Raw genomic sequence first — 121,896 nt, 5'->3', positions numbered from 1 at the left:
AAAGATTAGTGACCAGGGTTAACATATACTTTTAGGTATCTTAAATAATGATAAACAACAAAGTGGATGCACCTTTGAGATGTCTATAAGGGTCCCTGAATAGCACAAAAATTATTTACATACTGACACACCTTTTTCAATAAGGAATACCATTTCATCAAAACAGAGCCTGGGGGTGGGTATTAAGGAGGGCATGTGTTACAAGGAGCACTGGCTTTGGTGCATAAACAATGAATCTTGGAACACTGAAAAGACAAAATTAAGTTAAAAAAAAAACAGACACTAAGTAAAAGAAAAACAAAATTAAAAATTACAACAAAAGTCAACTATTTGTATAAACAGAACTTGTCAAATGAAAATCACGCATGTTGATATGGAGGTCAGGGGATATGGTGTGGCAGGTCATTTAAAACAGTAAATAAAATAAATAAAAAAAGGGAAAAAAACAGTAAATCAATAACTGTGATGACAGATCGTAACTACATTTTTCATGGGGAGCATTTGGTTGTGTATATAAATGTCAGATCACTATGTGGTACATGTGAAACTAATAGAATATTGTATGTCAACTATACTTCAATTAAAAATTAATTTTTAAAATAAATCATAAATAAGTCAAACATCTAAAACACAAACAAGACAACAAACAAGTTATGCTAAATTTCACAATAGCTAAATCTTGAGTGGAAATCAGAGAAGTGGTAAAATACTAAGTATTATTAAAGTTATCTTAGAAATATTTAATGAATCTTGGAACACTGAAAAAATAAAAGAAAATTTAAAATAATGAGATAAAAAGTAAAAAAAGAAATATTTAAATCATAACTTAAGGATTAAACTTTTTTTTGTTTCAAGCTTTTATTTATATTCTAGTTAGTTAACAAATACTGTAGTATTGGTTTCAAGAATATAATTTAGGATTAAGGACTTTTAGAGTAGTCATCAATTTGTGTTTGTCAAAAGAAAAATAATCCAACATCCTGCTGAAGAAAGGAAACTGTCCCAATTTGACTTATCCACCAAATGTTTCTTTTACGTTGTCATTCCTCTCCCAGCTGCCATTTCAGGGTTTTTGTAACTTAAAATCCATAGAGGAGTTGCACACGGAAGTCAAAAAACAGGCGTGATTTAGCTGTTTCCAGGTCCTCCGGCCCTGCTACTTTACCTGTTTATTTTTTTTATTGTATTCATGTAGCCACCATATAGTACATAACTAGATTTTGATACAGTGTTCAATGGTTCATTATTTACACCCAGTGCTCATCACAACACGGGCCCTCCTTAATACCCATCACCTGGTTTAAATATCAAATGACTTGTGCTTTTATCCTATCCAGAGCAATCCTGTGGTCCCCATAACATTTCTAGAGCCTTCCAGAAAGGAAGAGTCACAAAAAGAGATGTCTTTTCTCCATCATTTGCTTCCTAAATCCCTTCATCTTGACTTGAATTTTGAATACCAAACTCTATTTAAGCTCCTGTCCTCTGTGTTAATGGTTCCTCATAAATGTGGACACCAATCTGGCCTTTTGGCCTTCATTCCCTAATGTAGGATCATTGTGCATTGTAAGTTTTATCACAGCTGTATAGACACGGGGCGGGGTTGGGGAAAACTGCAGTACTCTGGAGAGCAGGAGACAAAGTCAGATGAAAGGTGGTTTTAAACCTCATAGTCCTTTCTTACAGGGAGATTTCTTTATTGTCCATGTGGTTTTTGGGTCCTGGCCTAATGTTTGTTGCTGGGTTCCTTTCTCTCCCATGCCCTTGTCTCTGAATTACTAGTACTTGAAAACATTCTAAAATATTTTTTAATTAATTTGCAAAAAGCTCCCTGTTTCAGTCAATCATCTCTCAACTAGCTTAATAGGACTTCTCTTGGACAAGAAAAATAACTATCACACTATTTTCCTAAAGCAACCATTACCCTGAGGGATATTCATGTGTAAGCCAACAAAGCACAGACAACTTTCAAAAAAAAAAAATGTTCTCATATTTTAGGATTATTGAAATAAACTAAAAATAAAAATAATAAAATTAAGTAGACAATATTTGAAAGAGCAGTAGACTTAATCAGGAGGTTACACTTTATCTAGATGTTCCCGTAATAAGCTATATGACATAATTCATTAACTTTTCCCAGCTTCACTATCACGTCTATGCAATAAATGTATATTGAGGATCACTCATGTGTCCTATGGTAAATATGAAACCCTGCCAAAAGGTGCTTAACATGCAGCATTTAGCTGGAAAGTGGATTATATTTAATGGGTGTTTTGGAATCTGCCATATCTGTGAAGCAGTGACATTTCAAGGAGAAACATTATAGGCCAGGTAAGTGTATAGACAGGAGTAGAGATACCTGATTCTGATTCCAATAGCGCAGTATAAGAAACCTCCCATGGCTACAAGATCACTGTACTGTTACTTTACATGATCATTTACAGAACTGTTTATCCTTTCCAAGAGGAAAAATCAAATTCCATAATGACAATGTAAAAATCACAAATAAATTTATTCATTAATGTTATTTGTAAATGGTTAAAGAGGTAAAAAGGAGAAGACATTGTGAAAATGATGAGGAAGGAAGATCTTCTATCAAGAAATTGGAAACAAACTGGGCTCTCTGCTCCTCCCTGTATGACACACAGCCACATCTTCTGGTGCAGTGACAGCGCAATCCCAAAGACAAGATGGTAAAGGTTGGAGTAAGTATATTTGGTGATATTGGGCACCTGGTCACCAAGGCTGCTTTTAACTGTAACAAAGTGGATGCTGTTGCTGTCAAGGACACCTTCATTGACCTCAACTACATGACCTACATGTTCCAGTATGATTCCATCCATGGCAAACTCAAAGGCACTGTCAAGGCAGAGAATATGTAACTTGTCATCAATGCAAAGCCCACCTTCATCTTCCAGGAGCAAGATCCCACCTACATCAAATGGGGTGATGCTGCTGCTGAGTATGCTGTGGAGTCCAATGCAAAAGTCTGTGCCTTACATGAAGCTGGAGCCAAGAAGATCAGCATCTTCATCCTTGGGCTGAATAGGAAGCTCAGTGGCATTGGCCTTCCATGTCCCCACCCCGAAAGTGTCAGTAATGGATCTGAGCTGCTGCCTGGAAAAAGCTGTCAACTACTACGACATCAAGAAGCCAGTGAAGCAGGCATCAGAGGACCCCCTCAAGAGCTTCCTGGGCTTCACTGAGGATCAGATAGTCACTTGCAACGTTAAAAATGACACCAAATCTTCCACCTTTGATGCTGGGGCTGGGGTTGTCTTCAATGACCACTTAGTGAAGTTCATATTCTAGTATGGTAATGAATTTGGCTACAGCAACATGTTGGTGAAATTTATGGGCTATATGGCTCTCAAGGAATAGAGTCTACTGGACCAAAAGACCTAGTCAGAACAAGAAGAAAGAGGCTCTCAGCTGGTGGGGAGTACATGCCCTAACACACTGAGAATTTCCACACCTCTACACAGTTTCCATCCCAGAATCTCTGAAGTAGAGGAGGGAATTGTGGAGCCCTACTTGTCACTCTATCCACCAAAAAATATTAGAAACAAACTGACAGAAAAATAAAATTTCCATAATGGTGGTAACAAAGATACAGGATATGAACACTCCCACCTAAACTATTCTGACAAAAGAAATCGAATATACCAGTCCTGTAACTATACCCACATGCAGTGATTCTGATCAAAACATTCTCCTACTCTGGGTTTTTCTCAGAGCAAGTTTAATGTCTTTGTTTCTCAAGCTATAAATGAAGGGGTTTATCAAGGGAACCACATTGGTATAAAAGAGAGAAGAGAGTTTTCCCTTACCCATCGACCCAACAGAAGATGGCTTAAGATACACAAATGAGCCAGATTCAAAATAGAAACAGCAATTATGTGGGAGCTGCACGTGCTGAAGGCTTTGGACCTGCCCTCAGTGGAGCTGATGCGCAGGATGCTGGACAGGATGAAACCATAAGAGACAAAGATGGTGACACTGGGCACAATCACATTGATGTCCACCACAATGAAAATCACCAGCTCATTGACATAGGTGTTGGTGCAGGAGAGCTGGAACAGAGGGAGGATGTCACACAAAAAATGGTTGATGGTGTTTGCATCACAGAAGGTCAGTCTCAGCACGCATCCTATGTGAGCCCTGGCACCTGAAAATGCCATCAAATATGAACCAAGCATAAGGCTGGAACACACTTTGGGGGACATGGCAACATTACATAAGAGTGGGTTACAGATGGCCACATAGCGATCATAGGCCATTGATGTCAGCACGTAAGCTTCAGAAATAGCAAAGAAACAGAAAAAGTAAAACTGGGTCATGCATCCCCTGTAGAAGATAATATTCCTCTTCGATGTGAAGTTAATCAGCATTTTGGGTGTAAACACAGAAGAATAACAGAGGTCTATGAAGGACAAATTGAAGAGGAAAAAGTACATGGGGGTGTGGAGGTGTGAATTCAGCATGATTAGATTTACCAAGCCCAAATTTCCCAACACAGTGACCACATACATGAGTAGAAACAAGCCAAACGGGGGGCCAGAGATCTCGTACGTCTGTTAACCCCACCAGGATGAATTCAGTCACAAAAGAGGAGGAGTTTGTAGGAGCCATTCTTCTCCAAGGGGATCTGTGAGTATAGAGAAACAGGATTACATTAGAGAAAAAGCCAGCTCTTCCCACAGTATTTTGACCTACAAAAGGGAATATATACTGGGAATATCTGAGGGCTGAGATTAACCAAATCTGGACCCAGAAAATCTGCCTTTACCTCTATCATGATACTGGGAAACACTAACTCTCCCCTTCTTTAGAGGTTTATAAGCTAAACAGAACCAATACGACACAATTTAGCCTAGGAAGGGAAGTCTAGTCCTACCATAGACAAACATGATCACTGGAAAAATGAAAGGAGAAGGAAGACATGGGATAGACCAAGACACAATTGTCCTTCTCTAGACTCACCATCTCTTCCTTCACTTCAGCCTCCCATCAAGTAAAAATGCAGGCAAAGATCCTCTATCCTGCTACTGTTCTCTAATGCACATTAGACTTGGGGGGTAGGGACTAAGAACATTGTTTCCCACCCAAAATTAAGGAACTAGACTCTAGGACAGGTTCCATGTCCCAGAATAAAAGCCATAAATCCAAAAGAGTGAGAGTTCCATCCACGGAAAGGGAACTTACTGACAGAGATATTGTACCCCTGCACCCCTGAACTCTCTTAACATCCCCTGATTTCCCCTTGATCAAATTCCTCCACACTTGAATCTCAGAAGTGCAAAAAACTAAAAAGAAAGTTACATAATATTGATCTCCAGATTTCCATCTCATAACAAGAGGGACATTCATAAATGAAATTCAAGAACTCACCCTCCTTAGATCACAATATCTCAGTACTCCCTTATCATTGTCTTTACCCCTGTTGTCCTGGAAGGGCAATTTCAGGTTCTGAGGTTTTGGTCCCTTTGTTCTAAAAGGATGTTACATACACTTAATTTCAGGTATGCCCCCAGAAACCTTTCCAAACTGCAGGTCATATTTTCTGATTATGACTTTGAGTTCTCTCAAGAAGCAGAGGAAAATAGTCTTTATCTCATTCGCCACTTGATAAGATACAGATAACTGAATGTGAGTTTAATGATTCAATGTACCTGGTTATAAACAGAGCAGAAGCCAGCTTAGTCTCTTCCCCCTTGGGATTAGATTCGTTGTGGAAAAGGAAATAAGAGGATTGTATTTACACCCTAGACCATGCATCTGTCTTTAGTTCTTTAAGGACTCCAAATTTACTCAAGGTTTTTCATCACTCTAGGGATTGTCCATTTCCCAAGATGGGGCCAAAAATGAACTCCCATCTCCCTGTCATCTTCATCTCTGGATGGAATTCTACTATATTGTTTATTTCCCTCTTTCTTCCCATACACTAAATGGAAATTTTTCTGCAAGGATTCTGCCTCCAGGATTCTTTATTACTTTATCTGAAGGAAACTCCTTTTTCAAAAGGGTGCATCTACATCAATTGTCTCTTTCCTGAGATATCTCTAAAATAATGTGCCATGTCATATATTCCTTCTAAAGTTTTTACTCCTAAACATCTATTGGAAATGTGTACCAGACCATTCTCCTGGGTTTTATGTAATATTTCAGTAAGAGGTCATCTATTTCTTCTCATCACACACACACACAATAATAGGAGCTACGGAGTTAGAGAGTGTGTGTATGAATCCTACCTTCACTATTACTTATAAAACCCAGGCAAATTACTTAATTTATTTTTTCCTCTGATTTATCATTGTAAAATAGGAATGGTAAAAATAGTACCACTTTCATTTGATTGTTATAATGGTGGTAAGTAAAATGGCTAGAACAGTGCCTGTCCCATGATAAACAGTCAACTAAGGTTAGCTGTCTTTATACAGGTTCTCATAAATTTGAAGAGATCCCATTCACTGGACATTTTCCCCTTTAATTGCTCTGTGCTCCAATAAATTGTAAGTTCTATAAAAATAAGGATCATTTTATCTAATTTATTTCTTAAGTGTACATAACGTACATACTAGGAGGTCCATAAATATTTTTGAAAATGATGTGGTTCTCTGGTTGCAAACCTTCGGAATATTTCCACATATCCCACATGCTAAGCAATAGAGTCTACAACCACAATGACCTCCACCCCTTTCCTCAACCACCACACAAATTCAGGAAGTTTTTAGGTTTTAACTCTACTAATGAACTATAGTGGCTCCTTTTTTTTTTTTTTTTTACCATCTAAACTGCTGCTAGAATGAGCTCTGAAAGCTCAGATTTGTCATTCCCTAGTTCAAGAGGTTTCAGTCAATCTCCATTATCTGGGGCAACGGAAATTTTGTCATTCGATCTCAGTATAACTAAAAAAAGAAATTGAGTCAAAGTTTTTTTTTTCTTTTTCATCTTTACAGGGTGTAATTTTAAACTAATAGTGTGTGTGTGTGTGTGTGTGTGTGTGTGTGTATGCACGTATTGGGCTCCCTGGTAGGCAGGAAGGCTGCTTCTCCTTCTCTTACTCCCTCTGGTTGTGTTCCCTCTCTCTCGCTGTGTCTCCCTCTGTCAAATAAATAAATAAAATTTTTAAATAAAAATACTGTAAAAATAATAATACATATATGCACATGTATATGCATATATATATATAAAGATTTTATTTATTTATTTGACAGAGAGAGAGCGTGAGAAAGAAAGCACAAGGAGGGGAGCAGTAGAATGAGAGAGAGAAGCAGACTCCCCACTGAGCACAGAGCCAGACTCAGGGCCTGATCTCAGGAGATTGAGATCATGACCTGAGCTGAAGGCAGCTGCTTAACTGACTGAGCCATCCAGGCGCCCCATAATTTTATATATTTAAGATACGTGACTTGATTTTTATATTTGTAAACATTGTCAAATAATCATCACAATCAAGTTAAAGTATCTATCACCTTACATAGTTACCTTTATTTTTCTCTTTTTTCTTATTATATTATTTTAATATTTAATATAATACTTAATATTATATTATTAAATATTAAATATGAGTATAATATTAATAATAAATTAATATTATATTATATTATTATATTATATTGTTATATTAGTCACCATACAGTACATCATTAGTTTTGTTTTGTTTTTTAAGAAATTTTTTATTTATTTATTTGACAGAAAGAGACACAGAGAGGGAGAGAACTGAGGCAGGAAGAGTGGGAGAGGGAGAAGCAGGCCTCTTGAGGAGCAGGGAGCACAATGTGGCCTCGATCCCAGGACTCTGGGATCACGACCTAAGCCGAAGGCAGACGCTTTACAACTAAGCCACCCAGGTACCCACATCATTAGTTTTTGATGTAGGGTTTCATGATCCATTGTTTGCATATAGCACCCAGTGTTCTGTGCAATCCAGGCCCTCCTCAATACCCTTCACCAAGCTCACCCTTTATTTTATAGTGTGAATATTTCAGATCTGCTCTCTTAGCAAATTTAAAGTATGCAATAAAGTATTGTTAACTGTAGTGACATTGGTGTACATTAAATCTCCAGAACTTATTCTTCTTACACAAAGGAAACTTGTACAGTTTGACCAACACTGTGCAAGGATTTCTTTTTTTCTGAAAACTCACCAATGCCTGTTATCTATTACCTTTTTGATAATAGCCATTCTATCAGACATGCGGTGGTATCTCCCTGTTGTTTGCATCTGCATATCCCTGGTGATTCGTGGTATTGAGCATCTTTTCACATACTTGTTGGCCGCATAGGTGCTTTGTTTGGAGAAATGTGTATTCTGGTCCTTTGCCCACTTTTTCATAGAGTCATTTCTTTTGTGTTGTTATTATTACTGAGTTTTAGGTGTTCCTTGCTTATTTTGGATATAACTTTTTAACAGATATATGGTTTACAAGTATTTCCTCCTATTCCATAGGTTGTCCTTTCATTTTGTTGATTTTTTCTTTTGCTCTGAAGAAGATTTTTATTGGACATTATCCCACTTATCTGAATCTTTGCTTCTGTTGCCTTTGTTATGGTGTCATATCCAAAAAAAATCTTCCATCTTATGCAAGAATTAATTGTGGTTTTCTTTTTTTTTATTTTTATTATTTTTAATTATTTTTTGTTTCTTTTCAGCATAACAGTATTCATTGTTTTTGCACCACACCCAGTGCTCCATGCAATACATGCCCTCCCTATTACCCACCACCTGTTCCCCAACGTCCCACCCCTGGCCCCTTCAAAACCCTCAGGTTGTTATTCAGAGTCCATAGTCTCTCAGGGTTCATCTCCCCTTCCAATTTCCCTCAACTCCCTTCTCCTCTCCATCTCCCTATGTCCTCCATGTTATTAGTTATTTCCACAAATACTCTCTTTGCTTGACTTGTTTCACTCAGCATAATCTCTTCCAGTCCCGTCCATGATGCTACAAAAGTTGGGTATTCATCCTTTCTGAGGGAAGCATAATACTCCATAGTGTATAAAGACCACATCATCCTTATCCATTCGTCTGCTGAAGGGCATCTTGGTTCTTTCCAAAGTTTGGCGACCGTGGCCATTGATGCTATAAACATTAGGGTACAGATAGCCCTTCTTTTCACGACATCTGTATCTTTGGGGTAAATACTAATTGTGGTTTTCTTATGTTTTCCATTGGTCTCTCTGTTTATCTTTGTGCAATACTACACTCCTTTGATTAATGCAGATTTTATAAGTTTTACAACCAGGAAATATGAGTCTTCCTGTTTTGCTCCTTTTTAAGATTGTTTTTGGCTGTTCAGGGTCCTTGACTTTCCATATGAATTTTAGGATGGGTTATTCTCTTTCTGCAAAAAAGAAATCATTGGAATTTTGATTTGGATGTATTGAATCTGTAGATCACTCTGGGTAGTATCAACATCTTAACAATAGTTAAGTCTTCCAATCCATGATCTATATGAATTTTAGGATGGGTTATTCTATTTCTGCAAAAAAGATATCATTGGAATTTTGATTTGGAACGTATTGAATCTGTAGATCACTCTGGGTAGTATCAACATCTTAACAATAGTTAAGTCTTTCAATCCATGATCATAGAGTATGCTTCCATTTATTTATGTCTTCTGTATATTTTCTTTCAGCAATGTTTTTTCATTTTCATTTTACAAGTCTTTTATCTCCTTGGTTAAGTATTTTATTCTATTTGATGTTGCTATAAATGGAACTTAATTATAAATCCTTAATTTCCCTTAAGGATTGTTTGTTTTTAGTGTATATAAAGGCATCTGATCTTTGTGTGTTGACTTTGTATCCTGTTACTTTTCTAAGTTCTTTTGTGCTTTTAATTTTTGTTGACTCTTTAGAATATTCTACACGTAAGATCCTAACCTTTGAGAAGTGAGGTATTTTTTTTCTTCTTCCTTTCCAAGTTAGAAATTTATTTATTTCTAATTCTTGCCTAATGTCCTGACTAGAAATTCTAGGGCTGTGTTGAATAGAGGCTGTGAGAGTGAGGGTCCTTCCCCTGACCCTGAACTTTGAGAAAGAGCTCCCAGATTTCAAGCACAGGTTTTATTCTGTTAAGGTATTTCCTTCTAGTCTTACCTGTTGAAAATTTTTATCATGAAAGGATGTTGAATTTAATCTTTTCTTAATCAATTGGCATGATTGTGTGTGTGCGTATTTCCTTCATTTTATTTATGTGGTATGTTACTTCAATTGGTTTCATATGTTGAACTACCCTTGCATTCCAGTAATAATCTCACTTTTTATAATCCATTAAATATGCTGCTGTATTTCATATGCTATATTTTGTTGAGGACGTTTGCATTAATATTCATTAAGGGTATTGGTCTACAGATGTCAACTCTTGTAGTGTCTCTGTCTGCCTTTGGTATTGGGGTAATGATGCCCTCAAAGACTGAGTTATGAACTGTACCATATTTTCACATTTATGAAAAAGCTTGAGAAAGACTGATGTTAGTTATTCCTTAAATGTTAGGTAGAATTGACAAGTGAAGTCATGAGGTCAAGGACTTTTCTTTACTGGTAGATTTTTAGTTATTGATTCAATGTCCTTACTAGTCATAAGCTATTCAAATTTTCTATTTCTTCATGATTTAGTCATGGTAGGCTTTGAATCTCCAGGAATTTATGCATTTCTCTATGTTATCTAAATTTTTGGCATATAACTGTTCATAGTACTCCCTTATAATCTTTCTTATTTCAACAGAAGTGGTTATAATATCTATATCTTCATTTCTGAGTTTTGACATTTTTTAAAAGTTTTAAACTATATGAAAAATGTCCTACATAATCAAGAGTTGAGAGCATGTTATAATTTACTATCCAGACCCCTTCACCAGGTTTCAAAAACTATCATTTCATGGTTAATCCTGTTTACCTCTACCATCATTACTCAACCCCCTCCCCAACTGGGTTATTTAGAAGAAAATTCCAGATATCATATTTTAGTATGCATTTACAAAAGATTTAAGTATTTATTAAAATTATAATAATTAAATTGCTTTGCACCTAAATTAAAATCATAATGTCTTAATACTTTCAAATGTCCAATCAATAGCTCAATTTCCCGGATTGTGGACAAGGATTTTAACACAGATTCACATTAAAAATGTAAGATACAATCCAAAAATACAATTATCATATGATCTCTCTGATATGAGAAATTTGAAAGGCAGGGCAGGTAGGTTAAAAATGAAACAAGATGGGACCAGGGAGGAAGACAAGCCATAAGAGACTCTTAGGGCGCCTGGGTGGCTCAGTGGGTTATGCCTCTACCTTTGGCTCTGGTCGTGATCTCAGGGTCCCAGGATCGAGTCCCACATCTGGATCTCTGCTGGGCAGGGAGCCTGCTTCCCCTTCTCTCTCTACCTGCTGCTCTGCCTACTTGTGATCTCTAGCCATAAGAGACTCTTAATCTCAAGAAACAAACAGGGTTGTTTGGGGGTTGGGGGGAGGGATAGGGTGGCTGGGCTATGGACATTGGGGAGGCTATGTGCTATGGTGAGCTTTGTGAACTGTGTAAGACTTATGATTCACAGACCTGTACCCCTGAAGCAAATAATACAGTATATGTTAATTTAAAAAAATGTAAGATATAGCCGTGTAATAAAGTTAGCTGATATAGTTGGTCCATTCTGAAAAACTTGCCCTGTGATATCCTTTTATCAATTAAAAATAGACATTTTATTCTCTGTGTAATACACAAAATAAAATTTTGTAGAGCTCTGTTTACTATTGTATTAATTATAAAGAACTCTTTTTCATTGCTTTTTTCCAATTGATAGCAAATTATCTAACAAGCTTGTTAAAGTATACATAATATTCTGAAAAGTGTGACATTTCCCAAACTCCTAAGCCATACTATTCCAGGAAATGATCACAATTAAAAAAAAAAAAAAAAAAAAGGATTGTGAGGAAACATCTCTTGGTAACTCACCCTGCTTACCCCTACTTTAAGATCAAACTTCTCCAGGGACAGGTGCATTTTTCTAGTTGGGCATCAAAGCCTGTAGATAATCTCTTTTGGATAGGCATCTTGGCTGAAGATGTTATTTCCAGGAAATTACCATTTTCAAACTTGTTCTGGCAAAACTCTCCAGAAGTTCTCTTATTCATTCACAATTCTCCTTTCATCTCTTCCATTTCTTCGTGAGATGAACATATCTTAAAATATTGGGTTCTGCATCATTGGCTGGGTGATCTTGAGCAAGTTGAATAATTATTTCCTCCTCCAAAGAACAGGTTAAAGAGACTTATCTTTTAATATAATTTGTAAAGAATGTGGCACATGTATGGGCCGCAGAATTTATTTGACCAAAGGAAGGAGTCAAATTATATAGTGAAAGAATACACCCCAACAGGACAAGGTTTTTGCCATATATTTTTGTTTGTCTTTTGAAAGCAGGTACAGATCTTCCTTTGTCAAAGGGAATCCCTGTTAACACAGACAAAGAATCTTGACATTGCTCATGACACTCTATTCTGTAGTCAATAATATTATTGTGTGATTTTTTTTTAAGATTTTTTATTTATTTGACAGACAGAGATCATAAGTAGGCAGAGAGGCAGGCAGAGAGAGAGGAGGAAGCAGGCTCCCTGCTGAGCAGAGAGCCCGATGCGGGACTTGATCCCAGGACCCTGAGATCATGACCCAAGTCGGAGGCAGAGGCGTAACCCACTGAGCCACCCAGGAGCCCTTATTGTGTGATTTTTAATCACAATCACAATCCATGGGTACATAGACAAGTGGTAGCAATTTCAATTCTATTTATGACAAAATATCAGTTGACCACTCCTGAGTGGCATTCGTTATTAGTGGGGATTGAAGAAGGTGAGCAGAATAGAGTGGCTCATTCATTCCCAAGCATCCTCAAGAATAAAAGAAAGAAGCTAGGTTTAACAGAGTATTCACTTCTTTTACCTATATGGAACTAAAAATCAAGATCAAGAACCATTATTAAAAGAACCCTAAAATTTTCTGCAGGTTTTTTTTTTTTACCATTATACTGTGTCCACAATTTTTATCATACCTTCTCTGTTTTAATGCAATTATAATTAATAAAACCCTCAAAACAGGAAAGTGCTCTGTGTAATTGTTTCAGAGAAGGCAAAAAAAGAAAAAAAAAGGAAATGAACTAGTAAGACAGCATGGTACTAGATGGCTTACCTTGGATGGGAGAGACAAGAGAAAAAATAATAGGTATACTCTCCTTAGATAGGGGAGGTTATCTTAGTGTCTTCAACTCATATGGGGAATAAAGATCAGTTTGGGTTCATCTTGGAACCAAGGATGACCCTCATGTCCAAGAATAGGCCTACATGTTAACATCAAGTAAGAAGAGAAAAAAGAAATTAAAGTAAAAATCCTGCCAGAAAGACTTTAGAAAGGTAAGGAAAAGGAAAAAGAATAGGAAAAGGAGTATAAGGAAGAGCAGAAAGTGGAGAAAAAGACACAGCAAAGGAGAGATAGAGGTTCTGCTCAGTTTGAAATTCTCTTCAGGGTTTTCCTCAGAGCAAGTTTGATATCTTTGTTCCTGAGACTATAAATGAAAGGGTTGAGCATGGGCACCACATTGGTGTAAAACACTGAGAAAAATTTCCATTGGCCCACAGACCCAGCAGATGACGGTTTGACATGAGTGAGCAACCCAAACCCATAGAACAGACCAACAGTTACTAGGTGGGAGCCACAGGTGCTAAAAGCTTTGGACAAACTCTGAGATGCAGAGATGTGAATGATATTGGAAAGAATCAAAGTATAAGAAATACAGATAATGAGACTAGATATAATGACAACTGTGCCCACAATAACAGAAATCACAAGCTCACTGGCATAGGTGCTGCTGCAGGAGAGCTGGAGGAGGGGGAAGATGTCACACATGTAATGGTTGATGACATTGGAATCACAAAAGATCAGCCTAACCATGCACCCTGTGTGGACCATGGCACCAGCAAACCCCATCACATATGAACCAGACATCAGCAGAGAACAGACCTGAGGAGACATGGTAACTGTGTACATCAGGGGTTTACAGATGGCCACATAGCGATCATAAGCCATGGCTGTCAATACATAGCACTCAGAGTTGATAAAAAAGCAGAAGAAAAATAGCTGAGTCATGCATTCTCTAAAGGAGATGATGTTCTTCTCTAAAATAAAGCTTATCAGCATTTTGGGGGTGAAGACAAATGAATAACAGAGGTCAATAAAGGACAGATTAAAGAGGAAAAAGTACATGGGGGTGTGAAGGTGAGAATTCAGGTAAATTAAATTAATTAAGCTCAAATTTCCCACCACAGTGACCACATAGTTCACCAAAAACAGAAAAAATAGAGGTAGCTGGAGTTCGGGTTGGTCTGTTAATCCCAGAAGGATAAACTCAGTCACAGAGGAGTCATTTTCCACAGCCATTCACTTCAAAGGTATGATCTGCAGGAACACAGGTAGAAGGTAGCATTAACAATGGACCCTCACTCTTTGTCTCCAGAGGGAGAGATGGATCTGCTGGTTTACAAGTACAGGGTTGTCATGCAAGGAATCCAAGAAGCAAGACTTCCTCTGATTATTCCTAATGATTCCTCATTTTCTCCTTTATTCCCACTCATGCAGTTTATGCAGAAAGAATACTGATCTCAAGACCCCCAATGTCTCTGCATGTCATTTCCTCCCTTCTCCCCAGTTTCCATTCAGGATTACAAATGACAAGAATAATAAATTAATAAATTGGTGGTGTTACCCTCATTTTCCTTTTCCTGGAGGCCTCACTCTGCTAGACCTTAAAGCCACTTCTACTCTACAGTCCTGGGGTGTCAAAGTTTCTGTCAAGAGAGGAGACAATATACATCAGCAGAGCCCTCTGTCTTTGACATGCTAAAAGAGGTATTCTGGAGAACAGACCATGATCTGTACTTGAGAATTTGCCCAGAAGTCCTCTTCACTTGCAAGGAGGAAAACAACCTTATATGAGCTCCAAAACAATCAGGTGACTCCAACGGGAATCTATTCCATGACCTGTAGTTCCGAGAAAATTGATTCCTAGCACAGAAAATTATTCTCTCCCTCATTATTTCCTGCCAAGTTAAATGAGTCCACTGAGGGTAGAAATTATTGAACCCATATTCATATCCTGTGTCACAGACCCAACACTGGATCCTTTGAGACTCAATGTTTTGCTAAGTTTATAATTTCACAATAGGAATTCCTAATCCCCAGTGCAGAGGAATGAGTGTCTCCCTTTGTCTCTTCTTTCCACACCCCCTGGAGTCTATGCACAGTTCTAAGAGGGAAGTCACTTGCCATTTCTAGCACTTACCTGAAGTCTCTGGGGCGTTAGTAAAACATTAAATCATAGCTTTAGCACTGTCCATGCTTGTGGATTTCATGTCTATAAAAAGATGTTTTAGCAAAGTGGTTAAGGAGTGGGAGTGTTACAGATGCCTGGGTGGCTCAGTTGGTTAAGCGACTGCCTATGGCTCAGGTCATGATCCTGGAGTCTTGGGATCGAGTCCCGCATCAGGCTCCCTGCTCAGCAGGGAGTCTGCATCTCCCTCCGACCTTCTCCCCTCTCATACTCTCTCTCACCCTCTCTCTCTAATAAATAAATAAAATCTTAAAAATAAAAGAGTGGGAGTGTTGGAGCTGGGCTTGATGGGTGATGGATATTAAGGAGGGCACTTCGATAGGATGAGCTCAGGGTGTTGTATGCACGAGATGAATCACTGAATTCTACTCCTGAAATCAATAAAGTTTAAAGAAAATTTTGAAAAGAAAAAATAATAACTAAATAAATAAAAACTTAAAAAGAGAGAGAGAGGGCCCACAAGTCAAATCTGGACTTGAAAATCCTTAATTGTGAGACTGAAGACAGTGATATAACTTCTCTGGCCCTTGTATGTATATTTTCATATCAATTTAATACTTATGTACAGATGCAAAATGAGTTTTAAAGGAGAAATTTCATAGGGTTGTTGTGGGGATTAAAGGAATTAAATCATATAAAGTATCAGAAACATACCTGACACACAAAAAAAGCCTAAGTGTTGGTATCCCTCCCCTATATCCAATTCATATTCATTATATCAAGATTTTTCAACCTTGGCACTATTGACATTTTGGATTAGATAATTCCTTTTTTTTTTTTTTTTTGGACTAGGTAATTCTTTTTTTTTTTTTTTTGGACTAGATAGTTCTTTTTCTTTTTCTTTTTTTTTTTTTTTTTGTTTATTTACAGCATAACAGTGTTCATTGTTTTGGCATCACACCCAGTGCTCCATGCAGTACGTGCCCTCCCTATTACCCACCACCTGGTTCCTCAACCTCCCACCCCCCCCACTCCCCCCCCCTCCCGCCGCCCCTTCATAACCCTCTGGTTGTTTTTCAGAGTCCATAGTCTCTCATGGTTCATCTCCCCTTCCACTTTCCCTCAACTCCCTCTCCTCTCCATCTCCCCATGTCCTCCATGTTATTTGTTATGCTCCACAAATAAGTGAAACCATATGATACTTGACTCTCTCTGTTTGACTTATTTCGCTCAGCATAATTTCTTCCAGTCCCATCCATGTTGCTACAAAAGTTGGGTATTCGTCCTTTCTGATGGAGGCATAATACTCCATTGTGTATATGGACCACATCTTCCTTATCCATTCATCCGTTGAAGGGCATCTTGGTTCTTTCCACAGTTTGGCGACCGTAGCCATTGCCGCAATAAACATTGGGGTACAAATGGCCCTTCTTTTCACTACATCTGTATCTTTGGGGTAAATACCCAGCAGTCAATTGCAGGGTCATAGGGAAGCTCTATTCTTAATTTCTTCAGGAATCTCCACACTGTTCTCCAAAGTGGCTGCACTAACTTGCATTCCCACCAACAGTGTAAGAGGGTTCCCCTTTCTCCACATCCTCTCCAACACACGTTGTTTCCTCTCTTGCTAATTTTGGCCATTCTAACTGGTGTTAGGTGGTATCTCAATGTTGTTTTAATTTGAATCTCCCTGATGGCTAGTGATGATGAACATTTTTTCATGTGTCTGATAGCCATTTGTATGTCTTCGTTGGAGAAGTGTCTGTTCATATCTTCTGCCCATTTTTGATATGATTATCTGTTTTGTGTGTGTTGAGTTTGAGAAGTTCTTTATAGATCCTGGATATCAACCTTTTGTCTGTACTGTCATTTGCAAATATCCTCTCCCATTCCGTGGGTTGCCTCTTTGTTTTGTTGACTGTTTCCTTTGCTGTGCAGAAGCTTTTGATCTTGATGAAGTCCCCAAAGTTCATTTTTGCTTTTGTTTCCTTGGCCTTTGGAGACATATCTTGAAAGAAGTTGCTGTGGCTGATATCGAAGAGGTTACTGCCTATGTTCTCCTCTAGGATTCTGATAGATTCCTGTCTCATGTTGAGGTCTTTCATCCATTTCGAGTTTATCTTTGTGTACGGTGTAAGAGAATGGTCGAGTTTCATTCTTCTACATATCGCTGTCCAGTTTTCCCAGCACGATTTATTGAAGAGACTGCCTTTTTTCCACTGTATATTTTTTCCTGTTTTGTTGAAGATTATTTGACCATAGACTTGAGGGTCCATATCTGGGCTCTGTACTCTGTTCCAGTGGTCTACATGTCTGCTTTTATGCCGGTACCATGCTGTCTTGGTGATCACAGCTTTGTAGTAAAGCTTGAAATCGGGTAACATGATGCCGCCAGTTTTGTTTTTGTTTTTCAACATTTCCTTAGCAATTCGGGGTCTCTTCTGACTCCATACAAATTTTAGGATTATTTGCTCCAGCTCTTTGAAAAATATCGGTGGAATTTTGATCGGAATGGCATTAAAAGTATAGATTGCTCTAGGCAGTATAGACATTTTAACAATGTTTAGTCTTCCAATCCAAGAGCATGGAACAGTCTTCCATCTTTTTGTGTCTTCTTCAATTTCTTTCATGAGTGTTCTGTAGTTCCTCGAGTACAGGTCCTTTACTTCTTTGGTTAGGTTTATTCCCAGGTATCTTATGGTTCTTGGTGCTATAGTAAATGGAATCGATTCTCTAATTTCCCTTTCTGTATTTTCATTGTTAGTGTATAAGAAAGCCACTGATTTCTGTACATTGACTTTGTATCCTGCCACGTTACTGAATTGCTGTATGAGTTCTAGTAGTTTGGGGGTGGAGTCTTTGGGGTTTTCCATATAAAGAATCATGTCATCTGCGAAGAGAGAGAGTTTGACTTCTTCCTTGCCAATTTGGATACCTTTTATTTCTCTTTGTTGTCTGATTGCTGTTGCTAGAACTTCTAATACTATGTTGAACAAGAGTGGTGAGAGTGGGCATCCTTGTCGTGTTCCTGATCTCAACGGGAAGGCTGCAAGCTTTTTCCCATTTAGGATGATATTTGCTGTGGGTCTTTCATAGAGAGATTTTATGATGTTCAGGAATGTTCCCTCTATCCCTATACTTTGAAGCGTTTTCATCAGGAACGGATGCTGGATTTTGTCAAATGCTTTTTCTGCATCAATTGAGAGGACCATGTGTTTCTTCTCTCTTCTCTTATTGATTTGTTCAATCACATTGATTGATTTGCGAATGTTGAACCAACCTTGCAACTCAGGGATGAATCCCACCTGGTTATGGTGGATAATCTTTGTAATGTGCTGCTGGATCCTGTTTGCTAGGATCTTGTTGAGAATCTTTGCATCCATATTCATCAGTGATATTGGTCTGAAATTCTCCTTTTTGGTAGGGTCTTTGCCTGGTTTGGGGATCAGGGTAATGCTGGCTTCATAAAAAGAGTCTGGAAGTTTTCCTTCTGCTTCAATTTTTTGGAACAGCTTCAGGAGAATTGGTGTTATTTCTTCTTTGAAAGTTTGGTAGAATTCCCCAGGGAATCCGTCAGGTCCTGGGCTCTTGTTTTTTGGGAGGTTTTTGATCACTGCTTCAATCTCATTACTAGATATAGGTCTATTCAGGTTGTCAATTTCTTCCTGGTTCAATTTTGGGAGTTTGTAGCTTTCCAGGAATGCATCCATTTCATCTAGGTTGCTTAGCTTATTGGCATATAACTGTTGGTAATAATTTCTGATGATTGTTTCTATTTCCTTGGTGTTAGTTGTGATCTCTCCCTTTTCATTCATAATTTTATTAATTTGGGCTTTCTCTCTTTTCTTTTGGATTAGTGTGGCCAATGGTTTATCGATCTTATTGATTCTTTCAAAAAACCAGCTTCTAGTTTCATTGATACGTTCTACTGTATCTCTCGTTTCTACCTCATTGATCTCTGCTCTAATCTTGATTATTTCCCTTCTTGCATGTGAAGTTGGTTTGATTTGTTGTTGATTCTCCAGTTCTTTAAGGTGTAGAGACAGCTGGTGTATTCTGGATTTTTCAGTGTTTTTGAGGGAGGTTTGGATGCTATGTATTTCCCCCTTAGAACCGCCTTTGCTGTATCCCATAGGTTTTGGACCGCGGTGTCTGCATTCTCATTGGTTTCCATGAATTGTTTAAGTTCATCTTTGATCTCCTGGTTGATCCAAGCATTCTTAAGCAAGGTGGTCTTTAGCTTCCAGGTGTTTGAGTTCCTTCTGAACTTTTCTTTGTGATTGAGCTCCAGTTTCAAACATTGTGATCGGAGAATATGCAGGGAATAATGTCAGTCTTTTGGTATCGGTTGAGTCCTACTTTGTGACCCAGTATGTGGTCTATTCTGGAGAAGGTTCCATGTGCACTTGAGAAGAATGAGTATTCTGTTCTTTTAGGGTGGAATGTTCTGTATATGTCTATGAGGTCCATCTGGTCCAATGTTTCATTCAATGCTCTTATTTATTAATTTTCTGCTTCGATGATCTGTCTATTTCTGAGAGAGGCGTATTAAGATCTCCTACTATTATTGTATTCATGTCAATATGACTCTTTATCTTGATTAATAGTTTTCTTATGTAATTGGGTGCTCCCATATTGGGGGCATAGATATTCACAATTGTTAGATCATCTTGGTGGATAGTCCCTTTAAGAATTATGTAGTGTCCTTCTGTATCTCTGACTACAGTCTTTAGTTTAAAATCTAATTTATCTGATATGAGAATCGCTACCCTGGCCTTCTTTTGAGGCCCATTGGCATGAAAGATGCTTCTCCATCCCTTCACTTTCAGTCTGGGGGTATCCTTAGGTTCAAAATGGGTCTCTTGTAGACAACATATGGATGGGTCCTGTCGTTTTATCCAATCTGCAACCCTGTGTTGTTTTATGGGCACATTTAGGCCATTCACATTGAGAGTGATTATTGAGAGATAGGTTTTTATTAACATCGTGTTGCCTTTGAAGTCTTTCTGTCTGTAGATTGTTTCGATATTTCTGTTCAATGATATTCTTAGGATTTTTTCTCTTTTATAGGACACCCCCTTAATATTTCCTGCAGTGTCGGCTTGGTGGTTGCATAGTCTTTTAAGCCTTGCCGGTCTTGGAAACTCTTTATCTCTCCATCCATTTTAAATGTCAGTCTTGCTGGATAGAGTATTCTTGGTTGCATGTTCTTCTCATTTAGTACTCTGAATATATTTTGCCAGCCCTTCCTGGCTTTCCAGGTCTCTGTGGAAAGGTCTGACGTTATTCTAATGGGCTTTCCTCTGTATGTAAGAAGCTTCTTTGTCCTAGCTGCTTTTAAGAGGGTCTCTCTTGAAACATAATTCCCCATTCTAATGATAAGGTGCCGTGAGGACTTTCGAAAATCTAAAATCTTGGGAGGAAATCTTTCTGCCTCTAGTACATGAACATTGTTTCCATTCGTGAGATTCGGAAAATTTTCATAGACAACTTCTTCCACTATATCTTCTAGACTTCTTTCTTTTTCTTCCCCTTCAGGGATTCCAATAATTCTGACGTTGGAACGTTTCATGGCATCGTTTATTTCCCTGATTCTGTTTTCGTGGCTTCTGAGCTGTTTGTTCCAGGCTTCCTCCTGATCCTTTCTCTCTATCTGTTTGTCCTCCAGATCACTAATTCTATCTTCTGTCTCAGTTACCCTAGCTTTTAGAGAATTTAGATTGGATTGGAACTCATTGAGAGCATTTTGAACATCATCCCTGGTGGCTTTCAGTTCTGCCCTAACATTGTGAACATCATCCCTGGTGGCTTTCAGTTCTGCCCTAATCAATTCTGTGCGGTCATCCATGGCATTCTCCAACCTAGCTATTGCCTGGATAATTGTTAGTCTGAATTCCTTTTCTGACATATTGTCTATGTAGATAGCCATTAGCTCTGTTGCAGAAGGCCCATCCTCTGTATTTTTCTTCTGTTGGGTATTCCTCTTCCTAGTCATTTTGGTAAGAGATGACTAAACAGATGCAGCTGGACTTATCGATTGTGGTGCAGTCAATGTGCACCCTGGAACGCTTCTGTGCAATCAGGATTCCCCACCCAAATGAGAGAAAACAGAAAAGAAAAAGAAATAGAGAAGAAGAAAGAAAAAAAAAGGGGAAAGAAAAAAGGAAAAAAAAAAAAAGAGAGAGAGAGAGATAGGGAAAAAGGGAAGATAAAAGAGAAGGCTCAGCCCAAACGGGCCACAAGGTAAGATTTGTGGAGTATACAAACAAAAACAGACAAACAAAAAGAGTGATAAAAGTATATGACAAGAGAAAAAAAATATGTATATATAAGCAAAAAAAAAGGGAAGAACCTCATCAGAAAGAACCCCAAGTATAAGATTTATATATTATCAGGACAAACACAAATTCACAGACACACTGACAGAAGGAAAAATTGGGAGAATGGTTATAGATCCTCAGTGTGGGTGAGGAAGGTTATTTTGATTCTTCCTGAAGGTATCCTGATGTTTTTGTTAAGGGACTCAACTTTCCTAAGTTACAGGGGGATTAGAAACTGGTTTGCCTATAGGGGTAGCATTGATTGGGGAAAGGGGATTCCCTTGAAGTTTAACTCTATATGTATAGTAGAAAATAAAAATTAAAAAAGAATAAACTAGACTAAACTAAGTTAAAGTTAAAAAAAGAATTAAAAAAATAGAAAAACAAAAGAAAAACACGGGTGTATGTATCAAAAAGTTCAGGTTAGAAGGTTATTAAAGAATTTGATGTACTGGACATCTCAGTGTGATGGTAAATAGGTTAAAAAATTATCTGTATGTATAAAAAAAAAGAATCAGAATATTGGTAAAGAGTTAAAAATAAAAGTTGTATTTATCTTTTTCGCAACGGGTTTGCCGCCAGAACACAGGTGTCGTGAAAACCACCGCTCAACCTAAACCAGAATGGGGAAGGAAAAGACTCATATCAACATTGTTGTCATCGGACACGTAGATTCGGGCAAGTCTACCACTACTGGTCATCTGATCTACAAATGTGGTGGAATCGACAAAAGAACTATCGAAAAATTCGAGAAGGAGGCTGCTGAGATGGGAAAAGGCTCCTTCAAGTATGCCTGGGTCTTGGATAAACTGAAAGCTGAACGTGAACGTGGTATCACCATTGATATCTCCCTGTGGAAATTCGAGACCAGCAAGTATTATGTGACCATCATTGATGCTCCAGGACACAGAGACTTTATCAAAAACATGATTACAGGCACATCTCAGGCTGACTGTGCTGTCCTGATTGTTGCTGCTGGTGTTGGTGAATTTGAAGCAGGTATTTCCAAGAATGGGCAGACCCGTGAGCATGCCCTTCTGGCTTACACACTGGGTGTAAAACAACTAATTGTTGGTGTTAACAAAATGGATTCCACTGAGCCACCCTACAGCCAGAAGAGATACGAGGAAATCGTTAAGGAAGTCAGCACCTACATTAAGAAAATTGGCTACAACCCCGACACAGTAGCATTTGTGCCAATTTCTGGTTGGAATGGTGACAACATGCTGGAGCCAAGTGCTAACATGCCTTGGTTCAAGGGATGGAAAGTCACCCGTAAAGATGGGAATGCCAGTGGAACCACACTGCTTGAAGCCCTGGATTGCATTCTGCCACCAACTCGTCCAACTGACAAGCCCTTGCGTCTGCCTCTCCAGGACGTCTACAAAATTGGTGGTATTGGTACTGTTCCTGTGGGTCGAGTGGAGACTGGTGTTCTTAAACCTGGCATGGTGGTCACCTTTGCTCCAGTCAATGTTACAACTGAAGTCAAGTCTGTTGAAATGCACCATGAAGCTTTGAGTGAGGCTCTTCCTGGGGACAATGTGGGCTTCAATGTCAAGAACGTATCTGTCAAAGATGTTCGTCGTGGCAATGTGGCTGGTGACAGCAAAAATGACCCACCAATGGAAGCAGCTGGCTTCACTGCTCAGGTGATTATTCTCAACCATCCAGGCCAAATTAGTGCTGGATATGCACCTGTGCTGGATTGTCACACAGCTCACATTGCTTGTAAGTTTGCTGAGCTGAAGGAGAAGATAGATCGTCGTTCTGGAAAAAAGCTGGAAGATGGTCCCAAGTTCTTGAAATCTGGTGATGCTGCCATTGTTGATATGGTTCCTGGCAAGCCTATGTGTGTTGAGAGCTTCTCTGACTATCCTCCTCTGGGCCGTTTTGCTGTTCGTGACATGAGACAGACGGTTGCTGTGGGTGTCATCAAAGCAGTGGACAAGAAGGCAGCTGGAGCTGGCAAGGTCACCAAGTCTGCCCAGAAAGCTCAGAAGGCTAAATGAATATTATCCCCAACACCTGCCACCCCAGTCTTAATCAGTGGTGGAAGAACGGTCTCAGAACTGTTTGTGTCAATTGGCCATTTAAGTTTAATAGTAAAAGACTGGTTAATGATAACAATGCATCGTAAAACCTTCAGAAGGAAAGGAGAATGTTTTGTGGAACATTTTTTTTGTGTGTGTGTGGCAGTTTTAAGTTATTAGTTTTTAAAATCAGTACTTTTTAATGGAAACAACTTGACCAAAAATCTGTCACAGAATTTTGAGACCCATTAAAACAAAGTTTAATGAGAAAAAAAAAAAAAAAAAAAAAAAAAAAAAAAAAGTTGTATTTATGAAGTAGTGGTGGTTGTTCTCTTGTAGTCTTTTTTTTTTTTTTTTTCTTCCTTCCTGGTTGGTTTTCTGGGGGAGGGGCCTGCCACGTGGGTTTTCAGACAATGATGTTCCCTGAGTTAGGTCCTCCCGCTCCCCTCAAGGGGGTGAGCTCTTTTTTTTTTCAGGAAAATGTTTTTTTCAGCCTTTTGTTCTCTGGAGGTTTTTATGTTCTTTCATCTGCTTTCTCTCGCCTTGACAGCTTTTGATGGTTTTTGGAGGTTTAGAGGAGAGCAAACAACACCCCAACCTCCCTCTCAGAGAGAAGCCTCAGATTGTTTTGCAAAAGCTGCTGGCAGAGTCAGTTCTGAGTCACTGTCCCTGGGGATGCAGGAGCTCCTCATTGTACCCAAAACCAGGGCAGGGGTGGCTGTCTAGGCAGCTCCAGACCGCCAGAGAGGTTCTGAGCAGAGATCGCACACTGAGATTTTCCCGCTGTCCCGGGCTGGGAATGTCTGGTTTTTCCGGATGCCAGAGCTCCAGGCTAGCGCCTAGTAGCACCTATCCCAAGGGAGGGTGTGGGACGCGCGCATTTCAGGACTGCCATCTGGCCAGGCTCCCAGCCCCTCACGGGAGCCAGACAGACTTGTTCTCGGGGGCGCGCTGGCATTCAGGGGCACTGGTGGCTCAGGGATGGAGACCTGATTTCTCCGTCGCACTCTCTCTGGCTCCGCGCCAGGGGAGGCTGTCCTGGGTCCGGGGACTTAGGTCCCTGACCCTAACCGCCCAGGTTCCCACTATTACCCCCTGCGATCCTTTGCTGTTTTTTTTTTTTTTTTATTTAATGATAATGGTTTTATTTTTTTTTCCATTTTATTTATTTTTTCAGCGTAACAGTATTCATTCTTTTTGCACAACACCCAGTGCTCCATGCAAAACGTGCCCTCCCCATTACCCACCACCTGTTCCCCCAACCTCCCACCACTGATCCTTCAAAACCCTCAGGTTGTTTTTCAGAGTCCATAGTCTCTTATGGTTCGCCTCCCCTCCCCAATGCTTTGCTGTTTGTTTTTTGAGTGCTTTCAACCAGACTCCAAGTTAATGCTGGTCCCCAGTCGCAGAGCCCTCTCCTGTTGGGGTGTTACTTTCCAATCGGTCACCTCTGGTGGCTCCCTCCCCCTTTTGTTTATCTTCCGATATCAGTCCGACGCTCCCAGTCTGCTTTACCTGCCACTGGCGTCTTCTGCTCCAGTAGAGATCCAGACGTGTATAATTCTGATCTCAGGCTGATTTCATGGGTGGTCGGAGTTCTTTGGTAGGTAATCAGCTCACTTTAGGGTACAGGTTGAAATGGTGCCTCCTCCTACTTCCCCGCCATCTTGACTCCCCTAGATAGTTCTTTATTGTGAAGCTGTCCTGTGTATCCTAAGAAGAAACCATCCCTGGCCTCTACCCATTAGATTCCAGTAGTATCCCCCACCACCACATCTGACAATCAAAATGTCCTCTGGACACTGGCATATATCCCTTGGTGGTAAAATCACTCATTTTGAGAAATGCAGATCCGTATGTAGATCCATAGCTACATGTAGCTACGTGTAGGTGGACTTCCATAAATGCCTCTCAAAAAGGTCTATCTTATGTGCCTCAGGCTCAAAGTGCTCAAAACTTAAGTCAGCACATTTCTGACATCACCCAGGCAACTAATCTACAAACTAATATTACGCAACTTCCTCTCACTGGCCATGTTCATCCAGTCTCCAATTCCCAGAGAATCCAACTCCTTGAAATATTTGGCTTTCCCTCTTACATAGCTTCTATATTCTCTCTTCATCTCTAATTTAGATTACTCTAATAGTTTCTAACCAGGACTCCTACTAAGATGAGAATTTGTAACCTTTTCTACCCTGTACCATCACTGTACAAACATGCACACTCTCTTCTTGCTCTCTATTCCTAATTCCTACTGTTACATCGTTATAATAGTAAAGTAGGTAAGTTAATGCCACTTTTAATCCCTTTTTTGTCATGTTGGTGAGTTTCTAGAAGAAACAGAGACAAGCTGCTTATCTTAGTCTTCCATCTTTAACCAGAGTCCTCCACTGCAATTCTAGGATGAAACCTAGAAGCATACTAAGTCCAGAGGAACCTGGAGTCTGAAATGTAATGTTCCAGGTCCTGAGAGTCCTATTATACCCAAAGTAGATGGTGCATGAGGACTAAAACTCCATAAATAGACTCTCTTTAGAGATTTTCCTGACTCACTACATTTAATGAACAATTTCTGAGCATCTAGACTGTAAGACAGAGTGAACACACACAAAATGAGGTACAGGTCTTGAACCAATGATTTCTCAATACAGGCAAGGAAACTGAGATTTGTACCACTCTTAGTTATTGTTAGCTGGTCACAGTGCTAGATTCTCTATTCACCTTCCCTTATGTCCTCCTCATGCCCACCCTCTAAATCAGGCAGGAAGAGGTTCATTGATTGCTCCATGGTCAAGACAGCAAGTGCCAGAGCAACATTTATATTTAAGGATCTATGAACCCAGAACTGATTTCTTTTACCATTACACCATGCAGAACTGTGTAGTATATGTGGAATATTTTGTAGAGGGTGTACTAAGAATCCTTCAAATTAAGTGACAGAAATTCAAGCTGGATCTGTCTAGATAAGCCAGCCTATACCACAAAAGTGTGTAAAGCTGCTAAGCTGAGGATGTACATGGTTCCTTGTATAGCTGTATAGGACTAAGTCATTCATGTGCATGTCTCTCTTCCCACTTCTTGTTCTTCTTGGCTCTATTCAGTTTTAATCTCAGATGAGTTCTCCCCATGTAGCAAAAAGAGAACCATCAAAATCCCTACATTTAATCTTACAAACTCAGTAACTCTAGGGAGAAAAGAAAAGTTAAAAAAAAAAAAAACAGTTGGTAGAAAAGAGAAGTAAAATGTCTACTTCTGACTAAATCACTGCTGTTGAGGTTTGGAATATGCTGATAGGCAAGATAATGTCTCCTAAAGTGAACAAATCAATCCATCAAAATCATGTAAAATGTGCTACCTGTAACAGGCAAGGTACAGTCAGAAAAACAAATGGTATAATATGTGCTTCTTATGGAGTATATTTAAAACAAAGAATTGGCTTATTCAGATATTGCATGGTGGAAAGACAAAAACATTGAAAAATATAGACAAAGTATATAAAATAGCTACCACACTCATAACTGGTAGAACACATGGAAAGAGGAAGCATGATCAGATTCTAGAATCTCAGAATAGATTAGGATTAGTTCTTGGAGGAATGGAGGATTTAAAAGTGCTTGGACGTCTGAAGTAGAGGTTCCCCCAATGCTGGGTCCAACATGGAGGGAGACCAATGAGGAGGCCCAATAAGTGCTTGAGCCTTTCAAGGGGCAGAGACCATGCAATGAAGCAAGGGAGGACAGTACAGCTGCCCTGGAAGTGTTGTCCAGCTACTGACTATGCATCTAAGGAGGTGCAGAAAGTTAAACACATTTCCATGTGTTTATTGGCCATTTGTATGCCTTTCTTTAGGACTTTTGGGCTTTCGAATCATTTTTATGAAATGGTCTTTTATTATTGAGGTATCTTTTAATTTTTAACTTGTTATATGTGATGGTTATCACCTTTTTCAGAGACTCAGATACAGGTATTGCAAATATTCTTCAAATCTGTGGCTTGCCTATGAATTTTTTTGGTAAACTGGTACTCTAATATTAATGAAGTTTATTTTGTCTTTTTTTTTCTTTTGAATTTAGTGCTTTCCAGAATATGTCTAAGAAATCTATGTCTACACCAATACTTTCTTATGTTTTCTTCTAGAAGATTTATGTTTAAACTTTACGTGTAGAGTCTGATCCATTTAAAATTAATCATTGTATGTGGTGTGAGGTAGAGATCACTTAATTGTTTTCTCAAGAACAGAATTTCCAGAATCAATTGCTTAAAAGATTTTCCTATCCCTATGGATTTACTCTGTTGCCTGGTCAAAAATCAATTGACTGTATAAGGATCTCTTTCTGAACCTTCTGTGCTGTACCATGACTTATTTATAATAAAACCGATCTGTCTTCATTATCAAAGCCTAAATTTAAGTGTTAAAATCAGTTAGTGTAAACCTTCTGTGTCATCTAGAGGTCCCCAAGGAGCAGATGCCAAGAAATAATTAAATCTCCAAGGCATTTATTGTGGCAAATAGCTGTGAAAGATAAAATGGGAGGGAGAGGGAGTCAATGATAAAGGTCTTCAAACTGGGTTGAAACTCTGACACCTAAGAAAGAAGAGAGAGGATGAAAGACACGGTAGGAAAATCTCAGACTACAGTGCATTTCCAGAATGTCTCTGTTAGGATGACAGGAAGTACCTAAGCAAAGAATGCCTATCAGAAGACACCTGTATTACACAGCTATTGGCCAGCTCCTCTATGATGCATCATACTAAGCCACTGGCTGGGGACATCTCAGAGCGAGCATGGACCCTCCCTGAATACAACAGTGAATCCAAAGGAGTATAAGCTACAGACTCTCAGTCAATAATGCTTCCCACAGCTGGTTCTCTTGAAGAATTGAGCAGCACCTCCTTATGACTGCCACAGTCCACTCCCACAAACAAATTATACCCTGAAGTTCTTTTTGATTTATTACTGCTATTATATTATATTATACTATACTAATTTTACTAATTAATATATTATTATATATTTATTAATATAATTTATTGATTTAGCAATAAACATTATTGTTGTTATTCAAGCAAGATAATCCAATTCAACAAATATTTCTTGTCATCCCAACATATTTTATGTTCTAAATATATAAATGAGAAAAACATTGAGAAACAGGAAAATTATAGGAAACAGTACCTACTTTAAATCCTTATTCTCTTCTTGGTGAGACAAAGTGCTATGGTCAAATGTTGAAATCCTAACCCACAAACATATCAGGATGTGGGGCTTTTGGAAGGTGCTTAGGTTATGACAATGGAATTCTCATGAGGGTGATTTTTCCCTTATAAAAACAGCTCCATATAGATCACTAGTGCCTTCCACCATGAGAGGGTATCATGAGAGGTGTGTCACTTAAAAGAGGGCCCTCAGCCATTCACACTGGCATCCTGATCTTGGACTTAGAGCCTCCAGAACTGTGAGAAATAAATTTCCATTGTTTATTAGCCACCAATTCTGTAGCATTTTGTTATAACAGCCCAAATGGGCTAAGACACAGATTTAAGTAAGCTCACAAAATGTTTCTGGGAATAGTTGATTATCATTAGTATATGCCCTTTTTTCATTATAAACATCATTAAATAGATAAAATAATGTCTAACATGTTTCTCCCAATATGCATTATTTTCTTTTCAGTGATAAATAACAGACTACAGTGAGAACTTTAAGCTCTTTTCAAAATATCTGATATACCAGTCATCCCCTATTTTGGATCCTGAGATACATATGTATTATTTCTGTAGTCATACTATGTTAATACTATTTTTGGCAATAAAAGGTGGAGTCATATGTATTCACTTCAGTGTTAAATGAACTGGGCTGACTGAGGTTCCCAAAGGCAGGTGGTGTGTAATACAGATTTAACCATTTCAAAGGGAACAAGAAAGAACAGAATAATAAAAAGAAAAGTTAGTAAGAAAATAGAACAAAATGAAAAGACAAGAGTGATTTGATTATACTTTAAGCTATATATGTAGTTTGTAACGAACACATCTCATTGAAGCCTTTTGCCTATACCAGCGACAATATGGAAAAGAAAAAGAATGTTTCTAAAGTAATTCACACTTCTGAGTTTAGGTGAGCAAGCTGTAATTTCAACTTTCTGGCACTTATGAATTTTACCATACTTGTCCAGGTTAGGAATAGCCCAGAGACAGAAACAGTATGGAAAAAAAAAAAGAATCTGTATATTTGTTCTTTTTATAAACATGTTATTAGTTATTTAGTAAACTACTATCAGGTACAGAAATATGGAAGCAAAAAATGAGACAACATAGGGAAATGACATAAGGGAAATGATAAGAGGAATTTATTAAAACACAGATAACACAATCTGCAGAAATATTGGTAATGATCAAAACCTCTTCCTGAAAAATACTAACAAAAGTTTCTAAAAATCAAATTCCTTTACATTACACCTTGCAATTACAGCATGTTTCTCCTCCATATTTTAATCAGGGCATTCTGCAGTGTAACCTTGGTATCTTTGTTCCTCAAACTGTAGATCAGATGATTGAGCATGGGTACCACATTAGTATAGAAAACTGAAGAAATTTTTCCCAGGTCCATAGATTCAGGAGAATATTTAAGATACATGAATGCTGCTGACCCAAAAAAAAGAGAAAGAGCAATGATGTGAGAGCTACAGGTACTGAAGGCTTTTGATCGTCCTTGAGCAGAACTGATATGAAGAATGCTAGTGAGGATAAAGACATAAGAAATCAGGATGGTAAAACTGGGTACGGTGATATTAATTCCCACGACTATCAGAACTACCACCTCATTGACATAGGTGTTGGTGCAGGACAGTTGGAGAAGAGGAAGAATGTCACACAGGTAATGGTTGATGATATTGACATGGCAGAAGGTCAGTCTAAGCATGCAGCCTGTGTGGGCAGAGGCTCCAGCAAATCCCATCATGTATGCGGCAACAGTTAACAAGCAACAGACCTGATGGGACATGCTGACCCTATACAGCAATGGATGACAGATGGCCACATAGTGGTCATAGGCCATTGAGGTCAACATGTAGCATTCCGAGATGACAAAAAAGAGAAAGAAAAACAGCTGCGTCATGCACCCGACATAGGAGATGACGTTCTCCCTTGATACAAAGTTCATCAGCATCTTGGGGGTGAAAACAGAAGAGTAACAGAGATCAATGAAGGATAGGTTGAAGAGGAAGTAGTACATGGGGGTGTGGAGGTGAGAGTTGAGACTGATGAGAATGATCAAGCCAAGGTTGCCCAACACGGTGACAGTGTAGATCATCAGAAACAGGAAAAAGAGGGGTTGTGGAGCTCTGGGCTGTCTGTTAATCCAGCAAGAAGAAATTTAGTCACTAAGGCATCATTTCTAACCAATATTGTCCTCTTTGGAAATCTGTGAGGACAGAAGAAAGTCCCGTTAATAGAAACCCCAGCTCTGAGGTGCCTGGGTGGCTCAGTCATTTGCGTGACTGCCTTTGGCTGGGGTCATGATCCTGGGGTCCTGGGGTCAAGCCCCGCATCGGCTCCCTGCACAGCAGGGAGCCTGCTTCTCCCTCTCCCTCTGCTTGCCGCTCTGCCTACATGTGCTCTCTATCTGTGCGCCAAATAAATTTTAAAAAAAGAAAAGAATGAAACTCCAGCTGTCTCCCTCTCCTTACACACTCCTATTTATGAGAAGAAGACTCAGACCAGCAAATAAGCCCTCCTTTGCTCCACAGGGTCAGAGTGGACTGGCACACACACACTTCAACATTAAAACCACTCTGGCTTATTGCATGAGCAGCACATGACAAACAACTGCTCCTGCCTTTACAAAAGATACGGGATGGAGCAGCTGAGGATAAAGGCTACCTGGTGGTGAGCTTCGGTCGTGGGGAGTTATCCCCATCTCTGCTTCCCACTCATCCTATCCTCCACTGCCTAATTCCTACTCATGTTTCCATTACCCTACCAGATACATCAGTTCCCCTATGATGACTATAAAAAAAAGAGAAAAATCTGCTAGGGTAGCAACCATTCACATGTTTTGCTTCCTAGAAGAAGTGTCTCAGAGGGTTTCCAAATACTTTACTACAAGAATCCACGAAGTCAATTACTGATAACACTTATTGAGGAGACCCTTGGTAGCCTAAGATTTATATTTAACTAGACAGTGGTTGTTTCTACACATTCACCTCCTTTGTTCCATCCTAGCTGGAAAGATAATGAACAAAGCAACATAGATGAGTTTCCTTTGCTTTGTAGGAAGGCATGAAAGAGAAACATAATTTGAATGCTGATTAAGTTAGTAACACTTATGGATATATATCAAGCTGTATACTGATTATGACATGTAAATATTTTCATATGTATAGTATATTTCAGCAAAAAAAATATTTCTAGGGAAAAAAACAAAACTTTTCTTACTCTGATGTGCCTGTTTTCTGACCATGTCGCTCGGAGTTACTGTAGGTCTCCTGCTACAAAACTGAGGATGATCTCAACACAAGAAGGATGTGCTGAGAATAATGCAGGCAGTAAGGTCAGAGTTGCATATTTGAATTTCTTGTTATTAAAAATAAATACTTTTCACCATTTTTCAGCAACAGAGTGGGAGAAAAACAGAAACTTGGATAATCTCAATCACAAGAGGAAAGCTGGAAAGAACCCAAATACATGGAGACTAAACAGCATCCTTCTAAAGAATGAATGGGTCAACCAGGAAATTAAAGAAGAATTGAAAAAATTCATGGAAACAAATGATAATGAAAACACAACGGTTCAAAATCTGTGGGACACAGCAAAGGCAGTCCTGAGAGGAAAATATATAGTGGTACAAGCCTTTCTCAAGAAACAAGAAAGGTCTCAAGTACACAACCTAACCCTACACCTGAAGGAGTTGAGAAAGAACAAGAAAGAAACCCTAAACCCAGCAGGAGAAGAGAAATCATAAAGATCAGAGCAGAAATCAATGAAATAGAAACCAAAAAAACAATAGAACAAATCAATGAAACTAGGAGCTGCTTCTTTGAAAGAATCAATAAGATTGATAAACCCATGGCCAGACTTATCCAAAAGAAAAGAGAAAGGACCCAAATAAATAAAATCATGAATGAAAGAGGAGAGATCACAACTAACACCAAAGAAATACAGACAATTATAAGAACATACTATGAGCAACTCTACGCCAATAAATTTGACAATCTGGAAGAAATAGATGCATTCCTAGAGACATATAAACTACCACAACTGAACCAGGAAGAAATAGAAAACCTGAACAGGCCCATAACCAGTAAGGAGATTGAAACAGTCATCAAAAATCTCCAAACAAACAAAAGCCCAGGACCAGATGGCTTCCCAGGGGAATTCTAACAAACATCTAATGAACAACTAATTCCTATTCTCCTGAAACTGTTCCAAAAAATGGAAATGGAAGGAAAACTTTAAACTCATTTTATGAGGCCAGCATCACCTTGATCCCAAAACAAGACAAGGATCCCATCAAAAGAGAGAACTACAGACCAATATCCTTGATAAACACAGATGTGAAAATTCTCACCAAATACTAGCCAATAGGATTTAACAGTACATTAAAAGCATTATTCACCACGATCAAGTGGGATTTATTCAAGGGCTGCGAGGTTGGTTCAACATCTGCAAATCAATCAATGTGATACAACACATTAATAAAAGAAAGAACAAGAACCATATGATACTCTCAACAGATGCTGAAAAAGCACTTGACAAAGGAGAGCATCCCTTCCTGATCAAAACTGTTCAAAGTGTAGGGATAGAGGGCACATACCTCAATATTATCAAAGCCATCCATGAAAAACCCACCGCAAATATCATTCTCAATGGAGAAAAACTGAAAGCTTTTCCGTTAAGGTCAGGAACACGGCAGGGATGTCCATTATCACCACTGCTATTCAACATAGTACTAGAAGTCCTAGCCTCAGCAATCAGACAACAAAAAGAAATTAAAGGCATCCAAATTGGCAAAGAAGAAGTCAAACTATCACTCTTCGCAGATGATATGATACTAAATGTGGAAAACCGAAAAGACTCCACTCCAAAACTGTTAGAACTTGTACAGGAACTCAGTAAAGTGTCAGGATATAAAATCAATGCACAGAAATCAGTTGCATTTCTGTACACCAACAACAAGACAGAAGAAAGAGAAATTAAGGAGTCAATCCCATTTACAATTGCACCCAAAACTATAAGATACCTAGGAATAAACCTAACCAAAGAGGCTAAAAATCTATATGCAGAAAATTATAAAGTACTCATGAAAGAAATTGAGGAAGACACAAAGAAATGGAAAAATGTTCCATGCTCCTGGATTGGAAGAATAAATATTGTGAAAATGTCTATGCTATCTAAAGCAATCTGCACATTTAATACAATCCCTATCAAAATCCCATCCATTTTTTTCAAAGAAATTGAACAAATAATCCTCAAATTTATATGGAACCAGAAAAGACCTTGAATAGCCAAAGGAATATTGAAAAAGAAAGCCAAAGTTGGTGGCATCACAATTCCGGACTTCAAGCTCTATTACAAAGCTGTCATCATCAAGACAGCATGGTACTGGCACAAAAATAGACACATAGAGCAATGGAACAGAATAGAGAGCCCAGAAATCGACCCTCAACTCTATGGTCAACTAATCTTTGACAAAGCAGGAAAGAATGTCCAATGTAAAAAAGACAGCCTCTTCAATAAATGGTGCTGGGAAAATTGGACAGCCACATGCAGAAAAATGAAATTGGACCACTTCCTTACACCACACACGAAAATAGACTCCAAATGGATGAAGGACCTCAATGTGAGAAAGGAATCCATCAAAATCCTTGAGGAGAACACAGGCAGCAACCTCTTCAACCTCAGGCGCAGCAACATCTTCCTAGGAACATCGCCAAAGGCAAGGGAAGCAAGGGCAAAAATGAACTTTTGGGATTTCATCAAGATCAAAAGCTTTTGCACAGCAAAGGAAACAGTTAACCAACCCAAAAGACAACTGAGAGAATGGGAGAAGATATTTGCAAACGACATATCAGATAAAGGGCTAGTATCCAAAATCTATAAGGAACTTAGCAAACTCAACACCCAAAGAACAAACAATCCAATCAAGAAATGGGCAGAGGACATGAACAGACAGTTCTGCAAAGAAGACATCCAAATGGCCAACAGACACATGAAAAGTGCTCCACCTCACTCGGCATTAGGGAAATACCAATCAAAACCACAGGAGATATCATCTCACACCAGTCAGAATGGCTAAAATTAACAAGTCAGGAAATGAGAGATGCTGGCGAGGAGGCAGAGAAACGGGAACACTCCTCCACTGTTGGTGGGAATGCAAGCTGGTGCAACCACTCTGGAAAACAGCATGGAGGTTCCTCAAAATGTTGAAAATAGAACTACCCTATGACCTAGCAATTGCACTACTGGGTATTTACCCTAAAGATACAAACGTAGTGATCCAAAGGGGCACGTGCGCCTGAATGTTTATAGCAGCAATGTCTACAATAGCCAAACTATGGAAAGAACCAAGATGTCCAAATCAGATGAATGGATAAAGAGGTGGTATATATACACAATGGAATACTATGCAGCCATCAAAGGAAATGAAATCTTGCCATTTGCAATAATGTGGATGGAACTAGAGAGTATCATGCTTAGTTATATAAGTCAATCGTCGAAAGACAACTATCATATGATCTCCCTGATATGAGGACGTGGAGATGCAACATGGGGGGTTAGGGGGATAGGAGGAAATGATATGAAACAAGATGGGATTGGGAGGGAGACAAACCATAAATGACTCTTAATCTCACAAAACAAACGGGAGTTGCTGGGGGGAGGTGGGGTTGGGGGAGGAGAGGGGATTCTGGACATTGGGGAGGGTATGTGTTATGGTGAGTGCTGTGAAGTGTGTAAACCTGGTGATTCACAGACCTGTACCCCTGGGGATAAAAATACATTATATGTTTATTTAAAAAAAAAAGAAAGGATGAATACCCAACTTTTGTAGCAACATGGACGGGAATGGAAGTGATTATGCTGAGTGAAATAAGTCAAGCAGAGAGAGTCAAGTATCATATGGTTTCACTTATTTGTGGAGCATAACAAATGACATGCAGGACATTGGGTGATGGAGAGGAGAAGGAAGTTGAGGGAAATTGGAAGGGGAGGTGAACCATAAGAGACTATAGACTCTGAAAAACAACCTGAGGGTTTGAAGGGCGGGGCTGGGAGGTTTGGGGAAGAAGGTGGGGGGTAATAGGGAGGGCACGAATTGCATCAGCACTGGGTGTTTTGCAAAAACTATGAATACTGTTATGCTGAAAAAATAAATTAATTAATTAAAAAAAATATTTAGAGGAGTAATACCTATTGGATTGAGCATCAACACAGTCTGCCACCTACAAAGAGTTTGTAAAACGGTTTTTCAGTTTAAATACAGAATATAAGGGTGTCTAGATGATTCAGTGGGTTAAAGCCTCTGCGTTTGGCTCAGGTCATGATCCCAGGGTCCTGGGATCGAGCCCCGCATGGGGCTCTCTGTTTGGTGGGGAGCCAGCTTAGCCCTCTCTCTCTGCCTGAATCTCTGCCTGCTTGTGATCTCTGTCTGTCAAGTGAATAAATAAAATCTTTTAAAAATAAATGAATATATAATTACAGAATATAATTGTTATTTTTAAAGTAATTTCACTGTTTTAAGCTCTAAATCAACCCAATTGCCTCAAGATACTCAAACCATGTTATAAGTATACTTGTGTCCATTTGTGTTTGTGTGTGGATATACAAACACCTATAAGAATATATTTACACATACACTACTTATATGTATGTGTTGAGGAGAGGAGGAAGAACATCATTCTCTAATATGTGAGGGTCCTATTAGTAAAAAAGCATCAGACTCTGAATGTTTCAAACTGTGTAAAATATAGTGTCTCCAAGCAGAAAACATATAAATCATGCTACCGTGGGTGCGCATCTGTGTGTGTGTGTGTGTGTGTGTGTGTGTGCATAACTTCTTTGTCATGGCAACTCCTAAAAGAGAGATGGAACAGATTGCCAGGCACTAAGTATCTGTTGGATATATGCTTGCATTTCCACCAACAGTGTAGGAGGGTTCCACTTTCTCCGGATCCTCGCCAGCATCTGTCATTTCCTGACTTGTTACTTTTAGCCGTTCTGACTGGTGTGAGGTGGTATCTCATTGTGGTTTTGATTGGTATTTCCCTGATACCAAGTGATGTGGAGCACTTTTTCATGTGTCTCTTGGCCATCAGGATGTCTTTTTTCCATTGGATATTCTCTCCTGCTTTGTTGAAGATTAGTTGACCATAGAGTTGAGGGTCTATTTTCGGGCTCTCTATTCTGTTCCATTGATCTATGTGTCTGTTTCTGTGCCAGTACCATGCAGTCTTGATGATGAAATCTTTGTAATAGAGCTTGAAGTGGAGAATTGTGATGCCACCAACTTTGGCTTTCTTTTTCAATATTCCTTTGGCTATTCAAGATCTTTTCAGGTTCTATATAAATTTTAGGGTTATTTGTTTCATTTCTTTGAAAAAAAAATGGATGGTATTTTGATAGGGATTGCATTAAACGTGTAGATTGCTTTAGGTAGCAGAGACATTTTTACAATATTTGTTCTTCCAATCCAGGATCATGGAACATTTTTCCATTTCTTTGTGTCTTCCTCAATTTCTTTCATGAGTACTTTTCAGTTTTCTGAGTACAGATTCTTTGCCTCTTTGGTTAGGTTGATTTCTTTTTTTTTTTTTTTCCATTTTATTTATTTTTCTCAGCGTAACAGTATTCATTGTTTTTGCACAACACCCAGTGCTGCATGCAAAACGTGCCCTCCCTATTACCCACCACCTGTTCCCCCAACCTCCCACCCCTGACCCTTCAAAACCCTCAGGTTGTTTTTCAGAGTCCATAGTCGTTAGGTTGATTTCTAAGTATATTATGGTTTTGGGTGCAATTGTAAATGGGATTGACTCCTTAATTTCTCTTTCTTCTGTCTTGTTGTTGGTGTACAGAAATGCAACTGATTTCTGTGCATTGATTTTATATTCTGACACGTTATTGAATTTCTGTACAAGTTCTAGCAGATTTGGAGTGGAGTCTTTTGGGTTTTCCACATATAGTATCATATCATCTGCAAAGAGTGATACTTCTTCTTTGCCAGTTTGGCTGCCTTTAATTTCTTTTTGTTGTCTGATTGCTGAGGCTAGATCTTCTAGTACTATTTTAATTAGCAGTGGTGATAATGGACATCCCTGCCGTGTTCCTGACCTGAGGGGAAAAACTTTCAGTTTTTCTCCATTGAGAATGATATTTGTGGTGGGTTTTTCATAGATGGCTTTCATAATATTGAGGTATGTGCCCTCTATCCCTACACTTTGAACAGTTTTGATCAGGAAGGGATGCTGTAATTTGTCAAATGCTTTTTCAACATCTATTGAGAGTATCATATGGTTCTTTTTCTTTCTTTTATTAATGTGTTGTATCATATTGATTGATTTGCAGATGTTGAACCAACCTTGCACCCCTGGAATAAATCCCACTTGGTCGTGGTGAATAATCCTTTTAATGTATGTTGAATTCTATTGGCTAGTATTTTGGTGAGAATTTTCACATCTGTGTTCATCAATGATATTGGTCTGTAGTTCTCTTTTTTGATGGGATCCTTGTCTGGTTTGGGGATCAAGGTGATGCTGGCCTCACAAAACTGAATTTGGAAGTTTTCCTTCCATTTCTGTTTTTTGGAACAGTTTCAGGAGTATAGGTATTAGTTCTTCATTAAATGTTGGGTGGAATTCCCCTGGGAAGCCGTCTGGCCCTGGGCTTTTGTTGGTTTGGAGATTTTTGATGACAATTTCAATCTCCTTACTGGTTATGGGCCTGTTCAGGTTTTCTATTTCTTCCTGGTTCAGTTGTGGTAGTTTATTTGTCTCTAGGAATGCATCCATTTCTTCCAGATTGTCAAATTTGTTGGCGTAGAGTTGCTCATAGTATGTTCTTATAATTGTCTGTATTTCTTTGGTGTTAGTTGTGATCTCTCCTCTTTCATTCATGATTTTATCTACTTGGGTCCTTTCTCTTTTCTTTTGGATAAGTCTGGCCATGGGTTTATCAATCTTATTAATTCTTTCAAAGAACCAGCTCCCAGTTTTGTTGATTTGTTCTATTGTTTTTTTGGTTTTATTTCATTGATTTCTGCTCTGATCTTTATGATTTCTCTTCTCCTGCTGGGTTTAAGGTTTCATTCTTGTTCTTTCTCCAGCTCCTTTAGGTGTAGGTTTAGGTTGTGTATTTGAGATCTTTCTTGTTTCTTGTGAACAGCTTGCATCATTATGTATTTTCCTCTAAGGACTGCCTCTGCTTGTCCCACAGATTTTGAATTGTTGTGCTTTCATTATCATTTCTTTCCATGAATTTTTTCAATTCTTCTTTAATTTCCTTTTGACCATTCATTCTTTTGAAGGATGCTCTTTAGTCTATTTTATGTATTTGTGTTCGTCCCAAATTTCTTCTTGTGATTGAGTTCTAGCTTCAGAGCATTGTGGTCTGAAAATACAAAGGGAATGATCCCAATCTTTTGATACCGGTTGAGATCTAATTTATGACCCACAATGTGATCTATTCTGAGAATGTTCTATGTGCACTAGAGAAGAATGTGTATTCTGTTGCTTTGGAATGGAATGTTCTGAATATATCCGTGATGTCCATCTGGTCCAGTGTGTCATTTAAGGCCCTTATTTCCTTGTGGATCTTTTGCTTGGATGATCTGTCCTTTTCAGTGAGGTGTAGTGTTAAAGTCCCCTTCTATTACTGTATTACTGTCAATGTGTTTCTTTGATTTTGTTATTAATTGGTTTATATAATTGTCTCCTCCCATGTTAGGGGCATAGATATTTAAAATTGTTAGATCTTCTTATTGGACAGACCCTTTGAGTATGATATAATGTCCTTCCTCATCTCTTATTATATTCTTTGGCTTAAAATCTAATTGATCTGATATAAGGATTGCCACCCCAGCATTCTTCTGATGCCCATTAGCATGGTAAATTGTTTCCACCCTCTCACTTTAAATCTGTAGGTGTCTTCGCATCTAAAATGAGCTTCTTGTATGCAACATATTGATGGGTTTTGTCTTTTTTATCCATTCTGATACCCTGTGTCTTTTGACTGGGGCATTTAGCCCATTTACATTCAGGTAACTATTGAGAGATATGAATTTCATGCCATTGTATTGCCTGTAAGGTGATTATTACTATATATTGTCTCTGTTCCTTTCTGATCTACTACTTTTAGGTTCTCTCTTTGCTTAGAGGACCCCTTTCAATATTCCCTGTAGAGCTGGTTTGGTGTTTGCAAATTCTTACAGTTTTTGTTTGTCCTGGAAGCTTTTTATCTCTCCTTCTATTTTCAATGATAGCCTAGCTGGATAGAGTATTCTTGGCTGCCTGTTTTTCTCATTGAGTGCTCTGAATATATCATGCCAGCTCTTTCTGGCCTGACAGAGCTCTGTGGATAAATCTGCTGCCAATCTAATATTTTTACCATTGTATGTTACAGACTTCTTGTCCCGGGCTGCTTTCAGGATTTTCTCTTTGTCACTAAGACTTGTAAATTTTACTATTAGATGATGGGGTGTGGACCTATTCTTGTTGATTTTGAGGGGGGTTCTCTGCACCTCCTGGATTTTGATGCTTGTTCCCTTTGCCATATTAGGGAAATTCTCTCCAATAATTCTCTCCAATAGACCTTCTCCTCCCCTCTCTCTTTCTTCTTCTTCTGGAATCCCAATTATTCTAATATTGTTTTGTCTTATGGTATCACTTATTTCTCAAATTCTCCCCTTGTGTTCCAGTAGTTGTTTGTCTCTCTTTTGCTCGGCTTCTTTATTCTCTGTCATTTGGTCTTCTATATCACTAAATCTCTCTTCTGCCTCATTTATCCTAGCAGTAAAAGCCTCCATTTTTTATTGCACCTCATTAATAGCTTTTTTGATTTCAACTTGTTCAGATTTTAGTTCTTTTATTTCTCCAGAAAGGGTTTTTATTTCTCCAGACAGGGTTTCTCTAATATCTTTCATGCCTTTTTCAAGCCCGGCTAGCACCTTGAGAATTGTCATTCTGAACTCTAGATCTGACATATTACCAATGTCTGTATTGATTAGGTCCCTAGCCTTTAGTATAGCTTCTTGTTTTTTGTTTTGTTTTGTTTTGTTTTTTGCAGTGAGTTTTTCTTCCTTGTCCTTATATACAGATAGAATATATGAAGGAGCAAATAAAATACTAAAAGGTTGGCAAAGACCCCAGGAAAATGTGCTTTAACCAAATCAGAAGAGACCAAATCGTGGGAGGGAGAAAGGGGGTAAAAAGGAGTTGAGAAAAAAATATTTAAAAAAATACAACAAATAAAGAAAAAATATATTAAATATTTAATATTAATTTAATATTTAACTTTAATAAATATTTAATATTATATTAAATAATATAAAAATATATTAAAAATATATAAATTATATATATATATATATGACTGGTGACTAAAAGAGGGTCACCCACTTAATTTTGGGAGTATTTTAGTCTCTTAGAAGAAACTACCTCCCAAAATTTTAAAGAATGAAAAACATACATTAAGGTAAACACAATGAAGGTATGGAATATGACTATAAAGATGAAAAAAAATTTAATTTCTAAAAAAGGAGTTGATAAGATAAGTTGGTTGGGAGAATAAGGAAAAAGAAAGTAGAGAGAATTTGCTCAGGCTGGAGACCAAAACAAAGCCCTGTGCTAGATTTAGGGTGTATTTTGACCTATTAGAAGAAGTTTTACCCCAAATTTTTTTAGACGTCAAAAGCCTATGTATTTACAAAAAATAAAGTTAGATACAATGAAGGATAAAATATGAGTATAATAATGAAGGTTCAAAAAAGATTTTTTTTAATGAAAGGTATTGTTAAGATAAACTAGTTTAAAAAACATTAAAAGAGGAAAGGTAAAAGTTTAAAAAATTAGCAGAGAAAAAAATTTTAAAAATTAACTTTGCAAGACTAAAGAATCATGGGGAGAAATTCCATGCTTTGCTTTCCCCTACCCTGTAATTGCACTGTTCTCCTTGGTAAGTGAACTTGGTCTTGGCTGGATTTCTTTTTGATCTTCTGAGGAGGGGCCTGTTGTAGTGATTCTCAAGTGTCTTTGCCTGAGGCAGAATTGCACCGCCCTTACCAGGGCCCAGGCTAAGTAATCCGCTCAGTTTCACTTCGGGAGCATTTGTTCCCTGAATGCTTTCCATAGAGCTCTGGAGGATGGGAATGAAAATGGCGGCCTCCCAATCTCTGACCCGGAGGAGACGAGAGATTGGGGTCCCATGCCTCAGTGTGCCCTTGGAGAAAAGTGCTCAATCACTCCTTTCTCCTTGGCCTCCAGCGGTGCTCTGAGCTCACCCAGCCTATGACTAAGCGTCTCTGTCTCTGGCACAGAGCTCTGACTGAAGTCTTCGAACCCTACAGATCCCTGACCTCTTCCAGGGGGTTCTCCCCGGATCTTGTAGGGTCCCCACTCACAGAGGATGGCCTGTGTCACCGATCATAGTTCAAGGTAACCCCAAGTTAAGAGCTCACTCCTCAGATCTGTCTCTGTAACCAGGTTCCCTGTTCTAATACCTGTGATCCCTGTCACACTCAGACACCCCTGATCCTTCTGTCACCCCGTGGGACCTGAGGCCATGCTGTCCTTGTGTGGGCTTCACCCTGGCTTAGTCTCTGGAGTGATGTCCCTCAGTGGAGCAGACTTAAAAGTTCTGATTTTGTGCTCCATTGCTCCTCCACTTGCCGGATCTGGCCCCTCCCCCCATGGTCTATCTTCCTGTCGCTTTGGATTCACTTCTCTGCCGGTCCTACCTTTCAGAAAGTGGTCAATTTTCTGTTTCTAGAATTGCTGCTCTTCTTCTCTTTGATCTCCTGTTGGATTTGTAGGTGTTTGGAATGGATTGATAGGCTATCTAGCTGATTTCCTGCTACCTGATGTCGTCTCAGCCTGCTACTTCTCCACGATCTTGACTCCTCCCTCTACCTTTTGAAATTTTAATTTTAGGTTTCTTTGAAGTATTTTCTTAGTTTTCTATCTCTTATTTAGAATCTTCCCAATATATTGTATAATATTTGAAACTTCTAGACTAACCAAATTAGGTAAGAAAAAGGGAAATTTCATTATGTAGAATTTTGGAAAAGGATCTAAGGTAAACAGAAAATTGTTAAGTATACAATTTGAGGTTTAAATTCTTGCTAAGAAATTTTGCAACATGGAGCCACTGGGTGGCTTGGTCAGTTAAGTTTCTGTCTTTGGCTCAGCATCCTGGGATCAAGTCCTGCATCAGGTTCCTTCCTCAGCAGGGAGCTTGCTTCTCCCTCTTCCTGCCACATCCCCTGCTTGTGCTCTCTCTCCCTCTGACAAATAAAATCTTTAAAAAACAAAAACAAAACAAAACTCCACAACTGCTTATTATACTAAAAAGGAGACACTGGGCTCCCTTCAGGGGCATCCTTGTACCAAACCTGGCTCCCACTTGAAGAAGGTCTGATTATAAATAAGAAAGCTTTCACTAGAAGTTATGATGTATTAAAAACAGATCAAGAGAATGGAAAACCAGTAAGTAAAGGCAATGAACAACGACATTTCTGAGAAACAGGACTCAGAAATGTGCCTTAGCAAATTCTACAGTGTTATGATACTTTTTTTATAAGAGAAGTGCAGTAGTGGGGAGTTTAAGGTATTTCAGAATGACTGTCTTACCAATGATCCACTTAAAGGAAAACACCTTTTGCCTCTGATATTTGTTAGGTCATGGATTCTCTAAACAGCCTAGAACATAACTCATGATAAAGGAGGGAAAGAACACTGTGTCTCTTGATTTGCTTATGGTATCTTTGGGGGGGGGGGGATTTTTTACTGGCTGTTTTTCGGAGATAAACTGTAGGAGGCACTGGATGAAGCAGACATTTAATTAGGAGGATCTTGTGGTAAAGCAAGTCAGAGACAATAGTTTCTCAAATAAAGGTAGTAATGTCATAGTTGTGATATACGGGGTATTATGTCTATACTGTATATATGCTTTATGTGTATGTATATATTATGTATTACGTTTTAATCCAGTACTCCATTTCACTTAGTGAAAGTCCAACTTTCACAATTGCCAACAATTTCCACCGTGATCTTGTCCCTCGTTACATGTCTGTCCTAAGTTCCTTTAACTCTCTCTATTATTCCTTCTATTTAATACAGTAGTCCTTTCTGTATTCTCAAACATGCCAGAAGTATCACCTTAGGAGCTTTTGCACTGGACATTAAACTTACTTAAAAGGATTCTTTTCCAGGGGCAGCACCTTGGTGACCTAGTCCATTAAGCATCTGCATTTGGCTCAGGTCAAGATCTCAGGGTCCTGGGATTGAGCACCAGGACAGTCTCCCTGCTCAGTGGGATGTCTGCTTCTCTCTTTCTTCTGCCCATCCCCTTCCCACACTAGTACTCCTGCATGCTCTCTGTCTCTGTCAGAGACAAAAAAAAAAAAAAGATATTTTCTAAATATTCACTTTAAATATCACCTTCTCGGTCAGGGGTGGGAGGTTGGGGGAACAGGTGGTGGGTAATGGGGAGGGCACGTTTTGCATGGAGCACTGGGTGTTGTGCAAAAAGAATGAATACTGTTACGCTGAAAAAATAAATAAAATGGAAAAAAAAAATAAATAAATAAATATCACCTTCTCAATGAATTAGGACCCATGTCCAATTTACCTTTGCATTCTCAATATTTAACACATTCCTTCACATAGTAGTTTTCTCCTCTTTGGATTGCTTCTTCTTACATACCAGATAACTGGGATGTGGCTACTATGAGTAAATCTCTTAAAATGCAAATTTAATTTGACTGACTCTAAAATATTCTATTTGAAGAATCTGCTTAAGACTTAAATATTTTTATTTTAAAACGAGAGTAAATTTATGGTCATAAAACTGGTTGGGTTCCTGGAGGAACACAACACATCTGCCCCTTCATTTCCTACTGAAGGAATCTGATTCTTCACTATTTTCTTTTAATTCCCTGTTCAATTTTCCTATTCTACCTCAGGAAATTAATTTTAAAAAAAAGAATTCTAAATGTAGATATAGATCAAGCCTTAGCGTTCTCAGTTAATATTTTGACAACAGGTCTAAGTCAAAATTAATTAGAGGAAAAGAGTGAAATGAAGCAATGATCTAGATATGGAAACGCAGTTTATTAACAAAAGAATGAATATTGTTAAATATAGTGGTGTTTAAGTAAAATCAAATACAAAAGCCATGTTTTCAATTTTTTCATTGCATAGCTGCTAATTGTTCACTACTACTTACCTGTTTGAATAAAGTCATATATTCTGAATAAGGAGAAAACTTCTAAATCTCATGAGTCATTAAGGAAGGCTCGTGACTGTATGAGGACTGGGTATAACATGCAACTGATAAATTATTGAATACTACATCTTAAACTAATGATGTACTATATCTTGGCTAATTGAGTTTAAATTAAATCAATCAATCAATCAATCAATCTCATGTATCTCAGTACTAAAAAAGAAGGGACAACCTGTTTGTTTTCCTAAACAAAAAGTAAAAATGTAATACCCAGCATGAAAGAAATTCACATGTCATCCTGGAACAACGTAGAAACAACCTTCAAACTAGAAGTGTTTTCTCATAGTCCTTGTTTATTGGAACATAATAATAAATTAGAAGCACAGCATATCATAAAGAGCAGTAGACTTGAAATCAGAAGACTAAGAGGATACTCGAGACCTGGTCTTTGTGCAGCTGTATGACTTTGGGGGAATCATAACCATTCTGATCTTCACTTTCCCATCCATACAGTAAATATGTTTAGTTGATCAGCGATGTGCTACTTTGAATGAATAAATATAAAACCAACTCTGCCAAAAGAAGCCTCCTGCAAAATGATTACAGAGGCAAAATAGATTAAAAATAACAGTCTTTAGGGCTGGGGGGAGGTGGGATTGGGAGGGGGGAGGGGGCTATGGACATTGGGGAGGGGAGGCGAACCATAGACTATGGACTCTGACAAACAACCTGAGGGTTTTGAAGGGTCAGGGGTGGGAGGTTGGGGGAACAGGTGGTGGGTAATAGGGAGGGCACGTTTTGCATGGAGCACTGGGTGTTGTGCAAAAACAATGAATACTGTTACGCTGAGAAAAATAAAATGGAAAAAAAAATAATAGTCTTTATTAAAACTTCTATTTCTGCTACTTAAAAAAGACATATTCTTGGGGGACCTAGGTGGCGCACGTGGTTAACTGTCCAACTCTTGGTTTCAGCTCGGACTATGATCTCAGGGTCTTGATCTGAGTCATGAGATTGGTCTCCATGCTCAGCACAGAGTCTGCTTGGAATTCTCTCCTCGTCTCCCTCTTCCATGCTCCCTCTAAAGTAAATAAATTAAAAAACCAACAAACAATCAGATATATTGTGGCCAATCAGAGCAAAGAAACAGGAGTAGACACATACTATCACACTATCTGATTTGTGCTTCTAAAAGCAAGTGTCAGATAAGAACAAGCCCAATGCTATAGTGTCAACTCTGTTGTTGCTCAGTTCAATAATTTAGAGACTATTCATCTTTTTCTAGTGGAAAAAAGTTCAAAATGAAAAAATTTTAAACTCAGATAATACATTTCTGTTTATAAATAGGGAAAAAGTGAAGGCATTGTGCAAATTATGAAAAAAAAAGAAAAAAAGACCTAGATATAAAGACTGAAAGTAAATTACAGAGAGAAGACTCAAATCTCTTTGACCCTGTTCAGAAAAAAATGGGTGAAGGCACCTCTGAAAATATTTTCATTAAACACATAAAAGCTCCCTGCTAGGAAAAAAAGCCCAAAAAAACAAAACCAAAAAATTCTCCCTGCTGTGTAACTAACTGCAGAGAGACATTCTTTCCTGTTAAAACTGTCTCCTACTCAGAATTTTCCTAAGAGCAAGTTTAACATCTTTGTTTCTCAAGCTGTAAATGAAGGGATTCATCAAGGGAACTGTGTTGGTGTAAAAGATAGAAGAAATTTTCCCCTCATCCACAGACCCAGCAGAAGATGGTTTAAGATACATAAAAGCACAGGAGCCAAAGAACAGAGAAACAGCAATTATATGGGAGCTGCATGTGCTGAAGGCTTTGGATCTGCCCACAGTGGAGTTGATGCGCAGGATGCTGGAAAGAATGAAACCGTAGGAGACAAAGATGGTGACACTGGGCACAATCACATTGATGCCTGCCACAATCAAGACAACCAGCTCATTCACATAGGTGTTTGTACACGAGAGCTGCAGCAGAGGGAGGATGTCAGAAAAATAATGATTGATGGTGTTTGCATCACAGAAGGTCAGTCTCACCATGCATCCTGTGTGAGCCAGAGCTATCAAATGTGAACCAAGCAAAAGGATGGAACACACTTTAGGGGACATGGCAACATTATATAATAGTGGGTTACAGATGGCCACAAAGCGATCATAGGCCATTGATGTCAGCACATAACATTCAGAAATAACAAAAAAAAAAAAAAAAAAAAAAAAAAAAAACCAGAAAAAGTAAAGCTGGGTCATGCACCCATGGTAGGAGATAATATTCTCCTTAGATGTGAAGTTAATCAGCATTTTGGGTGTAAACACAGAAGAATAACAGAGGTCTATGAAGGACAAATTGAAGAGGAAAAAGTACATGGGGGTGTGTAGATGTGAACTGAGCCCTATGAGAATTATCAAGCCCAAATTTCCCAACACAGTGACCATGTACATGAGTAGAAACAGACAGAAGAGGGGGAGCTGGAATTCTGGAAGGTCTGTGAGCCCTGCCAGAATGAATTCAGTCACAAAGGAAGCATTTCCAGGAGCCATTCTTCTCTAAGGGGATCTGTGAGTATAGAAGGATAAAGTTAGAAAAACCCAGATTTTTCCACCATATCTCTTCTCCCAGGTGTGGTGTATGCACAGGGAAGATAAAACATTAGCCCAATCTGGACGCACAAACTCCTTTTCCATTATCATAATATTGAGTGACTCAGACTGCCCCTTATTGGGCTCTGTAAGCGAGGTAACAAAGAACTTCAAAACAGCCTATAGAGTAAAGGGAAATACTGCCAAATGTAAAAAACTGTTGGGGAAAAAAAAATAAGTAAATAAGGCAGAAGTTTACACCAGGATAGAACTATTTTTCTTTCCTCAATCATTTTCATTCATTTGAGCCCTCTCTTCAGCAATAAAACTGGAAGCTGAGACCTGGAACTGCCTTCTAATGCGGATTGGACTTGGTGTGGTAGAAACCAAGTAGATTGCTTCTACTCCAAAACTAAGGGACCAGTCTACAGGAAGTTATTGTTCCATGTCACAGAATCAAAGTCACAAATCTGGAGTAGCAAGAGTTTTCCCTTAGAGAGGAACTTAATGACCTACACAATGCATTCTTTGACCACTGCCTAAAATATCTCTAAACACTCCCAGCTCCTGACAGATTTTTCTCAATTTCACTTCAGACTCAGGACTGCAAAGCTGGGGAAAGTGACATACCTTTGATCCTCAGACTTCCATCTCAAAAAAGGAGCACATGAATAACAATGAAATTTAGAAATTCACCCAACCTAAGCCACAAAACTTTGGTGCTTCCTTATCATTGTTATTACTCCCATTGTCATGAAAGGGCAATTTCAGACTGTGAGATTTGGTTCCTTTAACTCAAAGAAAATGCAGCCAACACTTAATTGCTGATACAGGCTAGAAAATCTTTTAGAACTGTAGAGCACAATTTCTGATTAGGACTTTGAGTTCCCTCAAACAGTAGACAAAATCAGTCTTTACTATTATCATTTTTGCCTCTTGTAAGTTACAGAAGATTTAATGTGAGTGTGATTATATAATGTACTCAGTTGTAAACAAGGCAGAATCTTGCTCCATGTCTTCCCCAAGGGAAATTTCTAAGTGTAATCAGAAACTGTGGGGATTCTATAAACACCCTGGACCATAATCTGTCTTCAGTTCCTTAGGGAGTCAACAATTTGATCAACTTTTCCCTTCCCTGGAGGAATCATACCTCCCCTCAAGGAATAGCCAAGACCCATTTCCCACTCTGCAAAATGGTGGAAACAGAAGCCTTAATCTGTCCTTTTCTACATGACACATTAATTCAAAAGCAATTTTATACTGATTCCCTTTATAAGAAATCTAGAAACTGGCTAAGATGGTCGGGCACCCAGTGCATGCATGAAACCAGACATATGGAAGCTGTTAGGAAAATTCAAGATAACCTCTTGTCATAGTACCTATGTTGGCATTGCACATGTGATTGGGACAAAAATACCCCAGTTCCTAGCTACTCCCTGGAAAAGGAAAAAGGTGTACCATACATCCAAAACCTCGAGTTGTTTAGGAGCTACCCATAAGACTAGCTTTTGTACAGTATGTCTCAGAAAGGTGAGGGGACATGGAACATGGCATAGTTTATTTGCACAAGGTGAGAGAGAACAGAGACTGCAGTTTGGGTTGGAAATCACAATAGCTCCCTACCCACCACACACACATCCCACTGACTCAGCACACAGCTAGCAGTAGAAAACTCTTCTTCCAATCATGTGTCTAATGACCCAACTTGCAACTGCCCCTCAGAACAATGTATGACTTAAGCTATAGAAAAAGAAAAAAAGAAAAAAGACTTACTAGTTACCAAGCACCTTTAGATAGGGCCTTAAGAAAAACACAGGCTGGCAACAGGTCTTTGGGGGAAAGGAAGATATATAGGACCCTGAAGCTGAGTGGCTGGGGATGCCAGGCCCCCTGAGGGTGAAAGCCCCTGCTTCCCTTTTCAGTTTTCCCTCCTTTCTCTTCCCAAAAGCGCCCATTGTTAGTTAGATGAGTCCTTTGAATGTACTTGGTTAACTATAATCTTTACCTTCCTTCTTGTTTGTCCATAAGACATGTGACTAATGTATGACCTTCATCAGCTCTCTGTGGGCTATTGTTTCTATCTAATAAAAGTGAGACTGAGGAGTTGCTCAGGGCAATAGTCTTTTTTACTGTTGTCCCCTGCTCCCTTTCTCTTGCAGCTGACTTGTTTGTGCCTAATTCTTCCCCATTCACCAACTGGAAGTGGCACCAACTTATTACAGAGCTGCCTGAGGAATTGGCTTCAGTCTTGCTTGTTTTGCTTTAGGGTGCTGATGGGACCTGACATACTCCAGGAGAAATGAAGCAAAAAGAACAAAGGAAAGTCAGATGGAATGACAAGAAAAGTAAGAGGCTCCCACCATCTGCCAGGCTTACTGTGTGGGTCTTCTCTAGTGCAAAGCTAGTCTATGAAAATTAGGACAGGTAGACATTTTGACTAATGTCCAGACACAAGCCCAGGGAGTCTCAATATTTCCCCAAATGGACAATATAAATCTCCACAAACTGTCCCTAATGAAAGGAAAGATATCATTTACCTGACATAGAATTCAAAATAGCTGTATAATAAGGTTCACTGCAGTCAGAGAACAATGCATAGAAAAAATTGAGAATATCAAACAAGAAACAGAAACCTTTGAAGATTACCAAGCAGAAATCTTGCTGAAGAACAGAACAACAAAACTGGAAAAATTAGTGAAGGGTTAAAACAGCAGAGTAGATCACTCCAAAGAAAGGACCATAGAATTTTTTAAAAAGTCATTTGAAATTACTCATCAAAGTAGCAAAAGGTAGAATAAAAAATGGTAAAGAAAATAAGAGAATTATTGGGCAATATCAGATGGATTATAGGGATCCCCAAAGAAGAGCTGGGAAATGACGTGAAAGATTTCTCAAAGGAAAAATGACTTAAAAATCCCCAAATCTAAAAAAAAAAAAAAAAAAAAAAATTCCCAAATGTGTGGAAGGAAATGAACATCCAGATCCAGGAAACAAAAATGATCCCCCCACCAGTTCCCTCCCCCAAAAAAAAGAAAAAGAAAAAGAAAAAAGAAAAAAGACTTCAAAGAAATCCACACCAACACACATTATAATCAAATTACTGAAAAGTCAAAGACAAAGAGAATTTTCAAGGAGCAAGAAACATGCAATTTATCCCACACAATGAAACCCCTATAAGAACATCAGTGAATTTTCCAGCAGAATTCAATGGATTTCAACAGAAACCTTGCAGGTCAGAAGAGAGTGGGATGATCTATTCAAGGTACTGAAAGAAAAAAAAAAAAAAGATCCACCAAGAATACCATAAATACCAAAAGAGGAAGAGAAAACATTTTTTTCTCACATGAACAAAAGCTGGAGAAGTTTATCACCACTAAACCTGCCTTACAAGAAATGTTGAAAAGAAAGGACACTAAATAACATCATGTTACCTTAAGAAAGTCTAAAATAAATTCATAAAGGTAAACACATATAACAGTACAGAATATTGCATTATAAAAGTGGTGGGTAAATTTCTTTTAATTTTGATATGAAAGTTAAAAGATAAAAGTATTAAAAGTAGCTATAACTAAAAACACATGTATGCATTCAATAAAGCCTTTTTAAGTGACAAAAGCAAAATGTCAGAAATATTTCCTTAAATCAAAACTACAGCCCCAATAACGTATGTGAGTATATGACCAAGTAGGAAAATATGTGAGGGTGTGTGCTAGGCTTACAAATGTACAACAAGAAGGAAATCTATTATGATAAACACCTATATTGAAAAAGAAGAGACACTTGAATCAACAACCTACTTTTGTACCTGAAAGAACTAGAAAGAAAAGAACAAATAAAGCAGAAATACATCAAATAGAAAATAGAAAATAATAGTAAAATCACTGGAAATAAGAGCTGTTTTATAAGATAAAATTGTTTTTATTTAGACTTGCTGAGGGCTTGCCAAAGAGAGAAGATCCCAATAAGTAAAACTAGAAATGAAAGAGGAGACAATAAAATTGATGTCACAGAAATAAAAAGTAAAGGAAAATAAGATTATGTGAACATTTATACACCAACTAGATCATCTAGATGAAATGAATTAATTTCTAGAAACATACCACCTGCTGAAATAAATCATGAATACAAAGAAATTCTGAACAGAACTGTAAGGGGTATCATGATTAAACCAATAATCTAAAGCCTCTTAACAAGGAAAATCTAAGCTTCAAGCATAAATTCTACCAACTATTCAAATTAACATCAGTCCTTCTCAAGTCCCATAAAACTAAAGAATAGGGTAGACTTTCAAATCCATTCTATGAGGCCACCATTACCCTGATACCAACTCCAGACAAAAACACTACAAGGAAAGAAAATTAGAAGCTTGAATCCCTGATGAATTCTGAATTCTTATTCATCTGAAGAACACATAAGCATATATTTACACACACACTTATATTTAGTAGCTGAGAAGGGCAGAAGCATCATTCTTCACTTATACAGAGGGGATTCTGTTAGTAATAAAAAAGCAATCAGTCTGAATTTTTCCAAATGTGAAAACTGCTTAAAATAAGACATGGCTCACATGCAGAAAAATGAAATTGGACCACTTCCTTACACCACACACGAAAATAGACTCCAAATGGATGAAGGACCTCAATGTGAGAAAGGAATCCATCAAAATCCTTGAGGAGAACGCAGGCAGCAACCTCTTCGACCTCAGCCGCAGCAACATCTTCCTAGGAACAACGGCAAAGGCAAGGGAAGCAAGGGCGAAAATGAACTATTGGGATTTCATCAAGATCAAAAGCTTTTGCACAGCAAAGGAAACAGTTAACAAAACCAAAAGACAGCTGACAGAATGGGAGAAGATATTTGCAAACGACATATCAGATAAAGGGCTAGTATCCAAAATCTATAAGGAACTTAGCAAACTCAACACCCAAAGAACAAACAATCCAATCAAGAAATGGGCAGAGGACATGAACAGACATTTCTGCAAAGAAGACATCCAGATGGCCAACAGACACATGAAAAAGTGCTCCACGTCACTCGGCATCAGGGAAATACAAATCAAAACCACAATGAGATATCACCTCACACCAGTCAGAATGGCTAAAATTAACAAGTCAGGAAATGACAGATGCTGGAGAGGATGTGGAGAAAGGGGAACCCTCCTCCACTGTTGGTGGGAATGCAAGCTGGTGCAACCACTCTGGAAAACAGCATGGAGGTTCCTCAAAATGTTGAAAATAGAACTACCCTATGACCCAGCAATTGCACTACTGGGTATTTACCCTAAAGATACAAACATAGTGATCCGAAGGGGCACGTGTACCCGAATGTTTATAGCAGCAATGTCTACAATAGCCAGACTATGGAAAGAACCTAGATGTCCATCAACAGATGAATGGATCAAGAAGATGTGGTATATATACACAATGGAATACTATGCAGCCATCAAAAGAAATGAAATCTTGCCATTTGCGACGACGTGGATGGAACTAGAGCGTATCATGCTTAGTGAAATAAGTCAATCGGAGAAAGACAACTATCATATGATCTCCCTGATATGAGGACATGGAGAAGCAACATGGGGGGGTAGGGGTATAGGAGAAGAATAAATGAAACAAGATGGGATTGGGAGGGAGACAAACCATAAATGACTCTTAATCTCACAAAACAAACTGGGGGTTGCTGGGGGGAGGTGGGATTGGGAGAGGGGGAGCGGGCTATGGACATTGGGGAGGGGAGGCGAACCATAAGAGACTATGGACTCTGAAAAACAACCTGAGGGTTTTGAAGGGTCAGGGGTGGGAGGTTGGGGGAACAAGTGGTGGGTGATGGGGAGGGCACGTTTTGCATGGAGCACTGGGTGTTGTGCAAAAAGAATGAATACTGTTACGCTGAAAAAATTAATAAAAAGGAAAAAAAAAAAAAAAAAAAAAAAAAAAAATAAGACATGGCTCCAAACATAAAACAATGACTTGTACCTACCACAATCATAGAATTTTATTTTAATTTTTTATTTAAATTAATTTGTTAACATATAATGTATTATTAGTTTCAGGAGTAGAATTTAGCGATTCAACAGTTGCATATAATGCCCAGTACTCATTACATCAAGTGCCCTTCTTAATGTCAACTCTAAAGGGAAAAAGATAGAAAAGACCACTTAGGCACATGTTAGTCTCTTTGGGCTGCTATAACAAATCCATGGATTGGGGGCTTAGAAACAAGAGAAATTTATTTCTCACAGTTCTGGAGTCTGGGAAATCCAAGATCAAGGCACCAGGAGATTTTTCATCTCTGGTGAGGTCTCTTTTCCTGCTTCATAGACTGTCTTCTTGCTCTGTCCTCACATGACCAAAGGAAAAAAGGGAACTCTCTGACATCTCTTTTATAAGGGCACTGATCCCATTCAGGAAGGCCCCACCCTCACGACCTAATCAACTGCCAGAGGTCTCACTTCCTACTACCATCACACTAAGGATTAAGTTTCAACATAGGAATTTGAGAAAGCCACATTCAGTCTATAGCAGACTTCACTTTAAAAGTCTTTCTTCATGCTCTATGATCTAAAATCTATATCTAATATCTGTGTTTAGAGTATTTCCAACATACCGTATATGATTTTGAAACTTCTACACTCATAAAATTAGGTCTCAAAAAGCGATGGAAATTCAAAATGGACAATTTGGGAAAGGATCCAAGGTAAAAAGTAGATTATTAATTATATGAAATGAGATGAAAAGTTCTGCTAGGAAACTCCACTTCTGCATGTGGTATTTAAAAGAGGCACTAGGGTATGCTTAAGAAAACCAAAGCTCCCCATCTTAAAGAAAGCATAACTATAAACTGCAAATGGAAGCAATGATTAAGAGCTTAATTTTATTTTTCTCTTGGAACCTGAGTAAAAATGAAGAAGAGAAGGACCTGCCAATCCATGACTTGTGTGACCAGTGCATTTAATTCCCATCCCCAGCTCAAAAATAAGTGGTTGTGATTAAGAGTTACTCTTTCCTGTGCTCAAATCTTGTCATAATATGAAATTTCTGAGCAGATCAAAAGTATAAAACTCCTGCGTGTAAAGCAAATGAACAATTTCATTTTGGACAACAGAACTCAGAAATGTGTCCTAGCCAATCCCACAATGTCACAGTACATGTCACATTCAAGGAGAAGGGCAGTAATCTGAGGTTTGTTTACCCTACTCTGTAAAGTCGTATCAACTGTCCTATCAATGGTACTTCTAGGAAAAATGTGTTGCCTCTGAGATTTTCTAGTTCATAAATTTTCCACACAACTTAGAATATAACTCATAGTAAAAGAGAGAAGGAACCCTTGGGTCTTCAGGGGAAAGCCTTCTTATAATTACAACTGTCCTAAAAATAAGAATTTTCTTCTGTATCGAAACTGTAACCATTAAATACTAATCTGTTTTACATGAAGTAAGATATAGACTGGTCCTAGGAGGTGTCTATCAATTGGAACTTAATGTTTCAGTGATAATCTAAGTAAACAGCTCCCTCTGATGGGGATTTTAGTCTTAGACAACATTTGAATCAATTTAAAAGTTAAAAAATTACTGTAAGGAATATCCCAAGAAGGAATTAGGAATATTTATTTTCTTTTTTCTTTGGAATTTTTTAATTTAACTTCCAGTAGGTTAAAATACAGTGTACTATTAGTTTCAGGTGTAGAATTTAATGATTTATCGCTTACATACAACACCCGGTGTTCATCACAGCAAGTGCCGCTCTTAATCCTCATTACCTATTTAACCCATTTCTCCACGCACCTCCCCTCTAGCAACCATCAGTTTGTTTTCAACACTTAAGAGACTATTTCTTAAAAAAAAAAAAAAGAAGTGTTTCTTGGTTTTCTTCTCTTCCTTCTCCCATGTTCATTCACTTTGTTTCTTAAAGTCTATATTCTACATTTGAATGAATATTTTTAAAAGTCAAATTAAGACCTTCACTCATAAAATCTAAAAAGAAATCCTTCACTCATATATATATGTATTATATATACTTTTATATATTATATTGTATATAGATAATATATATATAAATATGTCTCACTTTTAAAAATCCAAAAAAATTCTATACATTATAATGTGCTAGAACAAAAATTTGGTAATCATTTTGCATTCTCCTTTCACTTTCCCTTATGTCAATATGAGGAGCATTTGAATTATTTTTCTTCCAGATTTACTTAGATATAATTGACATGTAACACTGTGTAGCTTTAAGTGTTCATGTTTATTTAATAAACAAATATTGGCATATGATTATCAAAGCAGTATTAGCTAATACCTCCATCAAGTTACATAACTAACATTTCTTTTTTGTGGTGAGAATTTTTAAGACCTACTCTCTTAGTAAATTTCAAGTATGTGGTATACATATACAATGGAATATTATTCAGCCATGAGAAAGAATGAAATTCTGCCATTTACAACACCGTAGATGGTCCTAGAGGATTTGCTAAGTGAAATAAATCAGGTAGAGAAAGATAAAAACTGTATGATATCTCTTGTATGTGGAATCTAAAAAGGCCAGACTCAAAGAAATGGAGAGTAGAAACGTGATTACCAGGGTTCCAAGGGGCTGAGGAGTGTCTAAACTGGGATGATGCTCTTCTAATAGTACAGTCTTCCTGTTAGAAGACGAATAAGTTGGGGCACCTGGTGGCTCAGTGGGTTAAGCCTCTGCCTTCAGCTCAGGTCATGATCGCAGGGTCCTGGGCTCAAGCCCGCATCGGGCTTTCTGCTCAACAGGGAGCCTGCTTCCCTCTCTCTCTCTCTGCCTGCCTCTCTGCATACTTGTGATCTCTCTCTCTCTGTCAAATAAATAAATAAAATCTTGAAAGAAAAGAAGATGAATAATTTCTGGAATGTAATGAACACAGCACTATTATAGATAGCATTTGAATTCTTTAGAGGAGTGGTATAGGCTAAAAGAAGAAATTGTTCAAAGGCTAGTAAGTTCAAGGAGAGAAAGAATTTTAAGGCTATTCCTTGTTCCTTCCCACCTACAATTTTCTTGCTCTGAGTTATCAAAATTCTTCAATAAAGTAGCTTGAAAACATCTTTTTTTTTATTTAATTTTATTTTTTCAGTGTTCCAAGATTCATTGTTTATGCATCACACCCAGTGCTCCATGCAATATGTGCCCTCCTTAATACCCACCACCAGGCTCTCCCAACCCCCCACCGCCTTCTCCTCCAAAACCCTGTTTGTTTCTCAGAATTCACATCTTAACAGGACAACCGCCCCTTTATTTTTAACTCCTAAACAAGTGGAATAAAAAGACTTAAATGCTTCATTTATTCTTCTCCTATCCCCCTAACCCCCCATGTTGCTTCAAGAGGGGATTGGGAGGGAGACAAACCATAAATGACTCTTAATCTCACAAAACAAACTGGGGATTGCTGGGGGGAGGTGGGATTGGGAGAGGGGGAGGGGGCTATGGACATTGGGGAGGGTAAGTGCTATCGTGAGTGCTGTGAAGTGTGTAAACCTGGCGATTCACAGACCTGTACCCCTGGGGATAAAAATACATTATATGTTTATTAAAAAAAAAAATTTGGAAGGGGAGGCGAACCATGAGAGACTATGGACTCTGAAAAACAACCTGAGGGTTTTGAAGGGTCAGGGGTGGGAGGTTGGGGGAACAGGTGGTGGGTAATGGGGAGGGCACCTTTTGCATGGAGCACTGGGTGTTGTGCAAAAAGAATGAATACTGTTACGCTGAAAAAATAAATAAAATGGAAAAAAAAAAGACTTAAATGCAAATGTAATAAAGAACTCATAAAAGTGACATGTGAAAAAACAGCAATGAGCTAGAGTATAGAGATAAAATGACTGCATTTAAATTCATGACAGGTGCATATATATGACACATATATTGCAACGAAGAGAATGCAAAAATAACTCTCATGTTGATGATGGTCACTTGACTTTCAACATGGTTGCCAAGATGTTCTACAGAGAACCAATAATCTCTTCCACAAATGCTAGAACGAATGGATGTTCACATTTAAAGAAATGAAATTGGATCCCTATCACAAGACGCAGAACTAACTCCATGTAAGTCATAGGTATAAATGTAAGAAATAGTACTATAAAACTTAAGAAGAAAATATCTCAGCAAGACATTGTCACCTTGGGTTTGGCAATGACTTCTTCAATATGACACCAACAGCACAAATGACGAAAGAAAAAGATAAACTGGAATTCATCAAAATTTACACCACGAGATCCAGTGTATCCATTTAATGGTGTGTACTTAGATAAAAAGAAGCCCATTGCCTTTACAATTTATAACATGGAGGAACTTTGAAAAGATTAAGCCAAGGAAGAAAAGCCAGTCACAAAAGACCACATATTATCTTACTCCATTTCCATAAAATATCCAGGGCATTCAAACCTATGCAGTCAGAAACTAGATTGGTGGTTGATTAGGTTGGGAGTTCCTCTGGGAATGGTGAAAAGTTCCCGAAATATACTGTGGCAATGCTTGCACAACCCTGTGAGTAAAACGTAAACCATTTAATTTAAATGTGTGAGTCATATCAATACAGCTGTTAACAGAAAAATAATACCAAACTCTAAAACAAAAGATGAAACAAAAATAACCAGAAAACATTTTAAAATGAATACAAATAAAAACAAAACTTAAAAACACATGTAATATATTTAAATACAGTGTTTACATGCAATTTAAGTACGTAAGTACCTGCAGTGGACAAGAAGAGATATTTCAAGCCAAAGGTTTTTAACTCTGTCTCATGAAACCACACACACACACAAATAAATAAAGAAAAATAACCACCAGGGGCACCTGGCTAGCTCAGTCAGTTAGGAACAGACTCTTCATTTTGGCTCAGATGATGATCTCATGGTTGGTGGGGAGACTGCTTGAAGATTTTTGGCCTCTGCCTCTTCTCCCATGCACTTGTTCTCCCTCTCTCTCAAAGTAATAAATAAATCTTTAAAAAAAATAAACCCCAAATATGCAGAGAGATTAAAATAATAAGTGTAAGGGCAAAAAGCAATAAAATAGCAAACAAGGACAATGTATAAAGTTAATTTAAAACCTTTGTTTTTGAGATCAATTAAGATGCAAATCTTCTAGTCAGACTGAATAAGCAAAAAAGAGAAAGTCACACATTACTGATACTGCAGAAATGTAAGAGGTTGTTACCACAGATCCTAAGGACTTAAAAGGAAAGTAAGGGAATATTATGAACAAATTTATGCTAATAAATTGACAACCAATTAAATGGATGTTTGCGAAAACACAAGCTTCCAAAGCTTACTTAAGAAGTAGGTAACTACAAGGACTTTCTATCTATTAAAGAACTTAAAGTTTCAGTTAAAAACTTTCCCACGAAAAAAGCACTAGGTCTATTCAGATAATTTCACCGTTAAATCATTCCAAACTATTCAGAAGAAATAATACAATTCTACACAACCTCTTGTAGAGGTTAAAAAGGATAAACATGACAATTCATTCTACACAACATGCAATACAATGATACTAAAACCAAAACATTACAAGAAAACTGGAGACCAATGCCGATCATAACTATAATTTTTTAGCTCATTAAATCCAAATATTAAAAAAGCCATGATAAAAAAGAAACATTCATAAAATGAAACATAAATTGGACATTATCAAAATTAAAAATGTCCTCTAAGCAAGATATTATTAAAATAATAAAATAAAAGATCATATTAAAGATTTCTTTGCATCATCTTCAATTTCATTCATCAGTGTTTTAAAGTTCTCAGAGTAAAGATCATTTACCACTTTGGTTAGGTTTCTACCTAGATACCTTATGGGTTTTGGTGCAATTGTAAATGGGATCATTGCCTTGATTTCTCTTTGTGATGTTTAATTATTGGTGTACAGAAATGCAACAGATTTCTGTACATTGACTTTGATCTTGTGACTTTATTGCATTTGTATATCAGTTCTAGACAGTTTTTGGTGGAGTCTTTTAGGTTTTCTATCTAGAGTATATTGCATCTGCAAATAGTGAAAATTTGACTTCTCCTAGCTGATATGGATGACTTTTATTCTTATTGTTGTCTGATTGCTGAAAGAGTAGGACTTCCACTACAGTATTAAAAAACAGTGGTAAGAGTGGATATCCCTGTCTTATTCCTGACCAAAAAGGAAAGCTCCCAGTTTTTCCCAATTGAGGATAATATCTGTGGGTATTTCATGTAAACAAAAGGAGAAATATTCCATGCTCATGGATTAAAAGAGCAAATAATGTTAAAATTCCTATACTAACCAAAGCAATGTATACATTTAATGCAATCCCTATCAAAATTTCAAGAGCATTTTCACAGAGTTAGAGCAAACAGTCCTAAAATCTGTAGGGACCTACAAAAGACCACAAATAGCCAAAGTGATTTTGAAAAAGAAAACCAGTGCTGGACACATCACAATTCCATAATTCAAATGATATTACAAAGCTGTAGTGATGAAGACAGTATGGTTGTGGCACAAAAACAGACACATAGATCAATGGAACAGAAAAGAAAATCCAGAAATGCACCCTCAACTATATGGTCAACTAATCTTTAAAAAAGCAGGACAGAGTGTCAAATGGGAAAAAAACCTGTCTCTTCAAAAAAGTGTTGGGAAAACTGAACAGCAACATGCAAAAACAATGAAACAGGATTTTTTTTGTATTTTGTATTTTGTATATTTGTGTATTGCTTACAGGATACACAAAAATAAATTCAAAATGGATGAAAGATCTAAATCTGAGATAGAAAACCATCAGAATCCTAGAGAAGAACACAGCTAGAAACCTATTTAACATTAACCATAGCAACTTCTTACTAGATACATCTCTAAGGCAAGAGATACATAAGCAAAAATAAACTACTGCAACTTCATTAAGATAGAAAGCGTCTTCACAGAAAAATTAAAAATCAACAAACCTAAAAGGCAACTTCTGAGTGGGAGAAAATATTTGCAAATGACATGTCTAATAAAGGATCAGTATCCAAAATATATAAAGAACTTATCAAATTCAACACCAAAAAACAATAGCCCAAGTTGAAAATGGGCAGAAGAGATGCATAGACATTTCTCCAAAAACATACAGATGTCCAACAGACAAATGAAATGATGCTCAACATCATGATCATCAGGGAAATAGAAATGAAAACTACAATGAGATATAACACCTTACACCTCTCAGGGCTAAAACTAACAACATAGGAAATAACAGTTTTTGGCAAGGATGTGGAGAAAGGGAAATGGGGACCCCTCTTATACTACTAGTGGGAATGCAAACTGGTGCAGCTACTCTGGGAAACAGTACAGAAGTTCCTCAGAAAATAAAAAACAGTATTAACTTGTGCCCATCATCTAGGTGGATCCACAAAATTCACCTAGGTATTTACCCAAAGGATACAAAAATAGTGATTCAAAGGGGTACAGGCACTCTGATATTTACAGAAGCATTATCAACAATACCCAAGTTATAGAAAGAGCCAAATTTTCCATTGACTGGTGAATGGACAAAGAAGAAGTGGTATATGTGTGCAATGAAATATTACTCAGGCATGAGAAAGAATGAGATCTTACCATTTGCAATGACCTGAAGGGAGCTAGAGACTATTATACTAAGTTAAATAAGTCAGTCAGAGAAAGACAAATACCATATAATTTCATGCCTATGTGAAATTTAAGAAACAAAGAAATGAATAGGGTGAAAAGAGAGACAAAGCATAAAACAGAATCTTAACTACAGAGAATGCACTGAGGGTTGCTGGAGGGGAGGTGGGGGGCAGGTTAAACAGGTGATGGCAATTAAAGAGGGAAATGGTTGTAATGAGCAATGGGTGTTATATGTAACTGATAATCATGACATTCTTGCTTAAAACTGACATGATACTGCAAGTTAACTAAGTGGAATTTAAATAAAAATTTGAAACAAACAAACAAAAGAATAAAGTAGAGCAAAACAGACTAAAAGGGTAGTAGACATGAAATGGGAAGGTTAAGAATTTAGGTAAATCTTATTTTATGTAGCTGTCGGACTTTAGATTAATCTAACTACACAAAGCTTCACTTTCCCATCCACACAACAAATATATTTTGATGATGTGTTGCTTTGGCTCATAACAGAGATCAAAAATAAAAATTTAAAAAATTAAAAAATAAAGATCAAACATAAAACTCTACTGAAAGACACATGATCCATAATGTCTACATAGGCAAAATAGGTAAACCTTGATTGTCTTTATGGAATCTTCAATCTAAGCATTTAAAGGAGACATATTCTTGTAAAGTGGAGGATAGAAAATGGGAGTACAGAGTATCTGACACATGGTTCTAATACCAAGTGGCAATAAGAACACCCCCAATAATGCACTGTCATGCTACTGGTAGCTAATTCAATGCTTTGAAGACTACTATTCATGTTCCAAGGAGAAATAAAAGCTCAAAATGACAATGGGGAAACAAAAGACAACATGTTTCTTACTTACTGTTATTACTACACAGAACGAAGATGTGGAGAAGTAATTGTGGTATTGGTGAGGAAAAAAAAGACCATTTTACAAAGACGAAAAATATAAGACTCAACCTTCCTTTACCATGTTAAGGAAAAAAAGGGCTAAGAAGGTTGCAAATAAATGTATTTTATTTAAACACATAGAATCTCCCTGTATATAACTAACCACAGAGACAGACAATGTTTCTGATAAAAATGGTGTCCTACTCAGAGTTTTTCTCACAGCAAGCCTAATGTCTCTGTTTCTCAAGCTGTAAATGAAAGGGTTCATCATGGGAACTGCATTTGTATAAAAGACAGAGGAGATTTTTCCCTCATCCATAGACCCAGCAGAAGATGGTTTAAGATACATAAATGCACTGGATCCAAAGAAGACAGAAACAGCAATTATGTGGGAGCTGCACGTGCTGAAGTCTTTGGACCTGCCCTCAGTGGAGCTGATGTGCAGGATGCTGGACAGGATGAAACCATAACAGACAAAGATGGTGACACTGGGCACAATCACATTGATGCCCACCACAATGAAAACCACCAGCTCATTCACATAGGTCCTGGTGCAGGAGAGCTGGAGCAGAGGGAGGATGTCACACAAATAATGGTTGATGGTGTTTGCATCACAGAAGGTCAGTCTCAGCACGCATCCCGTGTGAGCCATGGCACCCGAAATTGCCATCAAATACGAACCAAGCATAAGGATGGAACACACTTTGGGGGACATGGCAACATTATATAAGAGTGGGTTACATTACGCTGAAAAAATAAATAAAATGAAAAAAAAAGAGTGGGTTACAGATGGCCACATAACGATCATAGGCCATTGATGTCAGCACATAACATTCAGAAATAGCAAAAAAGCAGAAAACGTAAAGCTGGGTCATGCATCCCCTGTAGGAGATAATATTCTCCTCTGATGCAAAGTTAATCAGCATTTTAGCTGTAAATACAGAAGAATAGCAAAGGTCTATGAAGGACAAATTGAAGAGGAAAAGGTACATGGGGGTGTGCAGGTGTGCACTCAGCAGGATTAGCATTATCAAGCCCAAATTTCCCAACACAAAGGTAGCATTTCCAGGAGCCTTTCTTCTCTAAGGGGATCTGTGAACATAGGAAAAATGTTAGCGAGAACAATTTAATTTTTCCCATGACATCACCTCTCACAAGAGTTGGGTTTGTACTGGGAATATTTGAGACTAGCCCAACAAGGACCCACAGAACCTGCTTTATCAGTATCATGAATCAAGTCACCTGGACATTCCCTCATTAAAGTTGTATAAGCAAAGAGCACCAAAACCTGGCCTACAAATTGAAGGCCACTGCTTCCATATGCTAACAGGACTGTTATGAAACCAAAGGTTAAAGGAGAAAATTGCAACAGGAGAGAATCACCATCTCTCGTTTTATTTCTTTGACCACATTGTCCCTCCCCTAACCAGTAACTGGAGGCAGCAATCCCAAAAACCTGGTGCTGGCTTCTAATGGGGATTAGACTTGGTGTGGTGGGACTGAAGAACATTCTTTCTAATCCAAAACTGAAGAATCAGAGTCTAGGAGAGTTTAACCTCCTGCCCCATGTCACTGAGTAAAAGCCATAAATGTATAAGAATGAGAGTTCCATCCATAGAACTGACCAATAAATTGCATCCTTGAAACTTAATAATATCTCTGAATCTTCCTTTCCCTACATGGCTACCCTCCCCTCCAACAGATCCTTTTATCAAATTCACATGAGTCTGAGGACTGCAAAGACTGGAAAGAAAGTGGAATATCATAGATCCCTGGGCTTCCATCACAAAAGGAAGACATGAATGTAAATGGAATTCAGAAACTCACACTTCTTAGGCAAGAACACCTTGGTCCTTCCTTACCAGGATTACCCCTGTGGTCCTGAAAGGGCAGATTTAATCTCTGTGGCTTTGTTCACTTTGCTTCTATGAGGACAGACCCCACACTTCATTTCTGAACCCTGGAAATCCTTCTGAACCAAAGATAACAATTTCTGATTCTGAGTCCTCTCAAGCAACAGACAAAAATAAACAGCCTTTATTATTATCATTTTTGCCACTTGGTAAATCACAGAAGACTTAAGGTAAGGGCAATGATATAATGTCCTCAGTTATAAACAGGGCAGGAGCTTGCTCAGTCTCTTCCGCAGGGAATGATTCCTGGTGTAATAAGGTCTTGAGGGGATTGCATTTACACACAGGACAACAACAGGTCTCTAATTCCTTAGGGATCCAAAATTTTACTCAAGGTTCCCCCCCACTGTCGGGATTATACATCTCCCAAAGAGGAACCAAAAATAAATTTTCATTTCCCATTAATCAACATGGCAGAAGAGGAAGATCTAGACACTGTGACCCTCCATGAACACACTGATTCAGAAATGTTTCCTGTACAGATTCCCTTTATAAGAAATCCAGATACTAGTTAAGGTAGTCCTGCTCCAAGTTAAAGCATGAATCTAGTCACAATGGAACTACCAGAGATATCCTAGAGATCCTGTTGTAACACTTTTCCTTGCACAGAGCACCTTCAAATTGGGACAACCCCCCGACCCAGTGTCTGGCTTCTCCTGGGGAGGAAAAGAAGTACACCATGTGGCCAATGCCCCAAATTTTATTAGCCAGTCCAGAAGACTGGCTTCTGGATACTATATGTCAGAAAGTAGAGAGGATACAAGACAGGACATTTTTTACCTGCCCATGAAAGAGACAAAATATGATGGTGCTTTGCACTAGAAGTCCCCAGAATTCCTCACCCAGGCTCAGTATAGAGGAAACAATTGAAAACCCCTTTTCTACAGCTTCTCTAGATGTGCACCACACATCTAATAACTTAACTTATCTGTGAGCTGCCTGAGGAATTGGCTTCAGTCTTGCTTATTTTAGAACACAGATGCAACTCTGCATAATGTGGATGTCTGGGGTGGGGAGCAACTAAGAACAAACTAAAAGGATTAGCCTGTACACACTTGGGAGGCCTCCAGAGTCTCTGATCAGACATATTGTTGGTACTTTCTTGAGCCCAAGGCAAGACCATGAATATCAGGACAGATGAGTATTTTGTCTAATGTGTAGACACCAATGTAGAGTCAATAAAAATGAAGACAATTTGAAACACTTTCCAAAAAGGAATAAGAGAAATTTCCACAAACTGACACTAATGAAATGAAAATATGTGATTTACATGACAGAGAATTCAAAACAACTGTCATAAAGACACTCACTGGAGTCAAAGAACAATTCACAAATGAAGAGAAAAATGTCAACAGAGACAGGAAGCTCAAAAGTATTAAACAGAAATCATGGAGCTGAAAAATACACATTCTTTTGAAGTATACATGGGACATTCTTCAGAGCAGATCACATACTAGGTCACAAAAAGTCCTCAACAGGTACAAAAATATTGAGATTATACCATCCATATTTTCCAATCACAACACTATGAAACTTGAAGTGAACCACAAGAAAGATATTGGAAAGACCACAAATACCTGGAGGTTAAAGAAAATGTTACTAAAGAATCAGTGGTCAACCAGGAATTTAAAGATGAAATTTAAAAAAAACAAAAAATATGAGACAATGAAAATGAAAACTCACTGGTCCAAAACATATGAGATGCTGCAAAAGATGTCATAAGATGGAAATTTATAGCAATACAGGCCTACCTTAAGAAGCAAGAAAAATCTCAGAAAATAAACAACCTAGCCTTACACTTTAAAGGATTTAGAAAAAGAACAAATGAAGCCTAAAGCCAGCACAAGGGATATAATAAAGATTAGATTAGATGGGAATAAATGATATAGAAACTTAAAAAAAATAGATCAGATCAATGAAACCAGGAGGTGGTTCACTGGAAAACAATTAATAAAACTGATAACACTCTACCCAGATTTATCAAAAAGAAAGAGGAAAGGATCCAAATAAATAGAATCACAAAGGAGATAAGAGAAATGACAACCAACACCACAGAAATACAAATGATTATGAGAAAACATATGAAAAACTACATGCCAAAAATTAGACTACCTGGAGGAAGACACATATAAACTATCACATCTGAAACAGGAAGAAACAGAAAACATGAGCAGACTGATAACCAGCAAAGAAATTGAATCAGTAACAAATACTCCAAACAAAAAACCAAACCCCCCAACAAACAAAAGTTCAGGAGCAGATACCCTCACAGGAAAATTCTATCAAACATCTAAAAAAGAGTTAATTCCATTTATTCTTCTCCTATCTCCTACCCCCCCATGTTGCTTCTCCATGTCCTCATATCAGGGAGATCATATGATAGTTGTCTTTCTCCGATTGACTTATTTCACTAAGCATGATACGCTCTAGTTCCATCCACGTCGTCGCAAATGGCAAGATTTCATTTCTTTTGATGGCTGCATAGTATTCCATTGTGTATATATACCACATCTTCTTTATCCATTCATCTGTTGATGGACATCTAGGTTCTTTCCATAGTCTGGCTATTGTAGACATTGCTGCTATAAACATTCGGGTAGACGTGCGATTGGGAGGGAGACAAACCATAAATGACTCTTAATCTCACAAAACAAACTGGGGGTTGCTGCGGGGAGGTGGGATTGGGGGAGGGGGAGCGGGCTATGGACATTGGGGAGGGGAAGCGAACCATAAGAGACTATGGACTCTGAAAAACAACCTGAGGGTTTTGAAGGGTCAGGGGTGGGAGGTTGGGGCAACCTGAGGGTTTTGAAGGGTCAGGGGTGGGAGGTTGGGGGAACAGGTGGTGGGTAATGGGGAGGGCACGTTTTGCATGGAGCACTGGGTGTTGTGCAAAAAGAATGAATACTGTTACGCTGAAAAAATAAATAAAATGAGAAAAAAAAAAAAAACAAAACACCAAAAAAGTAGAAAGAAAGAAAGAAAAAAAAAAAATAAATAAAAAAATAAAAAAATAAAAAAGAGTTAATTCCTATTCTTTGAAACCTATTCCACAGAAAAAAAAAATGGAAGGAAGACTTCCAAATTCATTTATTGAGGCCTGCATTACCTTGATACCAAAAGCAAAAACCCCACAAAAAAGAGAATTACAGGCCAATATGCCTGATGAACGTGAATGTAAAAATTCTCAGTAAAATACTAGCAACTTGAATTCAACATCACATTGAAAGAATCATTCATGACAATCAAGTGCAATTGATTCCTGGGCTGCGAAGTGGCTCAATATTCACAAATCAATAAACAAGATATACCACATTAATGAAAGAAATGATAAGAATGATATAATCCTCTCAATAGAGGCAAGAAAGCATTTGATGGAGTACAACAATTCATGTTAAAAACCCTCAACCAATTAAAGGTAGAGGGAACATTCCTCAACCTAGTAAAAAACGTAAATGAAAAACCCACAGGTAATATCATCCTCAGTGGGGAAAAGACAGAGCTTCTCCTTTGTCATCAGGAAAAGACAGGGATGACCACTCTTACCACTGTTACTTAACATTAATTAGCCATCAGACAACAAAAAGAAATAAAAGGCATCCACATCTGAAAGGAAAAAGTCAAATATTCACCGTTTGCATATGACATCATACCCTACTTAGGAAACCCAAAAGAATCCACTAGAAAATTGCTAGAACTAATACAAAAATTCAGTTAAACACTTATTAAAGAAATTCAAAACAACACAAAGAAATGGAGAGACATTCCATACTCATGGATTAGAAGAACAGATATTGCTAAAATGTCTATACTACCCAAAGCAATCTACACATCAAATGCAATTCCTATCAAAATTCCAACAGGATTTTTCACAGAATTAATAAAAATAATCCTAAGGTCTGTATGGAACCACAAAGTACCTCAAATAGCCAAAGCAATCTTGAAAAAGAAGACAAAAGCTAGAGGCATCACAATTCTGTACTACTTCAAGTTATATAACAAAGCTGTAATGATTAAGACAGGATAGTATTGGCTCAAAAATATGCACATAAATCATTAGAACTGAACAGAAAACCAAAAAATGGACCAACAACTGTATGGTCAACTAATCTTTGACAAGGCAGGAAAGAATGTCCAATGAGAAAAAAAAAAAAGAGTTCCTTCAACAAATGGTGTTGGGAAAACTGTGTTATGACATGTAAGATGCAGTGGAATGAAACAGGACCATGGCTCACACCATACACAATAATAAATTCCAGTTGGACTAAAGACCTAAATGTGAGACAGGAAACCCACAAAATACTAGAGGAGAACAGAGGCAGTAATCTCCTTGACATCAGTTGTACCAATCTCTTACGAGATATGTCTCCTAAGAGAAGGGAAACAATGGAAGAAGATATTCTCAAATGACAGTACAAAGGGCTGATATCCAAGACCTATAAAGAACTCCTCAAACTCAACACACACAAAACAGATAATCATGTCCAAAAAATGGGAAGAAGACATGAACAGACACTTCTCCAATGAAGACATACAGATGGCTAATAGACACATGAAAAAATGTTCATCATCACTAGCCATCAAATCAAAGGAGATTCAAATCAAAACCACATTGAGACACCACCTTACACCAGTTAGAATGGCCAAAATTAACAAGACAGTAAACATGTGTTGGAGAGGATGTGGAGAAAGGGGAACCCTCTTACACTGTTGGTGGGAATGCAAATTTGTGCAGCCACTTTGGAAAATAGTGTGGAGATTCCTTAAGAAATTAAAAATAGAGCTTTCCTATGACCCTGCAATGACACTACTGGGTATTTAACACAAAGATACAGATGTATTGAAAAGAAGGGTCATCTGTACCCCAGTGTTCATAACAGCAATGACCACAATTGCCAAACTGTGGAAAGAACCAACATGACCTTCAATGGACCAATGGAAAAGGAAGATATGGTCCATGGAGTATTATGCCTCTATTAGAAAGGATGAATACCCAACTTTTGTATGAACATGGATGGGACTGGAAGAGATTATGCTTAGTGAGATAAGCCAAGCAGAGAGAGTTAATTATGATATGGTTTCACTTATTTCTGGAGCATAAAGAATAACACGGAGGAAATGGGGAGATGGAGAGGAGAAGGGAATTGGAGGAAATTGGAGGGGGAGACAAGCAATGAGACACTCTGGACTCTGAGAAACAAACTGAGGGTTTTCGAGGGGTGGGGGGTGGGAGATTAGGTGATCCTGGTGGTGGTACAATGGAGGGCATGTATTGCATGGAGCACTGGGTGTGGTGCATAAACAATGAATTCTGGAATACTGAAAAGAAATTTAAAATAAATAAAAATTTTAAAAAACTAATGATGTACTTTATGTTGGCTATCTGAACATAATTTAAAAATTGTAAAAAAAAATAAACTATTCCAATGTCATCAAAATAAAATCCTTCTGCATGGCAAAGGAAACAATCAGCAAAACTAAAAGGCAACCTTCAAAATGAAAGAAGATATTTGCAAATGACATATTCGATAAAAGGTTAGAATTCAGAATGTATAAAGAATTTATAAATCTCAACACTCAAAAAACAAATAATCCAGTTAAAAGATTAACAGAAGGCATGAATAGACATTTCTCAAAAAAAAAAATTACAGAAGGCCAACAGAAAAATGAAAAAATGTTCATCACTAATCATTAGGGAAATGCAAATCAAAGCTCTAATGGATATCACCTCACACAAGCCACAGTGGCTAAAATTAACAACACAGGAAACAACAATGTTGGCAAAGGTGAGGCTATAGGGGAACCCTCTTACACCACTGATGGGAATGCAAACTGGTGCAGCCACTCGAAAACAGTTGAAAGTGCCTCAGAAACTTGAAAATAGAACAGCCCTAGGATTCAGCAATTGCACTACTAGGTATTTGCCTACAGGATACAAAAATCCTGATTCAAAGGGATACATGAACCCCAATATATATAGCAGCATTATCAACAATATCCAAATTATGGAAAGAGCCCAAATATCCCTTGAATGATGAAATGATCCAGAAATGTGGTAGAGATATACAATGGAATATTCCTCAGCTACAAAAAGAAGAAGGAGAAGGAGATGGAGAAGAGGAGAATGAAATATTGCCATTTGCAACGTCTTGGAAGGACCCAGAGACTATTATGCTAAGTGAAATATGTCAGTCAGAGGAAAATCAAAACCATATGATTTCATTCATGTGTGGAATTTAAGAAACAAGACAAATGAACATGAGGGGAAAAAAGAGAGGAAACCAAGAGACAGATTCTTAACTATGGGGAACAAACTGATTTTTACCAGAAGGGAGCTGATTGGGAGATGGATTCAATAGGTGATGGGGATTAAGGAGGGCACTTGCAATGAACATTGGGTGTTCTATGGAAGTGATAAATCATTAAATTCTACACCTGAACTTAATACTACACTGTGTGTTAACTAATTTTTTTTTTTCCTAAGGGATGTTGTAAAACCATTTGCTTATTTCTAAGGGATCTGGTAATCCCAGGTGCTTATTTCTAAGGGATCCTGTAATCTCTGGTCCATTTGAACTCTTTTTTTTTTTCCATTTTATTTATTTTTTTCAGCGTAACAGTATTCATTCTTTTTGCACAACACTCAGTGCTCCATGCAAAACGTGCCCTCCCCATTACCCACCACCTGTTCCCCCCACCTCCCACCCTTGACCCTTCAAAACCCTCAGGTTGCCCCAACATCCCACCCCTGACCCTTCAAAACCCTCAGGTTGTTTTTCAGAGTCCATAGTCTCTTATGGTTCGGAGAGCTCGCAGGTATCAGAACTAATTTTTTTTTAAGTGGAGGAGAAAAAGAAAAGATTTTATTGAGAACATAGAAGGGTTAGGAAATTACATTATATAATACGTTATGAGAACTATCTTCCCTTTATATTAACCTAAACATATATAAATAACCTACTACAGACCTATACAATGGGGTTCGCAGGGACATTGCTCCTCCCACAAACACTGGTGGAAATTCCTCAGTGAGTGTAGTAAAAGCATTGTGTTGCTGCTGGCTTCTTCTGTGTGAGCCATTATGTACATGGAAGGCTGTTCCCTTTACCTGAGTCTTTGTTCTGAGTCTTGGCTTTTTGATTACATTAATATTTAACTTAAATCCAGGTAGAATCCAAGGTTTTCAACCAAAATTTATTGTGAAAGTTAGCATACATACATATATCAAAGCCTACAAAATACACTTCAACCATTATTATGACTGAACAGCTTACAGTGACCACTCAGACCTAAGAACAGAGTATTCCATGTCCCAGAACCCTCTGTGTGCCCCTAGTCCTCCCATTCTCCACCACGATACTGACACAATCATGCCCCAGCTTTTGTTCACAGCTTCATCACTTAAGTGGGCCCTCATAGTATTCCATGTCCAGCCAGAAAAAGGATGAAGAGAATGTGGAAGTGATTATTATAGTCTATCCTTAGGCGTTTCCATATATGGCGAAGGCCAGTATAAAATAAGAATATATTCACTCATTCTAAATTAGGCAATAGAGCTTCCAAATGTAAAGTGGGAAAGATTCTTTCCTCACATATTGCGTAGTTTAGCATATTGCTTTTATTTGTATTCTGAGACTTTTTATTCACAGAAAACATTTTCATAATTCATGGATATTTAACAGTAGAGTACATTAATAACAATAATAGGCTGATGTATTTAGAATCCAACCCAAGTCCTAGTCTCAGCTCTACCACTCACAAGTTGTAATTTAAGACAAACCATGAACACATCTAAGCATCAGTTTTGTCATCTATGAAATGAAAACTAAGCTCCCTCTCCTCTTTATCTCACATCATTTCCCCTGAAATACATAAACTGACAGAGGTGACAGAGCAGAAAAACTAAAACAGATTAAGAGCAAGTGTGACACCCTGCGCATCTCGACATTAATATTTGAATGGGTTGTTTTAACTTCTTGTCAGAGAGAGCCTTCAGCAGCCCCTTCCTGTGATGCCACCAGCAATCCCACTTCCTGAGGAAGATGAGAGTCTCTTCCTCAGAAAGTAAAACTTCACACGGAGTATGATTTTCATGTTTAAATCTACATCTTTTATACAACTAAGCCCTGCAGATAAACCAGCTACTTCACCTGCTGGTCAACTGATAAGACAGTGGAATGTCCCAGTGCATGAGTCAAAACCCAAGTATGCCAGACTCGGGGAAAAATACCACATCTGTCCGCCAGCAAGGACATCAATTCAACAAAAACAATTTTAAGAAGAAATTTTGACTATACAATGTTTTCCTTAGAATCTATCTACACTGTTGCATTAAGAAAATCTACTTTAATATCTTTCCCTTCCTATGCCTATGTGTATTTGTGACATACACCACAATGCCACATGTTGCTAGGTACTCAGAGGTAAACACTGTGTGTGTGTGTGCCTGCAATTGAATGTGTGTGTGTGTTAGTACATATGCGCATGCATGTGTGTATGTGTGTTTCCAAGCAAATGATAGAAGCAATAACCATTTCTTCTCCTAGATTCACAAGTACTTCCTGCTCACCCCCTTGAACTATCTACCTGAACATGGGTTCCATACCATGCAATGGCAATGATCTCATAAAATATGACTTGAACACTATGTATGTGCATGAGTGTGTGTGTGTGTGTGTTTAAGGAGGCAGTGTCAGGAGGAGTGGAAAATGAGATTCAAATCAGCTAGGGGTTTAGCAATTAAAAAGACATGGAATTCAGAACCTGTGTAAAATATAATCCACTTTCTACCTATGGACATTGGGGAGGGGAGGCGAACCATAAGAGACTATGGACTCTGAAAAACAACCTGAGGGTTTTGAAGGGTCAGGGGTGGGAGGTTGGGGGAACAGGTGGTGGGTAATGGGGAGGGCACGTTTTGCATGGAGCACTGGGTGTTGTGCAAAAAGAATGAATACTGTTACGCTGAAAAAATAAATAAAATGGAAAAAAAAACACTATACATTAAGCACCTTTTGGCAGAGATATCATATTTCCCATAGGACACATAATAGAGGATCAGTATATATTTATTGCATGGATGTCATACAGAAACTGAGAAAAGTTAATGAATTAAATCATATATCTTATGAAGGAAAAGCCTAGATAAACAGTTAGCCTCCTGGTTTCAGTCTACTGCTCTTTCAAATATACTTTTTATTTCCTTCATTTTATTGTTCTTATTTCACTAATTCTGAAATAGGAGAAAACTTTTTTGCTTTGAGCATCGACTGTGCTTTACTGGCTTATACATGTATATCCCTCAGGATAATGGTTGTGTTAGGAAAATAGTTTGAAAGTTATTTTTCTTGTGAAAGAGAAGTCCTATTAAGTTAGGATGATTGGGAGAGATTAGTGCTTCTGCTCCCCTCTCTCTTTCTTCTTCTTCTGGAATTCCAATTATTCTAATGTTGTTTCATCTTATGGTGTAACTTATCTCTCAAATTCTCCCCTTGTGATCCAGTAGCTGTTTGTCCCTCTTTTGCTCAGCTTTTTTATTCTTTGTCATTTGGTCTTCCATATCACTAATTCTTTCTTCTGCCTCATTTATACTAGCAGTGAGAGCCTCCATTTTTTATTGCACCTCATTAATAGCTTTTTTTATTTCAACTTGGTTAGATTTTAGTTCTTTAATTTCTCCAGAATGGACTTTTATATCTCCAGAGAGGGTTTCTCTAATATTTTCCATGCCTTTTTCGAGCCCAGCTAGAACGTTCAGAATCGTCATTCTGAACTCTTGATCTGACATATAACCAATGTCTATGTTGATTAGGTCCCAAGCCTATGGTACTGCCTCTTGTTCTTTTGTTTGTGGTGATTTTTTCCGCCTTGTCATTTTGTCCAGATAAGAGTATATGAAGGAGCAAGTAAAATACTAAAAGGGTGGCAAAGATCCCAGGAATATGCATTTTAACCAAATCAGAAGAGACCCCAAATCATGGGGGGGAGAAAGGGGATAAAAAGAGGTTCAGAAAAAAAAAGAAAAATTTAAAAAAGAAAACAAATAAAGTAAAAATATAAAAAGAAAAAAATATATATATATTAGATAAACTAGTTAAAAAACGTTAAAAAAGATAAGGGTAGAAGTTAAAAAATTTTAGCAAAAGAAGAAAAGAAATTTAAAAAAAAATTAAATTGACCACAAGACTAAAAAATCATGGGGAGAAAGCCATGAGTTCTGTGCTTTGCTTTCTCCTCCTCTGGAATTCGGCTGTGCTCCTTGGTATTGAACATGCTCTCCTTGGTAGGTGAACTTGGTCCTGACTGGATTTCTTGTTGATCTTCCGGGAGAGGGGCCTGTTGTAGTGATTCTCAAGTGTCTTTGTCCGAGGCGGAATTGCACCACCCTTACCAGGGGCCGGGGTAAGTAATCCACTCAGGTTCACATTCAGGAGCTTTTGTTCCATGGATGCATTCCGTAGAGTTCCTGAGGATGGGAATGAAAATAGCAGCCTCCCAGTCTCCAGCCTGGAGGAGCTGAGAGCTCAGGGTCCCACTCCGCAGTGCGCCCTCAGAGAAAAGTGCCCAGTCACTCCCATCTCCCTGGCCTCATGCCATGCTCTGAGCTCACCCAGCCTGCGACTGTTTCAAGGTAACCCCGAGCTGAGAGCTCACTCCTTGCCTCTGTCTCTGTAGCCAGCTTCCCCATTCTAATACCTGCAAGCTCTGCGACACTCAGACACCCCCAATCCTTCTGTGATCCCACGGGACTTGGGGTCACGCTGACCCCGCGTGGTCTTCACCCCGGTTTAGCCTCTGGAGCGATGTCCCTCAGTGGAACAAACTTTTAAAAGTCCTGATTTAGTGCTCTGTTTCTCCGCCGCTTGCCGGGAGCTGGCCCCTCCCCCTGCGGTCTGTCTTCCTGTCTTTTTGGATTCACTTCTCCGCCAGTCCTACCTTTCAGAAAGTGGTTGATTTTCTGTTTCTAGAATTGCTGTTCTTCTTCTCTTCAATCTCCCCTTGGATTTGTAGGTGTTTGCAATGTTTAGATAAGCTATATAGCTGATCTCTTGCGACCTGATGTAGTCTCAGCCTGCTACTTCTCCACCATCCTTAATCTTCCTCAAAAAACAAATAAATTTTTTACCTAATGTTATTCTTAAACAGTTAAAGTGATAAAGAGGAGAAGCCATTGTGAAAATGATAAGGAAGAACAAATATGTGTACATAAAGAGTATATGAATACATTAAAACTTACTCTATATATTCCATTGCTGTATGAGTTGTAATTATTAGGTGAATATTATATGTACAAAGTAGAATATCATTCAGTCTTTAAAAAGAAGGAAATTCTGCTATTTGTGACAATATGATAAGCCTGGAGGACATTTTCCTAAGTAAAATAAATCAGATATGGAAAGACAGATAATATATGATCTCACTTATATAGAGAACCTGAAAAACAAACAAACAAACCAAAACACAGAAGAAGAAGGAGGAGGTGGAGGAGAAGGAGAATTCATAGGTTCAGAACAATTCAGATGGTTGCTACAGGCTTGGGGGAGGAGTTCCTGGGGAGTTATGATTTAATGGATCTAGAATTTAGTTTAGCAAGATGAAAAGTATTTTGGAGATAGATGATGCTGACCATGATGATGACTGCACAACAATATGAATGCATTTAATACCACCAAACTGTAAATTTGAAAATGGTTAAGATACTAAATCTCATGTGTATTTTATCACAATGAAAAAATGAATAAAGAAGAAAAAATTACAAATGGAAAAAAATTGCAGTAAAAGTTATCCAAATTGGCAATGAAGAAGTCAAAAACTCTCTCTTTGCAGATGACATGATTCTTTGGTTAATATCATCATCAAAGGGAACCTCAGCAATCAGAGAGCAAAAAATTAATAAATAAATAAATAAATAAATGAAATGCATCCAAATCTGCAAGGGAGAAGTCAAACATTCACTATTTGCAGATGACATAGAACTCTACATAGAAAACCTGAAGAATCCACATACATAAAAAATTGCTAGAACTAATACAGGAATTCAGTTAAGGGACAAGATACTGACATCAATGTAGAAAAATCTGTTGCATTTTTATTCACAAGTAATGAAGTAGTATATAGAGAAATCAAGGAATCAATCCCATTTAGAGTTGCACCATAAGCCATAAGATACTTAGGAAAAATTTAAATGAAGAGGTAAAATATCTGCACTCAAAACAATAAAACACTGTTGGAATAAATTAAAGATGACCTAAGGAAATGGAAAGAGAGCTTGCATTCCCACCATCATATGGTCATGGCGGGGAGGGTTAAGGAGATGGGGTAGCCAGGTGATGGGTATTAAAGGGAGCACATGTTGTGATAAGTACTGGGTGTTATATGCATTGGATGAATCGTTGAATTCTACATCAAAAACCAATGATGTACTATTGAACATGATCATAAAAAAAAAGAAATGTAAAGACATTCCATGCTCATGGATTGGAAGAAAAAATATGTTAAAACATGGACGGGTCTGGAAGAAATTATGCTGAGCGAAATAAGTCAAGCAGAGAGAGTCAAGTATCATATGGTCTCACTTATTTGTGGAGCATAACAAATAACATGGAGGACATGGGGAGATGGAGAGGAGAGGGAGTTGAGGGAAACTGGAAGGGGAGATGAACCATGAGAGACTATGGACTCTGAAAAACAACCAGAGGGTTATGAAGGGGCGGCAGGGGGGTGGGGGGGGTGGGAGGTTGAGGAACCAGGTGGTGGGTAATAGGGAGGGCACGTACTGCATGGAGCACTGGGTGTGATGCCAAAACAATGAACACTGTTATGCTGTAAATAAACAAATAAAAATTAAAAAAAAAAAAAATCTGTAATACCCAAAGCAATCTACAAGCTGAATGCAATCATTCTCAAACTATGACCAGCATTTTACACAGAGCTAGAACAAACAATCCTAAAGTCTGTGTGGAAACAAAAAACATACTAAATAGCCAAATTAATGTTGAAAAGGAAAAAGAAAGCTGGAGGCATCACAATTCCATACTTAAGTTATATTACAAAGTTGTAATCATCAAGACGATATGGTGTGACACAAAAAACAGACACATAGGTCAATGGCATAAAACAGAAAACCCAAAAGTGGGCCCATAATCATATGGTCAAGTAATGACTAACAAAGTAGGAAAGAATATCCATGAAAAAAAAAATCCATGGAAAAAAAAAGTCTCTTTGGGGCACCTGGGTGGCTCAGTGGGTTAAGCCTCTGCCTTTAGCTCGGGTCATGATCTCAGGGTCGTGGGATCGAACCCCACATCAGACTCTCTGCTCAGCGGGGAGCCTGCTTCCTCCTCTCTCTCTCTGCCTGTTCCTGCCTACTTGTATTCTCTCTCTGTAAAATAAATTAATAAATTCTAAAAAAATTTAAAAAAAAACAAAACAGTCCCTTCAAAAAATGGTGTTGGGAAAACTGGAGAGCTACATGCAAAAGAATGAAACAGGATCACTTGCTTACACAATACACACACACACACACACACACACACACACAATTCCAATCAGAAGAAAGATCTAAATGAGAGACAGAAAACCAGCAAAATCCTAGAGGAGAAGACAAGTAGTAATCTCATTGACATCAGTTGTAGCAACTTCTTACTAGATACGTCTCCGATTAGGAATTAATTAAGATAAAGAGCATCTGTACAGTGAAGGAAACAATCAACAAAACTAAAAGGAAACTTTCATATTGGGAAGAGATATTTTCAAATAACATAACTGATAGGGTTAGTATCCAAATTATATAAAGAACTTACCAACTCAAACCCATAAAACAAACTCAGGAAGAAAAAATGGGCAAAAGACATGAAAGGACATTTTTCTAAAGAAGACATACAGATGAACAGCAGACACATGAAAAGATGTTAATATCACTCATCATCAGGGAAACACAAATCAAAACTACAATGATATATTACCCCACATCTGTCAGAATGGATAAAATCAATCGTACAGGAAACGCCAGATATTGGCCAGGATGAAGAGAAAAAGGTACACTCTCAAACTGTTGGTGGGAATGCAAACTTGTGCAGCCATTCTGGAAAACAGTATGGAAGATCCTCAAGAAGTTAGAAAGTTAGAAAAGGCTATGTACAATCCAGCAATTGCAGGTATTTACTCAAAGCATATAAAAATACTGACTCAGAGGGATGCATACACCTCAATGTTTATAGCAACATTATCAATAGAGAAAAATTATAGAAACAGCCCAAAGTCCATTGACTGTTAAATGGATGAAGCTGTGATTATCTATAATGGAATATTACTCTGCCATAAAGAGAATGAAATCTTGCTATTTGCAATGAACTGGATGGAGATAGAGATTATTATGTTATGTGAAAAAAAGTCAGTCAAAGAAGGACAAATAATATATGATTTCATTCATATGTGGAATTTAAACAAGAAAAAAAAAAGGAATATGGGGGTGGGGAGAGAGAGCCAAACCATAAAACAGATTCTTGACTACACAGAACAAACCGAAGATTGCTGGAGGAGAGGTGGGCAGGTGATGGGTTAATGAGTACTGGGGATTAAGGAGGGAACTAGTTGTGATGACCATTGATTATGTATGAAAGTGATAAATCAGGAAATTCTACACCTGACATTATATTACACCATATGGTCACTAACTGAAATTTAAATAAAAACTTGAAAGTGAGAAAAAACAAGAGGAGAGCAAAATAGACTACAAACAGTAGCAGACATGAATCAGAAGGTGAAGAATTTAGTCTAAATTTTTCTTTACAAAGCTGTGTAATATTAGGCAAATTTAACTATACACAGCTCATTCTCCCATCCATACAATAAAAATAGTGTTATGATCAGTTATGTGTTGGTTTGACTGTACAAAGGTAAAAAACATCTGAAAAAAAGACTCTGGTATATAATGTCTACAAATGAAAAATGGATTAACCCTGATTGTCATTATGGAATCTTCAACCTCTGGCATTTAAAGGACATATATTCTTCCTAATTACAGGATGGAAAAATGGGATTACAAACAGAGGATATGATACATATTCTACTACCAAGTGGCAGGTAAGAAGACTTCCAATAATACAATATAACCCTTTTGTTACCTAATTCAATACTTGAAATACAATTCATCATATTGCAGAGGTTGGGGGAAACTTGAAAATGAGGGAAAAATAGGCAACATGTTTCTTACGTAATGCTATTATTAAACAGAAGAAAAGGTGGAGAAGATATTGTGGTGTTGGTGTGAAAAAGAAGAAAACCTAATTTATAAAGACTAGAAATAAATTGTGAGATTTGAACAACATTCATCATATTAGGAAAAACTGCTAAGAAGATTGCCACTAAAAGCATTTTATTTAAGCACACAGAATCTCCTTTTGTGTAACAAACTGCACAGATAGACACAGTTTCTAATCAAAATGTTCTCCTACTTACAGCTTTTCTCACAGCAAGTTTAATGTCCCATTTCTTGAGCTGTAAATGAAGGGGTTCATCATGGGAACCAAACTGACATAAAGGACAGAGGAGATTTTTCCCTCACCCATAGATCCAGCAGAAGATGGTTGAAGATACATAAACGCACCTGATTCAAAGAAGAGAGAAACAGCAATTATGTGGGAGCTGCACGTGCTGAAGGCTTTGGACCTGCCCTCACTGGAGATGATATGCAGGATGCTGAAGAGGATGAAACCATAAGAGACAAAGATGGTGACACTGGGCACAATCACAGTGATGCTCAACACAATGAAAACCACCAGCTCATTCACGTAGGTGCTGGTGCAGGAGAGCTGGAGCAGAGGGAGAATGTCACACAAATAATGGTTGATGGTGTTTGCATCACAGAAAGTCAGTCTCAGCATGCATCCTGTGTGAGTTATGGCACCCGAAAATGACATCAAGTATGAACCAAGCATAAGGATGGAACACACTTTGGGGGATATGGCAACATTATATGAGTGGGTTACAGATGGCCACATAATGATCATAGGCCATTGATGTAAGCACATAACATCCAGAAATAGCAAAAAAAAAAAAAAAAAAAAAAAAAAAAAAAAAAAAAAAAAACAGAAAAAGTAAAGCTGGGTCATGCATCCCCTGTAGGAGATAATATTCTTCTTCAATGTGAAGTTAATCAGCATTTTGGGTGTATACACAGAAGAATAACAGAGGTCTATGAAGGACAAATTGAAGAGGGAAAAGTACATGGGTTGTGGAGGTGTGAGTTCAGCAAAATTAGAGTTATCAAGCACAAATTTCCCAACACAGTGACCATGTAGGTAACCAGAAACAGACAGAACAGGGGGAGCTGGAGATCTGGGAGGTCTGTTAGCCCCACAAGAATGAATTCAGTCACAAAGGAAGCATTTTCAGGAGGCATTCTTCTCCAAGGGAATTTGTGAACACAGGAGGAAAAGTTACACAGAAAACAACTCAATATTTACTACCATATCTCCTCTCACAGAAATTGGGTTCACACTGGGAATATATGAAACTAGCCCACATTGGACCATAAAAATGCTTAACTATTAGCATAAATCTAGTTACTTGGATATTCCTTCAATAGAGCCTTTATAAACTGTATAAGCAAAGACATTCAAAACTTGGCCTAAAGTATGAAGGCCAACGCTTCCATATGCCAACAGGACCGCTGTGGAAACCAAAGGTTAAGTGAGAAGATTGGACCAGGAAAGAATCACCTTCTCTCATTTCATTTCTTTGACCAAATGAGCCCTCTCCTAAACAGTAACATGGAGGCAGCAACCCCACTAAGCCAGTGTTGACCTCTAATGGCAATTAGACTTGGTGTGGTGGGAATGAAGAACATTGTTCTAACCCCAAAATTTAAGACCAGAGTCTAGGAGAATTTGAGTTCCTGCCCCATGTCACAGAGTAAAAGCTATAAATATAAAGAATGAGAGCTCCATCCATAGAATTGATCAGTTCTATGTATCTTGAAATTGTATTGAATTCTATTGCATTCTATTGAAATTCTATTGCATCTTGAAATCTAATGCCTCTGAACCTTCCCTCACCATGATCCTCCCTTCAAACAGTTCCTTCTATCCATTTCACATGAGTCTGGGGCCTGCAAAACTGTAAACAGAGTGGCATATCTTAGATCCCTGGACTTACATCAGAAAAAGAAGACATGACTATAAATGGAATTCAGAAAATCATCCCCTTCAGCAAGAATACTTTAGTGCCTCCTTATCACATTACCCCTGTGGTCCTGAAAGGACAGATTTAGTCTCCTTAGCTTTGCTCCCCTTGATTTGATGAGGATATAACCCAAATGTAATTTCTGATAAGATCTGAAAATCCTTCTGAACCACAGATCACAGTTTCTGACTATGAGTCCTCTCAATCAGCAGACAAAAATGAACAGCGTTTATTACTATCATTTTTGCCACCTGTTAAACACAGAAGACTTTAGGTGAGGGCAATGGCATAATATCCTCAGTTATAAACAGGGTAGAAGCTTGCTCAGTCTCTTATGCAGGGAATGGTTTCTGATGTAATATGTAATAGGGCTTGAGGGGATTGTATTTACACAATGGACCACAATGTGTATCTATTTCTTTAGGGACTCAAAATTTTACTCAAGGTTTCCCTTCACTCTAAGGATTAGGTATCTCCTGAAGAGGCACCAAAAATAAATTCTTATTTCCCATTCAGCAACATGGCAGAAGAGGAAGATCTAGACCCTGTGACCCACATTAGCAGTGATTCTGAAATGTTTCCTATACAGATTTCCTTTGTAAAAATCCAGATAATAGTTAAGGTAATCCTGCTCCCAGTTAAAGCATGAATGTAGTCATATTGGAACTGCCAGGATATCCTAGACATCTTTTTGTTGTAACACTTTTCCTTGCCCAGCACCTTCAAATTGGGATGCCCCCTCCCCAGTTTCTAGCTTGTCCTGGGGAGGAAGGAAGTACACCATGTGTCCAATATCCCAACTTTTAGTAGGTGTGCCATGTCAGAAAACAGAGAGGAAATAAGACACAGCATACTCCACCTATCCAGAGAGACACAAAAAAGATGGTGGTTTAGGCTGGAAGTCACCAGAGTTCCTCACCCAGGCTCAGGAAAGAGTAAGCCATTGAAAACCCTTTTTCTACAGCTTCACTAAGGTGAGGGGAAAATGTGCACCACACATATAATAACATAACTTATCTGTGAGTTCCCTGAGGAACTGGCTTCAGTCTCACTTGTTTAGAAAACAGATGCAACTCCAAATACAATGAATGCCTGGGTGTGGTGGGGGGGGGCAACTAAGAACATTCTTGAGTCCAAGACAAGACCACGAATACTAGGACAGAGGACTGATTTATCTAATGTGAAGACACCAATTCAGAGAGTCAATGAAAATGGAGACAAGGTGAAATTCTTTTCAAAAAGGAACAAGAGAAATTTCCACAAACAGACACTAATGAATTGAAAATATGTGATTTACCTGACTGAGAATTCAAAATAACTGCCATAAAGATGCTCACTGGAATCAGAAAACAATTTAAAAAACCATAGAAAAATTTCAACACAGTGTTAGAAAACTTAAAAGACTATTAAACAGGGTGCATGAGTGGCTCAGTTGGTTAAGTGTCTGCTTTCATCTCAGGTTGTGATGTCAAGGTCCTGGGATCCACTCTGCATGTGGCTCCCCACTCAGCAGAGTCTGATTCTCCCTCTGCCTCTCCCCACCATTTGTGTTCTCTCTCTCTTTCAAATAAATAAATAAACAGATTCTTTAAAAAAAACAAAAAGTCTCAAATAGAAATCATGAGGCTGAGGAAAACAACATTTGAAGAGTTTAAATTCCTGCCCCACAACATAAAGTAAAACCGTCAATGAAACTGACCAGTAAATTGCATCCTTGAAACCTAATAATGTCTCTGAACCTTCCCTGCACCACCACCCTCCCCTAAACAGGTCCTTCTACCAATTTCATCTGAGTCTGAGGACTACAAAAACTGGAAAGAAATCTTGAAAAACTACATCAAAAATTAATGATGTACTGTATGGTGACTAACATAACATAAATAAAGGAACAAACAAACAAACAAATAGAAATTGGCATATCTTAGATCCCTGGGCTTCCATCACAAAAGGAAGACATGAATATAAATGAAATTCAGAAACTCACCTCCTTAGGCAAAAACACTTTGGTCCTTCCTTACCAGTATTATCCCTGTGGTCCTAAAAGGGCAGATTTAGTCTCTGTGGCTTTTCTTCCTTTGACTCTATGAGGACACAGTCCACGCTTATTTTAGAAATCCTTCTGAACCACAGACAACAATTTCTGATTATGAGTCCTCTTAAGTGGTAGGCAAAAATAAATAGCCTTTATTGTTATCATTTTTGCCACGTGGTAAATCAGAGAAGACTTAAGGTGAGGGTAATGATATAAATGTTATAAACAGGACAGAAGTTTGTCAGCCTCTTCCACAGGGAATGGTTTCTGGGGTAATAGGGTATTTACACAAAGGACCAAAATGTCTCTCTAATTCTTTAGGGACTCAAAATTTTATTCAAGGTTTCCTTCCACTGTAGGGAATAACATCTCCCAAAGAGGAGCCAAAAATAAATTCCCATTTCCAGGTAGGTAACATGGTTACATTCATGAACACAGTGATTCAGAAATGTTTCAGATACATATTCCCTTTATAAGAAATCCAGGTAATAGCTAAGGTAGTCCTCTTCCCTGTAAAAGAATGTATCTATCACATTGGAACTTTTAGGGAAATCATCTTCTTGCAACACTTTCCCTGCACAGCACCTCCAAATTGGGATTAAAACCCTCCAGTTCCTCCGGAGGAGTCAAGATGGCGGAGAAGTGGCAGGCTGAGACTACATCAGGTAGCAGGAGATCAGCTCAATAGCTTATCTAAACATTGCAAACACCTACAAATCGAATGGGAGATCAAAGAGAAGAAGAACAGCAATTCTAGAAACAGAAAATCAACCACTTTCAGAAAGGTAGGACTGGCAGAGAAGTGAATCTAAAACGATGGGAAGATAGACCGCGGGGGAGGGGCCGGCTCCCGGCAAGTGGCAGAGCACCGGAGCACAAAATCAGGACTTTGAAAGTCTGTTTGACTGAGGGACATTGCTCCAGAGGCTAAACCAGGGTGAAGCCCACGTGGGGTCAGCGTGGCCCCAGGTCCTGCAGGGTCACAGAAGGATCGGGGGTATCAGAGTGTTGCAGAGCTCGCAGGTATTAGAACAGAGAAGCCTGCTACAGAGACAGAGCCAAGGACTAAACTCTCATCTCAGGGTTACCTTGAACAGGTCACGGGCTGGGTGAGCTCAGAGCGTGGCTAGAGGCTGGGGATACAGGAGTGATTGTGTGCTGTCCTCTGGGGGAGCACTGAGGAGTGGGGCCCTGGGCTCTCAGATCCTCCGGGCCTGAGACTGGGAGGATGCCATTTTCATTCCCATCCTCCAGAACTCTACGGAAAGCGTCTAGGGAACAGAAGCTCCCAAAATGGAACCTGAGCAGATTACTTAGTCCGGCAACCCGGTAAGGGCGGTGCAATTCTGCCTCCAGCAAAGACACTTGAGAGTCACTACAACAGGCCCCTCCCCCAGAAGATCAACAAAATATCCAGCCAGGATGAAGTTCATCTATCAAGGAAAGCAGGTTCAATTCCTAAGAGAGCAGCAGAATTCCAGAGGAGGAGAAAGCAAAGCACGGAACTCATGGCTTTCTCCCCATGATTCTTTAGTCTTGCGGTTAATACAATTTTTTTTTCTTTCCTCAATTTTTTTTTCTTCTGCTAAATTTCTAACTTTTACCCTTTTCTTTTTTAACATTTTTTGACTAGTTTATCTAAATATATATTTTTTTCTTTCTTTTTTATATTTTTTATTTGTTTTATTTTTTAAATTTTTTTCTTTTTTTCTAAACCTCTTACATTCCCCCCACCCCCACAATTTGGGGTCTCTCCTGATTTGGTTACAGCGCATTTTTCTGGGGTCTTTGCCACCCTTTTAGTATTTTATTTGATCCTTCATATCCTCTTATCTGGACAAAATGACAAGGCGGAAAAAATCACCACAAACAAAAGACAAGAGGCAGTACTGAAGGCTAGGGACCTAATCAACACAGACATTGGTAATATGTCAGATCAAGAGTTCAGAATGATGATTCTGAACGTTCAAGCCTGGCTCAAAAAAGGCATGGAAGATATTAGAGAAACCCTCTCTGGATATAAAAGCCCTTTCTGGAGAAATTAAAGAACTAAAATCTAACCAAGTTGAAATCAAAAAAGCTATTAATGAAGTGCAATCAAAAATGGAGGCTCTCATGATATATTCAGAGCACTCAACGAGAAAAACATGCAGCCAAGAATACTCTATCCAGCTAGGCTATCTTTGAAAATAGAAGGAGAGATAAAAAGCTTCCAGGACAAACAAAAACTGAAAGAATTTGCAAACACCAAACCAGGTCTCCAGGAAATATTGAAAGGGGTCCTCTAAGCAAAGAGAGAGCCTAAAAGTAGTAGATCAGAAAGGTACAGAGACAATATACAGTAACAGTCACCTTACAGGCTACTAATGGCACTAAATTCATATCTCTCAATAGTTACCCTGAATGTTAATGGGCTAAATGCCCCAATCAAAAGACACAGGGTATCAGAATGGATAAAAAAACAAAACCCATCAGTATGTTGCCTACAAGAAACTCATTTTAGACGCGAAGACACCTCCAGATTGAAAGTGAAGGGGTGGAAAACAATTTACCATGCTAATGGGCATCAGAAGAAAGCTGGGGTGGCAATCCTTCTATCAGATCAATTAGATTTTAAGCCAAAGACTATAATAAGAGATGAGGAAGGACACTATATCCTACTCAAAGGGTCTGTCCAACAAGAAGATCTAACAATTTTAAATATCTATGCCCCTAACGTGGGAGCAGCCAACTATATCAACCAATTAATAACAAAATCAAAGAAACACATCAATAATAATACAATAATAGTAGGGGACTTTAACACTCCCCTCACTGAAATGGACAGATCATCCAAGCAAAAGATCAACAAGGAAATAAAGGCCTTAAATGACACACTGGACCAGATGGACATCACAGATATATTCAGAACATTTCATCCCAAAGCAACAGAATACACATTCTTCTCTAGTGCACATGGAACCTTCTCCAGAATAGATCACATCCTGGGTCACAAATCAGGTCTCAACCGGTATCAAAAGATTAGGATTATTCCCTGCATATTTTCAGACCACAATGCTCTGATGCTAGAACTCAATCACAAGACGAAAGCTGGAAAGAACCCAAATACATGGAGACTAAACAGCATCCTTCTAAAGAATGAATGGGCTAACCAGGAAATTAAAGAAGAATTGAAAAAATTCATGGAAACAAATGATAATGAAAACACAACGGTTCAAAATCTGTGGGACACAGCAAAGGCAGTCCTGAGAGGAAAATATATAGTGGTACAAGCCTTTCTCAAGAAACAAGAAAGGTCTCAAGTACACAACCTAACCCTACGCGTAAAGGAGCTGGAGAAAGAACAAGAAAGAAACCCTAAACCCAGCAGGAGAAGAGAAATCATAAAGATCAGAGCAGAAATCAATGAAATAGAAACCAAAAAAACAATAGAAAAAATCAATGAAACTAGGAGCTGGTTCTTTGAAAGAATCAATAGGATTGATAAACCCCTGGCCAGACTCATCAAAAAGAAAAGAGAAAGGACCCAAATCAATAAAATCATGAATGAAAGAGGAGAGATCACAACTAACACCAAAGAAATACAGACAATTATAAGAACATACTATGAGCAACTCTACGCAAACAAATTGGACAATCTGGAAGAAATGGCTGCATTCCTAGAGACATATAAACTACCACAACTGAACCAGGAAGAAATAGAAAACCTGAACAGGCCCATAACCAGTAAGGAGATTGAAACAGTCATCAAAAATCTCCAAACAAACAAAAGCCCAGGGCCAGATGGCTTCCCAGGGGAATTCTACCAAACATTTAAAGAAGAACTCATTCCTATTCTCCTAAAACTGTTCCAAAAAATAGAAATGGAAGGAAAACTTCCAAACTCATTCTATGAGGCCAGCATCACCTTGATCCCAAAACCAGACAAGGATCCCACCAAAAAAGAGAACTACAGACCAATATCCTTGATGAACACAGACGCAAAAATTCTCGCCAAAATACTAGCCAATAGGATTCAACAGTACATTAAAAGGATTATTCACCACGATCAAGTGGGATTTATTCCAGGGCTGCAGGGTTGGTTCAACATCCGCAAATCAATCAATGTGATACAACACATTAATAAAAGAAAGAACAAGAACCATATGACACTCTAAATAGATGCTGAAAAAGCATTTGACAAAGTACAGCATCCCTTCCTGATCAAAACTCTTCAAAGTGTAAGGATAGAGGGCACATACCTCAATATTATCAAAGCCATCTATGAAAAACCCACCGCAAATATCATTCTCAATGGAGAAAAACTGAAAGCTTTTCCGTTAAGGTCAGGAACACGGCAGGGATGTCCATTATCACCACTGCTATTCAACATAGTATTAGAAGTCCTAGCCTCAGCAATCAGACAACAAAAAGAAATTAAAGGCATCCAAATTGGTAAAGAAGAAGTCAAACTATCACTCTTCGCAGATGATATGATACTATATGTGGAAAACCCAAAAGACTCCACTCCAAAACTGCTAGAACTTGTACAGGAATTCAGTAAAGTGTCAGGATATAAAATCAATGCACAGAAATCAGTTGCATTTCTGTACACCAACAACAAGACTGAAGAAAGAGAAATTAAGGAGTCAATCCCATTCACAATTGTACCCAAAAATATAAGATACCTAGGAATAAACCTAACCAAAGAGACTAAGAATCTATACACAGAAAATTATAAAGTACTCATGAAAGAAATTGAGGAAGACACAAAAAAATGGAAAAATGTTCCATGCTCCTGGATTGGAAGAATAAATATTGTGAAAATGTCTATGCTACCTAAAGCAATCTACACATTTAAAGCAATCCCTATCAAAATACTATCCATTTTTTTCAAAGAAATGGAACAAATAATCCTAAAATTTATATGGAACCAGAAAAGACCTCGAATAGCCAAAGGAATATTGAAGAACAAAGCCAAAGTTGGTGGCATCACAATTCCGGACTTCAAGCTCTATTACAAAGCTGTCATCATCAAGACAGCATGGTACTGGCACAAAAACAGACACATAGATCAGTGGAACAGAATAGAGAGCCCAGAAATCGACCCTCAACTCTATGGCCAACTAATCTTCGACAAAGCAGGAAAGAATGTCCAATGGAAAAAAGACAGCCTCTTCAATAAATGGTGCTGGGAAAATTGGACAGCCACATGCAGAAAAATGAAATTGGACCACTTCCTTATACCACACACGAAAATAGACTCCAAATGGATGAAGGACCTCAATGTGAGAAAGGAATCCATCAAAATCCTTGAGGAGAATGCAGGCAGCAACCTCTTCGACCTCAGCCGTAGCAACATCTTCCTAGGAACATCGCCAAAGGCAAGGGAAGCAAGGGCAAAAATGAACTATTGGGATTTCATCAAGATCAAAAGCTTTTGCACAGCAAAGGAAACAGTTAACAAAACCAAAAGACAGCTGACAGAATGGGAGAAGATATTTGCAAACGACATATCAGATAAAGGGCTAGTATCCAAAATCTATAAGGAACTTAGCAAACTCAACACCCAAAGAACAAACAATCCAATCAAGAAATGGGCAGAGGACATGAACAGACATTTCTGCAAAGAAGACATCCAGATGGCCAACAGACACATGAAAAAGTGCTCCACGTCACTCGGCATCAGGGAAATACAAATCAAAACCACAATGAGATATCACCTCACACCAGTCAGAATGGCTAAAATTAACAAGTCAGGAAATGACAGATGCTGGAGAGGATGTGGAGAAAGGGGAACCCTCCTCCACTGTTGGTGGGAATGCAAGCTGGTCCAACCACTCTAGAAAACAGCATGGAGGTTCCTCAAAATGTTGAAAATAGAACTACCCTATGACCCAGCAATTTCACTACTGGGTATTTACCCTAAAGATACAAACATAGTGATCCGAAGGGGCACGTGTACCCGAATGTTTATAGCAGCAATGTCTACAATAGCCAGACTATGGAAAGAACCTAGATGTCCATCAACAGATGAATGGATAAAGAAGATGTGGTATATATACACAATGGAATACTATGCAGCCATCAAAAGAAATGAAATCTTGCCATTTGCGACGACATGGATGGAACTAGAGCGTATCATGCTTAGTGAAATAAGTCAATCGGAGAAAGACAACTATCATATGATCTCCCTGATATGAGGACATGGAGAAGCAACATGGGGGGGTAGGGGGATAGGAGAAGAATAAATGAAACAAGATGGGATTGGGAGGGAGACAAACCATAAATGACTCTTAATCTCACAAAACAAACTGGGGGTTGCTGGGGGGAGGTGGGATTGGGAGAGGGGGAGCGGTCTATGGACATTGGGGAGGGGAGGCGAACCATAAGAGACTATGGACTCTGAAAAACAACCTGAGGGTTTTGAAGGGTCAGGGGTGGGAGGTTGGGGGAACAGGTGGTGGGTAATGGGGAGGGCACGTTTTGCATGGAGCACTGGGTGTTGTGCAAAAAGAATGAATACTGTTATGCTGAAAAAATAAATAAAATGGAAAAAAAAATGGAGGCTCTCACTGCTAGGATAAATGAGGCAGAAGAAAGAATTAGAGATATAGAAGACCAAATGACAGAGAATTAAGAAGACGAGCAAAAGAGGGACAAACAGCTACTGGACCATGAGGGGAGAATTCGAGAGATAAGTGACACCATAAGACGAAACAACATTAGAATAATTGGGATTCCAAAAGAAGAAGAAAGAGAGAGGGGAGAAGAAGGTCTATTGGAGAGAATTATTGGAGAGAATTTCCCTAATAAGGCAAAGGGAACAAGCATCAAAATCCAGGAGATGCAGAGAACCCCCCTCAAAGTCAACAAGAATAGGTCCACACCCCGTCACCTAATAGTAAAATTTACAAGTCTTAGTGACAAAGAGAAAATCCTGAAAGCAGCCCAGGAAAAGAAGTCTGTAACATACAATGGTAAAAATATTAGATTGGCAGCAGACTTATCCACAGAGACCTGGCAGGCCAGAAAGAGCTGGCATGATATATTCAGAGCACTCAATGAGAAAAACAGGCAGCCAAGAATACTATATCCAGCTAGGCTATCATTGAAAATAGAAGGAGAGATAAAAAGCTTCCAGGACAAACAAAAACTGAAAGAATTTGCAAACACCAGACCAGCTCTACAGAAAATATTGAAAGGGGTCCTCTAAGCAAAGAGAGAACCTAAAAGTAGTAGATCAGAAAGGTACAGAGACAATATACAGTAACAGTCACCTTACAGGCTAAAAATGGCACTAAATTCATATCACTCAATAGTTACCCTGAATGTTAATGGGCTAAATGCCCCAATCAAAAGACACAGGGTATCAGAATGGATAAAAAAAAAAAACCCATCAATATGTTGCCTACAAGAAACTCATTTTAGACGCGAAGACACCTCCAGATTTAAGGTGAGGGGGTGGAAAACAATTTACCATGCTAATGGGCATCGGAAGAAAGCTGGGGTGGCAATCCTTCTATCAGATCAATTAGATTTTTAGCCAAAGACTATAATAAGAGATGAGGAAGGACACTATATCCTACTCAAAGGGTCTGTCCAACAAGAAGATCTAACAATTTTAAATATCTATGCCCCTAACGTGGGAGCAGCCAACTATATAAACCAATTAATAACAAAATCAAAGAAACACATCAATAATAATACAATAATAGATGGGGAATTTAACACTCCCCTCACTGAAATGGAAAGATCATCCAAGCAAATGATCAACAAGGAAATAAAGACCTTAAATGATACACTGGACCAGATGGACATCACAGATATATTCAGAACATTTCATCCCAAAGCAACAGAATACACATTCTTCTCTAGTGCACATGGAACCTTCTCCAGAATAGATCACATCCTGGGTCACAAATCAGGTCTCAACCAGTATCAAAAGATTAGGATCATTCCCTGAATATTTTCAGACCACAATTCTCTGAAGCTAGAACTCAATCACAAGAGGAAAGCTGGAAAGAACCCAAATATAAGGAGACTAAAAAGCATCCTTCTAAAGAATGAATGGGTCAACCAGGAAATTAAAGAAGAATTGAAAAAAATCATGGAAACAAATGATAATGAAAACACAACGGTTCAAAATCTGTGGGACACAGCAAAGGCAGTCCTGAGAGGAAAATATATAGCGGTACAAGCCTTTCTCAAGAAACAAGAAAGGTCTCAAGTACACAACCTAACCCTACGCGTAAAGGAGCTGGAGAAAGAACAAGAAAGAAACCCTAAACCCAGCAGGAGAAGAGAAATCATAAAGATCAGAGCAGAAATCAATGAAATAGAAACCCCCCCCAAAAAATAGAAAAAAATCAATGAAACTAGGAGCTGGTTCTTTGAAAGAATCAATAAGATTGATAAACCCCTGGCCAGACTCATCAAAAAAAAAAAAAAAAGAGAAAGGACCCAAATAAAGAAAATCATGAATGAAAGAGGAGAGATCACAACTAACACCAAAGAAATACAGACAATTATAATAACATACTATGAGCAACTCTACACCAACAAATTTGACAATCTGGAAGAAATGGCTGCATTCCTAGAGACATATAAACTACCACAACTGAACCAGGAAGAAATAGAAAACCTGAAAAGACCCATAACCAGTGAGGAGATTGAAGCAGTCATCAAAAATCTCCAAACAAACAAAAGCCCTGGGCCAGATGGCTTCAAGGGGAATTCTACCCAACATTTAAAGAACTAATTCCTATTCTCCTGAAACTGTTCCAAAAAATAGAAATGGCAGGAAAACTTCCAAACTCATTTCATGAGGCCAGCATCACCTTGATCCCAAAACCAGACAAGGATCCCACCAAAAAAGAAAACTACAGACCAATATCCTTGATGAACACAGATGCAAAAATTCTCACCAAAATACTAGCCAATAGGATTCAACAGTACATATAAAAGGATTTTTACCACGACCAAGTGGGATTTATTCCAGGGCTGCAGGTTTTGTTCAACATCCACAAATCAATCAATGTGGTACAACACATTAATAAAAGAAAGAACAAGAACCATATCATACTCTCAATAGGTGCTGAAAAAGCATTTGACAATGTACAGCATCCCTTCCTAATCAAAACTCTTCAAAGTGTAGGGATAGAGGGCACATACCACAATATTATCAAAGCCAACTATGAAAAACCCACCGCAAATATCATTTTCAATGGAGAAAAACTGAAAGCTTTTCCGCTATGGTCAGGAACACGGCAGGGGTGTCCATTATCACCACTGCTATTCAACATAGTACTAGAAGTCCTAGCCTCAGCAATCAGACAACAAAAAGAAATAAAGGGCATCCAAATTGGCAAAGAAGAAGTCAAACTATCACTCGTCGCAGAGGATATGATACTATATGTGGAAAACCCAAAAGACTCCACTCCAAAACTGCTAGAACTTGTACAGGAATTCAGTAAAGTGTCAGGATATAAAATCAATGTACAGAAATCAGTTGCATTTCTCCACACCAACAACAAGACAGAAGAAAGCGAAATTAAGGAGCCAAACCCATTTATAATTGCACCCAAAACTATAAGATACCTAGGAATAAACCTAACCAAAGAGGCTAAGAATCTATAGGCAGAAAACTATAAAGTACTCATGAAAGAAATTGAGGAAGACACAAAGAAATGGAAAAATGTTCCAAGCTCCTGGATTGGAAGAATAAATATTGTGAAAATGTCTATGCTACCTAAAGCAATCTACACATTTAAAGCAATCCCTATCAAAATACTATCCATTTTTTTCAAAGAAATGGAAAAAATAATCCTAAAGTTTATATTGAACCAGAAAAGACCTTGAATAGCCAAAGGAATATGGAAAAAGAAAGTCAAAGTTGGTGGCATCACCATTCCGGACTTCAAGCTCTATTACAAAGCTGTCATCATCAAGACAGCATGGTACTGGCACAAAAACAGACACATAGAGCAATGGAACAGAATAGAGAGCCCAGAAATCGACCCTCAACTCTATGGTCAACTAATCTTCGACAAAGCAGGAAAGAATGTCCAATGGAAAAAAGACAGCCTCTTCAATAAATGGTGCTGGGAAAATTGGACAGCCACATGCAGAAAAATGAAATTGGACCACTTCCTTACACCACACACGAAAATAGACTCCAAATGGATGAAGGACCTCAATGTGAGAAAGGAATCCATCAAAATCCTTGAGGAGAACACAGGCAGCAACCTCTGCGACCTCAGCTGCAACAACATCTTCCTAGGAACATCGCCAAAGGCAAGGGAAGCAAGGGCAAAAATGAACTATTGGGATTTCATCAAGATCAAAAGCTTTTGCACAGCAAAGGAAACAGTTAACCAAACCAAAAGACAACTGACAGAATGGGAGAAGATATTTGCAAATGACATATCAGATAAAGGGCTAGTATCCAAAATCTATAAGGAACTTAGCAAACTCAACACCCAAAGAACAAACAATCCAATCAAGAAATGGGCAGAGGACCTGAACAGACATTTCTGTAAAGAAGACATCCAGATGGCCAACAGACACATGAAAAAGTGCTCCACATCACTCGGCATCAGGGAAATACAAATCAAAACCACAATGAGATATCACCTCACACCAGTCAGAATGGCTAAAATTAACAAGTCAGGAAATGACAGATGCTGACGAGGAGGCGGAGAAAGGGTAACCCTCCTCCACTGTTGGTGGAAAGGCAAGCTGGTGCAACCACTCTGGAAAACAGCATGGAGGTTCCTCAAAATATTGAAAATAGAACTACCCTATGACCCAGCAATTGCACGACTGGGTATTTACCCTAAAGATACAAACGCAGTGATCCGAAGGGGCACGTGCACCCGAATGTTTAGAGAAGCAATGTCTACAATAGCCAAACTATGGAAAGAACCTAGATGTCCATCAACAGATGAATAGAAGAGGTGGTATATATACACAATGGAATACTATGCAGCCATCAAAAGAAATGAAATCTTGCCATTTGTGATGACATGGATGGTACTAGAGGGTATCATGCTTAGTGTAATAAGTCAGTTGGAGAAAGACAACTATCATGTGATCTCCCTGATATGAGGACATGGAGATGGAACATCGGGGGTTAGGGGGATAGGAGAAGAATAAATGAAACAAGATGGGATTGGGAGGGAGACAAACCATAAATGACTCTTAATCTCACAAAACAAATTGGGGGTTGCTGGGGGGAGGTGGGGTTGGGAGAGGGGAGAGGGTTATGGACATTGGGGAGGGTATGTGCTATCGTGAGTGCTGTGAAGTTTGTAAACCTGGCGATTCACAGACCTGTACCCCTGAGGATAAAATTACTTTATATGTTTATTTAAAAAAAAAAATTTGAAGGGGAGGCGATCCATAAGAGACTATGGACGCTGAAAAACAACCTGAGGGTTTTGAAGGGGCGGGGGTGGGAGGTTGGGGGAACCAGGTGGTGGGTACTAGGGAGGGCACGTATTGCATGGAGCACTGAGTGTTGTGCAAAAACAATGAATACTGTTACACTGAAAAATATAAATAAATTAGAATCTTAAAAAAAAAAAAAGCCCTCCAGTTCCTGGTTTCTCCATGGGGAGGGAAAGAATTGCACCATATGTCCAATGTCCCCACTTTTATTAGGTGTGTCCAGAAGACTGGCTTCTAGATAGTCTGTGTCAGAAAGCAAACACTGCATGTACAGGACCCAACATGCTTTACTGGCCCATGGAAAAAGACAAAAATGTTGGTGGTATACACTGGAAGACACCAGAGCTCCTTCCCCTGTCTCAGCATAGAGCAAGTAATTTAAAAGCCCTTCCTTACAGCCTCTCTCTACTGAGGGAAATCTGTGCATTATGTGTTCAATGATATAACTTATCTGTGAGCTATCTGAGTAATTGCTTCAGTCGTGCTTGTTTTAGAACACAGACAAAACCAGGCACATGGATGCATGGAGGCATGGGGGAGAGGGAGAAGGGATGTAACTAAGAACAAACAAAGGGGTTCAGACTACACAAAATTGAGAGGCCTCCAAAGTCTCTAACCAGACTTATTGGTGGTACCTTCTCCAATCTAAGGCCAGTCCATGAATGTTGGGATAGATGGTGTTTTGTCTAGTGTACAGAAACCAATGTAGAGAATCAATGAAAATGAAGGCAAGTTGAAATACTTCCCAAAAAGGAATAAGAGAAATCTCCACAAACTGGTTCTAATATGTGATTTATCTGTCAGAGAATTCAAAATAACTGGTCATAAAGATGTTCACTGGAGACAGAGAACAATACAAAAACCAAGAGAAAATTTCAACATAGAGCCAAAAAACTTAAAATTATTAAACAGAAATCATGGTGCTCAAGTATACAATATCTGAACTAAAAAAAAAATTCCATCACAGGGATTCAAGAGCAAATGATATCAATAAAAGAAAGGATCATTGAATTTAATTAAAGGTCACTGAAAATTATTCAGTCAGCAGGGCAAAATGAAAAAAGAAAAGGAATTAAAAATAGTGGAGAAAGCCTGAGGGACTTATTGGATGCTACCAAGTGGATCAATATATGCATTTCAGAAAAAAATATATGCATTTCAGAAACCCTAGTAGGAGAGTGAGAAAGAACCAGAAAGCATAATTGGGGGTGCAGGATGGGAGTGGAAGCTGAAAAAATTCCCAAATCATAGAAACTTCCCAATACTGTGACCTATTTATAGAGGTAAAACCCAGAAGAATTGCATAATGCATATATCTAAGATATATATGTATCAAGGATCAACTTCTTATCCACTCCCCAGTTTACTTAACTGAGCTAACCTGACATCTACCTTTAGATTCAGGTATATACTATGTTCATGTTTATCTAGGCAGATGATATGTAAGATGTTCTAAATCTATATTCAGGGACTCAACACAAATTTACTGACTGCTGAGTCATCTCAAAACTTGAATTATGATTGTGATATCTGGCTCTGAATCAACCATTATACTTTATAATACCTCTGGTGAGTGAAGCAGTCTTGTCTCTATGCCTAAATATATCCATTTTTCAATATTGCCAAATTATTATCATCATACAGTTGTCAAAAAATAATGCCTAAAGAAGTTCTTTAAAACAAGACTTTATCGGCATGCCTGGGGTGGCACAGAGGGTTAAGCCTCTGCCTTCAGCTCAGGTCCTGGTCTCAGAGTCCTGGGATCAAGCTCTGCATCAGGCTTTCTGCTCAGCAGAAATTCTTCTTCCCTCCCCCGCCTATGACTGCCTCTCTGCCTACTTGTGATCTCTCTCTCTCTGTCAGATAAATAAATAAAATCTCAAAGACTTTATCAAAATAAATTCAGAATGCAGCAACACAAAAGAAGCCCCTAACTTACAAGGAACACACATAAGGATAGCTGCGGATCTCTCAAGAGAAACTTCGAAAGCCAGAAGGGAGTGGCATGATATATTCTCCACACTGAATGGGAAAAATTGCAGGCAAGAAGAGTCTATACAGGAATGCTATCATTCAGAATAGAAGGAGGTTAAAGAGTTTCCCAGACAAACAAAATCTAAAGGAGTTCATGATCACTAAACCAGGACTGCAAGAAATATTACAGGGGACTCTGACTGGGAATGAAAGACCAAAAGTGACAAAGACTAGAAAGGAACTGAGAAAATCTCCAGAAATTATGACAAACAAGTAATAAAATAGCACTAAATTCATATCTATCAATAATAACTCTGAAAGTAAATGGACTAAATGCTCTAATCAAAGCACATAATAAGGTGTCATAAATAATTAAAAAATTGAGACCCATCTGTATGCTGCCTCATTGTAGAGACTCATTTTAGACCCAAGACACCTGCAGATTGAAAGTGAAGGAATGGAGAAATATTTGCCAGGCAAAGGGAGATCAAAAGAAAGCGAGAGGGAGCGCCTGGGTGGCTCAGTGGCTTGAGGCCTCTGCCTTCTGCTCAGATTGTGGTCCTGGGGTCCTGGGATTGAGCCCCATGTCAGGCTCTCTGCTCGGCAGGGAGCCTGCTTCCCCCTCTCTCTCTGCCTGCCTCTCTGCCTACTTGTGATCTCTGTCTGTCAGATAAATAAATAAAATCTTTTTAAAAAGCCAGAGAACAATACTTTTATCAGCAAACTAGATTTTAAGCCAAAAGATTGTAACATGAGAGGAAGGGCACTATACCATAATCAAGGAGTCTGTCAAACAATGATCTTACAATTGTAAAGATTTATGCTCCAACATTGAAGCACTCAAATATATCAATCAATTGATAACAAACATAAGGAAACTCAATGATAGTAATAAATAATAGTAGGGAACTGTAAGACCCCACTTACAGTTAAGTAAGTGGACAGATCACTAAGCAGAAAATCAATAAGAAAACAATAGCTTTGAAAAACACTCTGGACCAGATGGACTTAACTGATACATTCAGAATATTTCACCCTAACACAGAATACAAATTCTTTACAAGTGCACATGGGACTTTCTCCAGAGTAGATCACACACTAGGTCACAAATCAGGTGCCCACAAGTAGAAATAGGCTGAGATCACACCACGCATATTTTCTGACCACAGTTATATGAAACATGAAATCAACCACAAAAAAAAAAAATTTGGAAAGGCCACAAATACATGGAGGTTAAAAAATATGCTTCTGAACAATGAATGGGTCAACCTGAAAATAAAAAATGAATCAAAAAATATATGGAAACAAATGAAAATGAAAACATGACAGTCTAAAATCTTTGAGATGCAGCAAAAGTGGTCATAAAAAGGAATTATATAGCAATACAGGCCTACATCAAGAAGCAAGAAAAATCTTAAAAAACAACCAAACCTTATACCTAAAGAAGCTAGAAAAAGAAGAACAAGTGAAGACAAAAGCTAGCAGAAGAAGAGATATAATAAAGATTAGATAGAAATAAATGATATAGAAACTACAAATATGAAAAACTAATGATGTATTATACACTGGCTAATTGAATTTAAATAATAAATAAATAAATAATTTGTGGGGGAAAAGAAACTGCAAAACAATAGAACAGATCAATGAAACCAAGAGCTAGTTTTTTGAAAATATTAACAAAATTGTAAAACCCCTAGCCAGATTTGTCTAAAAGAAAAAAAAGGAACCAAGTAACTAAAATCCTAAAAGATAAAGAAAAAATAACACTACAGAAATATAAACTGTTATAAGAGAACATTATGAAAAATTATATGCCAATAACTTGGACAACCTACAAGGAAGGAATATATTCCTAGAAAGGTATAAACTACCCAAACTGAGACAGGAAAAATAGAAAACTTGAATAGACTGACAGCAAGCAAAGAAATTCAGTCAATAATCAAAAATTTCCAGAAAAGCAAAAGTCCAGAGGAATTCTGCCAAACATTTAAAGAAGAGTTAATACCTATGCTTCTCAAACTATTCCAAAATATGGACATGGACGGAAAATTTCTAAATTCATTCTATGAGGCCAGCATTACCCTGATAGAAAAAAAGAGACAAAGTCTCCACTAAAAAAGAGAACTACAGACCAATATCCCTGATGAACATGGATGCAAAAATTCTCAACAAAATACTATCAGATTGAATCCAGCAGTACATGAAAAAAATCATTACCACAATCAAGTGGGATGTATTCCTGGGCTGCAGGGGTAGTTTAATATTTGAAAAATCAATGAATATGACACAGCACATTGATAAAAGAAAGGATAAAAACCATACGATTATCTCTATAGTTGCAGAAAATGCATTTGACATGCATCCATGATCAAAACCCTCAAGGAAGCAGGCTTAGAGGAAACATACCCCAATATCAGAAAGGCCATCTATGAAAACCCACAATTAATATCATCCTCAAAGGGAGTCTCAGCAATCAGACAACAAAAAGAAATAAAAGGCATCCAAATCTACATGGAAGAAGTCAAACTTTCGCTATTTGCAGATGACATAGGACTCTACATAGAAAATCCGAAGACTCTACTAAAAAATTCCTAGAACTGATACAGGAACTCAGTTAAAGTAACAGGAAACAAAAATCAATGTAGAAAAATCTGTTGCATTTTTATACACCAATAATGAAGCAGCATAAAGAAAAACCAAGGGATCAATCCCATTTACAATTGTCCCATAAACCTCAAGATGACTATGAAAAATCCAGCCAAAAGGGTAAAATATCTGCACTCTGAAAACTATAAAACACTGAAAAAAGAAGTTAAAGATGACCTAAAGAAATGGAAGGGCATTTCATGCTCATGGGTTGGAAGAACAAATATGTTAAAATGTCTAAAATACCCAAAGAAATCTACCCATTAATTGCAATACCTTTCAAATTACCACCAGCAATTTACACAGAGTTAGAACATACAATCCTAAAAATCTGTATGGAACCAAAAAAAAAAAAAAAAAATCCTGATTAGCCAAACCAATCTTAAAAAAGAAGAGCAAAGCCGGATGCATCACAATTCCATTCTTCAAGTTATATTACAAAGTTATAATGATCAAGGTAGTATGGCACCAAACAGACACATAGACCAATAGAATAAATAGAAAACCCAAAAATGGACTCACAACCATATACTCATCTAAACACTAACAAAGCAGAAAAGACTATCCATGGGAAAAAAGATCGTCTCTTCAACAAATGATATTGGGAAAACTGGAGAGCTACATGTAAAAGAATGAAACAGGACCACCTGCTGACCATAATATACAAAAATAAATTCAAAATGGATGAAAGATCTAAATGAGAAACATAAAACCATCAAAATCCTAGAGGAGAACACACAGGTAGTAACCTTTTTGACATCAGCTGTAGCAACTTCTTACTAGATATGTCTCCTGAGACAAGGGAAAGAAAAGCAAAAATGAACTATTAGAACTTCATCAAGATAGACTGCTTCTGCACAGAGAAAGAAAAAATCCACGAAACTAAAAGCAACCTTCATAATGGGAGATGATATTTTCAAGTAACATAACTGATAGGGTTAATACACAAAATGTATAAAGAACTTACCAAAGTTAAACACATAAAACATAACCCAATTTAAAAATTGGGAGGGAGACAAACCATAAATGACTCTTAATCTCACAAAACAAACTGGGGGTTGCTGGGGGGAGGTGGGATTGGGAGAGGGGGAGCGGGCTATGGACATTGGGGAGGGGAGGCGAACCATAAGAGACTATGGACTCTGAAAAACAACCTGAGGGTTTTGAAGGGTCAGGGGTGGGAGGTTGGGGCAACCTGAGGGTTTTGAAGGGTCAGGGGTGGGAGGTTGGGGGAACAGGTGGTGGGTAATGGGGAGGGCACGTTTTGCATGGAGCACTGGGTGTTGTGCAAAAAGAATGAATACTGTTACACTGAAAAAATAAATAAAATGAAAAAAAAATGGGCAGAAGACATGAAAAGATATTTTTCTGAAGGCATACAGATGGCCAATACATTTGCATTGACCTGGATGGAGATAGAGATTATTATGCTAAGAAAATAAGCCTATCAGTCAAAGGGGATAAACATGATGCAATTTCTGTTATATGTAGAATTTTTAAAAAAGAATATGGTGGGGAGGCAAACCATTAAACAAATTCTTAACTTCAAAGAACAAACTGAAGGTTGCTGGAGAAGATGTGGGCATGTAATGGGTAAATGAGCATTGGGGATTAAGGAGGGAATTGGATGTGATGAGCACTGGATGTTTTATGTAAGGGATAAATCATGAAATTCTATACCAGAAATTAATATTATACTGTATATTAACTAACTGTGATTTAAATAAAAAACTTGAAACTAAAAAAAAAAGTAAGAAAAATTAGAGCAAAACAGACTACGAGTAGTAGACCTCGTCCTAAGGCGAGCTCAGGGAGGACAGAAACCTCCCATGGAGTAGAAGGGCAAAAGCTCGCTTGATCTTGATTTTCAGTATGAATACAGACCATGAAAGCGGGGCCTCACAATCCTTCTGACCTTTTGGGTTTTAAGCAGGAGGTGTCAGAAAAGTTACCACAGGGATAACTGGCTTGTGGCGTTTTATAATTTTTTATTAAAAAAAAAAAAGAGTAGTAGACCTAAATCAGAAGCCTAACAATTTAGTCTTAATATTTTCGTTACAAAGCTGTGTGACATTAGGTAAATCTATTTACACTGAGCTTCACTTTCCCATGCATATAGTAAAAATATTTTTATGAAAAATTATGTGTTGTTAGACTGTACAAAAGTAAAACAGAGAATTCTGCAAAGACTCTTGGTACATGATATCGAAAAATGAAAAATGGATTACTCTTGATTGTCATTATGGAAACTTCAACTTCTGGCATTTAAAGAAGATACATTCCTCCCAACTGGAAGATAGGAAAATGAGAATATGAACAGAGTAGATGATATATATCCTAATACCAATTGGAGATGAGAACATGACCAGAAATACAATGTCACCCTTCTATTACCTAATTCAATACTGTAAAAAGCATTCATCATGTTCCGGGGGTGGGGGGGGGCACATGTTGAACATCAAAATGGGGAGAAAAAGAAACAATATGTTTCTTACTCAATGCTATTACTAAACAGAACAAAAAAGTGGAGAAGATATTGTGATATTGGTGAGGAAAAGTAGAAGACTTAATGTATAAAGACTAAAAATAAATTGTGAGACTCAAACATCCTTTACCTCATTAAAAAAAATGCTGAGAAGATTTCCACTAAGAATATTTTATTTAAACACACAGAATCCCCATATGTCACAGATTATGCAGACAGATGCTGTTTCTGATCAAAAAACTCTCCTACTTACAGCTTTTCTCACAGCAAGTTTAATGTCCTTGTTTCTCAAGCTATAAATGAAGGGGTTCACCATTGGAACTGCAATGGTATAAAAGACAGAGGAAATTTTCCCCTCATCCATAGACCCAGCAGAAGATGGTTTAAGATATATAAATAAACCTGATCCAAAAAAAAAAAAAAAAAAGAAACAGCAATTATGTGGGAACTGCATGTGCTGAAGGCTTTGGACCTGCCCTCACTGGAGCTGATGTGCAGGATGCTGGACAGGATGAAACCATAGGAAACAAAGATGGTGACACTGGGCACAATCACATTGATGCTCAACGAAATGAAAACCACCAGCTCATTCACATAGGTGCTGGTGCAGGAGAGCTGGAGCAGAGGGAGGATGTCACACAAATAATGGTTGATGGTGTTTGCATCACAGAAGGTCAGCCTCAGCATGCATCCAGTGTGAGCCATCGCATCCAAAAATGCCTTCAAGTATGAACCAAGCATAAGGATGGAACACCCTCTGGGGGACATGGCAACATTATATAAGAGTGGGTTACAGATGGCCACATAACGATCATAGGCCATTGATGTCAGCACATAAGCTTCAGAGGCACCAAAAAAACAGAAAAGGTAAAGCTGGGTCATGCATCCCCTGTAGGAGATAATATTCTTCTTCGATGTGAAGTTAATCAGCATTTTGGGTGTAAACACAGAAGAATAACAGAGGTCTATGAAGGACAAATTGAAGAGGAAAAAGTACGTGGGGGTGTGCAGGTGTGCATTCATCTTGATTAGAGTCACCAAACCCAAATTTCCCAACACAGTGACCATGTAGGTGACTAGAAACAGGCAGAACAGGGGGATCTGGAGATCTGGTAGGTCTGTTAGCCACAAAGGAAGCATTTACAGGAGTCATTCTTCTCCAAGGAAATCTGTAAACACAGGAGGAAAAAGTAACACAGAGAACACGTCGACATTTCCCACCATATCTCCCCTCACAGGATTTGGGTTTGTACTGGAAATGTCTGAGACTAGCACACCAGGGACCCACAGAAAATGATTAACTATTAGCATAAATCTAGTTAGTTGGGACATTCCCTCATTGGAGACTTAATAAGCTGTAAAAGCAAAGAGATATAAAACTTGGCCTACAGTATGAAGGCCAGTACTTCCATATGCCAACAGGACTGCTGTGAAAAACAAAAGTTAAGGGAGAAGATTGGATAAGGAGAGAATCACCTTCTCTCATTTCATTTCTTTGACCATGTGACCCCTCCCCTAACCAGCAAAATTGGAGGCAGCAACCCCACCAATCGTGGTGTGGTGGGAATGTAGAATGTTTCTTATCCAAAAATAAAGGACCAGAGTCTAGGAGAGTTTAAGTTCCTTCCCCATGTCACAAAGTAAAAAGTATAAATGTACAAGAGTGAGAGTTCTGCCCATGAACTGACAAATAAATTGCATCCTTGGAACATAATAATCTCTGAATCATCCCTGCATGACCACCCTCCCCTCAATCCCTTCTATCCTCCCTTCTATCAATTTCACATGAGTCTGAGGACTGCAAAAACTGGAAAGAGATTGGCATATCTTAGATCCCTGGACTTCCATCACAAAAGGAAGACATGAATATAACTGGAATTCAGAAATTCAACCTCCTTAGGCAAGAACACCTTGGTCCTTCCTTACCAGTATTACCTCTGTGGTCCTGAAAGGGCAGATTTAGTCTCTGTGACTTTTTTCCCTTTGATTCTATGAGGACACAACCCACACTTAATTTCTGATGAGCCCTGGAAATCCTCCTGAATTGAAGATAATAATTTCTGATTATGAGTCTTTTTAAGCAGCAGACAAAAAATAAACAGCCTTTATTATTATCATTTTGGCCCTTGGTATATCACAGAAGACTTAAGGTGAGAGCCATGATATAATGTCCTCAGTTATAAACAGGGCAGAAGCTTGCACAGTCTCTTCCACAGGGGATGGTTTCCAGGGCAATGGGGTCTTGAGGGGATTGTATTTTCACAAAGAACCACAATGGGTCTCTAATTCCTTATGGACTCAAAATTTTACTCAAGGTTTCCCTCCACTGTACGGATTAGACATCTCTCAAAGAGGAGCCAAAAATAAATTCTCTTTTCCCATTCAGTAATATGGCAGAAGAGGACGCTCTAGACCCTGCAACCCTCCATGAACACCGTGGTTCAGAAATATTTCCTGTACAGATTCCCTTTGCAAGAAATCTGGATACCAGTTAGGGTAGTCCTGTTCCCAGTTAAAGCATGAATCTAGTAATATTGGATCTGCCAGGAAAATTCTAGATATCCTGTTGTTGTAACACTTTTCCCTGCACAGTACCTTCAAATTCAGACAAACCCCTTCAGTTTCTGGCATCTCCTGGGGAGGAAAAGAAGTACATCTTGTATCCAATGCACCAGTGTTTATTACGTGTGTCCAGAAGACTGAATTCTAGATAGTCTGTGTCAGAAAGCAGAGGGGATACAAGACACAGCAGACTTCAGCTGCCCGTGGAAAGAAACAAAAAAAGATGGTGGTTTGGGCTGGAAGTCACCAGAGTTCCTTCCCCTACCTCAGTATAGAGCAAGAAAATGAAAACCCTTTCTTACAGCTTCTCCCTGGTGAGAATAAAATGTGCGCTCTGTGGACGCATGGGTGGCTCAGTCGGTTAAGCTGCTGCCTTCAGCTCAGGTCATGATCCCAGGTTCCTCGGATCGAGTCCTGCATCAGGCTCCTTACTTAGCAGGGAAGCCTGGTTCTCTCTCTGCTTCTGCCTGCCACTCTGCCTGCTTGTGCTCTCCCTCTCTCTCTGACAAATAAATAAATTTTTTTAAATGTGCACTATGTGTCTAGTAACACAACTTATCTCTGAGCTCCCTGAGGAAATGACTTCAGTGTCACTTGTTTTCGAACACAGACCCAACACAGCATAGTATGGATGCAAGAGGCATAGAAATGCAGGGCGTCCTGCAACTAAGAACAAAGAAAGATGTTGTTAGTACCTTCTCCAGTCCAAAGCCAGTACATGAATGTTAGGACAGATGGGTATTACGTCTAATATGCAGACACCAATGTATAGAGTCAGTGAAAACGAGGACAGGTTGAAATACATTCAAAAGGCAGTAAGAGAAATCTCTAAACTGACACTAATGAAATGAAAACATCTGATTTACCTGATAGGGAATTAAAATAACTGTCCTAAGATGCTCACTGGAGTCAAAAAACAATACACAAACCAAAGAAAATTTCAACGCAGAGACAGAAAATTAAAAATATTAAACAGGGTACATGGGTGGTTCAGTGGGTTATGAATCTGCCTTCAGCTCAGGTCCTGATCTTCGGGTCCTGGAATCCAATCCCCTGTCAGGCACCCTGCTAAGCAGGGAATATGATTCTCCCTCTATCCCTCCCCACCATTTGTGTCCTATCTCTTGTTCTCTCTCTCTCATAAATAAATAAATAAATAAATAAATAAATAAATAAATAAAATTCTTTTTTACAAAGCATTAAATATAAATAATGGAGCTGAAGAATACAATATCTGAACGAAAAATTCACTATGGATATAAAAGCAAATGAGATCAAACAAAAGAAAGGATCGCTGAATTTGATTAAAGGTCAATGTAAATTATTCATTTGGAAGGGCAAAATGAAAAATGAACAATAAATAGTGAAGAAAGCCTGAGGGACTTATTGGATGCTACCAAGTGGATCAATATATGCATTTCAGAAACCCCAGGAGAGTAAGAAAGAACCAGAAAACATATTCAAAGAAAATGAAGACAGAAAAATTCCCAAATCATGGCAACTTCCCAATAATGTGACCTATTTATAGAAAGATAAAACTTACTAATGATATTGAACATTTTTTCATGTGTCTGTTAGCCATTTGTCTCTCTTCTTTGGAGAAGTGTCTGTTCATGTTTTCTGCCCATTTTTTGACTTGATTATTTATTTTGCGTGTGTTGAGTTTGGGAAGTTATTTACAGATCTTGGATACAAGCCCTTTGCCAATAATTCATTTGCAAATATCTTCTCCCATTCCGTGGGTTGTGCCTTAGTTTTGTTGACTGTTCCCTTTGCTGTGCAGAAGATTTTTATCTTGATGAGGTCCCAAAAGTTCATTTTTGCTTTTGTTTCCCTTGCCTTTGGAGTCATGCTTTGAAAGAATTTGCTGTGGCTGATGTTGAAGAGGTTACTGCCCATGTTCTTCTCCAGGATTTTGATGGATTCCTGTCTCACACTGAGGTCTTTCATCCATTTAGAGTTCATCTTTATGTATGGGGTGAGAAAATGGTTGAGTTTCATTCTTCTTTATATAGCTGTCCAATTTTCCCAGCACCATTTATTGAAAAGGCTTTTTTCCATTGGATATTTTTTTCCTGATTTGTCAAAGATTAGTTGGCCATAGAGTTGAGGATCCATTTCTGGGCTCTCTATTCTGTTCCATTGATCTATATGTCTGTTTTTGTGCAGTACCATGCTGTCTGGATGATCACAGCTTTGTAATATAGCTTGAAGTCAGGCATTGTATGTCCCCACTTTGGCTTTCTTTTTCAACATTCCCCTCATGATTCAGGGTCTTACACTGCACACAAAGATAAACTCAAAATGGATGAAAGACCTTCATGTGAGACAGAAATCCATCAAAACTCTAGAAGAGAAAACAGGCAGTAACCACTTCAACATCAGCCATAGCAACTTCTTTCAAGACATGACTCCAAAGTCAAGGGAAACAAAAGCAAAAATGAACTTTTGGGACCTCATCAAGATAAAATCTTCTGCACAGCAAAGGGAACAGTCAACAAAACTCAGACTCAACCCACGGAATGGGAGAAGATATTTGCAAATGAATTATTGATAAAGGGTTTGTATCCAAGATCTGTAAATAACTTCCCAAACTCAACACACACAAAATAAATAATCAAGTCAAAAAATGGGCAGAACTTCAACGGATGAATGGATAAGGAAGATGTGGTCCATATACACAATGGAGTATTATGCCACCATCAGAAAGGACGAATACCCAACTTTTGTAGCAACATGGACGGGACTGGAAGAAATTATGCTGAGCGAAATAAGTCAAGCAGAGAGAGTCAAGTATCATATGGTCTCACTTATTTGTGGAGCATAACAAAGAACATGGAGGACATGGGGAGATGGAGAGGAGAGGGAGTTGAGGGAAACTGGAAGGGGAGATGAACCATGAGAGACTATGGACTCTGAAAAACAACCAGAGGGTTTTGAAGGGGCAGGGGGGTGGGAGATTGAGGAACCAGGTGGTGGGTAATAGGGAGGGCACGTACTGCATGGAGCACTGGGTGTGATGCCAAACAATGAACACTGTTATGCTGTAAATAAACAAATAAGAAAGAAAAAAAAATGGGCAGAAAACATGAACAGACACTTCTCCAAAGAAGATAGACAAATGGCCAACCAACCCCTGAAAAAAATGCTCCACATCACTTGGCAATAGGGAAATATATATCAAAACTACAATGAGATACCACCTCACCCCACTTAGAATGGCTAAAATTAACAAGATAGGAAACAACAAGAATTGGCAAGGATGTGGAGAAAGAGGAACCCTCTTACAATGTTGGTGAGAATGCAAGCTCATAAAGCCATTCTGGAAAACAGTATCAAGGTTCCTCAAGACTTCAAAAATAGAGCTACCCTATGACCCAGCAATTGCACTAATGGGTATTTACCCCAAAGATACAGATGTAGTGAACAGAAGGGGTACATGCACCCCAATGTTCATAGCAGCAATTTCTACAATAGCCAAACTGGGGAAGGAGCTGAGATGCCCTTCGGCAGAAGAATGGATAAAGAAGATGTGGCCCATATATACAGTGGAATATTACTCAGCCATCAGAAAGGAGGAAAACCACCATTTGCATTGACATGGATGGAACTGGAGGAGATTATGCTAAGTTAAATAAGTCAAGCAGAGAAAGATTATTATCATATGGTTCCACTCATAAGTGGAACATAAGAAATAGTGTGGAGGACCACAGGGGAAAGGAGAAACACTGAATGAGATGAAATCAGAGGGAGAGACAAACCATGACAGAGTCTTGATTCTGAGAAACAAACAGGGTTGTGGAAAGGGCAGTGTTTGGGGGATTGGGGTAGATGACATTAAGGAGGACACATGAGGTGATGAGCACGGGGTGTTAAACACAACTGATGAATCACTGAACACTATATCTGAAAGTAATGATGTACTATATGTTGGCTAATTTAGATTTAAAAAAGAAAATAAACACAAGATCGCTTACTCAATATATGACCTTGAAAAAAAAAAAAAACAGACACATAGACCAATGGAACAGAATAGAAAACCCAGAAATAGACCCAAATTATATAGTCAACTCATCTTTGACAAAGCAAGTAGAATATCCAATGGAAAAAGACAGTCTCTTCAAAAAATGGTTTGGGAAAACTGGACAGTGATATGCAGTAGAATGAAACTGAACCACTTGTTTAAACCATACACAAAAATAAATTCAAATTGGATGAAATTTGTGACAGGAAGCCAACAAAATCCTACAGGAGAACAGGGGCAGTAACCTCCTTGACATTGGCTGTAGCAAAATCTTACTAGATATGTGTCCTGAGGCAAAGGAATCAAAAGCAAAAATAAACTATTGCTGACTTCATCAAAATAAAATACTTCTGCAGAGCAAAGGAAACAATCAACAAAACTAAAAAGCAATCTACAGAATGAGAGAAGACATGAGGAAAAGGAAGGGAAACATCAAGGTTGGGGGATGAGAGGGGGAGACAACCGTGAGAGACTGTGTACTCTGGGAAATAATCTGAGGGTTTTAGAGGGGATGCGGTGTAGGGGGATGGCTTAGCCCAGTGATAGGTATTAAGGAGGGCACGTACTGCCTGGAGCACTGAGTGTTATATGCAAACAATGAATCATGGAGTACTACATCAAAAACTAATGATGTACTCTATGGTGACTAACATAACCTTTTTTTTTAAAAGAAGGTATCTGTAAATTACATATTTGATAAAAGGTCAGTATCCAGAATTTTATATATTCTTTTAAACTTTTATATATATATATAACTTTTAAACTCAACAGCCAAAAACCAAATAATGCAGTTAAAAAATCAGCAGAAGACATGAACAGACATTTCTCAAAAAAACGTACAATGAACAACACACACAAAAACAACATCATTCATCATCAGGATAATATAAATAAAAACTATGAGATATCACCTCACACAAATCACAACTGCTAAAATTAACAACACAGGAACCAACAAATGTTGGCAAGCATGAGGATAGAGGGGAGCCCTCTTACACTGTTGGTGGGCATGTGAACTGGTACAACTGGTCTTGAAAACAGTATGGAAGTACTTCAGAAAGATAAAATAGAGGAGGGAGGCAAGATGGCGGGGAAGTAGGAGGAGGCGCCGTTTCAACCTGTACCCTAAAGCGAGCTGATTACCTACCAAAGAACTCCAATTACCCATTAAATCATCCTGAGATCAGAATTATACACGTCTGGATGTCTGCAGGGGCAGAAGGCGCCAGTGGGCAGGTAAAGCAGAGTGGGAATGTCGGACTGATATCCGAAGATAAACAAAAGTGGGAGGGAGCCACCAGAGGTGACTGACTGGAAAGTAATACCCCAATACGAGAGTGCCCTGCATCTGGGGACCAGCATTAACTTGGAGTCTGGTTGAATGCACTCAAAAAGAGCAAAGGATCGCGGGGGGAAATTGTGGGAATCGGGGCCATTAGAGACAGGGGCTTAAGTCCCTGGACCCAGGACAACCTCCCCTGGTGCTGAGCCAGAGAGAGTGTGGCAGAGAAACAAGGTCTTGGTCCCTGAGCCCCCAGAGCACCCGAGAACGCCTGGGGTCCAGCCCCCATGAGGGGCTGGGAGCCTCGCCAGATGGCAGAACACCATGCCATGCTATCAGAGCCTGAGACACATGGGCCCCACACCCTCCCTGGGAGAGGTACGCACAGGTGCCAGCCCGATGCTCTCAGACCCGGAAAGATCAGGGACTCCCAGTCCAGGCCAGCAGGAAAATCTCAGTGTGGGATCGCTGCTTGGAACCTCTCTGATGGTCTGGAGCTGCCCAGACAGTGCTGCTGCCGTGGTTTTGGGTACAAGCAGGAGATCCTGCATCCCAAGGGACCGCGGCTCAGACCCTGCTCTGCCAGCAGCTCTGCAGCACCCACAGGGGAGCAGACTGAGGCTTCTTCGTGAGAGGGAGGTCGGGGTGCAGTTTGCTTTCCTCTAAATCTCCAAAAATGAACAAACAAACATAAAAACCACCAGAGAACAAAAGCCTGAAAAACTGGTTTCCTCAGAGCCCACTCCCTTCAGGGGGGCAGGAGGACTTAATTCAGGGAACATCATTGACTGAAAACCCACGTGGCAGGCCCCTCCCCCAGAAAACCAACCAGGAAAGAAGAAAAATATAAAACAGATGACAAGAGAACAACCACAACTACTTCATAGATACAACTTTTATTTTTAACTCTTTACCAATATTCTGGTTCTTCTTTTTTTAATACATACAGATAATTTTTTTAACCTATTTACCATCACACTGAGATGTCCAGTACATCAAATTCTTTAATAACCTTCTAACCGGAAAATTTTGATACATACACCATGTTTTTCTTTTGCTTTTCTATTTTTTTTTATTTTTTTTTAATTTGAGTTAGTTTCTTTTATTCTTTTTTTATTTTTATTTTCTAATATTCATATAGAGTTAAACTTCAAGGTAACCCCCTTTCCCCAATCAATGCTACCCCTATAGGTAAACCAATTTTTAATCCCCCTTTATCTAGGGAAGTCCAGTCCCTTAACAAAAACATCAAGATACCTTCAGGAAGAATCAAAATAACCTTCCTCGCCCACATTGAGAATTTATAACCACTCTCCCATCTTTTTCTTCTGCCAGTGCTTCTGTATATTTCTGTTTGTTCTGATAGTATATAAATCTTATACTTGGGGTTCTTTTTGACAAGGTTCTTCTTTTGTTTGCTTTTATATATTTTTTTTCTCTTGTCATATACTTTTATTAGACTTTTTGTTTGCCTGTTTTTGTTTGTATACTTCATAAATCTTACCTTGTGGTCCATTTGGGCTGAACCTTCTCTTTTATCTTCCCTTTTTATCCCTGTCTCTCTCTCTCTCTTTTTATCTTTTTCTTTTCTTTTTTCTCTCCTTTGGGTGGGGAATCCTGATTGCTCAGAAGCATTCCAGGGTGCACCTTGACTACACCACAGTCGATACATCCAGCTACATCCATTCAGTCATCTCTCACCAAAATTACTAGGAGGAGGAATGCCCAGAAGAAGAAAAATACAGAGGAAGGGCCTTCTGCAACAGAGGTAATGGCTATTGACATAGACAATATGTCGGAAACGGAATTCAGGCTAACAATTATCCAGGCATAGCTAGGTTGGAGAAAGCCATGGATGACAAACGGAATTGATTAGGGCAGAAGTGAAAGCCACCAGGGGTGATGTTCACAATGTTAGGGCAGAACTGAAAGCCACCAGGGATGATGTTCAAAATGCTCTCAATGAGTTCCAATCTAATCTAAATTCTCTAAAAGCTAGGGTAACTGAGACAGAAGATAGAATTAGTGATCTGGAGGACAAACAGATAGAGAGAAAGGGTCAGGAGGAAGCCTGGAACAAACCGCTTAGAAGCCATGAAAACAGAATCAGGGAAATAAATGATGCCATGAAACATTCCAACATCAGAATTATTTGAATCCCTGAAGGGGAGGAGAAAGAAAGAAGTCTAGAAGATATAGTGGAACAAGTTGTCTATGAAAATTTTCCCAATCTCACGAATGGAACCAGCATTCATGTACTAGAGGCAGAACGGTTTCCTCCCAAGATTATAGATTCTCGAAAGTCCCCGAGACACCTAATAGTAAAAATGAAGAATTATAATTGTAGGCAGACCCTCTTGAAAGAAGCCAGGACAAAGAAGTTCCTTACGTACAAAGGAAAGCCCATCAGAATAACGTCAGACCTGTCCACAGAGACCTGGCAAGCCAGAAAGGGGTGGCAAGATATATTCAGGGCATTAAATGAGAAGAACATGCAACCAAGAATACTCTATCCAGCAAGACTGACATTTAAAATGGATGGAGAGATAAAGAGTTTCCAAGACCGGCAAGGCTTAAAAGACTATGCAACCACCAAGCCGACACTGCAGGAAATATTAAGGGGAGTCCTATAAAAGAGAAAAAATCCTAAGAATATCATTGAACAGAAATATAAAAACAGTCTACAGACAGAAAGACTTCAAAGGTAACACGATGTCAATAAAAAACTATCTCTCAACAATCACTCTCAATGCGAATGGCCTAAATGCACCCATAAAATGACACAGGGTTGCAGATTGGATAAAACGACAGGACCCATCCATATGTTGTCTACAAGAGACCCATTTTGAACCTAAAGATACACCCAGACTGAAAGTGAAGGGATGGAGAAGCATCTTTCATGCCAATGGGTCTCAAAAGAAGGGTGGGGTAGAGATTCTTATATCAGATAAATTAGATTTTAAAATAAAGACTGTAGTCAGAGATACAGAAGGACACTACATGAATTTTAAAGGCACTATCCACCAAGATGATCTAACATTGTAAATATCTACGACCCCAATATGGGAGCATCCAATTACATAAGAAAACTATTAATCAAGATAAAGAGTCATATTGATATGAATACATTAATAGTAGGAGATCTTAACATGCCTCTCTCAGTAATAGATCATCCAAGCAGAAAATCAATAAAGAAACAAGAGCCTTCAATGATACATTGGACCAGAAGGACCTCATAGATATATACAGAACATTCCACCCTAAAACAACAGAATACATATTTTTCTCAAGTGCACATGGAACCTTCTCCAGAATAGACCACACACTGGGTCACAAATCAGGACTCAACCAATACCAAAAGACTGACATTATTCCCTGCATATTCTCAGACCACAATGCTTTGAAACTGGAGCTCAAACACAAGGAAAAGTTTGGAAGGAACTCAAACACCTGGGAGCTAAAGACACCTTGCTTAAGAATGCTTGGATCAACCAGGAGATCAAAGAAGAACTTAAACAATTCATGGATACAACAAGAATGAAGACACTTCAGTCCAAAACCTATGGGATACAGCAAAGGTGGTCCTAAGGGGGAAATACATAGCCATTCAAGCCTCCCTCAAAAAAATTGAAAAATCGAGAAAACACCAGCTGTCTCTACACCTTAAAGAACTGGAGAACCGACAATAAATCAAATCAACTCCACACGCAAAAAGGGAAATAATCAAGATTAGAGCAGAGATCAATGAGGTAGAAACCAGAGATACAGTGGAACGTATCAAGGAAACTTGAAGCTGGTTTTCTGAAAGAATCAATAAGATTGATAAACCACTGGCCACACTAATCCAAAAGAAAAGAGGGAAAGCCCAAATTAATAAAATTATGAATGAAAAGGGAGAGATCACAACTAACACCAAGGAAGTAGAAACAATCATCAGAAATTATTACCAACAGTTATATGCCAAAAAGCTAACCAACCTAGATGAAATGGATGCATTCCTAGAAAACTATAAACTCCCAAAATTGAACCAGGAAGAAATTGACAACCTGAATAGACCAATATCTAGTAACGAGATTGAAGCAGTGATCAAAAACCTCCCAAAAAACAAGAGCCCAGGACCTGACGGATTCGCTGGGGAATTCTATCAAACTTTCAAAGAAGAAATAACATCTATTCTCCTGAAGCTGTTTCAAAAAATTGAAGCAGAAGGAAAACTTCCAGACTCTTTTTATGAAGGCAGCATTACCCTGATCACCAAACCAGGCAACGACCACACCAAAAAGAATTTCAGACCAATATCACTGACGAATATGGATGCAAATATATCAACAAGATCCTAGCAACATTAAAAAGATTATCCACCATGACCAGGTGGGATTCATCCCTGGGTTATAAGGTTGGTTCAACATTCGCAAAACAATCTGTGTTGTAGAACAAATCAATAAGAGAAGAGAGAAGAACCACATGGTCCTCTCAATTGATGCAGTAAAAGCAGTTGACAAAATCCAGCATCCGTTCCTAATTACAACGCTTCAAAGTATAGGGATAGAGGGAACATTCCTGAACTTCATAAAATCTATGAAAGACCCACTGCAAATATCATCCTCAATGGGAAAAAGCTTGCAGCCTTCCCACTGAGATCAGGAACATGACAAGGATGCCCACTCTCACCACTCTTGTTCAACATAGTATTAGAAGTCCTAGCAATGGCAATCAGACAACAAAGAGAAATAAAAGGTATCCAAATTGGCAAGGAAGAAGTCAAACTCTCTCTCTTCGCAGATGACATGATTCTTTCTACGGAAAACCCAAAAGACTCCACCCCCAAAATACTAGAACTCATACAGCAATTCAGTAACATGGCAGGATACAAAGTCAATGTACAGAAATCAGTGGCTTTCTTATACACTAACAATGAAAATACAGAAAGGGAAATTAGAGAATCGATTCCATTTACTATAGCACCAAGAACCATAAGATACCTGGCAATAAACCTAACCAAAGAGGTAAAGGATCTGTACTCGAGGAACTACAGAACACTCATGAGAGAAATTGAAGAAGACACAAAAAGATGGAAGACCGTTCTATGCTCTTGGATCAGAAGAATAAACTCTTAAAATGTCTATACTGCCTAGAGCAATCTATACTTTTAATGTCATTCCGATCAAAATTCCACTGGTATTTTTCAAAGAGCTTAAGCAAATAATTCTAAAATTTGTATGGAATCAGAAGAGATCCCAAATTGCTAAGGAAATGTTGAAAAACAAAAACAAAACTGGTGGCATCACATTACCTGATTTCAAGCTTTACTACAAAGCTGTGATCACCAAGACAGCATGGTACCGGCATAAAAGCAGACATGTAGACCACTGGAACAGAGTACAGAGCCCAGATATGGACCCTCAAGTCTATGGTCAAATAATCTTCAACAAAACAGGAAAAAATATACAGTGGAAAAAAGGCAGTCTCTTCAATAAATCGTGCTGGGAAAACTGGACAGCTATATGTAGAAGAATGAAACACGACCATTCTCTTACACCATACACAAAGATAAACTCGAAATGGATAAAAAACCTCAACGTGAGACAGGAATCCATCAGAATCCTAGAGGAGAACATAGGCAGTAACCTCTTCGATATCAGCCACAGCAACTTCTTTCAAGATATGTCTCCAAAGGCCAAGGAAACTAAAGCGAAAATGAACTTTTGGGACTTCGCCAAGATCAAAAGCTTCTGCACAGCAAAGGAAACAGTCAACAAAACAAAGAGGCAACCCACGGAGTGGGAGAAGATATTTGCAAATGTACAGACAAAAGGTTGATATCCAGAATCTATAAAGAACTCCTCAAACTCAACACACACAAAACAGATAATCATATCAAAAAATGGGCAGAAGATATGAACAGACATTTCTCCGATGAAGACATACAAATGGCTATCAGACACATGAAAATATGTTCATCATCACTAGCCATCAGGGAGATTCAAATTAAAACTACATTGAGATAACACCTGACACCAGTTAGAATGGCCAAAATTAGCAAGACAGGAAACAACATGTGTTGGAGAGGATGTGAAGATAGGGGAACCCTCTCACACTGTTGGTGGGAATGCATGTTGGTGTAGCCACTTTGGAGAACAGTGTGGAGATTCCTCAAGAAATTAAGAATAGAGCTTCCCTATGACCCTGCAATTGCACTACTGGGTATTTACCCAAAGATACTAATGTAGTGAAAAGAAGGGCCATCAGTACACCAATGTTTATAGCAGCAATGGCCACGGTCGCCAAACTGTGGAAAGAACAAAGATGCCCTTGAACGGACAAATGGATAAGGAAGATATGGTCCATATACACTATGGAGTATTATGCCTCCATCAGAAAAGATGAATACGCAACTTTTGTAGCAACATAGACTGGACTGGAAGAGATTATGCTGAGTAAAATAAGTGAAGCAGAGAGTCAATTACCATATGTTTCACTAATTTGTGGAGCATAACAAATAACATGGAGGACATGGGGAGATGGAGAGGGGAAGGGAGTTGAGGGAAATTGGAAGGGGAGGTGAACCATGAGAGACTATGGATTCTGAAAAACTATCTGAGGGTTTTGAAGGGCGGGGGGTGGGAGATTGGGGGAACAAGGTGGTGGGTATTAGGGAGAGCACATATTGCATGGGGCACTGGGTGTGTTGCAAAAACAATGAACACTGTTACACTGAAAAGAAATAAAAAGAAAAGAAAGATAAACTAGAACAACCCTACAATTCAGCAATTGTACTACTAGGTATTTACTCAAAGTATACAAAAAATACTGAATCAAAGAGATGCGTACAACCCAATGTTTATAGCAGCATTATCAACAATAGAGAAATTATGGAAAGAGCCCAAATATCCATTGAATGATGAAATGATAAAGAAGTGTGGTATAGATATACAATAGAATATTAGTCACCGAAAAGAATGAAATCTTGCCATTTGCAATGACATGGATGGAGCTACAGATGATTATGTTAAGTGAAATATGTCACTCAAAGACAAATGCCAGATGATTTCACTCACACATAGAATTTAAGAATTGAAATAAATGAACATAAGGGGAAAGCAGAAGAGAGAGAGAGAGGGGGGAGGAGTCAAGATGGCGGAGAAGTAGCAGCCTGAGACTACATCAGGTAGCAGGAGATCAGCTCGATAGCTTATCTAAACATTGCAAACACCTACAAATCCAACGGGAGAGCGAAGAGAAGAAGAACAGCAACTCTAGAACCAGAAAATCAACCACTTTCTGAAAGGTAGGACTGGCGGAGAAGTGAGTCTAAAACGACGGGAAGATAGACCGCGGGGGAGGGGCCGGCTCCCGGCAAGCGGCGGAGGAACGGAGCACAAAATCAGGACTTTTAAAAGTCTGTTCCACTGAGGGACATTGCTCCAGGGGCTAAACCGGGGTGAAGCCCACGCGGGGCCAGCGTGGCCCCAGGCCCCGCAGGGTCACAGAAGGATCGGGGGAGTCGGAGTGTCGGAGAGCTCGCAGGTATCAGAACGGAGAAGCCGGCTGGAGAGACAGAGCCGAGGACTGAACTCTCAGCTCGGGGTTACCTTGAACTGGTCGCGGGCTGGGTGAGCTCGGAGCACGGCTAGAGGCTGGGGATACGGGAGTGATTGGGTGCTGTCCTCTGGGGGCGCACTGAGGAGTGGGGCCCCAGGCTCTCGGCTCCTCTGAGCCGGAGACTGGGAGGCCACCATTTTCATTCCCGTGTTCCAGAACGCTACGGAAAGCGTTCAGGAAACAGAAGCTCCCAAAAGCGAACTCGAGCCGATTACTTAGTCCGGCCGCCGGTAAGGGCGGTGCAATCCCGCCTCGGGCAAAGACACTTGAGAGTCACTACAACAGGCCCCTCCCCCAGAAGATCAACAAAATATCCAGCCAGGATGAAGTTCATCTATCAAGGAGAAAGCAGATTCAATTCCTAAGACAGCAGAGCAATTCCAGAGGAGGAGAAAGCAAAGCACGGAACTCATGGCTTTCTCCCCATGATTCCTTAGTCTTGCGGCTACTTCAATTTTTTTTTCTTTTTTCAAATTTTTTTTCTTTTTTCTTCTTCTGCTAAATTTTTTAAACCTTTTACCCTTTTCTTTTTTTAACATTTTTTTGACTAGTTCATCTAAATATATATATTTTTTCTTTCTTTTTTATATTTTTTTATTTGTTTTATTTTTAAAATTTTTTTCTTTTTTCTTTTTTTTTTCTTTTTTTTTTTTTCAGAACCTGTTTTTATCCCCTTTCTCCCCCCCCACAATTTGGGGTCTCTTCTGATTTGGTTACAGCACATTATTCCAGGGTCTTTGCCACCCTTTTAGTAGTTTATTTGCTCCTTCATATCCTCTTATCTGGACAAAATGACAAGGCGGAAAAAATCACCACAAACAAAAGAACAAGAGACAGTACCGAAGGCTAGGGACCTAATCAACACAGACATGGGTAATATGTCAGATCAAGAGTTCAGAATGACGATTCTGAACATTCTAGCCGGGCTCGAAAAAGGCATGGAAGATATTAGAGAAACCCTCTCTGGAGATATTAAAGCCCTTTCTGGAGAAATTAAAGAACTAAAATCTAACCAAGTTGAAATCAAAAAAGCTATTAATGAGGTGCAATCAAAAATGGAGGCTCTCACTGCTAGGATCAATGAGGCAGAAGAAAGAATTAGTGATATAGAAGACCAAATGACAGAGAATAAGGAAGCCGAGCAAAAGAGGGACAAACAGCTACTGGACCATGAGGGGAGAATTCGAGAGATAAGTGACACCATAAGACAAAACAACATTAGAATAATTGGGATTCCAGAAGAAGAAGAAACAGAGAGGGGAGCAGAAGGTCTATTGGAGAGAATCATTGGAGAGAATTTCCCTAATAAGGCAAAGGGAACAAGCATCAAAATCCAGGAGATGCAGAGAACCCCCCTCAAAGTCAACAAGAATAGGTCCACACCCCGTCACCTAATAGTAAAATTTACAAGTCTTAGTGACAAAGAGAAAATCCTGAAAGCAGCCTGAGAAAAGAAGTCTGTAACATACAATGGTAAAAATATTAGATTGGTGGCAGACTTATCCACAGAGACCTGGCAGGCCAGAAAGAGCTGGCATGATATATTCAGAGCACTCAACGAGAAAAACATGCAGCCAAGAATACTCTATCCAGCTAGGCTATCATTGAAAATAGAAGGAGAGATCAAAAGCTTCCAGGACAAACAAAAACTGAAAGAATTTGCAAACACCAAACCAGCTCTACAGGAAATATTGAAAGGGGTCCTCTAAGCAAAGAGAGAGCCTAAAAGTAATAGATCAGAAAGGTACAGAGACAATATACAGTAACAGTCACCTTACAGGCTAATAATGGCACTAAATTCATATCTCTCAATAGTTACCCTGAATGTTAATGGGCTAAATGCCCCAATCAAAAGACACAGGGTATCAGAATGGATAAAAAAACAAAACCCATCAATATGTTGCCTACAAGAAACTCATTTTAGACGCAAAGACACCTCCAGATTTAAAGTGAGGGGGTGGAAAACTATTTACCATGCTAATGGGCATCAGAAGAAAGCTGGGGTGGCAATCCTTATATCAGATCAATTAGATTTTAAGCCAAAGACTATAATAAGAGATGAGGAAGGACACTATATCCTACTCAAAGGGTCTGTCCAACAAGAAGATCTAACAATTTTAAATATCTATGCCCCTAACGTGGGAGCAGCCAACTATATCAACCAATTAATAACAAAATCAAAGAAACACATCAATAATAATACAATAATAGTAGGGGACTTGAACACTCCCCTCACTGAAATGGACAGATCATCCAAGCAAAAGATCAACAAGGAAATAAAGGCCTTAAATGACACACTGGACCAGATGGACATCACAGATATATTCAGAACATTTCATCCCAAAGCAACAGAATACACATTCTTCTCTAGTGCACATGGAACCTTCTCCAGAATAGATCACATCCTGGGTCACAAATCAGGTCTCAACCAGTATCAAAAGATTAGGATTATTCCCTGCATATTTTCAGACCACAATGCTCTGAAGCTAGAACTCAATCACAAGAGGAAAGCTGGAAAGAACCCAAATACATGGAGACTAAACAGCATCCTTCTAAAGAATGAATGGGTCAACCAGGAAATTAAAGAAGAATTGAAAAAATTCATGGAAACAAATGATAATGAAAACACAACTGTTCAAAATCTGTGGAACACAGCAAAGGCAGTCCTGAGAGGAAAATATATAGCGGTACAAGCCTTTCTCAAGAAACAAGAAAGGTCTCAAGTACACAACCTAACCCTACACGTAAAGGAGCTGGAGAAAGAACAAGAAAGAAACCCTAAACCCAGCAGGAGAAGAGAAATCATAAAGATCAGAGCAGAAATCAATGAAATAGAAACCAAAAAAAAAATAGAAAAAATCAACGAAACTAGGAGCTGGTTCTTTGAAAGAATCAATAAGATTGATAAACCCCTGGCCAGACTCGTCAAAAAGAAAAGAGAAAGGACCCAAATAAATAAAATCATGAATGAAAGAGGAGAGATCACAACTAACACCAAAGAAATACAGAGAATTATAAGAACATACTATGAGCAACTCTACGCCAACAAATTGGACAGTCTGGAAGAAATGGATGCATTCCTAGAGACATATAAACTACCACAACTGAACCAGGAAGAAATAGAAAACCTGAACAGGCCCATAACCAGTAAGGAGATTGAAACAGTCATCAAAAATCTCCAAACAAACAAAAGCCCAGGGCCAGACGGCTTCCCAGGGGAATTCTACCAAACATTTAAAGAAGAACTCATTCCTATTCTCCTGAAACTGTTCCAAAAAATAGAAATGGAAGGAAAACTTCCAAACTCATTTTATGAGGTCAGCATCACCTTGATCCCAAAACCAGACAAGGATCCCACCAAAAAAGAGAACTACAGACCAATATCCTTGATGAACACAGACGCAAAAATTCTCACCAAAATACTAGCCAATAGGATTCAACAGTACATTAAAAGGATTATTCACCACGATCAAGTGGGATTTATTCCAGGGCTGCAGGGTTGGTTCAACATCCGCAAATCAATCAATGTGATAGAACACATTAATAAAAGAAAGAACAAGAACCATATGATACTCTCAATAGATGCTGAAAAAGCATTTGACAAAGTACAGCATCCCTTCCTGATCAAAACTCTTCAAAGTGTGGGGATAGAGGGCACATACCTCAATATTATCAAAGCCATCTATGAAAAACCCACCGCAAATATCATTCTCAATGGAGAAAAACTGAAAGCTTTTCCGCTAAGGTCAGGAACACGGCAGGGATGTCCATTATCACCACTGCTATTCAACATAGTACTAGAAGTCCTAGCCTCAGCAATCAGACAACAAAAAGAAATTAAAGGCATCCAAATCGGTAAAGAAGAAGTCAAACTATCACTCTTCGCAGATGATATGATACTATATGTGGAAAACCCAAAAGACTCCACTCCAAAACTGCTAGAACTTGTACAGGAATTCAGTAAAGTGTCAGGATATAAAATCAATGCACAGAAATCAGTTGCATTTCTGTACACCAACAACAAGACTGAAGAAAGAGAAATTAAGGAGTCAATCCCATTCACAATTGTACCCAAAACTATAAGATACCTAGGAATAAACCTAACCAAAGAGACTAAGAATCTATACACAGAAAATTATAAAGTACTCATGAAAGAAATTGAGGAAGACACAAAAAAATGGAAAAATGTTCCATGCTCCTGGATTGGAAGAATAAATATTGTGAAAATGTCTATGCTACCTAAAGCAATCTACACATTTAATGCAATCCCTATCAAAATACCATCCATTTTTTTCAAAGAAATGGAACAAATAATCCTAAAATTTATATGGAACCAGAAAAGACCTCGAATAGCCAAAGGAATATTGAAGAACAAAGCCAAAGTTGGTGGCATCACAATTCCGGACTTCAAGCTCTATTACAAAGCTGTCATCATCAAGACAGCATGGTACTGGCACAAAAACAGACACATAGATCAGTGGAACAGAATAGAGAGCCCAGAAATCGACCCTCAACTCTATGGCCAACTAATCTTCG

General features: G+C 38.5%; 5 protein-coding genes and 3 pseudogenes across 5 annotated transcripts; 1 reads left to right on the top strand and 7 right to left on the bottom strand.

Moving 5' to 3' along the window:
- Positions 1–3,702: 3,702 nt before the first annotated feature.
- Positions 3,703–4,632, bottom strand: LOC123949114 (annotated as a pseudogene).
- Positions 4,633–13,501: 8,869 nt separating this feature from the next.
- Positions 13,502–14,458, bottom strand: LOC123949504 (olfactory receptor 143-like). The gene has a single exon (XM_046017018.1). The coding sequence runs from the start codon at positions 14,432–14,434 to the stop codon at positions 13,502–13,504; it is 933 nt and encodes a 310-aa protein (XP_045872974.1). The 5' UTR covers positions 14,435–14,458.
- Positions 14,459–22,204: 7,746 nt separating this feature from the next.
- Positions 22,205–23,802, top strand: LOC123949511 (elongation factor 1-alpha 1). The gene has a single exon (XM_046017025.1). It carries the CDS (start codon positions 22,267–22,269, stop codon positions 23,653–23,655), a length of 1,389 nt encoding a protein of 462 aa, XP_045872981.1. The 5' UTR covers positions 22,205–22,266; the 3' UTR covers positions 23,656–23,802.
- A 6,337-nt stretch (positions 23,803–30,139) lies between these two features.
- Positions 30,140–42,309, bottom strand: LOC123948825 (olfactory receptor 8B3-like). The gene is given in 3 exon segments (XM_046015960.1): positions 30,140–31,011; positions 31,014–31,096; positions 42,284–42,309. Coding segments are annotated over 3 exon segments (981 nt in total).
- Positions 42,310–46,707: 4,398 nt separating this feature from the next.
- Positions 46,708–47,652, bottom strand: LOC123948984 (olfactory receptor 8B3-like). Its single transcript, XM_046016244.1, has one exon. It carries the CDS (start codon positions 47,650–47,652, stop codon positions 46,708–46,710), a length of 945 nt encoding a protein of 314 aa, XP_045872200.1.
- A 10,485-nt stretch (positions 47,653–58,137) lies between these two features.
- LOC123948824 (olfactory receptor 8B3-like) lies at positions 58,138–64,820 on the bottom strand. Its single transcript, XM_046015959.1, is given in 4 exon segments — positions 58,138–58,206; positions 62,390–62,973; positions 63,014–63,308; positions 64,704–64,820. Coding segments are annotated over 4 exon segments (1,065 nt in total).
- Positions 64,821–79,577: 14,757 nt separating this feature from the next.
- LOC123949648 lies at positions 79,578–80,541 on the bottom strand (annotated as a pseudogene).
- A 21,581-nt stretch (positions 80,542–102,122) lies between these two features.
- On the bottom strand, positions 102,123–103,043 carry LOC123948995 (annotated as a pseudogene).
- Positions 103,044–121,896: the final 18,853 nt, after the last annotated feature.

The sequence above is a fragment of the Meles meles genome, chromosome 8, assembly GCF_922984935.1.
Source record: "Meles meles chromosome 8, mMelMel3.1 paternal haplotype, whole genome shotgun sequence".
NCBI lineage: Eukaryota > Metazoa > Chordata > Mammalia > Carnivora > Mustelidae > Meles > Meles meles.
The sequence above is the reverse complement of the archived record's forward strand: the minus strand, read 5'-3'. Positions and strand labels throughout refer to the sequence as shown.

Coding starts and splice junctions, on each gene's coding strand:
- LOC123948984 (XM_046016244.1), bottom strand. CDS start 47,652: ATGGCTCCTGGAAATGCTTCCTTTGTGACTGAATTCATTCTGGCAGGG.
- LOC123949511 (XM_046017025.1), top strand. CDS start 22,267: ATGGGGAAGGAAAAGACTCATATCAACATTGTTGTCATCGGACACGTA.
- LOC123949504 (XM_046017018.1), bottom strand. CDS start 14,434: ATGGCTGTGGAAAATGACTCCTCTGTGACTGAGTTTATCCTTCTGGGA.